This window comes from Candoia aspera, chromosome 1 (genome assembly GCF_035149785.1).
Source record: "Candoia aspera isolate rCanAsp1 chromosome 1, rCanAsp1.hap2, whole genome shotgun sequence".
Lineage (NCBI taxonomy): Eukaryota > Metazoa > Chordata > Lepidosauria > Squamata > Boidae > Candoia > Candoia aspera.
In genome coordinates, this window is record NC_086153.1 from 249,449,513 (window position 1) to 249,593,691 (window position 144,179).

General features: G+C 39.0%; 2 protein-coding genes and 1 non-coding gene across 3 annotated transcripts; 1 reads left to right on the forward strand and 2 right to left on the reverse strand.

Annotated features, from left to right (window-relative positions):
* Positions 1 to 2,059: 2,059 nt before the first annotated feature.
* CTR9 (CTR9 homolog, Paf1/RNA polymerase II complex component) lies at positions 2,060 to 30,434 on the forward strand. Its single transcript, XM_063289469.1, has 25 exons — positions 2,060 to 2,234; positions 3,691 to 3,789; positions 4,765 to 5,004; positions 6,621 to 6,738; positions 7,567 to 7,656; positions 8,682 to 8,830; positions 9,832 to 9,939; positions 10,666 to 10,773; positions 10,913 to 11,149; positions 12,568 to 12,657; positions 12,745 to 12,873; positions 13,031 to 13,214; positions 14,576 to 14,664; positions 15,090 to 15,275; positions 15,768 to 15,855; positions 15,952 to 16,100; positions 18,449 to 18,565; positions 19,263 to 19,408; positions 20,574 to 20,645; positions 21,576 to 21,711; positions 22,594 to 22,740; positions 25,842 to 25,996; positions 26,539 to 26,635; positions 27,651 to 27,763; positions 29,256 to 30,434. The coding sequence occupies exons 1-25, from the start codon at positions 2,190 to 2,192 to the stop codon at positions 29,662 to 29,664; spliced, it is 3,501 nt and encodes a 1,166-aa protein (XP_063145539.1). The 5' UTR covers positions 2,060 to 2,189; the 3' UTR covers positions 29,665 to 30,434.
* Positions 30,435 to 48,866: 18,432 nt separating this feature from the next.
* Positions 48,867 to 67,471, reverse strand: EIF4G2 (eukaryotic translation initiation factor 4 gamma 2; the record flags this gene model as incomplete). The annotated part of the gene is made up of 22 exons (XM_063317965.1): positions 48,867 to 49,679; positions 51,571 to 51,692; positions 52,060 to 52,271; positions 52,488 to 52,692; positions 52,869 to 53,127; positions 53,238 to 53,453; positions 53,543 to 53,647; positions 54,234 to 54,359; positions 54,818 to 54,928; positions 56,924 to 57,084; positions 57,196 to 57,337; positions 57,448 to 57,546; positions 57,623 to 57,706; positions 57,945 to 58,055; positions 58,693 to 58,844; positions 58,944 to 59,010; positions 59,101 to 59,232; positions 61,704 to 61,806; positions 63,214 to 63,339; positions 65,263 to 65,328; positions 65,783 to 65,889; positions 67,331 to 67,471. Coding segments are annotated over 22 exons (2,913 nt in total), but the record flags the coding sequence as incomplete, so codon positions are not given.
* On the reverse strand, positions 54,592 to 54,773 carry LOC134488710 (small nucleolar RNA SNORD97). Its single transcript, XR_010067027.1, has one exon. It is a non-coding gene; the product is annotated as a small nucleolar RNA SNORD97 (small nucleolar RNA).
* Positions 67,472 to 144,179: the final 76,708 nt, after the last annotated feature.

The window sequence follows — 144,179 nt, forward strand, 5'->3', positions numbered from 1 at the left end:
AGTTGGAGCTATTAGGGTCCTCGTCGGGTCCGGCTCTTCTTCGCTCCCTTCACTCTCGCGAAGCGGAGGTTCGATCATCGCTAGCGCTCCTCTCTACCCAACTTTGGATGGGACTAGCGGAAAGGATATAAATGATTCTCAGCTTTATGTAATGGTTGCCTAATCCCAAATACTCAGTCTCACAAGCTTGGGCTTAAAGATAACTGATTTATTAAAGGAATAGTATGCAAATACAAAGAAAGCTGAGAATGAGCAAAAGCGCGCCAAATACAAACTTAAAAGCCTTGCCTTCAAGCCAGTCCCGCCCCAAGCACCCGTCAGCCCACACCCCCTCCCAGGTGCTAGGAACTGTTACACACGCCTGGGAAAGTAACCTTGAACAGGATTGCAAACCCAAACATACATTTCAAAGATCCAAAACAAAGGAGAGCGCAGGAATGGAAAATCCCCAACATGAGCCAGGCGAGTATACACGTAAAACGGCTTGACATGTGAAACGTTACAATGTTAACAGAACATTGAAAGGGGAAACATGACAGCTGCTGACTCTCAGCAGCTACTACTGTATACAGATGATTCCTAATGGAAAACTTTTAATATTTCCAATCATACATCCTTGTTAGTTATTCTTTCTTTTCATCCTTAACAGAATCCTTGTGATAAGAAATGGAAGTAATGTTTGGAAAATATAGATAGGCCGCAAATAAAAGATGCAATGACCTGAATGTGCTCAAATATTGTGAGAAAGGTAGGAGGATTGCCAGTAATTGTTTTATTTAAGAGCACCTTAAATCTGTATTTTAATCATATGAATATAGAGACATAAATCATTAAACAGATATACTGGTTACTATACTGGCTATAGACAGAATCTTCACATCTGATCAACCCACTTAATTATTGTTTAATAATTACTCATTCTTTGAACAGTGTGGGAAAGCCACTTTAATAAAATTCTATTATCCACTAGGACTACTATATCTAGGATGCAAAAATCCAAAAAGCCACTAGATGCCAGCAAAGCATTGAGAGCTTTCTATATATTTCTGCAGTTGCCATATCTTACTATCCCCAAATCTTTTTGTGCAAGCTAATTACACAACAATCCCATTTTCCAACATTTCTAGATAAAAATGGAAGTACGATGATATACTAAATAATTCTTATTTTCAATCAGGGATTAATTTTCAAGCAACTACAACCCTTTTCAAACATTAGTGACAGCTTTGTCTTGCATCTGCAATAACCAATCCTATACAGCTTTGAAAACAATACGGGAAGCATGTTGATCAGAGGGATTTTTATGGATCAACTGGTCCACCAACAGAGTCTGGCTATGCTATTTTAACTCCCAACAGATTCAGCGTATACAAAGAATGGAAACAGATTAGCTTGAATCCTTCAATTTGTTGTTTCAACTGTTGTGGGTGCCAGATTTTTGTTACAAGCAACCCTGGAGAAGAGTGCATCATGTTTGTACGTGCCCCTGTGTATACACGTGAACATATGCTTTATTTACATTAAAATAACTAATCCAAAGTTTAGAAATTATTCGGAAACACAGCTTTTCTTTTTAACTATGAATTGTTATGGTTCCTTTCATTTACTCGTTCAGGAAATTACAAAACACAGTAGGGGAAATAGTACCTAGCCTATTTCAGTCGCTAATTTTAGTAATTTAGTAACTTTTTAGATTTCTTAGTAATATCCTTGATTTGCAAAGCTTCCTGGATGTAGTAAGCTAGCGCTTAAGGAGTGGGCTATATTGATTCTTCTTTTTAATCAGCTAATTAGAGATATTCAGGCAAGGTACCCCATCTCTCTCTCTCGCTCTCTCACCCCCATCTATTTGAAACGATCCCTTCCTTCTGCATAATATGCGGATCGTTTTCTAAAAGCTTGCTACTGCTGATGATTAGAAGAACCGTTTGCTCAGGGGCCCTTCCGCAGAACGGCCAAGGAAAACCGCCTGTCCATCACTTCTTCCCCCTCTTCCTCCCCGCGCGTCGCCCTCCTTCGCGTCGCCTTCCGCGCATGCTTCCGAGGGTACGGCTCGAGAGCGCCTGCGCGGACGGCGACGGCGGCGGTGCTGTTGGGCATTCGGCTGCTCAGGCGAGAGGCTGGCGGCGTGAAGTGTCGGGGACTGAAGCGATCCCCGTAGCGGGAGCGGCGGCACTGCCATCGCCATCATGTCTCGAGGCTCGATTGAGATCCCCCTCCGGGATACCGACGAGGTGAGTGGCGCGGGATGTCCCTTGGCTCGCTTTCGGTGGGTCCGTGTTTGTCTTGAGTTGCTCTGGGGAAAGGCAGGGTTATTGAGGATCCCACCCGCTTCTCTTGGAGGAGCTTGAGCCAATCCTGGGGTGTTAAAGCGAAATAAATATGCTACACTGATATTTTGTGTATGTACCTGTATACGTATGGATGCACAGAGCCAGTTTGCTCTCGTGGTTAAAGTGCTGAACTAGAAGTGGGGAGACTTGAATTCTCCTGCCTGGAAATCAACAGGGTGCCTTTGGGCCAGTCCCTTTTTCTCAACCCAGGGATGAAAGCAATGGCCAACCGCTTCCAAAAATGTTGTCTAGAAAATTGCATGGATTGTCCATGTAGTTACCAGGAGTCAAGGCTCGCTTGAAGGCAAAAGAAACAAAAAAGTACATACACATGTGTATATATTGCTAGCAATACTTTGAAATTTTGATATCACTGAACTTGTTGCTTCCTTTAACAGCTTATAAGTTTGTGTGTGTGTGGAGGCATAAACAATATTTTTATAAGGTACTGAATAAGCTGTATGGATCTTGAATCTGTGCTTTTACTAGTACTAACTTCTTTGTTTGAATACACAGAGGACACTGCAGTTACTGTCATTTTGCCCAGTTGCTACTCATTTCCTAGCATGTGCAGGTGTGCATATTTGGAGAACGAATGCAAGATTATTTAGGAACAGTCCCTGCCTATGTATTTAAAAACCATGTGTCTCATCTCAGAAGATAGCAGTGCCTGGCCAACTTTCTTTCAACTTGGAAGCTAAGCAAAGTTGCACCTGTTTAGTATTTGGATGGGAGACTTGTAGACACGACTGGGATGTAAAAACAAATGAGAAGAATAAGGCTACCATATCTGGCTGCAAAAATCTAGATGACCACTACACAGTAGCAAAAAGTAGGTTTTTAGTGTCTCTTTGCTGCCATTGGTTTACTGGTCATCTGGATTTTTGTGGTCTACATATAATAGCCTTGTGGAAGAAGGCAAGCTCAAACCAATTCCACATTGTAGAAGAACCACCACGAGCTTACCAGGAGTTCAGCTGATTTTGGTTATACTTAGAATTACTATTGCTGTGCAAATATACCTAAGTGTGCATTCCTACTTAGTTTCCACAGCAGAAATTACTTCTGCATTGGAGAGTAGAGAAATTCTGTGAATGTAGAATGAATGCATGGAAGTCTTACTTTTCTGTGTGTTTCTGAGTAGAAAAGTAGTTCTGAATGCTGCTGATTTGTAGAATTCCATAAATCCCCTTTTAAATAATTATAGGCAAGGAGGGGGCTTAACATATTTTCAGGAAATATATGCAGTGTGAATTACTCTTAAAAAATTGCTTTGTGAAGGTCTACATTATTGTGTGTGTCTTATTAACGCATAAAATACATTGAATTATGAATGTTGGCATTATTTGGTTTTTAGGTCATCGAGCTTGACTTCGACCAGTTACCGGAGGGGGATGAAGTTATAAGCATTTTGAAACAGGAGCATACTCAGCTGCACATATGGATTGCCCTAGCGGTCAGTTGCTTATCGGTTTGCTGTGTTTTATTTATATTGTAGGCTCATTTATATTTAATTTCAAGGAACTCTTAGGCAATTACCTGGTCACCTTTACTCAGGTCTGGATTTTTTTTTTTTTTTTTTAGCTTACTTGATATTTCATTTGTCAGTGAGATGACTGAAGCCCATGCATATTCCAAAGAAGTAACTACAAATGAATTCATTGGTATCTCTTTTCAACTAGGAATTGGCCTAGATGACCATTTTCAAGACTTTACAGTTTTAATAAAATAAGTTTCCTTGATAATTTCCATTTCTTTTTCTTTCATGTATGTATTACTGTTCCCTCATCAAAGTAATCATTTGTGGATCATTTGAATTTATGCATGGAAGATCTGTCTTTTTATTTCAGGAGCAACCTTTTTGCAGTCAAGGCCTGTGCTTTCCTTTTATTTATTTATTTATTAATAAATAAATAAATAAATAAATAAATAAATGAGTTTAGTGATATGATGACATCACCAGGGTAGTGAGGTCAAAAGTTTTGGTCTGTTTGCAGTGGAGTGGGAGGTTCAAGGAATAAACTAGATATATTAAGCAATAAACTTAGTGTACTTACACTATTCCTCCTCATCAAATATGAACAACTGTGCCACCAAAACTAGTGTTTTTTCTGCTGAAATTGGTGGCATGATTTGAGGGTGCTCTTACACTCACAAAAATGAACCTTGGGCTATGTGCAGCCCATGGATTGCCCATTCCTTTAGGAGTGAGAGATCGTTCATATACTGTACATAAATAAAAGCATATACATAGTAATGCTTTCCATCGGCAGTGAAATGGATGACATGTTACAGGTGTACCCCAGCACTCTGATTTCCTGGAATAAGTTATTTAATTAATGTGTAATTGCTTAACTTTATGTGCTATGCATATTTTATGAATGCGGTTTTAATAGCATATTGTTAAATGTATTTTCATTTACTTTTTAAGCTGGAATATTACAAACAAGGCAAAACAGAAGACTTTGTGAAACTATTAGAGGCTGCTCGCATAGATGGAAACCTGGATTATAGAGACCATGAAAAAGATCAGATGACTTGCTTAGATACTTTAGCGGCCTACTATGTACAGCAGGCTCGGAAAGAAAAGAACAAAGATAACAAGAAAGAGCTTATTACCCAAGCTACACTGTTGTACACTATGGCTGATAAAATTATCATGTATGATCAGGTAAGAACAATCAACTAATTATGAAGATACTGATATGTTTGTTTTATAACATTGTTACAACCATAATAGTATGGGCACTGAAATAATCTCTCTTGAAGATGAAAAGAGGCTTTCTATTATGTTTCAACTTTCTTTAAAAAGAACATCCATTAATGTAGGAGATGATTGCATTCACAGGGCAAGCTAAGTCACATAGTTGGCTGGTTTACTGTAGTGTCCAAAACTGGAGCATGCATATATCAGACTATGATTCAAAAGGAGTACCTAAACCATAGCCTATAACCATGCCTTGCTGTAGATTAGCTTAATTAGTTTAGATCAGTGTGTTGTCCAAATCTTGACTAGTGGCTAGCTTATGGTTAAACTGTCATTGCTTCTCCAGTGCATACTTTAAAGAAATATATAAAGCCTTTAAAGAATTAAAAATTAAAAATCCCTTGTCCATAGATTTACAGTGTAATTCACAAAAAGAAGAGGAAGACAAATGAGAAAGATCTGTTGGAAGTTATCTAGGTGAAATAAAATGCTTAAAGAGAAGGGCTGCAGCTCAGTGTTTGTTTAGCATGCAAATGTCCAGATAGAATTTTAGGCATATCTAGCTAGTGCTCAAGTATCTGGAGGTCAGTTGCTAGTAACTAGATGACTTGATGAAGATTTAGATAGAGGTGGAAGGGCATTTCTATGCTGGGAATGAAAGAAGAATGTTGTAAATAAGAATCTTGTATTTAGCGACAAGCATGTCTTACTTGCTCAAGTTAAGGCACCAAGTTTTGGCAATTCTCTCTTCTGTTCCCAGTCTTGCCCAAAAAGCTTTTCCTGAAAGTTGAATGTTTCTCCGGAATGTATTAGATTATGGTGCAGAGGGTCATTAGATAGGACTGGTGAGTCCCAGTTTCAAGTGTACCTTCAACTGTGGATGCTCACTGGGTGATTTTGAGCCAATTACTTTCAGTCCACTAATTACAGGGTTGTGTTGAGAAAATATTGAAGGAGAGAGCCAGCATGAGCTTCTGGAGGAAAGATAGGACATAAATCAAAGAAGTGAATAAAAATAACTCAGGTGTGTGTATTCATACAATGTAAATACTGGAGAAATAGTTATAGAGCAGATGGATAACTTTTATTGCCTGGGTTCCTCGCTTAGATATTTTTTTCAGTAACAAAAAAGAAGCCAAGACTGATACAAAGCATCATAAAGTTTTTTTAGATCAAGAAATCTGTTGCAAATACAAACAAAAGGTTTTAAAATCATTACTGCCTGAAAAATTACGTTTTCCTGCTGCAGTTTAGCATGCTGCTGAAAAAGGAGAAGAGGCTCTGGGACCTACAGAAGGGATTTCTGCTTGTTGGTCACTGATTATCTACAGCTTGCTATAGAAAAGAAGTGGATATGGAGATAAAAGGAGGAGGACATAGAAGCATTTGAAGTAGTTAGGCAACACTTCAGAATAATGAATATAGGAGCAAGGTGTGATTTTGCTACTCTATCACTGGTTATGAGAAATCATATAAACTTTTAACATAAAGAATCAGTGGGGTCAGGCAGAACAAACTTAGCACAGTTGGTAGTAATTCCTCCTTGAAATAAAAATTAAAATAATTTCCTGCTTTTTTAGAATCACTTATTGGGAAGAGCCTGTTTCTGCCTTCTGGAGGGTGATAAGATGGATCAAGCAGATGCACAGTTTCATTTTGTACTCAATCAGTCTCCCAATAATATTCCAGCCCTTCTTGGTGAGTCAGCTGCATTTTGTCTTCACACAAATAAATGCTGTTTAACAGTGTTGAGACCAGCAGACTAAAAGATTGTGATCTGTGAGGCATACAAGGGCACAAGGGAAATCTCTTTCACCTTGGTATATCGCTTGTTCTACTGCAGGTCGCTGAAGTCCAAAGCAAGTCCTTTTACTATTTTTGCTAGAAATTACAGTTTATTGCTAATTTTGGAACTTGAATTTAAAGTAGGAAATAAAAGGCCCTGGTACCTTGATCTTTAATGGTTTACATAGCTTAGATTTTTAGTAGAGTTGGAGGGCTTTACCTATAATTAAAAAAAAAAAAAAAAAGCAACATCCTCCAACACTTAGAGCTTGGCAGCACCATTTGCAGAATGTAGTCGTGACTTGCCGCAAAACCTGATTGAGCTTTCTGGCTGAACGAAATGATGAGACTCAGGTTTAAGGTAATAAGGGTATGAGGATGGGTGAGTTCAGCATCCAGTTATGGCTTCTATCTGGCCCTGTGTTATTAATAAAAATAGAACATCTAGAGATTTTGAAATGTATCTATTGCACAACTAATTTAGGAAGCATGGTTCCAGTCAGATTAGAGCAGTGTTTCTCAATCTTGGCAAGATGTGTGGACTTCAACTCCCAGAATTCCCCAGCCAGCATGCTGGATTAGAGGGAAATGGGGACCTACTTGTAACAGTTATGTTTTTAATACCAATTTTTCAGTGAATAACTGTATTCCTTTAATATGCTTGCTGTTAGTAAAATGAGAACTCCTAATGTCTGTCATAACCTTTAGAGATATTTATCTTTTATTGCACCTTTCTAATAGGTAAAGCATGCATTTCATTCAACAAGAAGGATTACCGAGGTGCCCTTGCCTATTATAAAAAAGCCCTGCGAACTAATCCTGGCTGCCCAGGTAAGAAGCAAAGCATGTACTCTTAATGAGAAGTCAATATTTTATATAACTCTGGTTTTGGTTGAGACAGTGACTGGCCCAAGGTCACTCAGCTGGTGTCCATGCCTAAGAAAGGAGTAGACTGGCTGCTCCCACTTCAGCAACCACTATTGGCTGGCTAGGAAATTTTTATCCTTGTTTAGAAAATATTTACGAATCTGCAGCTTCCAAAAATAACAGCTTTTTGTGATTAACAGAGATTAATATTAGAACCAGGAGCACCTCTTTGGTTCAGATATTAGCTAATGCTCATGAGAATTACAGAGCTGAACTTAAAGAACTTTGTGGATTTTTGTTAGGGCTAAACAGTGCTTTAGATTTGATCTACCAATGATGCCTCTGAATGTATGGAAGCACAAATGTCTGCAACACCTTAAAGCAGCTGTGCCCTTTCCTAAGTTCATGCATTATCCTGGGAAAAAATGTGGGTGTTGTAGACAAGTGCTATGTTCATGCTTCTGTGCATTTTGAAACACATGTTGGAGACTGAACCCAAAGTGCTGCATCACCTAATCTTTATAGTTTAGAGGAGAGTTTTGGAGTAGCCATCTAATTAAGAGTTTTAGATTCTCTGGAGTTCATCTGACAAAACTTCAGAGTTTCATCTGACAAATGACCATTGCAACTTTTGAGGAAATATGCCCGCTATTATGTGTAAAGTGCTTCATAGTCATTAATATAACTGGAAATAAGAGAATCTTTAAATGAAAAAGAGAGTATAAATGACAATGCCAACATAAGGTAGTGGTCAAGGTGTTGGGCTGGCTTGGGGGAGACCCAGGTTCAAGGCCACCCTGACCCATGGAAACCCACTGGGTGACTTTGTGCCTCTTGTTCTTCCAGCCCAACCTACCTCACATTCACCTCATGGGGAAAAATTGGAGGTGGGAATGCTATGTAGGCCATCTTGAGGTCCTGAAAGAAAGGTAGATATAAGCCAAATAAATATGTAAACCTTAGAAGTGTTTACTGTTTTTCTCTCGTAGCTGAGGTTCGGCTGGGCATGGGCCATTGCTTTGTAAAGCTGAACAAGCTAGAGAAAGCTCGCCTGGCATTCAGCAGGGCACTAGAACTCAATTCCAAGTGTGTGGGGGCTTTAGTTGGATTGGCTGTTCTGGAACTAAATAACAAAGAGGTGAGTGAGTTTATCCTAAAATGGTAATATCTCAGGACCCTGCTGATTCTATACTCACTTTTATTTTGGTGGTGGAGGGGCAGCCATGGGCATTTCACAAGTTGAAATAAGAATCTGATTATTTCTTTCTTAACAATTTTATAACTCATTTGATTTTGAAGTAATACAATTGCTGAGTATCTCCTTTAAAATAGAACTAGTAGAGCCAGAAAAGGCCTATTGGTTTTATACAGGTTGTTAGTACAGTATATGCTTAAACAACTGCAGACTTGTCATTTTGTGGCAGTTTATCTTAGATTGGTTTTCGTCCCCTGTTCACATCACAGGAACACGGAGGAAGGATTGTAGCCGTACGGATTTTGTTACATAGGCCTGAAATAGAGCACCAAATAAAATCTGTCCAAAGCTGCATCTGTTAACCTATAAACTTTGATGGGCAGAAATATAAAATAATCAGGCTTGCTAACATTTACTAATCTAAGCACAGCTCACAACTCAAGCAAGAAGTGACTCCCAAGTTCATGCTAATTCATTTATTTTTAAAAAGATACCAGCAAAAGCCATTACTTACCAACATGGTTTAATGTGATGGAGATGAGCTGACCTTGGACTTAGGCACTCCCCTGCCCAGTAGCACAACCATGAAAAGATCAACATTTTCTGTTTTAGTCTTCGAACCATGTACGGCTCTTCTTGGCTCTGAAGGCAAATTTCTCATGGTAGAATTTTCTTATTGTTTTTTTAAAAAGCTGTTATTATTCTAACTGATATACCATTATCAGTCTAATCTCACTCATCTTTTGTAGCATGTTTGTGAAACAGGCTGTTTTTCTGCTGGGGAGGGTTAAGTTGGGAATGGCACTTACCCACATGGGCAATCAGGTTTGTGACCAGGATTCTGAAACCAGTTTTAAAAGCACAGCCCTGGAATTTTTAAAGACAGTGACCAGAAAGCTAACATGCATTTCAGTATGCATTAAAACTATCAATATTCCTTTCAGGCGGATTCCATCAAAAATGGTGTCCAGCTACTCTCTAGAGCTTACACAATTGATCCTAGTAACCCAATGGTGTTAAACCACTTGGCGAATCACTTCTTCTTTAAAAAGGTAAGGCAACATGGGTAGGTTTTGAGTTATGCTGCTTGATGAAACTTTTCAGACTGTTTCATAACATATCAGACTTTACATTTTTTTTTAAAAAATGGTAATATAAAGTAAATCTGAAGTTGAAGATTCTGATTCTGTCAAAGAACAAGCATAATTATGTTTCAATCTTGCATTCTGAATTTCTAAAATAAGCCATTCAGAATTGCCTGAAGTCATTCTTATTTTTCATCATTCCAGTTTTGAAATGGAATTGCATTTTGCTTTTTACATCCTTGTGGGGTGAGGACATGCTAATGCAAATGATGAAGTTCCTAAAAACAAATTTCTCAAGTTTCTGTCTGTAGTATTCACCTCAAATGTATGAGCCAGAAGTATAGATTCCATAATGATGAGAATATTTACAGACTGGCTTCAGGAGGTTCATTCATGTGTGTGTGTGTGTGAGAGGGAGAGGGAGAGATGAATCTGTCCTCTTTCAAATAGTGGCTGAATTTGCACATTGCACCAATCCATGATACAAGTTGGGGAATGTGTGAACTCAACTATTGTGATGGTCATACTTTAAGATTTAGGGATTGTATAGGCAGCAGTATCTTCAAGAAATTATGAATTAATGCAATGAATGAGCAAACGGGGCAACCTAAGGTTTCCAAGAACTTGAATTTCAGTCTGTGACTTGGAATACTGTAAGAATATTATTATGACAGTGTTATTTTATTTGTACAGGATTATGGTAAGGTCCAGCATTTGGCGCTTCATGCTTTCCACAACACGGAAGTTGAAGCAATGCAGGCAGAGAGTTGCTACCAGCTGGCCAGGTCTTTTCACGTTCAGGTACATTATGTCCTTTTCTACTTTGCAATCTTATTTTTCAAAGAGTTTTCCAAGTTTAAATTTATTTATTTGTCAAATTTTTATTACCACCCATCTCCCCACTTAAATGCCTTTCTTCCTCCTTTCTTCCTTTTATTAGGAAGACTATGATCAAGCTTTCCAATATTATTACCAAGCCACACAGTTTGCCTCTTCATCTTTCGTATTGCCGTTTTTTGGGCTGGGTCAAATGTACATTTACCGAGGGGACAAGGAAAATGCATCACAATGCTTTGAAAAAGTTTTGAAAGCCTACCCTAACAATTATGAGACCATGAAAATTCTTGGATCTCTCTATGCTGCTTCTGAAGATCAAGACAAACGAGACATTGCAAAGGTACAGTTAGCCTCAGTGTTATGAGTAAAATGACAGTTCCTTTACTCTTTTAATCTAGGATGAAACCATCAAACTCAATGGCAGTTATTTCTGAGAAATATGTGTGCAACTGAGATGTAATTAGTATTGCTGGTTGACTTGGTATATATTAGGAGGAGTTTTCCCATCATGGATAAATTCAGAGGTATTTGGAACCTTCTGAAAATAGAATTCATCTGTGATGTCCTTATTAGTCTGCCATTCTCAGTCCAATGTGTGTAGCTAAGTAGATATTTTACTTTGCATTAAAAATGATATCATACCAGAAGGTAAGATAGATAAACTTACTCTAAAATGAGCAGTTTTTATGAGGCATGCTCAGAACAGAGTTAAAGTTTTTCCATTGTTGGAAAATTCATTTTCTTCTTCTAATTTTAATTCTTATTTACAGGTAAGAGATAATGCTGGTTTCTCCTCAGAAACAGGTGGTTCCTTCTATCTAAATTAGCCTTTCTCAATCTTTTGACCCTGGAGGAACCTTTGAAATATTTTTCAGGCCTTGGGGAACCTCTGCACATTCAGGCTCAAATATAGGCCAGAAGTTACCAAATTATTATAATTGTTTCATGTGTACGCCTGTATATATGCAATAACAGTGTTATTAAACTAAAAATAAAGAATGAAACTGACCTTTTTAATGTGAAGTTGCTGAATCTGAAATAATTTTTTAAATACATTGTGATCTCCCAAGGAACCCCTAGTGAGCTCTCACAGAACCCTGGGGTTCCACGAGAAACCCTGATCTAAAGGTCCAAGGCATCAAACAACAATGTCTCTCTACCCTTGATACATTCTTCAGTCCCTCAACCTTCCAGAGTACATTTTGGAAGGATGGAGGAGGGAGAAATATTTCCACCAATCCAGTGGTTTCTCTTGTTGCTGGTGGTTGGACGGTGTTAGTTTTTATTTATAATTTATTTTTTAAATGTTAGGCAAACATTTGCTCATTCTAATTTAATCTGAATTTGCTGCTTTGATGAGGATTTTCTTTTATAAAACAATTAGCTATTTTGATAAGGTAAAAATGCCTGTTTTTAAGAAGGGAACATTTATCTCAGAAACAGCAGATGCTAGACTGCGTGTAAAAGTGATTATTTTCAGAATGTTAAATTCTAAGACACTACATATTGTTTTGGTGTATGTTTGTTCATTCTGATGCAAATAATTTGTCATAGTTAATGATGTTTTTAATACTTTTTGTTAAATGTCAGTACTTCTGGAAATTAATAACCTTTAAAGATGGCATTCACCCCAATTCTAGTAATTGCTGATACTAGATTTGTTGAAGAGTAAGAAGTAAACTATGTATTTTCTGAGTGGCACTTTTCAGGGGAACATTTTAAATCAATTATATAAAGCAACAAGTTGTTTTTTTATAGGGTCATTTAAAGAAGGTGACAGAACAGTATCCAGATGATGTAGAAGCTTGGATTGAGCTAGCACAAATCCTTGAGCAGACAGATATACAGGTATATAAAAGGTGGGTAAAGTACACTTGTTTTATGCTGAACAGTTACACATTACACTAAGTCTCTCCAATGTCTCTAAATGTATAGGGTGCTCTTTCAGCCTATGGCACAGCAACACGAATACTTCAGGAAAAAGTACAAGCTGATGTTCCCCCGGAAATTTTGAATAATGTGGGGGCTCTCCACTTCAGACTTGGAAACTTAGGAGAAGCAAAGGTATGAATCTCATCTTTCCAACCACTATTACTGTTAGTAGGCAATATATTTATAACTTGGCTATGTGTGTAAATGTGTGTGCATATATGTATGTATAATGTAAGTATGGACATACATACATATACAAACGCTTTTTTTTCTTCTTTCCTATATTTAGAAATATTTTTTGGCATCTCTGGATCGGGCTAAAGCAGAAGCTGAACATGATGAACATTACTACAATGCAATTTCAGTGACAACATCCTACAACTTAGCCAGATTATATGAAGCAATGTGTGAATTCCATGAAGCAGAGAAACTGTACAAAAACATCCTAAGGGAACATCCAAATTATGTTGATTGTAAGAAATCTTGGTGCAATCTTTAAACTGAAAATAGCTGCATGTGTATATCTTCAGGTTGTTATAAGCATTCAACTTTGAGTTATCTCACAGATGTATGTACTGAGTTGTCATCAGAAATTTCTCTTGAATTCATATATCATTGGGTAGGGCATTATCCCACTGCCTTGAAGGAAATGGTGGTATGTTCCAAAGCCATTGTTGGGCCCAACAGTGTTGGATAATTTCTGGCCAGTCTCCAGTGTCCCTATTTTAGGAATGATTGTGGAGAAGGTGGCTGGGCTGTAGTGCAACAGGGTCCTTGAATAAGTGTTTTCAGTCTGGCTTTGGTTCTGAATATAGTACTAGATGGCAGCGATTACACTTGTGAATGACCTCTGTTGGAGCTGGAATGGGGGTGGTGCAGCTATGATGGCCCTGCATGATCTGGCAGTTTCAATACCATCAATCATGTTACCCTTCTGGACTGGCTACAGGGACTAGGGAATGAGGGGCATGGTGGTTCTCCTTTCTCCATGGTCAGTTCCAGTCAGTGTTGATCAGGGGTGAAAGATCGAGCCCAATAACTCTGCTAGGCCATGGCTTTATGGTCTCACTATTCCTATTTAACATCTACATGAAGTCACTGGATAAGCTCATTCAGTGGCATAGCATCAGGTATCATCAATAAGTTGATGATACCCAGTTGTGTATATTGACCTCTGGCTGACTATGTCATGCTGTCAAGCATCTGTTGTAGGGCCTGGAGGCTTTTGGGGTCCAGATGGGGAGGAACAGGCTTAGACTTAACCCTAGCAAGACTTAAAAATGGATTAAATAAATAAAATTTAGAGAATCATGAAAATGATCACATATGCTGCCATAGCCAGTAAAATACTGCCATTATAAAGCAAAGTCACAAAATTTCCCCCTCTTTAAATCCAAATATGCAAAGCGTATGCAGTTGTTTTAAAAATCTTTGCAGGTAAATCTAATTGAAAAACGTAAAAGCTGTATTGTTGTTTGATGTCTTTATAGACACATATTGGAATAAGTTTCTGAAACATTTTGTGTTTGACTTGAGTGGCATTAGGAGGACTTGTTGCTGTAACAGATGGGCATTCTGTTGTTCCTGTTTAATTTGACATCTAAGTGACTAGCATCACTGCATGGTCCCTTCTAACCTGTAGTACAGCTGATAGCTGGCACTATTCATTGATAGCAAACTAATCTGCTCTGCTCTTGTCCCAATCTAGTGCAGCACTAATATAGCAAAACTCTTGATAGAGCAGATACACGTAATTTAGGGCACTTATTTAACAAGGTACTGACTTCCGGAAACGAGTCTTTGATATAATTAAAATCTGTTCCCCTCTATTTAGGCTATCTGCGTTTAGGAGCTATGGCTAGAGATAAAGGAAACTTTTATGAAGCTTCTGACTGGTTTAAAGAAGCACTTCAAATTAATCAGGTCAGTAAGAATTTGTCAACATTTAGAAAGCAGTTTGACAGCTTAGGCCATGAATTCTAAAGATTTTCTGTGGCCAGTTAGCAAATCATTGTTAACTTTTTTTTTTAAACAAAGGTTAAATTTTACCTAATAAATACAAATTACTTCATTGCTGGCTTTGGCATTTTCGTAATATATTTTTGTATGAGTAGTTGGAGTGTCTCACAAAACACCATCAGCAGCTACTTTGGCGTTTTCTTCCCTTAAACTATGCCAAAGTTTGAATTGTACAGAAGAAATGTAATCTTTTAGGAGAATTTTCAGTTGCTAAAATTCTTAATGCTTTTATGGGATGCTAGTTGGAGCTGGGGAGAGGATCTTTTTGGACCATTAGTATTTCTCATTATAAGTAAGTTGAGTATTAGTAAATTGGAATATTATTACAGGACCATCCTGATGCTTGGTCCCTGATTGGCAATCTTCACCTGGCCAAGCAAGAATGGGGTCCAGGACAGAAGAAATTTGAACGAATATTGAAACAACCATCAACACAGAATGACACTTACTCTATGCTGGCTTTGGGCAATGTGTGGTTGCAGACTTTGCACCAACCCACCAGAGACAGAGAGAAGGTAAATACTCTGCATGTTTGTATTGTCTTTTTTGCAGCTGCTTCAGTGGATGAGTGTTGGATTTTGTCTAACCCTGATTTTCAAATCCACAAACTGCTGGAGGAAAGGATATCCCCTCTCCTAGTCTTCCTAAATGGGGGAGAGGAAGTCTGGAAATTTTCTTACATTCACCAGTTGATCTCATTAGTCAGCACTTACTATGTACTCTGAATTTATGATAGGCTTGAACAACAACAGAGAGCAAGCTTTTACAAAAACTGCTCTATAATGGAAATCTCGAAAGAAATGAGAGGACAGACAACTCTCCTCTCCCTTTGCTGAGGATTTTACATTAGCTTCCAATTTTTAGGCTGCTAGTTTTATATTGATTGTGGCGCATGGTTTTGTTTTAACATATTTTAACACTTCTTGAATGTCCAGAAAAGTTATTAAAACATTTTAATAAATATCGTAAGCATTCGTTTTCTTGAGAGTTCACATCCCCTTTTGTAGGAAAAACGTCATCAAGATCGTGCACTAGCCATCTACAAACAGGTCCTCAGGAATGACCCCAAGAATTTGTATGCTGCTAATGGCATAGGTAATGAGATTCCTTGTCTGAGCTTTCTTTCTACAGTAGCAATTTGCAATTATTTAGCATAAATCTGGAAATTCTCCTTTGGTTTTTCCTTTTTAGGAGCTGTTCTGGCACACAAAGGATATTTCCGTGAGGCTCGTGATGTTTTTGCCCAAGTGAGAGAGGCAACTGCAGATATCAGTGATGTGTGGCTTAATCTTGCACACATTTATGTGGAGCAGAAACAGTACATCAGTGCTGTACAGATGGTAACCCTTAACAAATAGCTTGACTTAGGACATATTTCCTGTAAACACTGAAGTAAGAATTTCAAGTTGAGTGAATCTTTTCTGTAAGGAGGATTTTTACAGCTTTGTTGGCACGATCACATCTTATTTAATAACTATAATTTTGGGAATAATAAAGCAAAAATGGCTTGCTGGAGGTTTATTTATTTATTTGTTTTAACTTAGGCAATGGCCAACTCCAATCGACTCTGGGTGGCTCATAGCATTAAAACAGTAAATATCCAAAAAAATCTAACTATAACAATAACATTTATTAAGATAAGATACCCTTTATTAAGATCAAAAAGCCCCCCCCCGCCATGAAATCTCAATTCTAGCATGATCTTATTTCATAAAAGCAATAAGGAGCCGTCTCAATTAAACTGAACTACAAAGGCAGGTCACCGGATGGAAGAACGGTTTAATAAAATAAATGGTAATGTGGGGAGAAGAGAGAAGACTTTGAAGGGGTTAACTTAATTTGCTACAGCCTAAACTCCTAAAAAAGTTTGTTTGGCATTAATAACAGATGTTTTCTTCCATGTACTTCCAGTAAATTCTGAGGTTCTGGGTAGAAACTTTATAAAGACTTCCTTCAAAAGAATGACAAACATATTTACTGTTTTATCATGTTTATTATTTTTAGGAGGGAACTAATACTAAATGCTCTGTTTAAAATACTAAAAGCTGAAAATTTAGTATTCCCCCTCACAAAAAAAACTTTGGAAAAATATATGAAAAGTCTAATCCTGCCCATGGATATGACATTGCTCTGTAAACTCTAGCCTTTAGGACAAAATCCCTGCACTCCCTTATGACAATTTGTCCCACACTGACTTTGAGCAACAGTACTGTACATCTCAAACTGCATGTACTAAAAGCCTGTGTGTTACCAGTATACTGTAAAATATATCCCAAGGGCCTCTGAATATGCAAGGATTTATTGATGCACGCATAGGAATTCCTTAGGTTCAGTGAAGAAAATTCCTTGGAGATGGTTTAAAACCAGTGGTGTAGATAACATACCATCTGGAAACCATCTATTGTTGTTAAAAGCAGACCCACATGTTGAGTATCAACAAGACTGAGGCTGGAACGAAGCTATTGGGAAACAAAGGGAAGGCATTAGCATGCTTGGGGGAACTCTGGTTTGCAAAAATCTAACATTATTTTCAAAACCAACTACAGTTCTAAACAACAGGTGACGATTGCAACATGCTTAGTAGCCATGACATATAAAATAGCTTTTGTAAAGAGGAAAAAATCTCTATGCATCTGTTGAAATGAGCTGCAGCTCACAAAGGCTTAGGCCTTTTAATAAAATTTGTTAGCTGGGAAAGGTGCTACCATCCACCTGATTTTGGTTACCATGGACTAACACAACTCTCCTACAGTGCCAGCCACCAGATGCAATAGTTACAAGTTGATCAGTCAAAAAAGAGAAAAATAATGGATTTTTGTGCAAACTATTAAATAATATGCAGCATCAATATAGGGTTTAATAGCTATTTTTTCATTTAAAGAACATGGATTTTCTTCTGCCCTGATACTTTGTAGTAGTATTTCTCAGCTTCAGCAGTGATTCTTTGGATAATATATTAGTGTAAAAAAAAGTGGGGGATCAGCTAATGCAATGTAAGGTTTCTGGGTTTACCGAAATGAATAAATAATATCTCTGGTTATTGCATATATGAAATAGTCTAGGTTCCCACCATAATAAAGAATTGGAGATGAATTGCTGTAATTGAGATGCATAATTGGCAGACTGAATGGCCTATTAGTCAGTAGTTAGTGGCGCCAGAAGAAAGCAGATGGATTTACTTTTAAGACTACAGTGTTGGAAGAGAGGATTAAAAAAAAATCTTCCCTGTGCATCTAAAAATTGGTGAAAAATAAATCATGCAGCTGCAGATAAAACATCTGGCAAACTTGATATGCCATATATGACAGAAGTGGTTCTGTAGTCATGTATTATGGAAACTTATATATGTGGGTTTGGCTTCTATGCTAACTGCATGGAAAAGGAAACACATTTTTTTCTCTCCAGCACTCTTAGTGGAAAGCATTTTTAAGACTGCTAAGAGGCTGGATTTGTTGTGTTCCTGTGTTGGCTATAAAGAGGGAGCTTTGCCTTCCTCTGCAGCCTACATAGAGATGCAGGATAGTGGGTTTTTAGAGGTCACAAAGGGACCTTTGCAAACTCATTTACAGGGCTGTGCTCAGCATTGCATTCAGACTGAAGGGCAATTTTGTCTGAAACGCTATTAAATTTGGCAACTTGATTAAACAAATAGCAATTCTTTAAATGTTCGTTCTTTTTCCCACCATAGTATGAAAATTGTCTCAGAAAATTCTATAAACACCAGAACACCGAAGTCCTGCTGTATTTGGCCCGGGCTCTCTTCAAATGTGGTAAATTACAAGAATGCAAGCAAACATTGCTAAAGGTAGAAAAAGTTTCTCGTATTTGCCAGAACGATTATAAATAATAATTGTTATTATTTACTAAGGGTATATGCCCCAGAATCATCTAGAGTCACAGTGGCTTACAATAGCATAAAATACAATAAACAGCCATAGTGGAGAAAAGTAGCCTAAGTACAATAAAGCATCTACAGTAAGAAAAATTAATTGGTCCCAGATATCACCACGATACAATACAGAGCAGGGTTTCCCAAACCATGAGGCCTACCTCCCTTGGGGAGGTGCAGACAGAGTCCAGGGGAGGTGTGAAGAACCTTTTAGTTACATTGTTGCAATAAGTCCACCTTTCCCAAAGTTTCATTGTATTTTTTTCTTGTTTATTTGTGTTCAGTTTGGTATTTGAATCTTTTAGGGGAGGTGTGTACATTGAGATTACACTAAAGGGAGGTGTGATGGCAAAAAGATCAGGAACCCCTGCTATATATAGAGTCGTTACAAATCAAAATCACAAATTACGGGGTACTGTACAAGGTAAAAAGGCATAAAATACTGATGGTGAACAATCATACCCCGAAGGCCCTGCAGGCAAGTTTCCTCTTGACTAACCTGTGGAAGGCCATCTCTGAGAGGGCCACTGGCTTCATAGGTGTGTTGTAACACAGTTTCTGCTCTCTGATTGGTTCATATCAGTTTAATTTTAAACTAAATTCGAATTTGCAGGCAAGACACGTAGCACCCAGCGATACAGTCCTTATGTTCAATGTTGCTCTTGTGCTGCAAAGGCTAGCTACCTCTGTCCTGAAAGATGAAAAAAGTAATCTGAAGGAAGTACTAAATGCTGTGAAAGAACTGGAGCTAGCTCACAGGTAAGGAGGTATAATCTTTACTTGAGAAAGGAGGCCCCTGTATAATCTGTGCTGCATTGAGGGGAGGGTGATGATAAGAACAAATTGTAGCCTATCTTAACAATTAAACTCTAATTATTTTGTATAACTGCATCTATCTAATTATTTTGTATGGATGCATCTAGAGGTGCGATTAAAGCTGTCAACTTTATGACAGAATAATAATATATTTCATAAGCTCTGTCTGATGGCTTTTCGACTTTTTGTGAGTACGATGTATAAAACCCTTACCACTACCACCACCCAAAAAGTTAATGTGCCAAATAATACCTACAGGAATGGGAAGGGAAGGTAGTTAGCCTTGTTGCTTGAAAGGCTTTGTTCGATTGCTGTGGTCATCTAAAACTCTAGTTGGTGGATAGATATGCAGGTTCAGGCAGATGAGTAGTACATGTGGAAATTTTCAGCAGAGCCTAAAAATCCAGAGAGCCAGAAGATGAGAGCTTCAGAACTGGATCTAGCTGCTCTATCCTGCAAGCATTACTGCCTCTTTTAGTACATGGGGGGGGGGCAGAGGGGGAGATGGGACGGGACTTAGGTGCCTTCAAGCAGAAGCAAACTGTGCCCAAAGGCTTACTATCGGTGTGCTGTTGCACTGGACACTTGTTCTTAAAATTAAATCCTTTTTACTTTATGTATTGAGGCAGGCTATTGTTTTCTCAGGTTTATATAGTACATTGCCCTGTATTTTGGAGTGTTTGCCCCTGCCAGATACCTTTCTTTTATCCCAGGAGTTTCTTTTGTATGAGATGTCCATAGAATAATCAGTTCAAGTTCGGAGACAGATTCTCCAAAACTTGTCTTGGGCCATCTGCAAGATGATTCAGTTCCACTTTCAAAGGATGCAGTCTGAACTCCCTTATGAAGTAGAAATGGTTGTGTTGACTTTTATGAGAAGTTGATTGTAATTAAAATACTTTGAGGACAGTTTCTTTTGAAAGAGTGGTTTTGTGGGGAGATAAAAATGGGGAGTAGGATGTAAAATTAAAAAGTAGTATTTTAATTTTGACGTCTGGTTTATGGTAAATATGTACCATTTTCAACAAAAGCGCACATAGGGAAAAAGGACTATATGATTATTTTGCAAGAATTTTAAGATACCCTTAACTTTCTGTTTCCCATTCAGATACTTCAGTTACTTGAGTAAAGTGGGAGATAAAATGAGGTTTGATTTGGCACTTGCTGCAACTGAAGCCAGGTAAAAAATGTAACCAGTGCTTACAAGAATCAATACCTAATGAAATAAGCAGCTATTTGAATGGCAGGTTTCAGATTATTTTAGTACACAATTTTAAGGTGAACTACGCACATCTGTAACCTAAATCCACAAGGGAGGGAGGGTCAGCTTATAACAGGAAGTAAGGTTAACTAATTATATGTGGCAGGTATTGGAGTGTACTGTTGGGGAGGTAGTATTTTCTGTGGATCGTTACGATGGGTTTTGTATTTTTTTATTGTTGTTAGTTCTAGCAGATATAACTCCAGATTTTTCTAAATATTGTCATACAGGTATTCTGAAATAATTCTAGAGTGTAGCCTTGCTGTTCTGTAAACTATATTTCTCCAAGGATTTTCTCTAATGAAGAAAAGCAGCCTTTGTCTTCTGGACTGAACTCTTAAAAGGCTTGTCTTTTTTGCTGCCTGAGTTAGCAGTTGCCAAACAAAAAGCAGTTTGAAACAACTGGAGGGGGGGGTGTGGTCTTGTTGAAAGAAAAAGCAGTACGGAAATTTTAAATCTAAATATAAAGACCAGTGTGATGAAGCTAAATATATAAAGCACTAAAACCCAGATGCTGGTCATGGACTGGTGCGCAAGAGCAGTGCAATCCATTTAGTTGGATGAATGATTAATATTTCCTAGGAGGAGAGCAACTTGAAGTGCCAGGCTAGTGTTTTAAAAAGTGATTTGATTGTTAGAAATAAAAATCCTCTAGGAAATTAAGCAGTGAAGCCCCAGCTGCTTTTATCTGTTTTTCTTTACACTAGATGTATTTACTATAGTCTAGTTGCTAACCACTAGCATTCATGAGCCCATTGCTCTTGAGAGGCTTTGATTTGGCCAATGGCATGTAATCTGTTTTTCATCATTGTTTCTGCTTCTGTCTGCAAATTTAACCCGAACTTGTAGGCAGTGTTCAGATCTGCTGAGCCAAGCTCAGTATCACGTAGCTCGGGCTCGCAAGCAGGATGAAGAAGAGCGGGAACTGCGAGCAAAACAAGAGCAAGAGAAAGAACTGCTGCGTCAGAAGTTACTCAAAGAACAGGTACTTTATTCCTTCTACCACTAAAACAGAGCTGGGATCACTTTCTGCTGCTGATGCTACAACAAAATACAGCGTCGATGTAGGATGAACAGATACAAGAATGTGAGCTCTGAGGATATAAATGGGTAAAATAGATTTGGAAGGATGGTTTACTTTTAGGCTGCAAATAATGAAGAATGGGGCAAATAAAATATTACAGGCCTCATCCAGTCCGTAACCTACAAACGTCTTGCTTTTTTCCACTTGGATATTTACAGTATTGCTACATGCACTGGGTTCTCTTCATATCATTGTTTCAGAGCAGACTATTTAAAGGCAGATACCATGTCACTGTGTCACAAAAATGTTTTCAACAATACAGGTAACCCTCAACTTACAACCACAATTGGGACCGGAATTTCCATTGTAAGTTGTTGCAGTTGTAAGTAAAGTCACACGTGACTGGACCCGATTTTATGACCATTTTTATGGCAGCCATTAAGCAGAATGCAGCTCGTTAAGCAGATCACCACGGTCATTAATCAAATCCAGCTTCCCCAATGGGCATTTTTTACCAAAAAATGGCAAAAAATGCAATCGTGATTGCGGGACACTGCAACCGGTCATAAAGGCAAGCTGATTGCCAAGCATCCGAAATGCGATCATGTGACCATGGGGGGGCGGTGCAATATTTTGCGACGCTCAAAGTGCCTTACAGGCTGTAAAGCTGCCATTCTGATGCCGTCCTAAGTTCTGACTGTTGTTAAGTGAACTGTCATAAGTTGAGGACTACCTGAGTCTGGTTTCTTAAAATAACTTCTCTTTGTTGGAATGATGCTTTACCTACCGACATCCAATTCTAGAAGTACAGTATAACTGGTTTGATTGCTGTTACTCTTCCAGGAAGAAAAACGTCTCAGGGAAATAGAAGAACAGAAGAAACTTTTGGAACAGAGAGCACAGTACGTGGAGAAGACCAAGAATATTCTCATGTTCACAGGAGAAGTGGAAGGGTCAAAAGAAAAGAAGCGTGGTGGTGGAGCTGGCCGGGTAAATTAAACAGAAGGGGGGTTATTATTTTTACATGGCCAGATAGCTGGTTTAGATTCATAGAAATGTATTTTTAAGCCTTATTTCTTTAAATGCAAAAAGAGGGAGATTAAAAAAAAAATGGGCAGAAAGTAACAAACTTGCCCATTTTGGCTTTTCAGTTCTTCTACTTGTCTGTTAAACAACCTAAAAATTCATGGTTATTGTCTGTCATTGATCATCTCATCTTTATTTCCATTGCATCATTTGAAAGGTCTTCTTCAAGCACTCTATCATTCAGCAAACTTTTCATCTTCTGTTTTCATTATTCTTTATTAACTTGTGGTCTTGTCTGTTCTGCATCTGCAGTACTAGCTAATTCTGTTTCTACTTACCCAAGAATTAGATTCTCTCTTTCCCTGTAATATTGATACTTGTTCCCGTATATAAATTGCTCAACTTTTTATTTTGCTTTAGCAAATAATTTTTTTCCCTTGGCCTTTTCTCTGCTTTGAGTGCCAGTTTGGTGTAGCGGTGAAGGCACTAGGCTAGAAACCGGGAGACCTACCTGAGTTCTAGTCCTGCCTTAGGCACAAAGCCAGCTGGGTGACCTTGGGCCGGTCACTCTCTCTCAGCCCTAGGAAAGAGGCAAGGGCAAACCACTTCTGAAGAATCTTGCCAAGAAAACTGCAGGGACTTGTCCAGGCAGTCTCCAAGAATCAGACATGATTGAACGGATTAAAATATAAATAATTTCTCTGCTTTAGGAATTCTTTTATCCTGCAGTTAAAGTATTTCCAGTATCCAGCTGAGCCCTCTGTGTAGGCCCTCTTACCCATTTTAATGAAAGCCTAATAGATTTTATATAGGGACGCGGTGGTGCTGCGGGTTAAACCGCTGAGCTGCTGAGCTTGCCAATCAGAAGGTCGGCGGTTTGAATCGGCGTGACAGGGTGAGCTCCTGTTGCTAGTCCCAGCTCCTGCCAACCTAGCAGTTCGAAAACATGCAAATGTGAGTAGATTAATAGGTACCGCTTCGGCGGGCAGGTGGCGTTCCGTGTAGTCATGCCGGCCACATGACCACGGAAGTGTCTATGGACAAACGCCAGCTCTTCGGCTTTGAAACAGAGATGAGCACCACCCCCTAGAGTTGGACACGACTGGACTTAATGTCAAGGGAAACCTTTACCTTTACCTAATAGATTTTATTAGAATCTACTTATGGTGCTCTGCTTCTGATTCCAACCATTTGGATGGACAACCCAGCCATGCTATTCAACCTCCTCAGAGGCTTATAATGCCACAAGCCCGAACGGTTGGGCCACACAGATAGCAAGTGGTCAGAGATGACCCTTCTCCAAAAGCTCTGGATTTGACCCTCAGGTTATGCTCAAAACCAGTTTCTTCACTGCAAGAAAGGTGCTGCTCCATACTTTTGGTTTAGTGCAATTAAGAAATGTTTTTTAGTTTAAAGCAGTAGACCCTACAGTCTTATCTGATTGGCCCTTGCTGGCATGTGTCACTACAGTGACAACCAAGAAATCTGTTACCAGTTGCAGACACACTTTGCTCATTCTCTCCCTTAGGTCCTTGAACATTAGAAAATACTGGCTGAGTTCAGCTTTATGGTTTACGTGATGAGAGAAGTTAAACTCTTTATCTTTTACTTGGTTTCAAGCAAAGAAGTGGTTTCCCACCAAGTAAAATTGTCTAATAGAGTCCATCACCAAATCCTTTCTTAACTTTATCTTTTAACAGTTCTGTTTGAAGATCTTTACCAAAGGTTGCAGGCTCTAATCAGATGGCTGGCCCAATTAGAAAACCCATCAAACACAAAGAGATACAGAGAGCTATGAGAGGACAGACTCCTGTTGTAAGCTGATAGATGCTTGAAGTCTTCTGATTTTTTACACTAAAGTCCAATCCTTTTATACTCTCAGAAATTCGAGACTGCCAGCATTTCTTCTTCTGATTCATCCAACATCTCTGGTCTTGAGTGGTCCTTCAACTTTAGCCTGTTGTCTCATGCTGATTATCTCCCTCACATGTCCTTCTGACACTAATCAGAGAGGCATTATTGTCGAATTCATACTCCTCTTACACCGCTCTCATTGATTATTAGTTTGGTCCAGCTACCTCTCCCCCCATCTGCTGCATCCAGATAATACAGTGGGTCCTTTCTGCTCCCTCAGAATGATACATTATGTTCCTTGCCTCCTTGATAAACATTTTAAGAAAGCCTGACTCCTAAACTCAACCTGAATGAATATTCATCAACTCTTTTCCATTCATATCCATTTATACCTTTTCCTTTTGTTGCTATTAAAATGGTAATCAGAATGAGCGCTAAGATCAGATACCCTCTGAGATAACAGGGATAAAGTAGGCTGAGGCCTAGCAGAGTTAATTTATGCTTTTATAATCATTGCTCAAAATGTACTTCATTTTAATCCTGCATTAGTATAAACGTTCAGGGTAGTGTGATCTTATCATTTGATCTCCCATATTCATAGCCTCTACATGTTCAAATGCTCACATTGTATTTTCTGATACCTTTCTGTCTGACATGATTATTACCTGTATCTGCATCTAGTTACCCTAAGCTTTATTCCATTTGATTGCTACATTACCTTGATTTGTTGTAATCTATGCCTCTTGGTCTTTTCCAAGAGTTCTTAATCTTTTTAAATACTTTTTTATAACATTTCTTTTAAAAAAAGGAACACTTTCTCTGTCTGCTTCGAAGCCTTCCAGATTCCACGTAGTTTTCCTCTACTTAATTTTAGTATGTTAATATTTCATGTCTTCCATTTTGTTTTTCCATCACTCTTAATTTTGAGGTGCTCTTAGTTACAAATGACTGATGGCAGTTAGGCAAAAGTTAGGCTTATTCTGCTATTCACTTCTTTCAGTTTGTGATTTGTGTTAATCTGTGTTTGCATAGTATGGGTCCTGAGAATAACAATTCTAAAAGGAAGGATAGAAATTCCTTAAATAAAGTCTGAAGCTTTCCAACTGTGTGGTCTCTTAAACTGGAGGGTAACTCACTTCTAAAATGGTTGGTTTGGGAGAGGATTTCCATCTAAAAATAACGATGTATTGTGGCTTCTGATTTTGTGACAGCGTTCCAAAAAAACTGGAGAATTTGATGAGTTTGTCAATGATGACAGTGATGAAGATCTTCCAGTGTCTAGAAAGAAAAAGAGGAGGAAGGGCAGTGGCAGCGAACAAGATGGCGAAGAAGAGGATGGAGAGAGAAAAAAGAAGAAGCGACGAAGGTAAAGTCCTTTGGTGGGAAATGAGGAGTACACAGCAGATTTCATAAACACATTGTGAAATCCAATCCCTCTTTTCCATTACTAGCCTGCCTTGCTGCCTGATTCCACAAAAAAAGAGCAGCTTTTGACAGAGGGGAACCAAAGAAGTCTTGCTGTGTGCTCATAGAAACATTCAGAGCCTGAACTGCAATTTGGCATTACTAAGAACGATTGTTTATGAATGTCTTTTTTGGCTAGACTAGATGTGCAAATACAAGTTTTTAATTCCTGTTTTATGTTTAAAAATTGTTCTGGAATCATTTCAAGAGTTAGACCTGCAATGTGCTTTTTTTTTTAACATGAGACCAACCATATGGCACTCATTACCATTTGTCCATATTGATAAGTAATTTTAACATAATGTTCTGGAACTATTAAATGAAATGTTTAAGGAAAATTGAAGAATATGTAGGTTTTTTTTCTTTGTAGAGATCTGACCAGGACACAGTATTTATAGAACAGTGAGTTGAACTTTGCTGATTTGTGTGTGTGTTTTTCTCAAGACCTCAAAAAGCAGATGATGATACTGATGATGATGAAAATGAAACCGCACCCAGACAGAAGAAACGCCGCCCAGCCAAAACTGAGAAGAGAAAACTGGTGTGATTTATAACTATTTCATTAAGTGCTATTTGATTCTAATGAAAAATCTTTGATTTAAGATAGAATAGCTGAATGTCCTAGAAAGAACTGGAAATACTCATCCTTGTTTACACATAGCATAGTTTCACATATTTGGATTTGAATTAAACTGAAGACTCCAAAGCATCTTAGCCTGGAGCAGAGGTCCCCAACTTTTCTGGGCTAATGAACATATTTGGAATATTGAGAACATGTTATAAAATGGCTGAAGAGAGAGGAGGCTTGCCCATTCAAATGGCTTGTATGCAGCTACAACTGCATACATCTCCCATTGAAAATGGCTTCAGTGGGAGATGTATGCAGTTGTAAAGCACTGATTTACCAAAATGTAATCTGCTACCCCCTTGAGCCCCTTCCTTTCTGTGCTTACCTTTATCTAATAGGTGGACACACTTCTTTCAGAACACTTGCAGCCCTAAGTACCAGTCATTTTTATTTTCTAAGTTTCTGGGGCTCACAGGCCTCTTTAGAAATGAAGATGTGGAAAGTTGGAGCTTTTTTCCCCCAGCATAACAGCTGTCGGTTTTGCTTTTTAAATTAAAACATTTTTAATGCAAAAAGTTGAGTGGAGGAGGTAGCCAGGTAGGCATCAAAGGAGATATCCATGTGTATGCCGGCATCTTCATGCACCGTGATGGAAACTCCAGCCCCGGAGCATATAATAACTTCCTTTGTTATAACAGAGTTTAGCCAGAGTTTGTTTGGAATTTTGAATAGTATTTCTCCATAGCTTTTTAGATCAGTCTTTAGTAATTGGAAATTACTTTTATATTCTAGACTCATGGGATGTGCTGTAATCTAATAAGACATGGATACAAAGAGAAATGCGTAGCCACCTAATAGCTGAAGTGTATTACTTTTCCAGCATAAGCATCTGCAATGGGAATATTTAATAGTTTTTTTTAAACAGCTGAAATTCAATTTTCTTTACAAGTACAGTTTTCTTTTCTATCATTTTTTTTTCTGTCTATAGTCCAAGCCAGAACGCTTGCCTCCTTCAATGAAGGGAAAAATCAAATCAAAAGCCATCATTTCATCAAGTGATGACTCATCGGATGAAGATAAACTCAAAATTGCTGATGATGGGTATGTGTACTTTTTATCCCTTTGGAAGTAATACCAATTCACTTATTCTGGTAAAAACAAGAGTTACAAGAAACGTGTATTTTCTGTTCTATTTCAAAACTGTGAAAAATACAGAGTGAATATGCCATAATGCATGCTATATAACTTTTAACTACAGTATAATAGAACTAAATTGTGAAATATTAAGACACTTTTTAAAAATCCATATAAACCAAGTGACTCCTCATTATATGTCTTCTTGATACAGTGTTTTATATTTCTTTTGAGAAATACAAAATCTATTAGCATTTTCTATGGCTTCACAGATACAGATAGTCCTCGGTGGTTAACTGCCCTGTTTAGCAACCATTCAAACTTATGACAGCACCGAAAAGGTAGAATTACAACCAGTCCTCGAACTTAAGATGGGCGCAGCATCCTCCACAGTCACACAATTGTGATTCAAATGCTCAGCAACTGGCAGGCATTTACGACAGTTGTAGCATCCTGCGGTCACATGATTGCCATTTGCAACCTTCGCAGCCAGCTTCCCACAAGCAAAGTAAATGGGGAAGCTGGTAGGAAGTCACAAGTCATGGTGACATGACGTTGCACTTAATGACTGTGGGTGATTTGCTTAACAACTGCAGCAGAACTGATGTGAGTTGGGGCAGTCACATGATGTTTCACTTAATGATTATATTGCTTAGCGGTGGAGTTGACGGTCCCAGTTGTGGTCATTAAGTGAGGACTACTTGTAAGGGGTTGGTTATATTGAAGTGTTCTGTGCATTTTTGTTGGGAACACTCCATTTGGACTCAAAGAAGTATTAGGCTAAGGAAGGAAATGTATGGATGCCTCATGAGATGCAGCTTCCGTTTGGCCTTCATTCTCAGTGTAATTCTGATTCATTCTTTCTGATTCTCTGCATGGGATAATTTTGTATCTAGGTGGAAAACCCACTAAAAGCACTAATGGTATACAAAGTGTTTTGATTCAAGCCATTGGAATTAAATACCTTGCTTCAAATGGGAAGCAGCTGTTTTGCACTCCAAGCTAGTCATTTAGAGCATTTGGGAAGTGTTTTGAGCTTGAAACAACTCTGTCTCAAGATCAAAAATGGTCTTTGGTATTTGAGATGGTTTCGTTCAAAATATTTTCAGTAATGCCTAGAGTGCTATTATGCATAATTAAACTTCCTGAAAATTTGTAAATGTGGTTAATCAGTACTTTCCTTCCTGGCTTCAAATTATATGAAAAGGTGTATGCTGACATCTCAGAAGCTATAGAGATATCACCTTAAGGACAATCTTCATTCATCGTATAGTTGATATATGAAACCAGAAACGAGAACAAATTCTCACAAAATGGTGTCTCATTTCACTTTCTTGGCATAAGGTTTCTATTGCTGGACAGAATTAACATAACTCCCAGGAACTTGTAGTATTTCTTATACAGTTTAATGTTCTGCTTCAGAAGTTTGCAGTTTATTTTTTCTTCTGTGCTTGCACAGCAACGCCAGAAACAGCAACAGTGACTCGGACGACGCAGAGCAGCGGCATAACAAAAGTGTTGTGTCTGACAGTGATTTGGACCACAGTAACAAGTCTGGCAGTGAGGGAGGCAGTCCCCGGCGATCCAGTGCCCACCCTTCAGATGAAGACTCAGACAGCGATGGGTCAGTGAGAAAGAGGAGACAGTCTGATTCGGAACAGTCAGATAATGAGTCTGTGCAGTCGGGAAGAAGTCCATCTGGTGGTTCTGAGAACGAATCTCGCCCAGCTTCCCGCAGTCCTGATTCTGACAGAGATTCAGAGAGAGTCTCTGATAACGAGGGCTCGGGTAACGAGTCTGAGCCAGAGGCATCCAACAATGAGGGTTCCGAACGAGTCTCATCTCATGGATCCGATGATAGTGATTAAATGTCAGTTGCAGCCTGTCTCTTATAAACTTCTTTGTAAATACATGTTGATCTGAAAGTAATGAGAAGGACAGACAACCATCATTTGTATCTGAAAATTGATTTAAAAACATGCATAGCTCTGCTTTAGGGAAAAAAAGTCTTGAAACGTTTCCTACAACATTTTTCTACTGAACTACACATTCACTAGATCCTAATGTTCCTTTAGCGTACATGAGCTACTTAAGTACCATGGTTGGCATTAAATATTCTGCATAGGGCACTTAAAAGCATATTTTGTTGGAATGTATATATGATCTGAAAATGAGCCAAATAGTCGAAGTGGTAACATTGCATCCAGTTCTGCTCGCTTGAACCACCTGAGATAAATGCCTTGAAGTGCATTGACCCGGATGGAAGACTGTAGCTCGTCCTGCCTTGCCTAGTCTTACTAGATGTTCCAATACTTTTTCAAGTGGTGTAAAGAATGGGTCTACAAAGCTGTCATTCTGGCTGGCTAGCTCTTTTTGTTATGTACATGCCTATTGTAGTAAAATTCTAAATTTAAAAACAGATTTTTTTTTTTATTTTAAAAAATGCTACAGGTACGTGGATGAATGATAGGTTTATAATGTGGCCAAATTACAATATGGAACAAGAGCCCTTCTGGAATAAAATGATCTACTTGTGGCATCTAATAAAAGTTGTTATCATCTGTTCAGAGGTGTCCATTTTATTACAGCTTTCGACAATTCTTTATTATGAAATAAATCTTTTTGAGTTCAGTATTAACATTTTGTTAAAGGATTGTGTTCCAGTAATCTTGAATAGTTGAGCTTGGGCATCTGCAGAGTTTAATTTCAAATTATAAATCACCTAGATTTTGAAAATATTCCTTGAATGCCCATTTCCAATCCATGCCTTTGTGTCATAGGTGCAAAAACTGCATATGGGCAATATTACTGAACTACAACTCCCATCATCTCCTGTTAGGGACTATTCTGCCTAGGACTGCTGAAAGCTGTAGTTCAGTACCGTTTAGAAGGTCGCGATTATCCTGCCCTTTCTGTTCAAACCCCAGTTGCCAATAACTGTTTGACAGGAACAGCAAAGCCCACATGAAATCTGCCAGTTTTAGTAGCCTGTATGTTTTTATCTGTAATTTTGAAACATGGTAGAAATGATAACAGACTAGTTTTTAATACTACTATCTTACATGAAAAAACTTACATGTAGTATTCTTGTATTTTCACTCTTAAGTAATTCTAATAAGCCCTAAAAGAAGTAATTTTCATTTGTTGCCAAAATTCTCATGTAATTAATTAATGAACTGAATGTTGAGATACTGTATTTTTACTTCATGCCTGTGTGAGTAGTCCTATTATTACTATAATCATTCAGCAAAGCTCTGGAATTTCAGGATAGAAGAAATAATTTGATATGTTTAATCCCCTTATTTATAGTGCAGTTCGCTGGAGGAGTATTCATGTATATGCTCCATTGAATTCAGTGCAACTTAAACCCAGGTAAGAAGGTATAGAATTGCAGCTTTACAAAGCAATATATCCCACATTAAAAGGACTATAATAAATTTTGCATTCTTGTCACTAATACAAGTAGCAGTAATGTTCAGGAAGAAAAACATTTCTTCATCCTGCTAAAGAAAAATGATTTCTTCCTCTAGTAGGATTCCAGTTTTTCATCTTTTCTAAATCCTGATTGTTAAAAAAGAAAAAGAAAAAACCCTTTTTGAATCTCAGGACTTTTGATTACAAAGACAAGAAGGTTACCACACACAGTCTTGCTATGAACATACTGCAAAATTATTTAATCAAAGGAATTGCTAGCCGAACTAGATAATACTTGCATTAGATAACTAGGCCTTTCTGTCTATAAAAGTCCAATTTTATTATGATTCAATGAATGATGTTCTTATCCAGCAATAACAAGCCAGAAATATGGGAATGATTTGATCAAATGAAGTAGGTAATGAAGGTAAACATTTATGTAAAAGTAGGTTAATAGCATTACTTGGTTCACATCTTCCTTAAAGTGTGATAACATGGTGACTATATCTGAGATGATATATTCTGGCTATTCTCTGCAGTGTGTTTGGCTTCTGATATTTTATAACAAGGAAGTTGTAAGATTAAAAAGTCATGATTGGCCGTGCCAGCTGTGGCTGTTAGGAATTGTTGTTCAGCAGTCTGCTGAGTTAAAAGTTTCTCATCGTCATTCCATAAAGTTAACCTACAAAGCTAAGCAAAGTTATACCAAAGTCCACTAAGGAAAAGGGAGAGGCTGTGACAAGTTCAGTCTTACAAGGAATGCCAAACTTACTGTTGGAATTCTTGCTGCTTCATCTGTTGAATCAGAGTTACAGCTAGACCTTAAAGGTGATAGAGTATCTCTTCATAAAATTGACATGCTTTTCTTATCTGACAAGCATTTAAGAAGAGGGAGATTTCCTTAACTCAGTCTATGTAGCAGCCCAATAGAGGTGGTTGTCGTACCATATTCATAGGAATAATTTCCATTTTCTTGCTCAAGTGATACAGAGAACATTACATAAACAGAGCTTTCATTTGCCTTATTAGTGAAACATTAACAATATGCCTGGCAAAATAGTCAAAGCTTCTGCTCCTGCAGTGACCAGTTAGATAAATCTGGGAAGCCCAAAGCAGGGAACCTCCCACAGACTCACTAGCAGCTATTATTGGTGGGTATATTGCTTTTTCTGTTAAATAATTTAAAAGAAAAACTCTCCAAAATAGTGCATTAAGCGGTCAAGGTGATCTTAAGATCTGCAGAAAAGGTATAAATGCCTGGTGTTTTGACTAGAGGTTTTGGTTACCTATCTGCATTGTGCTTGAGAAGTTTTGGGAGTTATTAGGTGTTGGATTAATATTCTGATTATCTTCGTTGATTTCTTACGCATTGAAATACAGTGTAGGGAAGCCTGTTTTTCTGCCAAAACTGAAATACCTGAAGCACATATGAAAATAGTTGATGAGAATAAGAAGGAAAAATGTTAATGGTTATTTTGTGTAGGACACTTTTGGGGAAAAAAACTAATTTGTGCCTGGTTTAGTTTTTGTCTTAAATATTTGTTGATCATGAGAGATACTTCTGAAATGTGAAGTGGAAGAAAAATGAATCTAAGACGGACAAGAAGCTGGTTAAATTCATTGCAGAACTTGGAATCATTGCTTACAGCTGTTTGTCATTGTCATGAGTAAGGATGGCGAGCAGGGGGCTCCCATCCAGGCTGTAAAGCGCATGCGTAGCACTGAGGAATTAGGTAGCCATTCCAAGAGACACAGATCAGGCCCGCCTTAACCCTTGGGGTTTATATGTCTGGGTTTTTCCCACACTTCTTCAGTTTGTTAGGATTTTCCTGTTATGTAGCTGCAATAAACCACTAGAGACCTGTTCCTTGTCTCAGCTTGGTTCCTGGCTGTTAGGACAGTCATCTTTCATTTATGAAACAATAATTGGTCACCTTCACACTGGGCGGTTGTCATCAGTATTTGTTGAAGAGTGAGAATAATGAGTAATCTCAAGCCTTACTAGGTTTTACACACAGCAAAGCTTAGGACAATTTTCATAGTTTCCAATGTTCATCTTGTCTGCTAGCCTTAGTCTCTGCTTTACAGAGGCTCCTTCTACTCTATACTGTAGAGATTGTCTACATTTGATAGAAGATTAAAGTCAGTTTCATATGTTGCCTAAGGAACATAGAAAACCAAGTTATCAACAACAATTATGGAATAGAGTTTCTTAATTCCTATTTTAGTATCATACATATTACATAAGATTAACAAGTAAACAATGCAATTGGCCCCAGCCTTTGTATGAGATTGCCCACAGAATGTACATGTACAAGCGTGTGTGTGAAAGTTCCTACTTGAGTAAGGATCCTGATAGTATAAACATTTGTGGACGTTTTCACAAACGTGTGAAGGTTCCCAAACAACAGATACGTTCATTGAAAAATTGGAGTCAGTGTATATGGAGCTATTTACATTGTGAAGTCATCTGGTATGTGCCTGAATTGAGTTACATTCAAGTTTTGTATATAGAGGAAAGATGACTGGACACTTTCTACCATCCATTCTGAAAAAAAACAATCCAACAAGAGCTATGCCACATAAAAATTGATTATAACATGGCATTTTAGTCTATACTGTAAGACAGCTATTGTCTCTCTCCCTTTTAAACTATTAAACTATCAAAGTAAACAATTAAAAGTAATGAAGGGGGGTTAACCCAAGCTATGCTACTATATTTACTCGTGAAGCATACAAATTATCTTCAGCTTGAATCATAGGCACTAGATTACATGGCCAATACTTTTATTGTATTATTTAGTCGTTAAATATAAAATAAGCATTAAAGACCTAGGGAATTCATATAATGAAATATATTGGGGTGACAGACAAAAAGAATTACAGATTTTTTAAAGAGTTAATTAGTCTCTAATTAATTTTCAGTAGATCATTTAATCAGTTGTTAGTTTTTGACAAATGTACTTTAACAATTCAAGAAATACATGTAAAATCAAAAGCCTAGTCTTTTTCAAGGAACTTAAAAATAGGATACAGAATTCATTAAATAAAAGCTGTCACCCACTGTTGGTAATGAAATCACACATACACACATGACATCTTAGAATTTAAAAAGCTTTTCAAAGATAGTGTGCCTACATTTCCTGTCTCAGTTGTTAAAATTTGCCAGCACCAAGTAAAACTAATTTCTGCCATTATGTCACAAATTCCAATCAACTGAATGAACCAATAAAAACAAAACTCTCGTTATTGCTACCTACACAACCATGAAGTTTAATTCTTCATATTTTAAACATATATTCCTATCCTGAAGCTCTTGCTTCCATTTTTTTCACTCTGGGATCTAGTAGCAGTTTAGTAATTTGTGAGATCTTTAATTGTTGGCTGCGTTTTACACTTTGCTCAAGAGCTCAGGAGGAGTAATCTTCTTCTGAGTGAGCAAGAAATACCTGTTAAGTTGGAGAATCTGGAGAGAATTGAGATTCTTGGCAGATAGGAGTTTCAGGAAGTGTTTTCATAACATTCCACAGAAGACACTGGTGCTGACAGACTGTAAAAACATACACGGTCAATGAAAGCATCTCTGTTAGGGATTAGAGGTCTCCAACTGAAGAAGGTGGCAAAGCATTTTCACTATTGTCAGCAACACTGCTGCTAGAACATTCTTCACTCATGGCCATCTAAGTCCTAGATGCCACATTTCTGCTAATTCTCTTGCGAACCAGGCCAGTCTGTATTATAGAATGAAGTCTGTTTGGTGGATTTTCTCCAAAGAGCTCATGGTCCTAGGAAGCTCTGTCACCCATATCAACCATCTCCAAGGAGAGCTTGTGAGAAGAAAGGGAGGCCAGTGAATATCTGTGCTAAAGTGGCATCCCTCAAAACACAAGAATGTTTTCTGTTTTAGGTATAAGAAAACTGCTTGTTTTTACAAGCATAATTATTTTTTAAATTTGGCTTTGACATGGTCTTGTGTGGCTGAAATCAATGCTGATGTTTAATATACAGTAATAATAACTTTTCATAGATGTTACTTGATCTGATATGTGGGCAAAGAACACTTTCCATTTTAGCTGTAAAAAGACTTAACTTTCAGTCTTTCCATTTTGCCTTTTGTGATTTTCTTCTTACAAATATTTGATCTGAACATCATCCAGGATTATCTTGTTCTGTACATGTGCCTAGAAAAGTCAGCTTCTTTGTCTTCCTTCTTGAATTGTTTGAGGTTCTACACTCTTGATTTGTGAGTCCCTTTATGCTTATCTGTCCCTTACAGATGGGTCTTAGATGTTGAAGACCTGATGATACATGGTAATCTAATTTTAGGGGATGCTTTGAGAATATTTTTAGTACAAATCAGAAAAACTATCCACTTGAGTGTTCTGCCAAGTGTCCAAGGAGTGATCAGATGCTCAGACAATTGGTTCTTTTAGATCCAGAGACAGTAAGCGCACCAGTGGATAAAGAGATTTTAGGCTTTATTATAAACTTAAGCAAACAAATTTGAACAGAAACACAGTTTAGGCAGATTAAACAAAAGCATAAAAAGCATAGCATAAAGAAAGGAAAATCACTACATACCAGCAAGTTGAAACCTATCCCCATGTGCTGTCAGGAGCCTCTTAATAAGGACTATGGAGATACCCCACAATGGCTTAATCTCCACAGCACCCAGCGCTCAGTTCTGTGTCCAGGCTCCCAATCTCAAAAAACGATGATAAGGGTTGTATCAAAGTCTGGCCCTAAAACCTCATGACTCTGTTTCCATGGTTGCAGGCTGCGAGACCCGACCTTGACTGGGACAGTTCCCAGGGTCTGGAGCTCCTGTTTCCAAGAGTCAGGGGAGCAGTACAGATAAGCTAGTGCTTAACAAAAACAATCTGGGGGTTTTCTCTTATCTCTCCCCCCCCCCCCGCATTCCAAACAGAGATTAAAAAACAATCCAGCTAAATATTAGCATAACTCAAAATAAACTCTAATCTTCTTTGTGTGAGGGAGAAAATCAAAATATGTCATTTAAACTCCTTGAAATAACAATGGTCTTCCGCATTGCCACTACAATGAGTTTGGGCAAAATGTCTGTTAAGAAAGCCATCTATTTTTCAATAATGTGTGTGAAACTGTATGCTACAAAAAAACTTCCAAAGCAAGACTTGAGGGAAGATACTGGTGGCATGATGCTATCTGCCTGGATATATGGCTATGTAAATGGAGGGTCAAAGAGTCAAAGAGGGACGCGGTGGCACTGCAGGTTAAACCGCTGAGCTGCTGAGCTTGCCGATCGGAAGGTTGGCGGTTCGAATCCACGTGACGGGGTGAGCTCCCGTTGCTAGTCTCACCTCCTGCCAACCTAGCAGTTCGAAAACATGCAAATGTGAGTAGATTAATAGGTACCACTTCGGCAGGCAGGTAACAGCGTTCCGTTTAGTCATGCCGGCCACATGACCCCGGAAGCGTCTACCGACAAACACCGGCTCTTCGGCTTTGAAACAGAGATGAGCACCGCCCCCTAGAGTCAGACACGACTGGACTTAATGTCAAGGGAAACCTTTACCTTTACTAAATGGGGGGTCACACTAAAGCAAAACAAAATAACTATCACCTACAATAGTTGAGATAGAACCCAACATATTTCTAAAACAATGGAGATGATGGAGCAATTTGTTAATTATTATTAAAGATTATATAGGAAACAGACATCTGATCTGGAAAAGATTGAGAGTATTTCAGCATAACATTACTAATGAAATTTACAAATCCACAAAAGGAAGTTCTCAATAACCAATAACAGAAGTTGAACTAAGAAGCGTCTGAAATTAAAGAAAACTCCAGGACCTGAATGGTTATATTTGAGATCATTACATCATAATGGTGTATGTGTTGACTCCAATGACAACTGTGTAATCTGCTGTGTTACTCTGACTCCAGACCATTTTGTTAGATTAAAAAAATGTGGCTAAGCTGGTTTAACAAGTCTGTAGGAAAGGCCTATCTCCACAGTTGTTCTTAACATATTAGAGGAGTGCAACCTAGCAGTATGAATTGTCCATTTCTTCATTCCTCAAGCTGTGCTCTATTTCAGTAGCATTTTCTACAATTAATTAGATCTCTTTAATGTTACAGTTTCCAAGCATTTTGTTGTCCATTATACAGCATTTGTACTCTTGTATTTACATTTTGGTGTATTCTACAATACACAAAATATTTGCTCAGCAACTCAGGGCTCACTGAGATGATAAACCATACTTGCCAACTTTGATTTGGCAGGATAGTCACAGTTTTGTGTGAGTACTCCCACTTAAAAAATTGTCCCTAGAAAATCCTGATTGGCTACCTCTGCTACGGTGATAGTGGCAGGTGGAATATGAGCCACCTTGGTGGTGGTCCAAATCCAGTGGCACTGACTTTTCATCACCTCATACCTTCTGATCACCAGAGAGAACTGGGGTAGATCAAGAGCTATAGATTTACTCTCTGACTTTCACTGTGCCTGTTCTTTGTCAGTGAGGTTACTTCCTTTTACCTTTCTTCCTAGACACATGCACAGAGCACTGCTTTTGGAATCTCTTCCTGGTAGGATGTAGTTAGCTAGGTGCCAGGCTTTGTCTTTCCTTACAATGCATTTCCTGTCAATAAATCTCCTTGCTACAGTTATAAAATCTGCTTTGGTAATCCTTACTTAAATTAGAACCCTGCTGTTGGGTCATTAGAGCTTTGCCTCCTGGATCAGGGAATCCAAGAATGTTTTTGGTTTGTTTTCTTGTAATGAGCAGGTTCCATGGCCTGAAAATATCTGAAAACCCTTGTTGTAGATAAAGAAACATCAGAAGTTAAATTGTTTAAGAAACTAATTCCTGGTGGCACTCCAGTTTGATGTCCTCTTGCAGTAATAGAAGTTTGCTGAGTCTCCACCTTTTCAGTCTGGTGATTCCTCTGTTTAATCTTACAGTTACTGGGTTATGATCTGCACATGTACAAGCTGCACTGCAGGAACCTTTTTGATGAATATTGCATCGATATGTTAGATTTGGCTGGATAGGATTCAATACTTCGGCAGCATGTGTTGTGCAAGTTCTGCCAAAGTATCTGCCCTGTCTAGATTACGTGTTCCTCAAGCTAAGGAGGTAGAAGGAAAAAGAAAGAGAACAACCTGGATGGAAGACCTTATTAACAGAGGAAAGCTAAATTTGCTGTTACCACATTTTGGGCTTGGGTTGCTGGGAAGATTGAACACCTGGCTTCTGCTTTGGCAGCTGTGCAAATAATGCTTAGCTGACATTTTGAAAAGCACACTGGGCTTCTTGGATACACAAGTTTTGTGTTCTTTTCAGAGAGCTCTAGACCTGTATTTTTTTTTTAAAAAGAGATAAATGCTGTTTGTCCTTTGCCACATAGCATTTTGTAGCTGTGCCTTCAGTTTCTGACTCCTGGTAACTGCCTGGGCAAGTCCCTGCAGTTTTCTTGGCAAGGTTTTTGGAAGTGGTTTGCCATTGCCTCCTTCCTAGGGCTGAGATAGAGTGACTGGCCCAAGGTTACCCAGCTGGCTTTGTGCCTAATGCGGGACTAGAACTCACAGTCTCCCGGTTTCTAGCCTGGTGCCTTCATAACTACACCTAACTGGTTTTCTTGCTGCTTTGAAGGTTGATTTAACTTGGGAAAGGTATGGAGATTGGTAGCTGCACATCGCTGGTTCTGTCCCAAATGCGTACGATGCCGTTTTCCAGTGCTTCTGCTTCTGCTTCTTCACATAGGTATCCTTTTTATTATTTTGGAGTGGGACATCATTTTGCCTTCCTCATATCACTTTGTGTGCATCATAGGCTACTTCCAAGCCATTTCCTGCACATCCATTCTCTTGCACCACTTCAAAAGAATGCTAGACCCGGGTTCAAAATTAACTGAAATGCCTGGTCACAGGTGTGGAGTATGTCTGTGCTCCTAACCTGTCACTTGGACAGCTTCAAAAATGGTCATCACTCTCCCACTCTCTATGCCAGGCACCCACTTCCACTCACCCAACCCTCACCAAACCCCGTTGCACTATACATTGATGCAAGTGATTGGTGATGGTTCTTCCCAGATGTAGGGGATGGCAAGTGGAAGAGGAAATGAAGCCAGGGAGATTCACCAATCATCCCTCTTAAATTGTCTGAAATTAAAACTGTAAGGGCAACACACCTTGCTGGCCATATTATTACTGAGACAGACTAGGGTTTGGCATTCAGGGCAGTGCAACTTATGCTGGCATACTCTTCCACTAGTTCAAGAACTGGAGGAATGCACGTTAATGTGGTTGTGAGGAAGAATCAGATTATACTGATGTAGGCTTTCTTCAAAGAGTCAGGTTGTGAATATTGTTCTTTTTCTAGAGAAACAATCTGGATCAAGACCCAAGGGGAGGAGAATTCAACCTTCATCCCCCCCCACACCCACAATACCATTTGCACTTTCATTTTAAACTTAAGGAAAATATCTGCTTCTCTAACATCCTGAAACAGATTGGAGGGACTGATTTTTATAACGTAAGACACATAACTAGCCTAAGTATGTTTTAATCATGTTTTTTCAGCAACTAAGTGACCTTGACTGAACTTGAAAAGCTGAGACCCAGCTGCCTTTGGGACACAGCTACAAATCCTAGACTGGGCAGTAAAAAAACACCCCAATACCCATGACAAAACATGCTGGAAGAAGGCAACGGCAAACCACTGCTGCGTTTTTGACAAGAAATTGTCAGTGTCCCAGAAGTCACCAGGATTCAAGCTTGATTTAAGAGAGACTTTAGTGTTTTTAAAGGTACATTTTGTTTGACCCTGAGTGTTCCCTTAGTTCTTATAACTCTCTTCAGGGAATTGTCAGTTATGAGATAAGCAGTATATTAGCAGACATTATGAAACCTCTGGATTCAGTCCAGCTCCTCTTCTTGAAATGGACAGATTAAAAGTATTACGTTTGATGAAATGCAGGATATACTTCCTTCAGTTAGAGATGGTGTCCTTGAAAAGGGTACTATCAGCATAAGCCTCCACTTATTCTTATCATCTGCTCTTCTCTACATTTTGCTTCTATATTTCCCTCTATTAGTACAAAATGTCTTTTTGGCTTCTGGTATTCCAAAATTCATGTTTTCCATAAAGCTGTCCAATAATGGATTTTCAGTCATGCCAACTTCATGCCTTCTCCCCTGCCTCTTAGTGCCGGGTGAAATGAAGAATTATGTGTTGTGCATCAGTGAAACCAATCAATGCATAACAACAGTAAGAAAAAAGGCTGGAACTCTCTTCAGATTGGTGGTAAGCAGTGCAGAGAGTGAAGAATAGCTTAGCGTGACATTCAACAAACTCTGCTCCCTCCCATCTCATTCATTCAGTGGATAAAGTTTTATGTTTTCTCTGGTAAGAACTTATTCATCCATTAGGGAATGAAATTTTCTTCTTCCCCTGGCAGTCCATCAAACCTGCTTGAGATGGCTCAAAATCATCTGCAGTAAATGTTGGGGTGGGGGTGGCGTTGAAGAGGGAAAAAAATACAGCTTATCCTACAGTGGACCACCTAGTGGTACCTCTGTGCCACTTCACCTTAACAAATGGAGACAAGTTGATCGTAATGTTTAACTTTATTTACTTCTCAGTTTGTGTGGAACAAGTGCCAAGAATATTTTATAGTAAAAGTTGTTCTGTTTGGAAACTTCTCATATGGGACTCTCAGAATATCATTTTGTGTGGGTTGCATTCATGGCTATTCTCTGCTTTTCACAGGAGAGATCCGTTTCTTTGCTGCTCTGGGACTCCTTTTGTACAAAGGCAGCCAAGATGTGAATACAGTAGCTTTACAAAATATGGCTTTGAAGACTGTCATAACTCAGGCAGCTCTGATAATCTGACTGGCTAATTTTACTGTAAAATCTAAAATAAAATGAACAAAGAATCTGGGTATCGTACAAAACTTTCTATTTGGAACATTCAAATTAAGGGATATATTTAGGATTCATTTAACCATATTTTTTATTTAAATCCTGGGAGGAGATGCTAATCACTTGTCTCTTGCTGGCCCCTGTTGTATTGTTGTTTTCAAGATGGGCGGTATAAAAATATGATAGATAAATAAATAAATGAATTGTGAAGAAGTGATCTAGAATTGCAGCCTGTCATGATCACCGTTGCGATGCTTGTGACATCGCAACGGCTTGCATGACAATGCAGGGAAATGGGCACTGGGCGGATTAAGGGAAAAGGCAACTAGCTAACAAAAGAGAGCAACAGGTGCTGGCAACAAAGTATCAACTCTAGCCGGAGGCTCGGAAGAGAGATACAATGTTGCAAAGAAGGTAATTGACAAGACCAGACCAGGAGGCGTGCCTGAGCTGTCAAAGAGATTACGAACCTGATCGCCCGGCAATGAACCATCACCGGCCAGGGAAGCAATTAAGGAAACGCCCGGAGCACAGGAGGGGCTCCACGACCCCTCACCTACCGGCAACGGAACCGACGGGGCTCGGGGCGCACCCGAAGTAAGAAGGGGTGGACCGCTGACCGGCGCGGGCTATTTAAATCCCGTTCCGGCGTGCTCCACTCACTCTCAGCTTTTCTTAAAGGGCACGCATACTGTTACTCAGATAAAACCAGAACCTAAGTCTACACTAGCGTCTGTGTTTTTACTGGGTAGCAGGCAGAGCCTGACACAGCCAGACAATGGAGCTTTTGATCTACTATACATACACACTTTATTTTATTTATTTATTTTCTAACTCAAGGTGGGGAACATACCTAATACTCCTTCCTCCTCCTATTTTCCCCACAACCACAACCCTGTGAGGTGAGTTGGGCTGAGAGAGGGTGACTGGCCCAAGGTCACCCAGCCGGCTTTCACGCCTAAGGTGGGACCAGAACTCTCAGTCTCCCAGTTTCTAGCCCGTTGCCTTAACCACTAGACCAAACTGGCTCTCTTTACCAAGGGGCTATTTTTAGGAATCCAACAGAAAATATTCTTGTTCAGCTATTGAGTTTTTTTTAAGACATCCTGTCACAATATATTAAATAAAAAATATCTTCAGAGAGAGAGGAGTGAATTAAGAAAAGCAAATCCTTCAGTTCCCATGATTGATGAAGAAAAGGCCAAGAGCACTGATAGGTAGAAATTTTATAATCCCTACCATCTCTTAAAATTTGCCTTCCTAATGAATGACCTGTGCAGAGAATTTAAAATATTTACTGGCGTGCTCAATAATTCAGGATAAAAAAGATGCCAATTATTTATTTGTTCCCTTTATAGTCAGCCTTTCCCTAGGAGCTCAAGGCAACATATACAGAAAGATTCTATCAAACGTGCTAGTTACAGACAGATGTTGTCGCTTAATGTTGATGCCAAGATAGTAACAGCAATATTAGCTAGAAAGTTTAAAAAATTTGATGCTATCTATAATTTATCCAACTCAATCTGGATCTATAAAACTCAAACAGGTATCAAAAATATTTGCTTGATGATATTTTGGATACAGCAGATAAGCTGGAGTCAGCTGTTCTAATCTGCCTGAGTCCTCAAAAGGCCTTTGACGTGGTTCATTGTAAGTTTTTGGAGTACATTTTCAAAAGCTTCAGTTATCCATCGTCTTTATACATTGGATTACAATTTGGTATATAGTATAGTACATTATAACACAGTTTTCAATGCATTTTTTTTTAGTAAGCTATCAAAATGAAGTTGATACCATATAAATTAATGGGCTTTTCCATATGCATTTCCTGTCCATAATTCAGTTCAGTCCTCAAATGAAATGCAGTTATTCTGGAATCAATTCCATTGAAATTGTCAGATTAAGACACATGTTGCGTGTTTGCTCATGGCTCATGAGGAATTCATGTTTCAGAGGGCAATGGGCAAGTGAGCATTTCATTGACTCTATGGCCCTACATACCTATATGATAAGATCAGCATGTTAAGTGCTTCTTATGGGACATGCTGATAAGTGCAGAACCAAGAGAAAGCCACTATCCAGGGCAGAGAGCAGCCATTTCATTAATATTACTAAAGTTACTTAAGATGGATATAAGGACACAAGAGGTCTGATCATCCATTATTGTTCTATAGTTAAAGTACCATTTTCTTTTTCTCATAAGTACATTTGGTGTGTTGTTTTTGTATCTTTCCCCATCATTCTTCATTAAGACCATCACCTGGAAACCAGAAATACCCTATTATTTTCTTGCCTTGTCTAGCCAGCATTTTCTTCTGTAATTCAGTAAGACAAAGTTCACACATCTGTGGTTGACTGGAGTTTGAACTAGGTGCAGTATCATTACTTTTCCAAAATATAAGTAAAACATGAATAATAATTAAAAAAACCCCACTGACTTAGCAATCAGTTGGGCCAAGTGTTCTCTACTCCCCTGGACTTTTCATTTCATGTGTGTTGCCTTTTTGCCCATATAATGTATTATACAGGCAAGAGAAAAAGAACAGAATGCAGACCCTTCAAATACAGGCAGGTTCTACTGCTCGTATAAATAAATCTACGAACAGGGAAATATTCCTGTTTGCTGTTTATACAGATCATGAGCTCTTCTTTATTCTCTAGCAACAGGGGGACATTTTTTATGGTATCTGGCCACTGATCAACAGAAATATTATGGGTAAATTAGTACCTCTTTAATAAGATGCTCACTGCTGTAATAGACCTACTAAATCAACAGATTTGCTGGTACCAATTTAGGTCATTAAAACTGTTCCTGAGACCCTGATTCAGTCATGCCTTCTCATCCATTTATCACATAAATCAATAATAATTAGTTGGCCAAAGCGAGCAGGGAGGCCAGTGAGATGGAAGATGAAAATAAGATTTAGTTCCTTCCTGCTCCACACTCATCACCTAACAATTGATCAGCAATGATGTCTCTCTGAGGTCTCTGACTTCACAATCAACTGACTTGTTATCCAGTTTATAGAAAATTAAAAGGGAGCTATCTGTTTCGTTTAGTTCCTTCAAATACCCTTCCAGCTACAAGTTGTTCTAGAGGCCTGCTTAAGTAGCTGAATGGGATCTCAGTTCTTCTATGCCATCATTTACATACACCCTTTTGATGCTGTTGCATAACCCAGTTTGATGCTGAGAAACAAGAGGCAATCAACCCACATGAGAAAAAGGCCAATCTATGTTATTCCTGCATGCAGGTGTTACAAAGCTGAAAGAATAAGCTTTGACTTAGCATAAAATATTTGAGATTAATCAGAAATTTTAGTTTTTACTTATTCTTATATTCTTACCTTCTTACTTATTAAGCTTTTATGACATGACTGCATTTGGGACGAATAAGTAAGAGGAAAATATGCCATTTTTAATGCTATGATAATAAATATCATGAAATACATGCACAAGTACCTACTGTATCTTTCAATTGGATTGACTCAGAGCGGTTTAAAAGTCAAAAACATAAACAAACCCATCATAAATGCCCTTCTTTGAATCCCAACCACAGCAATTGGCATGTAAAATACAATCCCTCCTGAAAACAGAAAAGACAAGAGAGCTGTCCTCAAGACCCCATCAGGAGGCGGCCAACCGAACCACAGAGAGGCTGTTCCATGATGTCAGGGTCATTGAGAAGGATAGCCTTTGGACCCCTTTCATAACTTGGGGGTCCTAAGCAGAATAGGATGGACTGGTTCCATTCAGGAGAGAGGGTTCTTCATACTCTATTGCCACTTCCTTGGCTGAAATGTTTATTTCCCTAGGATCACATGGCTATCATGTAAGCCCAGGAAAGGAGACATCTCTAGGTTGCTGGATGTTGTGTGAAATAGGATAACAGAGATCATTGAGAGAGCTTCCTCCAATATCATCTCATGCTCCCCTTACAGCAGTATTTCTCAGCCTTGGTGTCTTAAGATGTGCGGACTTCAATTGCCAGAGTTCCCCAGCCAGCCATGCTGGCTGGTGAATTCCAGGTGTTGAAGTCCACACATCTTAAAGTCACCACAGTTGAGAAACACTGCTTTAGAACCTGCAACGTTAGTCAGGCAACATAAAGCCACTCTTCTAAGCTTTGGTCTAAATTCACCCCATCCCTACCTCACACCCTCTGGCAGAGGATGTTTGGCTGGAGGTGAAACAACGCGGGGGGCATCCCCCAATCTGTCTCCTTGACTTGGCCTAGAACAAGTATGGATAGTACCATTCACTGGCCTTGTTCCTGTGGCAAAATAGGGATTGGCAATCAGGGTAGCACAACTGATGCTCATCTCATTCATCTCTAAGACCGGTGTAGAGCACTCCAACTTGGCAGTGAAGAGTCCTTAGACTTTTGAAATAAATTTTGATGGTTGCTAATTTAATAAATACTTGATATTGCAAATACATATTATACAATAAGAATCTCACAACCCAGTGTTTTACTCGGTTGGGTGTGGTTTTCACATTTTGATTTTTTTTTAAATATTAAGTTGCCTTAGGCTGTTCTAGAAAGATGGTATGTTTTAAACTACCACTATTATAACATGCCTGGAAGGTTGACAGGAATTGTGGTCCAAAAAACTTGGGAGGGAAACTACATAAAGGCTGTTCAAACACTCTTCTGGTTTCTTCTTCTGATTTTGAACAGGGAGTATTGTTCTCAGTCCCATGTTACTTGATTCTCCATCATATATTTCTTCTCGATATAGCTCTACAATCCTATTATCCATTTACAATTTGCAAATTTCTCTTCTTTTTTAGACTTTTCTTGCTGTTTCTTTCCATTTCTATTCCTCCTTGTGATATTTGATAGTATACCATGATTTTGCTCTTCAGCAATTCACATTTGGGGAATCTCAAATGTGCGCACATTACTGAACTATTTATTCAATTTTTATCCTGCCTTTTATTATTTTTATAAATAACTCAAGGCAGCAAACATACCTAATACTCCTTCCTCCTAATTTCAATGGGCTGAAAAAGTGGTCCCAAGTACAATCTATAATAAAGGCTAGATTAGCAATTACTGCTGCCAGATCTGACAACCTGACCCAACTAGTAATTACCATTTTTAATTGAAACATAACCTTAATTATAATTGGCACAATCTGGTTTAGAAAGGATTTACTTTCTGATGTACTATTTCTACTTCTAAATTACTATTCATATTGAAAATTGACCATACTAAACTTCTGCACAAATTTACATTCTGCACATGGATGAAATGGTGCACAGAAGAGGCAGTATCAGGGGACTTACACCTGGAACAAAACTTGCTTGGCCTGGGAATGCACCTGGAATGTATGTTTTGGCTGAAGTGCATCAGGGAAAATGAAAAGCTGCTGCTGAGGGCAGGGGTGGGAAGGTAAATGGAAGATGCTGGGAGAGTGGGTAGGCTGGTTGGACCAGGTGGCAGCAGTTACTGAAGGTGCTAAAATAAGCGATGGATGGATGAGCCAGTCATGTATGCTGTGCTTTTAATTCAGGTGTGGCAGCAGGGAGATCAGGTAGTCAAGCTGACACACAGGCCAGGCGGAAGGTGAGGTGCATCAGCGCCTTGCCCTACTTGCCCCGAAGATTCCTCTGCATTTTTCTGATGAAAGCCAGAACCAAATTGTTCCAACTTTCAGTTCAGCTGGACCATGATCTTCACAAAACAGTCCTGCCAAAAAACCCAGCATGCTTGTTTTGTCTGTGGAGTCAAACCTATTTTTCAGTTTGTGCATACCTGTGTTCTAGTTTATTCAATATCCACACAGGTACAATTCTTATTCTCAAACCTACAGTTCAAAGAACTGTCAGGTCTGAGATCCGACTAAATTGCTTGTATTACTGATACAACTATTTCATAGCCAGCAATTACAAGAGTATGAACCACCAAGATGGCAAAAACATGACAAAAACGCACTGTACCGTTCATATAAAAGACAAATCATAATTACCAATGCTTTATATTATCAACGTAATATACAGGTTATTCTGCTTTTGTAAGGTTTCTACCCACATTAAACCATGTTCTGTAAAACGGATGTGGTAGAGGCTCGGAGGGGGAACAAAGGTTAACTGCAGACAAGACTAGATTATGCTAATCCATTATGTAGTTTGCTTAGTTTGGGCTTTGTATTAGGTAAATCCAAATCATTACCATTTACTACAGTAGTTGAATGGGCCATAACTAAGTGTAGTGTATAAACTAAGCCATAATAAATCAACTACAGAACATTTAAGATAGTAACTTAAAAGTGCCAGGGGAAAGGAAATGAAAAGCAGCGTACACCTATACCAATTCCTCTTGACCAGGAAAAAATTTAAAGATGACTTTTAACTGTCCCCCAACTTTAGCTAATAAATGTATTTTTAATATTTTCTCCAGCGTATTTGATAGCAACACTGAATCCAAGGGCAGTAAAGGCTAAAATTGCCACAAGCCCTCCTTCCACCTTCATACCTATGAGCCTGGAGTTTACGTACTGCAAGTGCAAGAGTTTCTGTTGAACGTAAGCAGGTGAGAGAAAGGTACTGCTTTAATAACAAAGCCAACATTTGTAATACTGTGGGTGCTCTGAACACAGATGTGAACATCTGTCCTGTTTTGGGGGGGAGGTTGATCTAATCAAGCATTCAGTTCCTGTCAATAGTCAGCGAGGTGGCTCATGACAGGCAGGGTAGGAAAGTAATGATTAACTTGCAGACAATACTACTTGGAAAATAGTGTGTCTACAGAAATTCAAATGCAAACAATAGCTAAGAATACACTGAAGTCAATCAAGGGTAATACTTAAGACAATGCTAAGTACCTAATTTACATAGTCCTGCTGACACTCCTAACCTGTTGATTCCCCGTGATGCCAAATTTTGGAGCTGTGAGGAAAGATTCCTAAATTTTAGGAAGACTATATAACTGCCTTCTCCCCAGCTCCCCCGTCCATTAGAATAGGAAAGGACTTTAAACACCTACATCATTTTAGCTTCCCTTTCTTTTGTAATTTTTCCAAGCAGAGTAACCAAGGCTTTATATTAACATTTCAAATGTTAAAACTTATATAAAGGGAATGCAATACTTTTCTTTCAAGATAGTATAAATGCAAACAAAACAATCTGGCATATTCACTCAACAGTGCCTATTTGTATCTGAAAATAGCAAGCTACCTGGAGTTCAACCGAGTTCTTCAGATGCCATGTTTTATAATTTTGGAAAAATGTAATATTAATATTGCTGCCTAAGGCTTACCATTCATAAAATCATGATTGCATAATTGTAACAGTATTATGCAACCTTTCCCCCCCAGATGTATTAAACTTGAACCTCAACTCCCAGAATTTCTAGGAATACTTAAAAAACCAATACATTTTGAGAGCAATAGGAAACAACTAACCTTACCAATGTACCTTTTTGACACTTGGCTCTTTCAGTTGTCTTCCCCTGGTTTAGAAGACCTCATAAAGAACTAAAAAAATATCAAGCGCTTTCACAAGAGCTCTCATCCAGATTTACATGGATCTCAAAGAGAATCATCAGTTTGACACATGGATCACGTTATGACAGGTGATTTCATAAATCACAATTGGGAAATAATGAAACAGGGCTGCCCTCTCCACAAAAGCTACAAGATATACCTAATTAAATGGGTTTGATAGAAAGTCACATAGTAATTCCTGCTTCAGAATCTATTTTCAGAGAAAATATAGAGTAACCATTTCAACAAACACTCAAGTATCACAATGTTTATTGATAGATACAAGTATATAAAATCAGGGCATGAACATGTCTTGATAAATTAAGTAGACTTAATTCCAATACTATAATAGGGACCAATTCAGTTTCTCACCATTTTGTTTCACACCCACAAAGACCACTTCCAAGGGCATCTATCCACCTCTTTAAACTGATCATTTTTGTGCAAGTAAACCATGTTTCTTTTTAAAAGACTTGTGCACTTGCCCAGGCTCAAAGATATTAAAATCTAGCACATAAAGCCCATTACTAGAGGTAGAAATACAGGCAATATACTATTACGGCAACCACCATCAATTACAGTTAAGGATTCTCTGTAACAACCAAATGGATAATCAAATATTGCAACAACTCAAGTATTACACTGAGCAAAGTGCATTTCTACAGTATTCAGTGTTGCTATTCAGATTTCTAACAAACAGCCTATGGTAACTGGCATCAAAGAAGATCCTTACACAGACTGCTTCTGAACTTATGATGTAATTATTGCATGCTGCTAATACACTGTTATCTAAACATTAAAGATACTCTAAAATATTTTTATGGTAGACTATGATTAAGACATACTACAAAAACCCTTACACAGAAGCAAGTCCTACTGACCCACTACTGCTTTAAATATCGTGAAACCATTACAGCGGAATGAGTTTTCGCAGTGGTTAGGTCAAATGCAGTTACATCATAGCAACAGTATGTTTGCACAATTTAAGGCTTTGGCTGGTTTAGTCAGCATCTTCTTCAGATTCTTCTTCCTCTGCTGTTTCCAGCCAGGTCAACCACTGGTTTACCTGCAATTAAACCCAAAGACTGTTACTTACTGAAAACATGAGGCACATTCTCTTGACTTTCAGGGAAGCAATGGTGGACTGAAGACAGCTCCATGAAGAGCTGGTGAATGGACTGGCTCCTTGAACTCCTCTCCAGATCAAGGAGAGGACCAGGATCACCCCCAAGTTGCTCCATACAGAAGCTCCCCACAAAGAGATTGTAAAATTGCAGTCTCTGGCAGGTTTTAGAGCTCTGGGAGCCAATGGGAAAATCATCTTGCCTACGCTGTGGTATGGTGCCTTCAAGCGGACACTGGGTTTGCCTACTTTCTTTCTTAACTACTTTAGGAAATTGCTCATTATCGACTTTTTGGATGTTAAGAACCTTCAGAAGGGCAAGTTTCATCACACCAGGAGAGTTTCCTTCTATCCTTGATGGAAGAAGTTGCATGTAAGTTTAAGAATCAAAAAGAAAAATTTTTACTTTTGAAAACAGCAAAAGGGGTACTAGAATGTTGATTCTGGAAAGCTAAGGGGCCAGGTGGACTTGAAAGAATATTTTATGCTGGTTGCTTAAAATTTTATAAATATATATGGATTTTGAAATTAACTGTAAGAATTCCTTCCGTGGGAAAGTTTTGCTGATTGAAAAATAAATACATGAGAAGAAGGGATTTGGAAGGTTGACTAGAGGGAACCAGAGAGAACTAAAGATTACAATTAAAGGACAAGAGACCCATTAATACAATGGAACAATATTATTTGACTACAGAAGAAATCCAGGCTATTTGGGAACAATGTACCCAGAAATTACTCTTAAGATAGTAAGTCTGCCACTATAAAATTGGATTAACAGAAGCTACAGAAGAGGAACAGATTTCACTGGACAAAACAGAGACTGAGGCTGATCTGAGGGTGAATCTGAAAATGGATTTAAAAAAACCAGATTACAAGAGTGATATGGAAAAAGATGTCACGTTGGAATTATAAATGAAACTGGCTGATGTCTTAATAATTAAAGGGGACATACAAATAATAAATCAGAAGAATGACTTGGATGCCTGTTTTAAATTTGGATTTACAAAAGAGACTTGTTAAACTAATAAAGGAATTTCTGAGATGAGACAGAGAAAATAGTAAGAAATCAACTTCTGGGACATTATTTGAAGGGATTAAAAATCAAGCTTATTAAAAGTAAATGGAAGGAATATAAAATGGATTTATTTCAATCAGGGTTAAAATATGTATGTTGTGGTTTCTGGTAGCTTTTAATGGAACTTTTTTCTTTGATCAGGACTGACTGAGGCGGTTTTTAAAGATTTATGTGTTAAACTAGTGAAGGAATTTTTGAGAAAGATTTTAAAGACTTGTTTATAGGTAACAGGTAAGATATGGGGAGAGATTTCTTTTGCTTTATTTTTTAGAGAAAGTAGTATGTTAGAATATAAAATGGATTTATTTGATTACGGTTAAAATATGTATGTTATTATTTCTGGTAGCTCTTAATGGACTTTTGCTGATTAGGACTGAAGGAGTTTTTACAATTTATTGGTAAGAAATTAGATATGGAAAGTTTATATATTATTATTGTTGTTGTTATTCAAACATCAGAGAAGGTGTTAAGTTCCTGAAGTTGTTTATACTTGTGGAGGGAGGGAGGAGTCATTTCTTTATTTATCTTTTTTCCTATTTTTCCCCTTATTATTTTTCCCCTATACTTTTTCTTTTTTACTTTTTATATTCTTCTGAGTTTGTATTCATTTTTTATATTTGTAAACTTTAATAAGATTATCATCTTGAAAACATGAGGCACATTCTCATGAACCTAATTTTAAACTTTATAGAAATCTAATTTTTACAGTACATTCTATGTTTTCCCAAATGAGTCTACAAGTACAATGAGGTAATTCACCTGGAACAAAGCTTTGCCTTTCCCTGGAAACTCTTGAGTAATGTCTTCTTTCCATGCCAGAAAAGCTTCTTCTTCAATGATTTCCATATCATAGAAATGCACAAAGAAGCGCAGTAACATGCCTGTAACAAAGAGAACATGTTGCTTTTTTTATACAGGAGGATTGGTGTTACATGCTAATAGATCTTTTAAAGCATCATGATTTTAAGGTAGCCATTTATTTAGCATCAATGGCACTAAAATGTATTATTCAGCCATTTCGCTTGGTCCCACAAAAGGTTGTAAACAAGCCCGTCACCAACTTATATAAGCACTTCTCTATCTGTATCCCAAGTATCAGCCTATGACTATAGACACAGTTAGGGTCCCCTTCCCTATTGTCAGATAGCTCCTATCCACAGATCTGGCTAGAATTCCCCTTTACCCCCACCATACGGTCATATCAAATGCATGTGAAACAAAAAAAAAGGGAAGAGGTTTTATTCTTACCTTTTGGAAAATTGTTGTTGTAGCAGTGCACTTGGAGGGCATACAGGGCACTCACTTGTAGATCAACATGGTCATGAAGGAATTTCTGCATAACTGGCTTAAAGGAAAGAAGCAGCTGTTTTTCTTGCTCCAACTGTTCTTTAGAAGGAGCAGATGAAGAATCTGGTTCATCATTAGGTGGGTTTACTTCACTAGAAATATACTGCAAGAAACTGAAAGAATGGGAAGGAAATGGTGTAAATTGTTTTGCGTTTAACGTATTCATCTGTGTAAAGCAGCAGAAAAGCCAAAGCATTATTTCTTCACTCAACATAAATAAATAAATAATGGGGTGGGGAAATAACTCCACCATTACCAAAATCAGTTTGTATTATAGCATATTTAGCTATGTATGATATTCAACTACTGGTTTCAGTTGAATCTCTTACCTGGTCATCAAAATATTAACAAATCCCTTATCTACATGTAGTTTTGGTGAAATGTTGTCTTTAATCCATTTATAGATTGCTTGAGGGGATGGATCCAACTTAATTTGCTTCAGTAGCTCCTTTTCCAGTTTCAGAAGTGGAAACAAGAAGCTAAGTCCTTTCCCTTCCAATATCTCCAGCATACGATCCTTATTCTGGTCAATCTCTGTAACACACAGGTACAAAATACTATTTCAGCTTGTCAACCTACTACAATATTCATGCTTTAGCTAACATTTTAAAGGGTCCATAATATTTAACCATACTTCCTAACTATCCATTTGTTATGCTTAGTCATCTACTTCGTAATTCCCTCCATGTACCAGTGTTCTCGTTCCTTACCTGGCAACATCTTTTGCATGTTCACTTTGCTCTGTTGGAAAAGCTCTGTCAGCCATTCCCGATCCTGTAGCTTGGCTAATTGCTGAAGGCAAAGTAGGAAGAGGGGAAAATGGGTGCCACTTTCCAATGGTTGTGCTAGTTCAGAGATGCTCACTAGTTCTGAAATTATGGCACGAGCTGCAAACTGTGCTAGATAGGATTTTACCAGAGGGATGTCCACCTCTAGCTTAGGGCACTGGTCCAATACATTTAGGAATGCCTGAAAAAAAAGTTCACTAGCATTAATTACATTCTTCCATGTCTGGTTCTGACATCAAACAATGCAAAGCCATCAAAGTATACTTATGAATACATACATACATACATTACCTGCATGAAGTTGTCACTAGTAGCTATCCCTTCCTGTTTAAGTAAATTGATCAATGCACTTGCTTTTTCTTTATCTTCATCTGATCGATCTAGTGACTGAAGTATTATCTTGCTCAGCATCTCAGAAAGAAAATGTTTTGGTGCCCTCATTTCTCTTACACTGTTGACAGCATCATTGGCATTTCCACTGTTCAAATATTCAGTCACAACAGTTTCCTAAAATAGGAGGACAAGTTTTTTTGTTTTCCCTAATTCTTTACAATATCACATACTACAGTTACTGAGAGAAGACAAACTGAACTTACTGTTAACTTGAGCAACTCTTCCTTAGAAGGTGGTGGCTTTTTACTTGTCTTTGCAGGCTTCTCCTGGATAAGTGGTGGATTTGTTTTGAGACCAAGCTGAGGTGGCTTAAAAAAAACAAAGGCCAGAATTTAGAGAAATTATACTTACAGTAATATAAGAATCTTAAAAAGCACTTGCTAGTTTCAAACTGCAATATTTAGCATCTTTTTAACCAAACAATTCTTAATTAGTAGAGCTCACTGGCGCTGTGGCAAATTGAAATAATGTGTTGGAATAGCCCAGCAAAGGCTTTCACTTTCATCATCACCCTTAAGCACATACATTCTGCAAAAACACTGTTAAATACTTAGTTGTCCAATCAAATCTCACTGTTTACCTGGATTTACTCCCAAACAAGCAAACATTGCAGAATTCCAGGATCTTGCTAAGCATTTGTTCTTCTGAACTCTTAAAAGAAGAAAATGACTTACTGGAGACATGTGCTGCAATGCTCTGAAGTGCCTCTGTAGGACACAATATTCTTAAATATACAGCCACAGCAACAGAATTAGGCTACAGAATTAATGGTTCCCTCCCCATTATTGTAATGTCTTAATAATCCATATGCTATCTAGAATGCAACCTGTGTAATTAATACTACAATAATGTTAGGAAGTTTTGATTAAAACAATTTATTAAACAAATATTTACCTGTCCCAGAGGTGGTGTCTGAGTACGTTGTGGCTGTGCACTGGGAGGAATCATAGTTATCTGGGGCTGAAGCTTTGGCACTTGGTTTTTGTTTACTACAAAACACTGAGCAGGCCTCAGGCTTATCTGTGAAAAGGAGTTAGATATTAGAAATCTGGAGTATGATTCTATTATGGTATCAGTGAAAACTACATATAGCCAGAGCAGAGTTGTATGTTATCCCCAAGTACTGGTAAGTCATAGCAACAATGGGTTTTTTTTTTTGAGAAAGGAATTAATTAAAAGTTTATCATGGTCTTTTATATCACCATCCAGAATCTGAAATTACTTCAACAGCTCCTTCTTTATGATTAAGAGATTGCCCTCATATCTCATAATCTTGCTCACAGGACACCAGAAACTCCAAGAAGGGAGGAGGAGGGAAGAAAGAGAGGAAGAGGAAGAGGAAAAGAGGAAAAGGAAAAAAGTGAGTAGCAGGAAGGTAGGAGAGTTCCAGTGCTGATCCTCGTAATAACGCGTCTTGTTATAATCACTGGGCATTTTTTGCATTAAAAAAAAAAGTCTATTCCTTTTCAAGGGCATACCTCATCTGCATTAAGCTGTCCCTTCTTAGAAAACCGTGGAGGCATATCCTTGGACTGTCCTTGTTGAGACAGAAGTCCCTGATTTTGATTATGGTATAGTTGGCTTTGCCCCTGTTTTCAAGACAGTGAAAAGAAAATAAAGAATATCACAGTGTATGCTCCTGCTCTTTACGTTACCATAAAAACATTTTTCATATATTCTATTCATATTGCATTTTTAAATCTTGTTAGAATTCCTTCTACCATTATGAAAAGATTGTCATTCATTTATTTGTTAGAGTGTTATCCTACCTTTCCATCAGGAGCTCCATCTTCCAATTCTTCCTCACAACAACCCTGTGAGGTAGGTTGAGTTTAAAGAATGTGACTGGCCCCAAATTATCCACTGATCTTCCTTGGCTAAGGGTGGACCTGAACCTGGGGTCTCTAGTTTTAAGCTAGCATCTTAACCATTATACAGTAGTAGTGGTTATCTTGTAAGTAAGTTGGTTTGGAGATGATCTAATCAAAAGGCAAAGTATTAATTCTCAATTTATGGCTCAATCCCAACAACTACATCCTAGAAGTGTTCATAAAGAAGATGCATCAGTTACAGCATCTGGGGGCTGCTACTGATGCTTTGATTTTCACATAAATAATGAAAAGGAAAATAATGGAATTTTACTCTTCACCTTTTTAAATTTTGGAAACTAGAGAAAATACTTCTGTTTAGAATATTTTGGAAAGAGAAGAGGCAGAAAAAAAGAACCGATCAGTTCTGCTCCTTGATTCCTAAGTGCTACTGATTCTGGGGAGGCCCGTAAAAAAATCACTAGACAAATATGGGGACAAAGAGAACAACTTTTGTTATTTACAGGACAAGTGACATATTTGTTTTCCTCCCAAAAAGATGGCAAGAACTATACATGCAGCAAGTGCAGACAGACTGTCTTTTTGGAAGAGCAGCTAGAGGTACTAGAGGCAAACTATCCCACCCTTCAACTATTGGGGAAGATGGGAGTGGACAACAAAAATGCTTGAGGAGAAACAACAGTGCATGAGTTTAGGAAAGAAATCATGCCAACGCAATCTGACCTTCTTTATTGTTTAGTTGACTACAGGGATATAGTAAACATAATATATTTAACATAATTTCCAAAGCATTTATCAAGTTTCTCACAAGATCCTTGTACAGAAAATAACAAAATGTAGGTTGTCTGTGTTACCATTAGATGAATATAAACTAGCTGAACATACTCAAGAGCATTCCAGGCTCTGTACTGTTCAACATCGATAACTTACAAGATGGGTTAAAAATAACAAAACATGGTTTTCAAGTTTGTGGCTGATAACAAGATACACACTTAGAGGACAGTATCAGGATTCAAGAGCATTTGACAAGCTGGAACAATGGACAGAAATTAACAAGATGAATTTCAACAAGAATGAATGTAAGGTACATCTTCATATGGCGAATCCAGAAGACAAGTATAAAATGGGGGAGACCATACTGGGCAACAGTATGTGCACAGTATATCTGAGTGACTTGGTAAATTACAAGAGGAGTATGAGCTAATAGCATAATGCAGCTGCAAGAAAAACACAATTTTAGGTTGCATTAATGGAAGTAGTGTCAAGATCAAGAGAAATAATCGTTTCGTTCTATTTTGTGCTAGTTAGATCACAGCTAGAACACTGTTTTTCTTGGCACTGTTATCCTTCCAAAAATACAAACTAGAATGTAGACACATTCTAGGAGAATAAATGAGATGGTTAAGGGGCTAGAAGAAAAAGCTTATATGGAACAGCTGGATATGCTGAGTTTGCTTAATCTGGAAAAGACTGAGGAGACACATGTCTTCAAGCATTTGAAAGCTGGTCACACAGAACACAGAATAGACCTTCTTAGTGGTGTTCCAAACCAGGACAAGGAACAGGGGTTTTAAATGATTACTGTAATCATTAGTAGCGAGTGTTGCTTGAGGGTGCTGGCTGTTTGGGGGGGGTATTGCTTCTTGTAAGTTTTATTGTTGTTACTGTGAGTCACTCAGAATTATGGCATATACGATGGGCGGCCATGTACACTTTCTAAATTAAAAAAATAGCATTTCTGCTTCTATCACTTACTGGATTTTTCAAGAAGGATTTGCCTAGCTCTCCAAAATGGGATTGAACAGGAGCCATGAGGTGTCCCCCATGGCCATTGAAAAGTTGATTTGACCGATGTCGCCCCATGGTAGGTGAAAATCTATCTTGAATAACTCCTGGACCAGTACCAATTCCGCTACCTGAATTCATAAAAAAACAAGAGGATATATTAACTCAGGATATCTTTATCAACATGTTTAAAGAGAGTAAAAAACACAATGTCACTTCCTCATTGAAGTAACAGCAATTACCAGGCATTTGTCCAAACATATCAGCAAGCCCTCCAAGTGGATCCCTGTCAAGTTTCATCCTGGGTGGCATAAACGGTCCCTCCAGAAAGAAGTCACTTCTCATTCCTTGAGACAAAGGAGGAGGAATAAAAACTCCCAGATCCTTAAAAAGAAAGTTTGTTGGAAATCAAATTAAAAGCAGCACTTCTTAATTCACATTAATGCCTGTTAATAAGCCATACAAGCTAAATTTATATCTAGTGAAATACTTACTTTCACAGCATCTTGACGGATTTGATTGATAGTCTTTGGTCCATTGTCAAGAAAAGCTTTGCGAGGAACCCAATTGTGTTCTCTCAACTCCACAGTATCCTTCAAGGATGAAACAGAGTATTAACTTCAGGGCATTTGCTATATTTGTTACAGTAAGCAATTTTTATACTCTTACCTGCAGCAGGAAACGAATCCTTGCCGGCAATTCCTTACTCATCATCAAGGAGCGCATACGGGCAAAGTACTGATCCATTAAGGACTGTTCAGAAAGAAATTCATTATGTTTGGCAAGTTGACAGCTTATCACAAAGAACGAACTTTTTAGAAGTATGTACAATAGCTCTTATTTTTATTTGCTAATTAAAAGTTCTGCTATAACCTAGCTGTTAAAAATGTTGAAAAACTACTATCTTTTATCTAGAATAGCCTAGCACAGGAAGATGAACGCTAATAGCATAAATACAGAAGTATATTTATGCTCTTTCATTGGTGCTTACCTTGGCTTTTGCATGGTCTAGTCTAGGTCCCACTGTCCTCATTATCTGACAGAGGCACTCCAAATCCTCCCCCATATCCTTGAGTTGGACTCTCTTCTTCTTTTCCAAAAGCTGGGGAATTTGAAATGACAGAATAAATTAATGAAAGACCTTTACTGCCATTTTATAATTTATTTTTACCAGATACATATTAGTAATATGGGAGTACAACATTAAATCATACATCCAAGTAGCAAAACACAAATGCTGCTTTCACTTAAGATACTATGCCCAAACAAACTAACCAATTCCATTTCAGCCTAGCCTAGTGTGCCATGCAAATCCAACATTAGATTCTACCTACAGAATCTCTTGGAAAGTATTAGGGATTCCCCCAAAAGAACATCAACACAGTTGATAGCTTTGATTAGAGATCCAACCACGTGAAACTACACTTAAGTTAACAGTAAGGACCCCTTCAGTTCTGGCCAGTGCTTTATATTGGCAATAACATGACCTTGAGTTTCCTACAACTTGCCTAGATTTCTCAAGCAGATCTACAGGCTTTCCTTTACTTGTTATCCAATGTGGAAATAGTACTCTGAAGGTAAAAAAGGCAGAAAAAACTTCTGCCTTAGGAAATTCATTGCTAAAAATGTTTGTCTACTATATACTCACTAGCAGGTACCACCTAATCATTTTTCAAAGTACAACAGTACCAGCTATCATCTCACCAAAGTTTAATATTTTTTTTAAAAAACCCACTTACTGTTTTGATGCACTTATGAAGGATAGATTCATGAATAAGATCAAGCTTGCCAAGTTCTCCAATGAATTTGATGTTTCCCAGCATCTTGATCTTAGCAATGGCTCTCTGTTCCTCCTCCTCTGGGAGGAGGGGGCCATCTTGCTTATCATAGACTAAAAATAGGGATAAGTACATATTAGATGCTGCTCTACTTTTATGACAAAAAACAACAACAAGCGAATCAAGAATTATGTAGTATTTTGAAAACTTACTATCAACATTTCTGGTTCGGTTTTCAAATTCATCTTGAAGTTTAGAAATTAAGAGGCGTCTGAATGTCTAGGATGTAGAATGCAAACATTTAATGTCTTCTCATTCTTAAATACCAATTCTCCTAATAGCCTTAGTTCAAAAGAAAATTATACTCACTGTGCTTTGCTTCTGTCCTGGATGACTCTCTGTGGATGGGCCATCAAAGTTGGGTGCATCTTCTGCCAGTCGCAGACATAGTTGAGCATATAGCGAGCTATACTTTGGCTCTTCAAGGGCTTTGTCTACGATCTAAGAGAGCAGAGACTTTATGAATTATGTGGAAGTTGTGAGACTTCCAGTGGGAACATGGCGGACTGAACAGCTGTGCCTGCGAGCTCTGTGTGCAGAACTGGCATTGTGGCAGTTTTTTCGGGCTCAGGCTGGTTTCTCCTGAAGCCCAGGAGCATTTTTCTGGACCAAGGAAAATGCTTGGAATTGACCCATTTGTCCTCTGGACGGCGAGTTGCAGTCAGGAGATCTTTAACAGCGTCTGCAATCCATGGGTAAGACTTCACTGGGAGACTGGGATACCACCATTTCCAAGCAGCGCTGCAGCCTCAAAGGGACATTAAGTCCAGCCACCCCATTTCTAAAGCGCCCAATTTATTATTTTTAAGTACTTCTACCCAAAGAGGCTTTCTAAATTGAGAAACGATCTCTCTTGGTGCTTATCATTATTTTTGTGATTAATTTAAAAAGAATTTTTTTTAAAGCTTTGGATTTTGCTTTCCATCGAGTACTAAGAAGGGTTGAGAGTATGTTATCTCCCTGTTATTATTTTTGTGCTAATTTTGAAGATTTTTGTATTTTTCGTACACGTTGAATCTGCCGTTCTGAACTTTTACTTTCCTGCTGCTACTTTCTCTGGGAACTGTCTATGATCTTATTTTAATTCAGTTCAGAATTTTTCCATTAACTTTTACTTCCGCCAGTTGAGTATCTAGGGGGTGCCATAACTTACTGCCTCAGACATGGAGGATCTTAACCAGGCTTTCTTTGACTTTCACCAAGATATTAAAGCAGATATTAAGCAGATTTTTTGATTCCTGCCAAGTTATTATGCAAGACATTCACAGCATTGTGGAAAATATATGGTCTATAATGTGCCATCTGGTTGGGGATGTTGTGGATGGAACTGAAGAATCTAACAGAGATGGAGATGTCTCCCCTAAGAATGAGATTGGGGCTTCTGTTGAAATCCTGGATGAAATTGGCAATGCTGAGCTGAAGAACTTAAAGAGAAATTGAGCTGCAAGATATGAGTGAATTTGACTTTCTGATGGAAGGTTATATAAAAGAAGGGGTTATTATGTATGGGAGGTTTTTTGAAGTCTGTGTTGGTGAGGGGAGCAGTTGGGCTGTTTGATTTAAGAAAACAGCTCTGTTTATTATTTATTTATTTCTCAAATTTAGCCACCGCCCATCTCCCCCAGACGAGGTATGTGTATGGGTATATGTAAATGTCTTGGTCTATTTTGAAGTGGGTTAAGGGACCAAAAATATTTATTTGGACAGTCTTTTGGCTTTGGATGGCTTTACTTACCGTTAATGATTGGAATTATGATTAAGGTTTTTTTTAAAAAATTAAAATTAATTCATGTTTCTGGTATTAATTATTTTTGATTCTTATTATAGTAGACAGGAATGGATAGAATAGTAGTATGAAGGGAATAATTAAGTAGTTGGTATGTTGCGGAGGAGGTGGTTAGGTGATTTATACTCTTCCTTTTCTTTTAATAAAAAGGGAGGGAGCAATGGTATTTAGTGATTTTTATAATGTGCTAAGGGGTTGACTTGTAGAAATAATGTGATTTGGGTTTAATTTAGAGTAAGTGATTGATTATGGAAAATTCCTGCATATCCTTGATGTTTAAAGTCAGAAGTCACTTCTTTTTGTAATCTATTTAAAAGTTTTCTCTTGTGTTTTCACACTTTTTTAGTTCTGTTTTGTGGTTTGTTTTTCTGTATCTTTTATCTTTTTTTGAAATTTAATAACGTTCTTTAAAAAATTATGTGGAAGTTGTGTAATATTTAAAAGCTGCACATTCAAATGCTCCTAGGTAATCCTATCCAGTTTTATGTTTTAGAAGTTCACAGGCATGTAAAAGTTAATGACAACTATGCAGTACAAAAAACCAATTTGGATACTGTTTAGTTAAGATTCCCTATCCTGCTCTTCCTCTAAACAATTATGTAATATGAGGCAATTCCACTATTCTATTTGGTATTGATGGCCATAAATAAATCTAATGTGTTTTAACAGTCACAATAGTGGAAAGTAAGCTGCACCTTCATGTTTGATTTCTACAAAACTTGGAATCTGGTTGATAGTTATCTGAACAATCTTGGACCCCTGAAATACACCAGCCCAGCATTTTCCCTCAGCCAACATCAGAGCAATACTATTTGCAAAGGGATAGTATCCTCTTGCGCTTAGAAATTTCCACAGCTTTATTAAGACAGGAAAAAGCATGACTGATTTATGTAATCTTGCAAGCATACATAGAAAATAATGCCTCTAGATAGTACAGTATTTGAGAATCACTCATTCTCTAAATTGTTCTTTTCTGTACTACAACTCCTAATATCCACATTCACAGTATACTGATTAGGCAAGCTTGTAAACTGTACATTTTAAGAACACTGAACATTTATACCTGCCTTAAACCATATAATTTTTATCAAAACAGTATTTTTCTAATAAATTAATGTTCTCTTACCAGCAGTATGATCCCCTTTAGGATGAGCTTAGACTCTACACCCACATTGAGGAGCTCAAGGCATAGCTTGTCAAACTTTTCAGGAGTAAGCTTATTTAGTATGCTAAAGGAAAGAAAACAAGGAAATCAAGTCTTTTCTTAGTCAAGGTTTGACTTGTTTACTGCAGTTTAATACTGGCAAAAGGTTTTATAAGTTAATCTTAAAATGCAAGCAGTTTTTAATTTTAATCTGTTGGAAATTATGTCTGACACTAAGTGGGTAGTTGTGTAACTGGTTACTCATAAATCTATGTATATTATAGACTAGATTCTTTGAAAGCCCTGATTTTAAGTGCTGGTTTGGCAACAATTAAAACAACACACTAGTACAGGCTGAGTAGGTCCCAAAAAACAAGGATGCTGAAGCAAGGGTATTAAACTAAATGGGGGAAAAAATGAAAGATTAACAAAAATGGACAATTGTCATTCATTCTCTGAAAGAGTAACAAGTTGAGATCTGGGGTGGGGGTGGGGGAATAAAAAAAAAGTAAAGCAAGGTATTAAGATAGGAAATGCCTAGTATGAGCAGCCCTCTGACAAAACCAACTCATGAACAGCTGAGTTACAGGTACTGCAAGGGGGAAAGAGGACAGGTAGAGAATAATATACAGCAGTGAGATAAAATAGGTAATGCCATAAAAAGCAGGGCTCTGAATAAACAATGGGTGTCAAACACAAAATGAAAAGCAAAATAATGCAGGACAGAGTAAAAACGCAAAGCCTTGACACTAGATTCACAGCAGCGAGGAAATACACAAGAAAATGTTATGGAATGTGGGCACTGGAGTCAAGAATGCAGTTGGTCTATCAGCACAAACAGTGATGAATTCTGAGAACTATAATTCAACAACATCTAGAAGACCAATAATTCCTCACTCCTGGCCTAGACTATGCTAACTCAACACAAAAACACAATCCACCAAGCGAATAGAACACAGCAGAAGCTTAACAAACTTGTTATTTTGCTTCTGCCTGGAATCACAAATTTAAGAATGGCTATCAAGCATTCTTGAGGCCACACATGCAACTCAATGTGGGCTGAACACTGCTTCCTTAGTCACAAATCTAATGGACCAGATCTAGCATCCAAAAAGAACATCTCACATTATTTACCGAACCTTTCATTTCATCTCCATAACAATGTTTTTAGATAGACAGAGGGACTGGCCGAAAGCCACCACTGAAGTTTCCACAGCTAAGAGAAGATCTGAACCTGAGTCCTCCATGTCCAACCCACATTCTTAGTCACTATACCATGCAGGCTTCTTACATCCTGCTCCCAAAGAGGACTCAAGAATACTTTTACTAACCATGGCTTTGCAGCAAAGAAAATCTCAACTGGAAATACATGGCTGGAAAAACAAGGATGCATTTTGTGTCTTAGATCTGAATCATCCAGTCAATTCTTGGATTACAAAATTCCACTCACAATTAAATCATAATAGAGTTACTCTGTTACCTCAAAACTTACCCTCTTACTTTCCTGAAGATTGCATCATGTCGTTCTTTGTCATTTGCGGAGTCGTCATCTCGTCTAGTGCTTCGTGAAGGAATCCATTTCTGAGCGTTTTGCCCTGGGGTTTTCCCCAGGAACTCGCTTTATTTTAGAAATAGAACATTAATTTGTTAAATCCTGCAGTGGTTCCCATATAAACTGGAAACAACAGGTTCAAGTTCAAACTTGTTTTCAAATCTGTACCCCCAAGAAAGCCCAAAATTTCAGTAACCCAAATCTTTTTATAGCCATTATTTAATTGCATATCATTCATATCTGAATTCTGTTACAGAAATATGAAGCTCTGAACTCATTTGAACAGTTCTCTTACAGGAACAGTTCTTATAGCTAAAAATTCTCAAGAGAAGTAAAAAAGCCACACCATATGTCAAAGATGACAAAATAAAAAATAGTTAACAATGAATTAAAATCGCAATTAAAACACTGCAAGGTTGGAGTATTCCATACATGGAACCACCATTTCAAGTATTATGAACTTAGGACAAGACACCCATGTTCTGGCATTTCGTTCCAAATTTCTGACAACATGGGAGTTAATTCTTGTTATTTTGAGTATTCAAATATTCCACAATTTGGATCTTTAATCCTTCAAATTATGGGGAATAGTTTAGACTACAGGCATAGATTCCTTCTCTGCTCCCACTGGTTGGATCAAGTTGAACAGAAGAAGGTGGGGAAGATTCAGTTATTACATGTTCAAAGACTAAGGGATCTCTGGATTTCTACTTTGTGGAAAACACAGGAAGATTTGCAAAACTGATATTCATTGACTAATCCGCTGCTGCCTGTTCAAGCAATCCTCCACCCCATTCCCTAAAGGCACTGCTCATTTGTTTTCTTCTGAATGGCTAAAGGTAAGCTCCAGGATAAATTTGACTCAAAAGAAGGCGAAGTATACTGAAAGCAGGCATTATGCACTACCTGAAGTCCTTCTACTAATGCTACCTATATGCTAGACAGGGAAGGTAATTGCCAGCTAACCTTCCAAGATAAAGAGACTTTCTCATTGCAGAGATGGCTCAGAAGGAAGAAAAGAGACTAGGTACACCCATTAGTGTATTGGAATATTTAGCACATACATTATTTTCAGCAGTCCCAGCTAAGAGCCTAGTTCTAGCACTAGGTTCTCCTTGGCACATTGAGGGGAGGAGAAACTACCGGCTTGTCAAGGATAAGCAAGACACCTGCTGGCTCCTCCGCCAAAGTACAACATGCAACATACTGTACTGTAAGTGGGAAGATGACTGGATGGCCAATGTGCAGATCTGACCAGATTGGGCAATGATTGCTTAGTGGTATGTCACACATCCTCCAACCAAAATTCCATGTGATGGGAAGCTCTTTAGGATAGGTGACATCCTATAATTCATCTCAAATGCTGATTTGCTGGAACAGTTATCTTCCTCAAGGCTAACCTCCCTTTGCTTAACTTTCTTGACCTGCCACTGGAGGGTGCCTGAACTCTCTTTCCTCACTCTATAGTCAACCAGCAGCTATCCAAACATTCACAGACATTGATATGCATTGGTCAGATAGGATGCACTGGCTCTCAGGCCACATAACTCTGCATCAGAAATTACACTAGACCAATGACTGCTGCATACCTGGAGTTTGGATGGTAAGTAGGACTCAGCATGGATTACCATCCACTTATGCTTGTGGTCCTAAGACAGAAATGAGGAAGCAAGGAAGTTGTTTTGAATTCCAACTGTTCCCTATTGTGGAATATTCAAAATGCTTTGAATTTCATTCTAACTGGGACACAGCCCCTTTGAAACATTCTGCCTGCTCTCATGCATGCCCCGTGAGAGATAAACAAGCATCAGAGAAAAACCTAAAAATATTAAGATGTGAAATAGTTAAGAGAACAACACTGATTAGTTTCATACAGACTTTCAATTTACCACTTACTTACAATGGAATTTAACTTTGTAAGTTAAAGCATGCATCACAAATTCATATAATAACAGCCAAAATAGCATTGCAATCAGCATGCTGATATACCTGTTGCCGGCAGTCTTGGGATAGTGCTGAAGCGCACCCCTACCTCCTCCTCCGCCTGAAGAAGCACTATAAATAAAGAGCAACTGTTAAAGAATCTGTTTTGTACACGGGAAAGCAAACGTTTGTCCTTTAACCAGGACTATTTTGTAAATAACCTGATGATTTGTGATAAGAAACTTCCTAGATTATTAGTTCTTTCCTTCTGCACAAGTTACTATTTTCTGGTAGCCTGATCATTTGTCTGAATCAACTTGTATCCTTTACATAATGCTAAAACCAGATGAAGTTTATCCTATTCTCAAGTCTCTATGAAGGACACTACAAATACACAAAAATAATTTGTTTCCTTTTAATAACAGTCTGCTTAGAAACTGTTACCGGAATTTCTTGTATTAGTGGAATACACATTTACTTAATTTTATCATTTGTGACTAACTGAAGAAAACTATTCTTAAAAGGCTAAGAAAATTGTCTTTAGAGATGCTTTGTCTATCTGTTTCACCATCAAAAAACTACTTACCTGAAACGAGAAGCACCCCCTTCTGCAATCGCACTCTCCACTTTGGCGGCTTGGCAATGAAGAATCTTCAAAAGAATAATAAATTGACAGGATAGGGAAAAACAAACCTAAAAGGCAAGAGTTATAATGTAAGTTTTTTGATTAAGGCTCCAATAATACTAACCCCCCCCCAATTAAAACTGAAATAGTTTCCTGAAGATTTTGGTATTCCAAGTCTAATTAATTATAATTTCCTAGAATCTTGCAGTTTGCCACTCTGGAATTGACAAGAATTTTACTTGGCATCTGAGCCCAAGTTTCTTCCGCATTTGCATCTCCTGAGTCAACCTTGCCTCCTGCTGACTCCACATACATATATTCAGGAAGATCTTACATATTATATACATTTAAAATACTTCACAAGAAGTGCTGCATATAACCAAAATCTGAATTGTCTACTATCTACGTTAAAAAAATCCTTCAACAGGGCATATATTTTTATATGCTTATAAACCTGATCAACAAACAAGGTAACTTGAGGAAATTCAACCCGATATTGATAATGCTTTCAACACCCTAACAGACGATAGTCAAGATATCTGATAGAGAAGAAAGCGGAAGCAACCCACATACGCTTTTTTCAGGAAACATCCTATGTGTATCAAACTTAGCCTGCAAATTTCAGCTCTATCTACTTTAATGAGACTTCTTCCAGGTAAATTAAAACACAAGAGGTCCAACCCCACCGACAACAGCCACATCTGCAACATCCATGGTTATTCTTCCCGCCACCAATGTACCCTTAAAAATACGCCTGCAAGGCGGTGAGATGGGCCGGCGCAGCCCAACGAAAGACGCAGGAAAGCCCTCCGTTTAATTCCGCGGATCCTCGAACAGGCTCTAGCCTGCTCCAAGCATTATCCCCAGGCCACCCTCGATCCCTCCCTACCCGTCGCTGGGCACCGCCCGACTCCAGGCTCAGGCGCACCCCCGGCACTAGGCCCGGCCTTTGTTCTCGGTTCACAGCCCGACCCGCAGTCGACGGCTATCCAGCCCCCAGGAACGGCGAAGGGGTAAGGCTACAACTTTTCCGGAGAGGGGGGAGAGCGGTGGAGCCGAAGTTGATACAACTATTCCACTCGGAGGTCAGATACACTTCACTCTCCCTTTCCCATGGAATGGGGGCCATCGGCGAAAAATAGTCAATTCTCTATTCCTCGAGCCGCGTGTTGCGGGGGGGGGAGGCAGCGTAAGAATCGGAGTATCTCGACACCGGACAAGATTGTGCTACAGTCACGACCTTCACGCAAAATCAGCCACCTCCTCCTCCTCAGACGCCGGCAGAGCGAAGACCGGTGTCGGCCGCCATTTTGTGGCTCGGCGAACGTGCAGAACCGAGGACAAGATGGCGGCGGTTTTAGGTAGCCGCCATTTTGCATACCAGCAGCCGATTCTTCCTCAGCAGCATTCGCTCGCCACACGTCTCAAATATTCCCAAGTCCAAGCAGAATCAGCGCCGTCGACTCTCCCCCCGATTATCATCTTAGCCAACGGCGGCCATTTCCTCACCTTCCCTAGAGCCTCGTCAGCGTCCCCAGGACCGGCGGCGAGGGCTGGGAAGAGGCGAGAAAAGGGAGGGGGAGAGGGAGCCGGGGATCGGGGCTGGGAGAGGGAAGGGGGAGAGAACGAACGGCAGGACGGATCTCTAAATCACCACAGCAGCCACCAAGCACTTCCTTCCGTCACCTCCATAGAGATCAGACCAACTCGTCGCCGCTTCTAATGCGTACTGAGACAGCCCCACTAACTTTATTACACAGCGTGCAACTAAGCCCTCCTCAACAAGCCGGCTTCCAATCGCCGGCAGAGACTTTGGCGGAGTAACCAATCACAACGAACAAGGGAGGTGGACCCAGAGCAAAGGAGGGGGAGGAGCAGAGGTTGGTTGACGGGAAGCAGCGTCGCAGTGCAGCATCGGATTCACAAAGACGAGTACCTCCTCTCTCCTGCGTAGAAAACCAACTAGAGGGGTAGATTGCGCAAATGGCGTACCGGGTTAATTGGGGCAGCCTGCACGCCGCTCCTTTCCCAGCGCCGGATTGCCCCCAGTGACAGAAGCTGGAAGGCAGCTCTCATTGAATTTCAGATGCAGCTGTTCTTTGGGTCGCCTTCAATAGCGTGTGCCTTTCGCAATGGCATACGGACGGCCCCCATATAGTTCCCGGCGAAACCATTTAGGGGGCTTTGTTCTGATAAAAATGGTACATTTAGAAGACGCGAGGTTAGGAAGCCGCAAAGGGCATGTAGACGAAGCTGTAGTTTAGAAAGGGTAGGAAAATCACGACGCCGATTCCAAGAAGAGATGAACAGGGCTGGGCATTGTTAAGGAAGTGCAGTGATGGTGCTCTTTCCGATGTGAAAAATGTTACACGTTTCCTCTTCTTCCACTGTTCCTTTTAGTCGTCTGTTCCAAATCCATTTTTATCAGGCTGTACTAAAGAACAATGTTCTAGAAAAATAGCTCAAGGCTTTACCTCTTGGCTCTGACAGCAAGTGAACTGAATAATGCATGATCTTTTAAAATAATTTCAGCAGGACTCAGCACATCTATCTGGGCTCACAATCAAAGTGCTGAAAATCCTACAGGGCATAATGTTGCTTGCTACATATCCATCTTTTACATGATGTAAGCATTTACACAGAAAACACATCCTGATTTCTCACACTGAGCTTTTGAAGACATTTTGAACAAATGCCACTGAAACCAAAGAATCTGATATTCTATATTATATGAGCAGATAGTTCATGATTTCCTGATGATAGATAATGAAAAGATCCTTTTACTTAAACACTTCTTTTTAACTTCAAGAATGGTGGTATGTTAATCTAGCCCATACCACTAATAGCAGTTACACAATCATTCATTCCAAACTATACTTGTGCAATAGTTAGTGACTTCCTATCTCACATGACTCTAGACAATACACATTTAACAGATAAATAAATAATAGTTATGAAATGAAATCTGTGTGTCACAATCCAATATGAATTTTGGAGAAACTACGGTTTATATTCTTCAGCAAAGGATCATTACCTTGTCGTGGTGCTGGAGCTTGAGCACCTCAATGATGCCATGAGCTAAACCGTGAAGGGCCACCCAAGACGGGAAGGTCATGACAGGTCAGACTAAATGCAATTCCTGGGGAAGGTAATGGCAACCCACCCCAGTATTCTTGCCATGAAAACTAAATGGATCAGTACAACCAGAGATACGTCGGTATACCATCGGAAGATGAGACCCCCAGGTCAGAAGATGGTCAAAATGCTACTGGGGAGGAACAGAGGATGAGTTCAACTAGCCCCAGACGTGATGACGCAGCTAGCTCAAAGCCGAAAGGACGGCTAGCGGCCGACGGTGCTGGTGGTGAACGGCGAATCCGATGTTCTAAGGATCAACACACCATCGGAACCTGGAATGTAAGATCTATGAGCCAGGGCAAATTGGATGTGGTTATTGGTGAGATGTCAAGATTAAAGATAGACATTCTGGGCGTCAGTGAACTGAAATGGACTGGAATGGGCCACTTCACATCAGATGACCACCAAATCTACTACTGTGGACAAGAGGACCACAGAAGAAATGGAGTAGCCTTCATAATTAATAGTAAAATGGCTAAAGCAGTGCTTGGATACAATCCAAGAAACGATAGAATGATCTCAATTCGAATTCAGGGCAAGCCATCTAACATCACAGCGATCCAAATATACGCCCCAACCACAGATGCTGAAGAAGCTGAAGTAGAGCAGTTCTATGAGGATCTGCAGCACCTACTGGACAACATGCATAAAAGAGATGTTATTTTCATCACAGGAGACTGGAATGCTAAGGTGGGCAGTCAAACGACACCTGGAATTACAGGTAAGCATGGCCTGGGAGAACAAAACGAAGCAGGACATAGGCTGATAGAATTTTGCCAAGACAATTCACTCTGCATAACAAACACTCTCTTCCAACAACCTAAGAGACGGCTTTATACATGGACTTCACCAGATGGACAACACCGAAATCAGATTGACTACATCCTTTGCAGCCAAAGGTGGCGGACATCTGTACAGTCAGTAAAAACAAGGCCTGGAGCTGACTGTAGTTCAGATCACGAACTTCTTCTTGCACAATTTAGGATCAGACTAAAGAGATTAGGGAAGACCCACAGATCAGCTAGATATGGGCTCACTAATATTCCTAAGGAATATGCAGTGGAGGTGAAGAATAGATTTAAGGGACTGGACTTAGTAGATAGGGTCCCGGAAGAACTCTGGACAGAAGTTGGGAGCATTGTTCAGGAGGCGGCAACAAAATACATCCCAAAGAAAGAGAAAACCAAGAAGGCAAAATGGCTGTCTGCTGAGACACTAGAAGTAGCCCAAGAAAGAAGGAAAGCAAAAGGCAACAGTGATAGGGGGAGATATGCCCAATTAAATGCAAAATTCCAGAGGTTAGCCAGAAGAGATAAGGAATTATTTTTAAACAAGCAATGTGCAGAAGTGGAAGAAGACAATAGAATAGGAAGGACAAGAGACCTCTTCCAGAAAATTAGAAACATCAGAGGTAAATTCCAGGCCAAAATGGGTATGATCAAAAACAAAAATGGCAAGGACCTAACAGAAGAAGAAGAGATCAAGAAAAGGTGGCAAGAATATATGGAAGACCTGTATAGGAAGGATAACAATATCGGGGATAGCTTTGATGGTGTGGTCAGTGAGCTAGAGCCAGACATCCTGAAGAATGAGGTTGAATGGGCCTTAAGAAGCATTGCTAATAACAAGGCAGCAGGAGACGACAGCATCCCAGCTGAACTGTTGAAAATCTTGCAAGATGATGCTGTCAAGGTAATACATGCTATATGCCAGCAAATTTGGAAAACACAAGAATGGCCATCAGACTGGAAAAAAATCAACTTATATCCCCATACCAAAAAAGGGAAACACTAAAGAATGTTCAAACTATCAAACAGTGGCACTCATTTCACATGCCAGTAAGGTAATGCTCAAGATCCTGCAAGGTAGACTTCAGCAATTCATGGAGCGAGAATTGCCAGATGCACAAGCTGGGTTTAGAAAAGGCAGAGGAACTAGGGACCAAATTGCCAATATCCGCTGGATAATGGAAAAAGGCAGGGAGTTTCAGAAAAACATTTATTTCTGTTTGATTGACTATTCTCAAGCCTTTGACTGTGTGGACCATAACAAATTGTGGCAAGTTCTTAGTGGTATGGGGATACCAAGTCATCTTGTCTGCCTCCTGAAGAATCTATATAACGACCAAGTAGCAACAGTAAGAACAGACCACGGAACAACGGACTGGTTTAAGATTGGGAAAGGAGTACGGCAGGGCTGTATACTCTCACCCTCCCTATTCAACTTGTACGCAGAACACATCATGCGACATGCTGGGCTTGAGGAATCCAAGGCTGGAGAAAATCGCTGGAAGAAACATTAACAATCTCAGATATGCAGATGATACCACTTTGATGGCTGAAAGCGAAGAGGAACTGAGGAGCCTTATGATGAAGTTGAAAGAAGAAAGTGCAAAAGCTGGCTTGCAGCTAAACCTCAAAAAAACCAAGATTATGGCAACCAGCTTGATTGATAACTGGCAAATAGAGGGAGAAAATGTAGAAGCAGTGAAAGACTTTGTATTTCTAGGTGCGAAGATTACTGCAGATGCTGACTGCAGTCAGGAAATCAGAAGACGCTTAATCCTTGGGAGAAGAGCAAGGACAAATCTCGATAAAATAGTTAAGAGCAGAGACGTCACACTGACAACAAAGGTCCGCATAGTTAAAGCAATGGTGTTCCCTGTAGTAACATATGGCTGCGAGAGCTGGACCATAAGGAAGGCTGAGAGAAGGAAGATTGATGCTTTTGAACTGTGGTGTTGGAGGAAAATTCTGAGAGTGCCTTGGACTGCAAGAAGATCAAACCAGTCCATAGTCCAGGAAATAAAGCCAGACTGCTCACTTGAGGGAATGATATTAAAGGCAAAACTGAAATACTTTGGCCACATCATGAGAAGACAGGACACCCTGGAGAAGATGCTGATGCTAGGGAGAGTGGAGGGCAAAAGGAAGAGGGGCCGACCAAGGGCAAGGTGGATGGATGATATTCTAGAGGTGATGGACTCATCCCTGGGGGAGCTGGGGGTGTTGACGACCGACAGGAAGCTCTGGCGTGGGCTGGTCCATGAAGTCACGAAGAGTTGGAAGCAACTAAACGAATAAACAACAACACGGTTCATATTGTATTGTTATATTGTATTGCTGCTGTATGACCAGTCAAGATATGAAGATAACCTTTTCATGGCTAATAACTATATCTTACCATGTAGGATCTCAGGAGGAAAAAGGAGAGACAGCAAAGGAGATAACAATTGGAGAGACTGCAGTTAGCTAGCAATAAAAACTTAGGATTCTCACTGCACATAGTTTGCTTCTAAAGAAGCTAAGCATCCTCCATTGGATGTTTCCCTGTTTCCCTTTGCCCAATTTGATAATGCTGCAGAACCATCATGGCCCTCCAATTCTATCTCTGCAATAAAATATAGAAGGTTGCCTTTAAAATGTCCTATCACTTGAGGAATATGGATGTACTGAGTACATTATTTCATATTCTCTTATCTAGCTACCTTCTTACTTCATTAGAGGACAGAACTCTCTCCCAGAAGTCTCATGCATTTTTTACAATTATACTGTATACACATATAGAGAGGGTACCACCTATTATAGTATAACATGACCTAAATCACAGTATAAATCTTTAATCTGAATTTTAGGGTATGCACTAAATTGAGATCCCATTCTGTTAAATTCTGGATCACTAGAAATAGTTTTGCATATGACTCAGCACTGATGAGTGAACACCTACAAAACAAATTCTTTCTCTTATACAATCTAATTATATTTGCTTGCTTTACCAGATTCATCCACATTTCACATACCTATACATTAAACACTATGCATATGAAACAGTTATTTTGAAATAATTAAAAACTATAATCTAGCCACATCATTTTGATTCCAGCCAAAGTTCCAGGTATGACACAAACACTGACTTGTGGCATTGAACCCATGGCCCAATGTAACAAATGGAGGATCTGAAGTGCTTGCTATGAGTAGATTGATAAAGCCATACCCAGACAATCAGAACTGCCAATGTTCTATAGCAGGGTTCTCCAGAGTGATCAATATTGACCCCCAAGGGTCAATGGAACTATTCAAGAGGTTGTTTTTGTTGTTGTTATTCATAGTACTATTATTTAAAGTAGTATTTATTAAATTATTGTCTTATAATCCATTTTGGGGGGTCAATAAACAATCTGAAACTTCATGAAGGGCTTGATGAGCTGAAGGGTTGGGGACCCTTGTTCTACAGTATGTACTTGAGTGGCACTGTCATATAAAGTGAATTTGATTATGGCAAACTTACCAAAAGGCTGATACCTGGATAAAGTAGTTTATGAGACACCAAGGGAACTGCTTTTTACTTCTCTGTTACCACAAGGACCAGTTCCTGTTCCCTGATGAGTGAAAGACAAAAAGCAAGGTTAAAAAAAAAAAATCTTTATGTGAAACAGTGGTTCAAGTAATGGCAAGAAATGTCTAGCTCTGCTGGTTTTAAATTATCTTTGTCAAAAGTGTGCATCTGCTTCAACATATTTCCAAGTCTACATTTTCAAGGCCAAGTTCCATGTTAATTTTGCATAAGTTTTATCTTGCAACTAACTGAGTTCTCTGCAATTGTAACTCTAGAAAGAAGAACTGAGGGACACATTTTAAAATTCTGAATGGTGGTCACCATGTTACAGAAAGAACATTATAGTTCCAAACCAGTAGTACTATGTCATTGCACACATGTAAAGTTACACTCTAATTATTACAAAACTTCAAAACAGTTCTATGAGACATTATCAAAAATTCCAAACACTGCCAGAAGGAAGGAGAGGAACGGAAGTACAATAGGGCTGCCATACATCTCTCAGTTAGTAAATGGTGTCAGTATCAGGGGGAAAATGGTTTTGTATAGAACCCCTCTTAGAATCACACCTAATCCCAGCATGATTTCATAGTACCATTAATGCTATAATCCTAAATTCTTATTAGGGAGTAAGTCTTATTGCCCTTAGTAGGGCTTCCTATTGCATAAATAATAAGCTGAGGCTTGCACTGAATATTACATATTGGGGAATAGATAATCAAGATAAGAAACCATCTTTAAAACCTATTTATGAAAATGATAGTATTATGCAAGATAAAACCTCACAAGCCAAATCTGGCCATCTATCCTATAAACCAACCACTATTGATAAGAAATGGCTAAGAAATAGCCGTACTAGGTAGAGATGAGTTGAGAGAAAACATAGTTGCACAGGCAATAAACAGTAGAAAGGAGTCACCCTTATGGTGTGGCAGCCCCAATATTATGGCTGTATTGCTAAGGGTTTGCTAATAGAATTCTAAGTAAAAGGATCACTGCACTCAAGCAGACCTGTTACAGGATGGATTTGGTGGGTCTGCAGCCCTATAGTATTTTACAATGAAAACTAGCTACTGAAATTGTCTTTAAAAGATTAAGTACAGGTAGTCCTCATTTAGTGACTGCCTTGTTTAGCAACCATTTGCAGTTATGACAGTGATGAAAAAGTAACTTTGTGACCAATCCTCATATTTATGACCTTTGCAGTTCTGTAAAGCAAAGGAAAGCTGAAGTAAGATTGTAAGCACAATTGCAGTTTCACTTAGTGACCAGTTCACTTAACAACTGAGTTGCTGGTTCCAATTATGGCTGCTAAATGAGGACTACCTCTATATGGTCTCCTCTTCTTCTTTTCTTTTTCCTTTTCTGGTGGACCACCTAAACTTTTAGTTGACCACATGCCCAACCCCAAGCCAATACTTGATGGAATGTTAGTAGCCCAAGATATTGTGGTAACCCAATCCGTTGTATTATTGTTTCTTGCACAAGACTCAACTAGTATGTTCTCAATAGGAAAAAAATGAATCAGAGAAGGAGAAGATAATCTAAGATAATCTCAAATTAGAGACTAGGGGTAGAGAGACTATTTGAGACTAGGGGTAGAGAGATAGGGAGACTAATTTGAGACTGGGGCTAGAGACATAGGGAGGGAGCTCATTTCTAGACTTGATAAACCTTGGGTGTGCATATGTGTGTGCTTCTTTCTAAGAGTCCAGTGAGAGGCAGTAGATTTGGCTTTGTTGGGATACTAGCCATGTAATTCAGTACAGGTAGTCCTCACTTAACGACCACAATTGCGACTGGAATTCCAGTTGCTAAGTGATGTTGTCATTAAGCGAATCCAGCCCAATTTTATGACCATTTTTGTGGTGGCTGTTAAGCGAATCACTGCAGTCATTAAGCGAAACACATGGTCATTAAGCAAACCATGTGATCATTAAGGGAATCACCTGCTTCCCCATTGATTTTGCTTGCCAGAAGCCAGCTGGGAAGGTTGAAAATGGTGATGATGTGACCGCAGGATGCCACAACAATTGTAAATGTGAACCTGTTGCCAAGTGCCCAAATCGTGATCATGTGACTGCAGGAACACTGCGATGTCATAAGTGCGAGGACCAGTTGCAAATTGGGTTTTAGTGCTGTTGTAAGCCAAGCTGTTGCTAAACAAATGGTCGTTAAGTGAGGATTACCTGTATTACAAAATATTGCCAGTCTTCAGTGACTCCTCCAAAGGAAACTGAACTCAGGTAAGTTCTGCACCCATGGAACTTTGCACAGTTCTGAGAAGAGGATAAGAGGTTTGACCTTTGGTTGGTGTTTCTATTTATTGGATTTAAGGATTTAATATGTAAGAAATGTGAGTGTATTTGAGGTGAAAGGCAAGGTATGACTTGCTATTATGGCATGCTTACATGCTGATTTTAAAATACAATGGTTTCTATAGAAACTGATGAAGCTGAAGAAGTTAAAAAAATATGAAGAATTGAAATTAAGGGAAAAAACTTATAGCAAATGCAAACACTTTCTGCTTGGCCCACTCACCACTTCCTGACTGTAGGGTTGAATGACACTGTCTTCCCACTCCCAGCCGTTTCCTAATGCACCCCAAGTCCATGTTGTCCAACTTGGACTCAAAACTGCTGTTTCTGAGTCAATCTATCTTAAGTCCTTCAGAATTGAAACTCTCCACCGCTACATTCCATTCTAGTAGCAGCCCCAGCTGATTTCTGCCCTGGGCAGCAATGTTGTCCTGGCCTGCTGGGTGGCTATGCTATGTTCTCTGCTGGTTGGCAGTTGCTGGATTTTTAAAAATTACCTTGCAGTGGATCCAGTGATGGCCCATTGATTGTCAATGAACTATCTTCAACTCTAGAAGTTCATGCTTCATTCAACCCTTACATGTCCCAATGAGAACTCCTTTGGTTTCTGCAGTCAGATGAAGCATGTCTCCCTTGCTTTCCCATAGTACTGCAAAGCTTCCCTTTCCTTTATTTCATTAAATTGGGAGTAGAAATGTTGCTACTTTGTTTCTATGAAGCTAAATGATCAGCTCTACCTTGCTATAAAGTTTCCATGGACCTACAGAGAAAAGTAGAAACGAAAGAACATCCTGTCCTTATTGCTTCTGATTATTGTAGATTGGAGCCACAATAGTACTATAAAGAACGTAAGTATAAATATTAAAGGTCTGCAGAGGTATCAAAGGAGATAATGTGGGAAGGGATGGGGTGAAGGGATCCATCTGTGCAAATTTGGGAAGCAAAGGTAAGGCACAGTTACAATCCCTAAACTGAAAAGACAAGCACTGCTAGACTGGTCCACACAGGAGCCAGTCAGTGTGGCTTACTTTCCCTGCATGATGGAAAGGGCAAGAAGCAAATGAGTGACCAATCAGGTCTGGCAGTGGCCATGGTCCAGACTGAGCACCAGTCCAGCCCCGTTGCCAGCCCACTGCAATTCAGACTGGAATTTCTGAAATTGGCTTAAGAAAAATACAGGGAGCATCATGGGAGACAAGAAGTTTGTGTGGCAATGTGGATTGCCCTAAGATGAAGTTTGTTTTAATTACAAACTTTGGTTAAAAGCTAAAGTTTTAGAATGTAATTAGTATATTTATTGATCAGTTTGGAAAAGTAACCAGTTTGCTTGGACTTCACCCCAAATATACTGAAGAATAATCCACTTGAAAGACTAGGAAATATATGCCTAGACAGTATTAGTGTAAGCTTTATCTATTCATATATAGGACAGAAAGCAACATGGGTAATAATATATGTCCAGGATCCAACAAGTCAGTCCCAAATACTTCACATTAACCTGATGGAATGACTCAGCAGGATATTTGAAATAATTTATATATTTTTCCTTTCAAATGTACTGATGTTTACACATATTTTTTAGAGATTTAAGAAGCAGACCAATATCTCTTATCTCAATAGAATTTATATTCTTCTCAACTATTGTTCTATAAGGTTTTTTCTCCCTATGGGACAGTTAAGAAGATAGCTAAGTGTGGAGGTCTGGAGAGAGGAAAACCCATATTATGTAATGGTATGTGGGAATAACCTTGGGAGTCAGAAAGAAGAGCTGTAGATTAAGCAACAGATAAGAGATAGCTGAGCCCGAAGAAGGAATGGGGTGTGGCAAACATCTCAGAAGGGACCCTCCCTAGTTTCTTGGACTGTTGAGGTGAGGAGGGGGAGATGTACTTTCAGACTTGCAAGATTCTGTTACTGTAACCTTACAATAAAGATAGAACTAGTACTCCTGGGTGTGCTACTTGTCTGGACTGCCTCGCAAGGCTGACATATCATATTTCCAGATTGCACTTAGTCATTTTTTATTTATTGAACAGCAGTTATCTTGGCTTTCTAGAAACTAAGACAGGAAACAGAAGAGAAGCTGATATTCTGTCCATTTTAAAAGAGAGACTTATTCCTGCTTTTCGGTATTTTTAGCCAGTGATTAAATACTTACAGGGAGAATTAACATATTTACCATATTTATTTATCCTCTGCTCATTTTTCCTAGAAATCAAGTCTTTTTTTTAATATCTTCCCTACGGGAAATGAGTTCTGTCCACTAAGAGCAATACAGAAATGCAGGATTTTAGTGTTTTGGATAAAGATCAGGATTTGAAGGGTTACGAACTGAATCTTTATTTGTAAAAAAAAATGATTTTTAAATATCTAGAAATTTATGCTACCAGTGCATATAGACTTAAACACTGTATTAGTTATGAAAAAGTCCCATGGTTCCAGTTAGTGTGACTTGGGGAGGGAGAGGTCATTCATAGGCCCCTCCTTTGTGAGGTGCCACAGGGTTCAACTCTCCCTTCCTATTCAACATCTACATGAAGTTGCTGGGTGAGATCATCCACTGGTTTGGGCTTCAGTATCATCAGTATGCTGATGATACCCAATTATATCTTTCAACCCCAGGCTGGCCAAAGTAAGCTGTCATGGTTCTGTCCCAGTGTCTGGAGGCTGTGTGAATCTGGATGGGGATGAACCACCTCTAGCTCAACCCTACCATGCCTGAGTGGCTTTGGGTTTTGGAACTACCTGGTTCTGGGATATTCCATCTTTGACCTTGGAGAGGTTGCATTTCCCCATTCAAGGGTAGTGCGCAATCTGGGGGTCTTCATGGACTCATATCTCCTGCTTCAGGAGTAGGTAGAAGCTATGGCCAGGAAGGCCTTTGTACAACTTCAGTGCACCAGTTGCACCCTTTCCTGGATTGTGAAGCCCTTCAGGCACTCATGTTATAGTTACTTCATGGTTTCACTATTGCCACAGACTCTTCATGAAGCTGCCCATGAAGACCACTCAGAAGTTTCAGCTGGTCCAGACTACAGCGGTGCAGGCAGTTGTGGGCATACCTCAGCATGCCTATGTGACGCCTCTGTTCTGCAAGCTGCAATGGTTGCCAGTTTACTTTCAGGTGCAATTCAAGATGCTGGCTGTGACCTATATGGCCCTAGATGGCATAGGGCCCAGTTATTTGAGGGACTGTGCATCTCCTGTGGGGGCTGCCTAGCCAATTCGAGATGACAGAGTTGGCGTGCTCCGGGGTCCTTCAATTAAAGAATATCATCTATGAGGAACCAGGAAGTACACGTTCTCTGTTAAGGCTCCTGCCCTCTGGAATGACGTTCCTCTGAGATCCAAATGGCTCCACCCTGTTGGTGTTCTGAAGGGCCATAATTCCTGGCTGTTCTCCCAGGCTTTGGGTGAGGGTGGTTGGTGCCCCCTTTGCTGGATGTTTATTGTTGGTGGGATGTTTTGGCATTTGCCAGGTTCACTATCTTCTTTTTATCTGAGTCTCATTTTGTTGTCTGTTGTTTCTGTTATATTGTTTCCATATCGTTGGTGTATTGTGAGCCACACAGAATCATTTGGAGCTGGGCAGCATAAAATTGAATAAATAAATAAATAAAAATAAAATATTTATTAATTATCCTTCCTGCTTTGCAGATATGAACATAGTCCCAGCACTTTTGGAGGGCTTCCGATTGAGGAAGGCTGTATGATTCACTGTCTCATTCATTAAACACCCACCCACCCACCAAGAGTGCAGATGGCTGATCTCTCTAGTGCAGGGTTTCCCAAACTGTGAGGTGTACCTCCTTTGGGTGTGAAGAACCTTTTAGTTACATTGTTGCAATAAATCCATCTTTCCCAAAGTGTTCATTTTGGTGTTTGGATTTTAAGGGGAGGTGTGTACATTTACATTCAAGGGAGGTGTGATAGCAAAAAGTTTAGGAACCCTTGCTCTAGTGGCATAGCTTAGCTATGCTACACTTAACTTGACTTACCAGGCCTACTCAGGGAATGCTACTTGTTATTATTCTGGCCTCTAAGAGTTTTCTATAGCCAGGATTTTCAGGGAGAAACCTCATGAGTATTATAGTAATGCTAACATAAAAATTTAGTACATTGATGGGTCATTAATGTCCTATCACAGCTGATGCATATTTAAATTGTGCAGCTCTTAGGCTGCTTTAGGCTAAGTCTGCATGTATTTCTCTCCCTCTCTTTCTCTCTCTCTCTCTCTCACACACACACACTCCATTCCTGCAGTGCAATATGATTGCATCATGGGAAAGAGACTCCAATATTGCAAAAGGAGTAGAAATTGGCCACCAAGCAACACCTAAGGTGCCTAATTTCCTAAGAAAATTTTCTGAAGGAAGGGGTTTTTTTTTGGTGCTTCCAAGTTGTCTTGGATGGAGATGGTATAAAACAAAGTGGATAGAATTAAACTGTGCATTTGTGCGTGTGCGCATTTGCAGCCTTGATTTGTTTGTAAATGATTTCTTGTATCCAGCCTTTCTTCCAAGGAGTTCAATCTAATATACATCCCTCCCTATTTTATCTTTATAACAAAACCGATATAAAATTACACATCTCATGTTATCTTTGAGAATTTAAAGCAGAAGCTCCCTAAACCCAGTCCTTGTTTCCCTGTTCTCAGACTTGTTCCTGTCCCCTGGAGAGTCTGCTTTAGAAATGTTTTCAAGTATTTGGCGCCACGTTTTCTTTGTTATGCTTCCCTCCTTTGGCTTGTGAAGACAAAGAGACACAGAAAAGTTGCTGCTCCTTCTCATTCCACCTTCTCCTATCATGCCTTGCTCTGCTGCTGGTGATGAAAGGTGGGGACCATGGGATGTAGAAGGCCCTGGGTTGGCTTAGGGTGGGGTCCAATGATATAAGGAAGAGGAGGAAAAGGAAAATGGAGTGGCATTTCTAGTAATGTCAGCACTTTCTCTTTAACTACTCTTTTAAAAACAATATGCTTTTTTTTCTTTTCTTATTTAAGAAATATTGTAATTATACCTTTTCTATATTTATCAAAACTGGGTCCCCCTCCCCCGCTTTCTGTCTTGGAAATGGTTACCTAGATACACAATGTATTTATTCTTTATAAAATGTTAAGTCAGTACATAATCTCAGCACAAAATAACAGAACTAAAGAGAGAAAAGGAAGCTAATGGCTGCCATAACGTGGTACTATATATCTCAGCCTGATTATTGATTCTGTAGACCAGCCTTTCTCAACTTTTTGACTCTTGGGGGAACCCTTGAAATATTTTCAGGCCTCAGGGAACCTCTGCACATTCAGGCTCAAATATAGGCCACAAGTTACAAAATTATTATATTTGTTTGTAGGCCTCAATTACAGGCATTAAGTGTTCTTAAACTGAAAATAAAGAATGAAACTTATCTCTTTAATGTGAAGTTGCCCGAATTTGAAATAATTTTTTAAATCAATCATGATCTCCCAGGGAACCACTAGTGACCTCTTGTAGAACCCTGGCGTTCCATGGAACCCTGGTTGAGAAACCCTGCTGTAGATAAACAAGCTGCCCTGAACAGGTCTTTTAAAAATGTTATCAGTATTCTTTTCTCACCAATCAAATCTGAGTATCGGAACAGTACACATCTTATTAGGATAGCTCTACTGGCAGCTGCAGCGAACAAAAAGAGAGTAATCAGAAACTATTGGGGGGAAAAGTAGCAAGATTTAATTGATAACTAGATAAACTGCATTTATAATAAATAACTTCTTTATTGTATATTCTGCTTCTGTAGTGCAAGAGGGCTTAAAAGTAATGGATTCATTTTTAAGTTCTTCCAAACTATCTTGAAATGACCCTAAGAAGATAAGATTATCTATCTATCTATCTATCTATCTATCTATCTATCTATCTATCTCAACAGATATAAACAAAATGTGAAAAAATAGGACATTCTGAAGCCTTACCTGATTAATTTGTGTAATTCATTTGATAATTAAATTTGAAGCAATATTTTCTTACTGGTTATTTTTTCTTTTAAAATACTTTAAAAGTAAAAATAGTCCTTTTAATACAATAATGGTTTGGAGCTCATTATGTAAATGTATAGCTATGGAAGAATATAACAATTTTCATATTAATATTGTTCGTATCAGGAAAACATATAGTCATATACTTATCATGGGCAGATTTTCCTAATTCCCTCCAGTCTTGTTTTACCTTCCGCAGTGGTTTCTAATAATATTTCTGTCACACAAAGGCACCAAAGCTTACACATCATGCTGTACTATAAGGCTAGCTTAATGCTGAACATGATAGCATACGCTGGTTGGTTCCATTGGTAAACATAGGCACTAGCAACTGTTTGTGGCTTGAAAACATTGGATTCAGATTGCATTCCCCACAAGAAGTCATACTGCTCCCCCATCTAAATAATGAGAGACAAACTTGAATTGGAAACAGTGTTCCAAAATCAAATCTGTCCTTTATAAACTTCTACATTCCAAAGTAATATAATTACTGTAAGTAGTGTTTGTTTCAGTTGAAATGAAATCTCTCAATAACACCATCCCTTACCTAAAGATTATTCAAACACCAGACTGCATCTTCCGGTGCCTCGTGGCCAGCAACTTTATCCCTCTGCTTGTCCTCAAGTCCTGCCTTCTTTCCAGTCCTTGTCCAGCAGTGTTGCAGCATTTTCCCACATGATTACAACTGGGAACTTCACACCATTCTTCTTGCCTGCCACCACCATGATTGACCTAAGTCAATGTGCACCCCCTGATATATTCTAAGAGGTTCCTCTAATCCTGATTTCCCAGAAATGTTCTACAAAGATGCTCAGTTCCTTACAACTCATCTTTCTTGACTAGAAACTGCTGGTCTGCTCTCTCCTCCATTGCCTCATCTTTGTTATTTCTCTACCTACTGCATGATTTGGAGGGGAATTGTATTCCACCTAGGCCACTTCTGCATACCACAATCAGAAATGCTGGTTTACCTAATCAGGCCACAATCAGCTCATAAGATGCATCTATTTGTGAATGAAGGCATTAGTGGACAGCTAGGACCACAGAATGGAGCAGAGCTTAACACAGTGGAGAAGCTGCACACAGAAAAAGAATATTATCTTAAATAGCTTTAATGAGCATGTTAGAGAAACACAGGTTATTGATCTTACACACTTAGCCCTCCCAAGCATAAAGAATTACACGCTCAGACATAGTAAGTTCAAAGTAAAGTAAAAAGAATCTTACTGACTTTATTCTTTGGTCCAGTTACATTCATCTTTGGTGAAAAATGAAGTTCCTTGTTTCTTCTGTTCTTTACCTATACTTGGTGATCTCTCAGTCCTATAGCTGCTAAGAGCTGCATGTAGAAAGGGGAATTCCAGGCCCACCGCATGGTGCCCAGAGATGGAGGAGAGCAGCACACAGCCGTGTGCTTCGCTCCCAGTGGCGAAGAAGCAAGAGAGGAGAGAGGAAGTGGGAGTGGTAACAAACAACTTCTTCAATAGCATGGAGAATTGCATCCTAGAGCAACCATCCATATGCTAATGAGGCATGCTGGATTTGTAAGGACTGCCAACAGTGAGCAGAGCCAGTGGGGGCAAATTCATTGTTCACTGCTAAATCAGATTTATGGCAATTTAAGGGCATTTCCACATCATACCATATTCACTTCCAAATTCCTTGCTAACCAGTTTGAAACAAAACCTACAATGGGGCCCCAAGTGTGGTCTTGGTCCCGTTTCTTGGTTGTATTGACATCTTACATTGTTTACTTGGCGGCCATGTGTATTTATTTTTTATTGTAATTGTTTTTATTGTAATTGTTTTATTGTATTATGGTTTTTATTGTTGTGAGCCGTCCAGAGTCACTGGTTGAGATGGGCGGCTATAGAAATCGAATAAATAAATAAATAAAATGTCTTCTGTGCTGCTGACTTGAAGTGCAGTGAACATTATGAACCAATCAGTGCTCTCCAGCAGGAGAGTACAAAAAAGTCAGTACCAAACCCAAGTTTAAAAATCTCATCTCCACTCAATGCAAAAAGAATATAAATGGCTAGTAATTCCCCTACCATTTTCCAGAATGTATTGTGTATATTTGGGTGGATGTTTGTAAAAACCCAAACCAACACTCTGTTATTAAGCAGTAGCTGTAAAACTGCCAAACCACAATCCCACTGTTGCACTTAAAGGCCTTTTGTTAGCTGTAATTGAGAAAGGATAGCATGCTGGCAATTTTGCAAACAGGTGCTTTTCCCAGTAGATATTAGCATAGTTGCCTCTTTCTGTGGTGGCTGGAGAAGGGGAGATACATTCTAAAGCCTTCAGCCCAGCTCCAGAAACAGGATGCTGAACATTGCCTACAGCATAGCAGTGATAGGGGAAATGATCTAGAGCGATCAAAAATAACATCACGTCCCCACTCTCTGCAAAGGGAAAGAAAAAAATAGGACCCCATCTCACCCCTAAGACCTTAATACCACCCAGGCAACATAGAATTTGCATGCTGCTTATCGCCTGCCAACGAGAATGGGAAAACAGAATTCTTATCAAAGTTCCATTTGCTTGAGCTACTGTGCCTGCATCCTTTTTGTCAAGTGAAAAACCAAAATCCCTTCTCCCGTTGTGGTGCTTTGAAGAGGATCTCTGAAACCACCAAGTGACCTTTCCCCTTTGAAGACCTTTGAATACAGTAGAATGCTACATCAGTGAAAGTGAAGCCTATGATTCAGGATGGAGAGGGAGGCGATAATTCCTGCCAGTGGAAAAGCTCACCACCCACAAGCTTTGCAGAGCTTTAGTGTTGCAAATTAAAAGATTTTTGGGCGGGGGGATACATTGCAGCTGAGTTCGAAATAAATCAGCTCAGCTGTTAAACACGGACGGCAGTGTGAGAACGCAGATGTCTGGAACAGAGTCTGTAGTAGTACAAAGACTTCTGGAGGAAGTGCTGAAGCTGATACGTTTATCTCTTTTCCTTCAGAATTTTTATTAAGCTATTATGCCAGCTTAACAGACTATCCCATGTTACATGTGCCTACTGTATTTACTTCTGCTGCTACAGTTGTAGAGATAGTTTTAATGCTATTAAAATATGAAGATACCATCTTGTGTATGTGAGGAAATACGTATGTCTACAGAGATAGTGGAATATTTGGCTTGTTTATACAGGAAACATCTAGTGTGAATTGTTCATTCACATTTTAAAAGCTATGGAAAATGTCACTTATTTGTACATTTCCCATTTTCGCCACAGATTTTTTTTTCCTCTTTAATTTTCACTGTTGAAAGTCTGGCATACTGAAGAAGGCAGGAAGAGAAGTTCACATTTTAAAAGCTATGGAAAATGTCCCTTATTTGTACATTTCCCATTTTTGCCACAGATTATTTTTCCTCTTTAATTTTCACTGTTGAAAATCTGGCATACTGAAGAAGGCAGGAGGAGAAGTTTACTGTCATTTAAAAAATCATGCATGGATATTATCTTATAATTATGCTATTTTTAAAAAAATATTTTAACTAGTGATAAGTATTTTAAGTATGAAAACCTTTATGGAACCGTGGTGTTTTTTTTAAAAAAGCATTCAGAAAGTAGAATGCCTGTTTTAAAACAAAGTTCTATCCCAGACACTGATGTAATATTTTCACTTAGTTGAACAGTTGAAACCCAAGATAAATGCTTAATATTTTTTACATCTCATGAATAATAATGGGCAGTCACACATCTTAATAAATACCTAGCACTAAACAAAATGATTTTAAAGGTTTCTTTTTTGGTCAAATACCCATTCAGGAGGATTGGACTGTTTACCTCACAGCATGTATTCATGCCCATTAATGTGGATGAACCGTATTGGGATAAATATACAGAAAAAGTATAAAATCCTCAATTGAAATTCTGCTTTTAGTTTACTATGGGAGAACAATTATTGATTACTTCTAGGTTTACATGTCTGGAACTAACCCTATTGTATTTTTCATTACTTCTGGGTAAAGAAAATTTCTTTTAGTATACAGGTAGTCCTCACTTAACAACCACAATTGGGACCAGAATTTTGGTTGCTAAGTGAATCTAACCCAATTTCATGACCCTTTTTGTGGTGGTTGTTCAGTGAATCACTGTGGGTGTTAAAGGAACAAAGTGATCATTAAGCAAATCACAAGGTTCCCCATTGATTTTGCTTTCCAGAAGCTGGCTGGGAAGGTCAAACATGGTGATCATGTGACCACGGGATGCTGCAATGATCATAAATGCAAACTGGTTGCCAAATGCCCAAATTGTGATCAGGTGACTGTGGGGACACTGTGATGGTTGTTAAGTGTGAGGACCAGTCATCAGTCATTTTTTCCAGCACCGTCATAAGTCCAAACCATCACTAAATGAATGGTTGTTTAGTGAGGACTACCTGTATGTATGCTTTCTGAATGCGTGGGGTTATCAATGCCATTTCACAATAAATTGTTCACCATTAGAATGAATTAATTCCTGCAGTGATTCCTTAATCCTTAATGGGATAATTGAAATTGTCCTAACAAGCAGGAACCACGCTGAGATGAGGAATAGGTCTGTAGTGTTTATTACTGCTACATTAGATAGAAAATCCTAACAAATTGAAGAAGCGTGAGAAAACCCAGACAGATAAATCCCAAAAGTAAAGGCGGGTCTGATCTGTGACTCTTTGAATGGCTGCTCAATTCCTCGCTACTACGGATGCATTTTCCCCCCTGGATAGGGGCCCCCTCCTGCTCACCATCAGTGCTCATGACATCAATAATAGTTTGGGATCCACAGTTGAGATTAGGTACATACACAACATTCTGGTCTATTTATATTTTTCTCTGAGGTATCAGGATTGATGAAGCAAACATTAAAATATTTAATGTCAGGATCGTATAATCAAACAAACTCAGTGCATTTGATTGCTGGTTCCTGTCAATGCCAGTCAGACCAAGAAACCTCGACATGTGTCAAGATCATTTGTGCTAGACGGAGGGAAGGGGAGGGGGGAATTCCAACAGAAGCCGAAGCGCTGGGAACCAAGGTAATCACAATGGCTTGAGCCAGGTATGGGAGGGGGAAAATGAGCTCACTGAGAAGGGGATGTTTTAATTAGGATTTACGTGCCAATTTTGACAGTTGCAGCTTTCTCTTGGAATGCTTACTTCAATCTTCAGATAAAGAGCTTTCCTTTTCTACAATGGAAATGTGTGAGACTACAATATTGAGATCTGAGTACAGTGATCCTTACATTAAGCTCCAACTATCAAAATTACATGTCTGCTTTACCAGAGGATACTCCTTTGCCAGAGGAGTTTCCTTCTCCGGAAAGCAGACTTGCATGGCTGTTCTTCCCTCTGAGCGGGATCGCTGAGAGGTCTACCATCGCAGGGCAAGCAGTGATGGAGGACACACCCGTGTTGATCTCAGGGGATGAGGGGACAAACAGCAGAGTGTGCAGTGATGAGATGGCTATAGTACCGTGTGGAGCAGCAGCGGACCCTACCCTGAAGGCGGGTGCTTCAAAACCAGGCAAGGCATTGATGGTCGAAAAAGGCAACTATTAAGAGAACAGCCAGAGGTGTGGATGAATCAGCACTCGATGCCCTGAGGCCATCAGGAACAGCCCACAATGCCAAAGTTGAAAGGCCGGTGGTTGGAAAGGATTGGTGGAGTAATTGAGGGCAAAATTGGCAGGCATGTTACCACCAGACAGGGTTCTCACTCTGACAGAATGTCAGTGCTAGAGGACCAGATGGTTAACATGGAAACCAAAATAGAGTCACTGTTGCAATGCATGGACATGATGCAAACATCCATTGAGAGGTTGCTACACATTTAGAAGGGCCAGAGGCTGGGCAGCATCCAGAGGGCTCCCTCATGGCTTCAGAGGAAGGAGACAACGAAGCCTTTGAAAGTGGATTTAGCAAAGGAGAAGAGGGGCCCAGGATGGCTGCACGATCGAGGAGGGAAAAGTGGCAAGGGGAGAAAGTTAGAACCCCTAAAAGGGCCAGCTGGCCGGCTGGAGCCTGGGAAATAAAAGTGAAGTTTGATGGCAACCGTAAGTGGCTGGCATGTTTCATGACCCATATCAAGGGGTTCATGGAGGAGTTCGAGGAGTCGTTCACTGATGAAGAGGTGAAAGTGAAATATGTGTCGGCCTACCTGGAAGGGGAGGCAGCAGACTGGTTAGTTGAGATGCACGATGCAGGGTCTCTGGAGCTGATGGAGTTTGACGATTTTATGATGGCCCTGAGGGACTGGTTTGAAGACACATTGTCCAAGCTAATGGCAAAAAACGGACTACAGACCATCAGGCAAGGGGACTGATCAATGGTGAAGTATGCATTGGAATTTAAGAGGCTAGCAGGTCGTCTAGTCAACTGGCTGGAGTCGCTCAAGGTTGAGTATTTCCAAATGCGTTTAAAACCTGAGATACTAGAGATACTCAGTGGAAAACATGAAGCTCTGCCTGAAGAAGCAAATGCAGTTCCAAGTTACAGTAAAGAGGTTGGCTTCAGTGAGCACTTCAGTGGAAAAGTGAGGCCAATGCAAAGTGTGGGATGAAAAGAAGGAGCGGTGTGTCCAAAAGGGTTTATGTTTCCAATGTGCAAAGAAGGCCATTGTGCTGCCGAGTGTTACCAGGCACCAAATTGGCCACCAGATGGGGCAAGGAGGATTAAAACACCAATGCTGAGGCAAAAAAGCAAGGGAATGGCTGTGAAAGCAGAAGAAAAGCGAGAAGAGAATTTCTTTGAAAGCAGCAGTTCTGAGAGAGAGGAGTTCCAACTGGCAGGAAATGACCATTGCCTGCCCTGAAGGGTGCTGAAGGGCAGGCAGTGCGAAACGGGCGCATTGATCCTATGGTGAGTGAAGAATGCCCCATGATGTTGGTGAGGGTGCAGTTGCAGACACTAGAGTCCAAGCACAGGGTGGACCTTGTGGCCATGTTAGATTCCAGCTGCACTCGTAATTTAATGCACCCAGCAATAGTGACTGGGCTGGGACTGAAAATGGGGAAGCTAAAGCAGCCTATAATCTTCACACAGTTAGATGGGTCTGAGGCAAGTGGGGGCCCCATGGAACTTATACTGAGGCAGTGAAACTTAAAGTGGAACCCAATGAGAGGTGCTGTGGTTCCTTGTCGCCCCAATAACAAACCAGTCAATGCTACTAGGCTTGTCCTGATTGAGGAAGCAAAACCCTCACATAGACTGGGAGACCGGGGACATCAGCTTTAAGGATTGGTCGTATAAGGGCGTGAACCCGGCGGATTTGGTCCCAGAGGTGGAGATGTTGGGGTTGATGACGGAATCAATGCCACAAGTGCCCCAAGGTGAGGAGAGCTTAATACTGGAGCAATACAGAGACTTGAAGAGGGTGTTTGGGGAAGCTGAGTCAGACCAGCTCCCCCCACACAGGAATTGTGACTGTGCAATTGAATTAGAGCTGGGGGCGAAATTAGCTCAGACTGTATCCCATGACTCAGAAGCCCAAACTGTATCCCATGACTCAGAAGGAACAAGAGGCATTGAGGGAGTTTATAGACAAGAATCTGAAGCGCAGGTTCATAAGACTGGCCACTTCACTGATGACAGCCCCTGTGCTTTTCCAGCCAAAGAAAGATGGTTCTCTGAGATTGTGCACCAATTACCAGAGTTTGAATGCAATCTGTGTTGACAATAAGTACCCCCGTCCCCTGATGAAGGACTGCTAGCCCATTGTCATGAGTACTGATGGTGAGCAGGAGGGGGCCCCTATCCAGGAGGGAAAATGCATGCGTAGTAGAGAGAATTTGAGCTGTCCTTCAAAGAGACACAGAACAGACCCGCCTTGACTTTTGGGGTTTATCTGTATGGGTTTTCTCATGCTTCTTCAGTTTCTTAGGATTTTCTATCTTCTGTAGCAGTAATAAAACACTAGAGACCTATTCCTTGTCTTGGCGTGGTTCCTGCTTGTCAGGACATCAATCCTAACAAACTCCTACTCCCGTTGAAAGAGGGAGGAAAGAAAAGAAAAAAAAATTGGGGGGGGGGAAATGTCTTCGGAAAACCAGGAAATTCGACAAGCCATTCAACAACTGGCAGCAGCCTTACAACAACACCAGCAACAAGCAGATCTCCAGGTCAACACATTACAAGTGGCTATGCTACAACAGTTACAACAACCAGCTCCAATCATCCCACAACCGGTGCCAGCAGCAGCAGCAGCAGCTTCGCCAGTAGCCTTGAGATCCCAGGGCAGTTTACCAGAGAAGTTTGGAGGAGGACAGTTGAGAACCTTTCTTACACAGTGCACAACGTTTTTCAACAGCAGACTGGCAGAGTTCCCAACAGACCAAACCAGAGTCACTTTTATTTTAAGTCTGCTAAAGGGTCCAGCAGCCAAATGGGCTATTCCCATGGTAGAGAACAACGACCCAATTCTCAATAACCACCAGAATTTTCTGGCAGGGTTCCGAGCACACTTTGACGACCCGATCAGAGAGGTCACTGCCAGCTGGGAAATTCGGAAGCTCAAGCAAGGCAACAAGAGGGTGGGAATTTACATTACTGATTTCAAGCTGTTAGCAGGAGATCTGGACTGGAATGAGAGTGCTTTGAAAGACAAATTCAAACGGACTGGATGAGGAAATAAAAAATGAATTGGTGCGCCAGGGAACACCAGCTACTTTAGAAGCTTTATATCAGCTGTGGTCATAGATGCCAGGCTAGAAGAGCTCAGACAGATGCAGCTGGGGAGAGGCAGGGGCTTCAGAGCACTTCCAGGATTTCCAGCTCTCTCTGCAGCATCTCTCTACTCAGGACCAGAGGAGCCGATGCAGATCGGGGTGAGCAGGAGACTTACTTCTGAGGCTGAGAGGCAGAGAAGGAAAGAGAGAGCCCTCTGTTTCTACTGCAGAGCCCCGGGGCATATGGTGAGAGCTTGCCCAGCAAGAAACCAAGCAAATTCTGTAAGAGCCCCAGGGCAAGCAGCAGAACCAAGAGCCACCTCCACCTCTACTTCCAACCAAGGAAACTCTGTTGGTGTCCCTCCACAGAGCTCAGCAGGGAGACCATAAATCAATTAAGAAGGGCTCATTCCGAGGATTCCAGGCAATCCTTTTTCTACTTACCAGTCATAATGCATGTAAACACAGAGCACCATGTCAAGTTAGAGGCTCTCGTGGATTCCGGAGCTTCCACCAATTTTATTGATGTACAGACTGTACAAGACTTCAACATCCCGACCATGGAATTGCCACATCCCATAGAAGTTGAGACCATTGATGGCCAGCCCCTCAAGGCAGGGCCGATTTGAAGATCCACAGAACCTTTGCAACTAACAATGGGAGACCACACTGAGTGGATCCAACTTTATGTTACTGCATCACTTAATGTACCTATAATCCTGGGCACACCTTGGCTGAAGCTCCACAACCCATTGTTGGACTGGGCTACAGGAGCAGTCTCCTTCCCAGCTAAGGAATGCTGGCACCACAAGATTCAAGCCGCCCTTCTCTCTCCAGCAACCAACGCAGTCATCGAGGCGGGGGGGGGGGTGCAGTTGCCAGCCAAGTATGCAGATTTTGCAGACGTTTTCAGTGAACAAGAGGCCACAGCAGTAGCCCCACCTCCCCACATAGGGACTGTGATTGCACTATTGAGTTGATACCAGGAACCAAGATTCCAGCAAGGAAACAATATCCCATGTTGCCCAAGGAACTAGCAACCTTGAAAGATTACTTGGATACTAATCTCCAAAAGGGTTTCATCCGACCTTCTACTTCCCCAGAATCTGCTCCTACATTCTTCGTACCAAAGAAGCCTGACCCATTGGCACCAGCAGCTCAGGAGGCACCCCTGAGAGTTGTTCATGATTTCAGCTCCCTCAATAAAGTCACGGTCAGGGAAAATTACCTGCTTCCCCTAATAGCTGACCTGCTGGATCGTTTACAGAAAGCACACATTTTTACTAGGTTGGACCTCAGGAATGTGTACAATCTGATCCGGATGAAAGAGGGGCATGAATATCTGACTGCCTTTGATACCAGGTATGGAAAATTTGAGTATCTTGTGGTCCCTTTTGGCTTAGCGAATGCAGCCACCATATTTTCCATATTTATGAATCAATTTTTCTGATTTACTAGATTAGTATCTGGTCAGTTATCTAGATGACTTATTAATATTCTCTGAGGATGCTACAACTCATGTAATCCATGTACGTAATGTCTTACAGAGACTGAGAGAGAACAAGCTGTTTGCCAAGCTAGAGAAGTGTGCCTTCGATTTAATGGAATTACATTTCCTGGGCTATAGAATATCAACAGAAGGCATATCCATGGAGCCTTCAAAGGTCCAGGCAATTCTTTCTTGGCAACCCCCCCGCAATGTGAAAGATGTACAAAAATTCCTAGGATTCACCAATTTCTATAGAAGATTTATACATAAATTTAGTGACAGGGCCAAGCCCCTCACACAGCTTTTGAAGGAAGGACCCAAATTCCTTTGGTGGGAGAGGGAGCAAGCAGCCTTCCAAGAATTTAAGCAACTCTTTGCATACCAGCCGCTTTAAAAGCATCCTGATACCACAAAGCAATTCATAATATATTCAGATGCTTCAGATTTTGCTATTGCTGCTGTTTTATTGCAATATAGTGACAAAGTAGGGAAGACAATGTTTCCTTGTGCCTTTTTCTCTTGCACGCTCTCGCCGGCAGAGAGAAACTATGATGTTTTTAACAAGGAGTTGCTGGCAATTAAAGCAGCATTTCAAGAGTGGAGGCATTGGCTAGAAGGTGTGACCTTTCCTGTGAAGGTTTGCACTGATCACAAGAATTTACAGCTTCTACAAAACACCAGATCGCTCACCCCATGCCAAATCAGATGGAGCCAGTTTTTCTCCCGTTTCAATTTTGTTATTTCTTATGTTCCCAGGGCACAGAACCGTTTGGCAGATACCTTGTCTCGATCCATTCAGGCTACCTCCGCTACTCACCAGGAGGTCCAGGCTACTATATTATAACCTCACAACTTTGATCAATCTATGGGGGTGGGGATGGGGAACCAGACAGAGATTTTAGCAGCAGCAGACAAGCAGAGGACCTCTTTGCAAGGGTCAAAGCTCAGCAGCAACAGGACCCTTATGCCAGGGCCAGGATGGATGACCTCCAGAGGGGTCTACAAGACACCACATCCCCATTTAATGTGGAAGCAGGAATCCTCTGGCGTAGTAGGTGATTATACATTCCCCCCTCATTGAGGGAAGAAGTACTGAGACTTTGCCATGGCCATCAAACGGCTGGGCACAGAGGTGTTTTCAAAACTCTCCACAGGACTCTGAGAGACTACTAGTAGCCTAAGATGACTGCAGACATAAAGGGTTACATAGCTTCTTGTCATACCTGTAGACAAGCCAAGCCTCTCCCAGGGAAGCCAGCAGGACTCTTGCAATCCCTACCCACCCCCAGTGGGCCTTGGGATACAGTTTCCATGGATTTCATCACTGATTAACCCCCAGTCCAGGGGCTGACTTCCATACTAGTGGTGGTGGACCTTTTCACTAAAATGGCACATTTTATTCCTTGCAAGGGCCTCCCATCTGTGCAAGCCACAGCGACTTGTTTATAGACCATGTTTTTAGATATGGAGGCATAATAAATCACTTGGTGAGTGACAGAGGCCCTCAGCTCACTTCCAGGTTCTGGAGGGCCCTTTTCCAGTCATTAGGGGTCCAGATCCACCTATCATCGTCACATCATCCTTCTAGTAATGGACAAGCTGAGAAAATTAGCCAATGGTTACAACAGTATCTCAGGTGTAACACCACTTATTGGCAAGACAATTGTCCAGCCCTGCTCCCCATGGCAGAATTTACTTATAACAACTCTGTGCAGTCCTCTACCAAGATGTCTCCTTTCCAAGCACTCTACGAGGTTAGCCCTCAGGTGTTGCCCACCTCCTCCCAGCAGGGAACTGTTCCAGCAGCGGCTGATTTTCTTAAGAGCAACAAGCTGCACAGGAGTTGTTAAAGGAGCAGCTGAACAGGGCAAAAAATGCTTACAAAAGTGCTGCAGATGCTCACAGACAAGAGGGGCCAGTGATTGCTGTATGAGACAAAGTGTGGCTCCCTACCAAGTTTTTGACTTCCAAGAAGTTGGCCTTCCCAGAAGTTGGACTCTAAGTTTGTGGGCCCTTTCACTGTGGTGCAGCAGATAAATCCAGTGGCTTATCATTTAAAGCTGCCAGTATCCATGAAAGTCCATCCTGTGTTTCACAGATCCTTGCTAGCCAAAGACCCTCCCCCAAGTATCTTACGATCACAAATGCCCACCCCCTCCAGTAATTGTGGATGGGGAGGAGGAATACGAAGTCGAGGAAATTCTGGACTCTAGGAGGAGGGGAAGGGGCATCCAATATTTAATACACTGGAAAGGGTACCCTGAGGAAGAGCGCACATGGGAAAATGCCAGAGATGTGCACACACCAGCACTGGTTCAACGATTCCATCAGCTTTTCCCTCACAAACCCAAGCCTCACACTCTCTCAGAGATTCCTCACTTGGCTGAGCAAGCAGAGGAATCCCAAGCAGAGGAGTTCATAAGTTGGCAACCTCCACCTCCGCCTGAGGCTCGGAGGCCAGAGAGAGAGGAGGATGGAGAGCCGCAGCCCTCCACCTCCAGCTTGACTTTCCCAAGGGGGAGGGGGGAAGAATCTTCTAATTATCTAGCTATTTTCCAGAAGCAGCCACCTGGGCCAGAAGCGTTATCAGACCTGGAGAGCAGCACTGATTTGTCCTTGGAGGAGTTTTCCTTTGAAGAATTTCCATCATTGCCCAGTTCCCATGGGAGCTTGGAGGGGGAGATGGATTCTTATGAGACTTCTGGAAGGGAGGGGGCTGAAATGGAATGTGCATCTGGAGGGTGATGTCATGAGTACTGATGGTGAGCAGGAGGGGGCCCCTATCCAGGGGGGAAAACGCATGCGCAGTACTGAGGAGTTAAGCAGCCATTCAAAGAGACACAGATCAGACCTGCCTTAACTTTTGGGGTTTATCTGTCTGGGTTTTTCCCACGCTTCTTCAGTTTGTTAGGATTTTCTGTCTAATGTAGCAGTAATAAAACACTAGAGACCTATTCCTTGTCTCAGTGTGGTTCCTGGCTGTTAGGACAGTGAATCTGGAGGGGAGGGTGATGTCATGAGTACTGATGGTGAGCAGGAGGGGGCTCCTATCCGGGGTGGAAAATGCATGCTTAGTAGAGAGAATTTGAGCTATCATTCAAAGAGACACAGAACAGACCCGCCTTGACTTTTGGGGTTTATCTATATGGGTTTTCTCACGCTTCTTCAGTTTCTTAGGATTTTCTATCTTCTGTAGCAGTAATAAAACACTAGAGACTTCATCATCTTGGCATGGTTCCTGCTTGTCAGGACACCCATCTATCAAAGGGAAAGATTTTTACCAAATTGGATTTGAGAGAGGCGTACTACTGAGTGAGAATTTGGGAAGGGGATGAGTGGAAGACAGCTTTTAATTGTCACTTGGGCTCTTTTGAATTTCTTGTGATGCCATTTGGATTGAAAGGGGCAGGGGGAGTTTATGCATCTCATAAATGAGGTTCTGCATGTGTTTCTTTACAAAGGAGTGCTTGTATATTTGGATGACATTTTAAGTTACTCAGAAAATCTGGAAGAGCATACAAAACTGGTGTGCAGGGTGTTAAAAAGTCTCTTGGGTGTGCAGTTGTTTGTCAAGCTTTCAAAGTATGAATTCCGTAAGGAGCAATTGAATTATTTAGGATATAGGGTCTCCAGCAAAGGAACTGAGATGGACCCCATGAAGGTACAGGATGTGTTAGCCTGGGAAGCCCCCAAGAACCCGAAGGCAACTACAAAGCTTCTTGGGGTTTGTTAATTCCTATTGCCAGTTCATCCCAAACTTTGCCCAGGTGGCTCTGCCTTTGACGGATTTGCTAAAGACCAAAGGGTGGGGAGACACAAAGAAGGTGAAAAATCCCAGGGCAGTGCTTAAGTGGACTGCTGAATGCCAGGAGGCATTTGAGCAATTAAAAGAGCTGTTTACTGCCGAACCTATCTTGAAACACCCAGACCCCAGAAGACCCCTGGTGGTCCAGGTTGATGCCTCAGATGTTGCTTTGGGGACTGTTTTGCTACAGAAAGACAAAAACAAGGTTCTACACCTGTATGTCTATTTATCTCAAAAGTTCACTGAAGTGGAGTGCAGATGGCTGCTGTGGGAGAAAGAGGCTTTTGCAATTCGCTGGGCTTTCCAAATGTGGAGACATCTGCTTGAAGGGGCAACCCATCCGTTCAAAGTGTGGACTGACCACAAAAAGCTAGATGCCCTAAAATCACCCTGCAAGCTAAGCCCAAAGCAAATCAGATGGGTGCAATCTTCAGCAGATTCAATTTCTCCCTTAAGTATCTGCGGGGAGGGAAAAACTTCCTAGCAGATGCTTTGTCCAAACTTCCTCAGCACAGTAGTGGGAGGGAAGAAGTCACAGATACTGTGATTCCAGCACACCAGTTGGGTTTGGCAGCCATGACTAGAAGCCAAAAAACTGGTTTAGTGTTGGGGTTAGAAACTGAATTGTCGCAGGAATTTCAGAAAGCCTTAGAAGTGGATGAATGGTTCTGCTCTAACAAGGACTCTTTAGTGGAAAAGGGAGGGCTATGGTGGAACGGAACTAAGCTATATGTTCCAGAAACTTTATGGAAAAGAATTCTAGAAAGAAGCCACAACATTAGACTATCGGGGCATTTTGGCTTTGTTAAAACTTTACATTTACTAAGGAGGCAGTTCTGGTGGCCATTGTTCCAGAAAGATGTAGAAGACTATGTAGCAGGCTGCCCTATCTGTGCCACGGCCAAGTGGCGAGGAGGCAAGCCACGTGGTCTATTGCAAAACGTGGTGAGCCCTACGTGGCCATGGAAACAGATTACCATGGATTTTATTGTTGAACTGCCAGAGAGTAAGAAGAAGACAGTGATTTGCATGGTAACAGTCCTATTCTCGAAGCAAGCTCACTTTGTGCCAATAACTAGCATCCTGACGACTGGAAAGCTTGCCAAGCTTTTTATTCAACATGTGTATAGGTTACACGGAATCCCTGAATGTGTGATCAGTGATCAAGGTGTACAGTTCACCTCAACCTTTTGGGAAGCATTTTTAAAACTTATTGGAGGGGGGCAGGCTCTGAGTTCAAGTCATCTGGAAACAGACGGAGCCACTAAATGATTGAACTCTGTACTTGAACAGTGTATTAGATGTTATGTAAATTACCAACAAGACAACTGGGTAGACCTCTTACCTTATGCCGAGGTCGCGTATAATAACGCTGTTCACCAAAGTACTGGATATTCACCATTCTATGTTGCTACTGGCCAGGAGTTTGTACCAATCCCGGAATTGCCTTAAGAGCCCACCAACGTGAGCTTGCTTGACAAATGGGTTAAACACATGAATGAAATGTGGCCAGTAATACAAAAGGCCTTGGAGGAGGCAAAGGAGACTTACAAAAAATACGTGGATCTGAAAAGATCCCCAGAATGGCCGCTGAAAGTTGGTGAGAAGGTATACCTGTCTACCAAATTTTTGAAAGCAGTGCAAATTTGTTGGGCCATTCCCCATCAGTAAAGTAATAAACCCAGTGACAGTACAATTACAATTACCAAAAAACATGAAGAGGGTCCATCCTGTATTCCATTGTTGTCTATTCAAGCCATTAAAACCATCTGACCAATGGCATCCTGAACAGCCCCCTCCTAACCCAATGATGATTGAAGAGGAGCAGCATTTCGAAGTCCAAGAAATTTTACACTCAAGATGGGTCCGCAGAACCCTGCAGTATCTGATCCAGTGGAAACACTTCCCCAAGTCATCAAATGAGTGGGTCACAAGTCATCACATCCACGCACCCGATCTCGTGAAGAATTTCCATCAGTCTTACCCTAACAAACTGCAATAGACTCTTCACTTTCTTTTACAGGCATTGCTTTACATCCCTCGCATAATGCTCACTACCAATATTTAATTAACTGCTTTCTAGATTTTCTTTTTCAGGAGGGCGCCATGTCAGGATCATATAATCAAACAAACTCAGTGCATTTGATTGCTGGTTCCTGTCAATGCCAGTCAGACCAAGAAACCTCGAAGTGTGTCAAGATTGTTTGTGCTAGACGGAGGGAAGGGGAGGGGGGAATTCCAACAGAAGCCGAAGTGCTGGGAACCAAGGTAATCGCAATGGCTTGAGCCAGGTGTGGGAGGGGGAAAATGAGCTCACTGAGAAGGGGATGTTTTAATTAGGATTTGCGCTCCAATTTTGACAGTTGTAGCTTTCTCTTGGAATGCTTACTTCAATCTTCAGATAAAGAGCTTTCCTTTTCTACAATGGAAACGTGTGAGACTACAATATTTGAGATCTGAGTACAGTGATCCTTACAGGATGTGCCCTTTAGACTGTAGAATTATTTTAGGCAATCTGTACTCTTGAACCTCACTCTTTAGTTTTCAGTGTTCTGACATCTCTGATCTAATCTTAAGGGTTTGGCAAATAGCCTCAAATAACTCTGGCAAATCTGACAAATATCCAGTTTTTTGTTCAAAGGAGGTCTACACTAACAAAAATGGCTTGTTACCTATGCTACACTTATTAAACAGTTTAAATTCTATATAATGTTACCAAATAACTTATTTAGTTATAGAATATTATCTATTTTCTGCATAGGCAATTATTAACATACATAATTAAGGCAGAGTGTAGTCATAACATTTGCAAAATTTTTACAGTTGCACACTCTTAATCATGGAGGAAAAGTTTCTGTGCTGGGATTGTAAAATTGATTACAGAATACATTTGAAGTATATAAAATTTATGACAGAGATTATAATTTATGAAGGTAAAATAAGGGATAGAATATTCATCATGTTTCTTAACATGCAGGTCAAAAGCATGATAACATTAAAGTATAAAAGTTCACAAAGGCATAAAGAGGACAAAAATATTAGTTTGCTTGCTTTTCATAGCACAGTCATGTAATCTCTGCGATGTGGCAGTAAGTTTTCCTCACAGCAGTTAATATGATTTGGTTTTGTGGATTGTTGAGGGTGAATAAAATAGCAACAAGGAAGGTGTAATAATAGAAAATGGCAATAACACTTGATGAGATGTTGCTGCTGAGAGTAGTGCTAACTGCCACCATCAATAAGGGATGTCCTAAAACTGAAGTGGCAGGAAAAACACTCAATTTTAGGGCATCATAAACTACATATGCATCACTGAATGGATGGGTCAGAATTTGGAGAAATTCTATTGTTAGTCAAAAGGACTTGGGCTACATTTCAAAGGCATCAAAAGTCTTAAAAGATTGTTCAATTAATATTTTGAATTCACACAGTGAATGGATTACGTATATACAGTATATTGGCTACATTCAGATATAGTCCTAAACTAGGATGGTTTAAACTATAGTTTTTTGAATAAACCATAGTGGTCTCACACAAAACATATCACCCTAAGCAGTAAATAACCTATACTGCATTTTGTGTGAACCAGACCATTAGCACTGCACAGACTGAAAAATACCCATGCAATATGTTTTCATTGTGTGATCTGGTACTAATCAGGATCCTAGATAATATAGACAGATATTCACATATATGTATGTGTGTGTGTGTATATATCTCTCTCTCTCTCTCTGTGTATGTGTATGTACAGTATATACTGTATATTCAGACTGAATGCAAGTTAAAGAGATACTCTACAAATATTCAGCATGATGTGAAAAAAGTCCTTAAACTGAGTCATTCTACGCTCTCTCGCTCTCTCTCTCTCTCATCTACCAATCTAGGCTGTGAAAATAAAGACAGCCACTAAATAGTAGCAAAGTGTAAAAGTTTTCTGTAGAGTTTTATGCTACCATGTGGGATTTGTCCAGAATTTTACAGCCCAAATCTGATATCACTATGATAATCATCAGGAACTGGTATTGTGCAGCAGATTTGAATGGATAGTTATTTGATACAAAATACATATATATTATGGCTGTGGGCTAGGCTTTGATTATTTTTCATTCCCAAGATGACATTAATACAAGAACCACAATCAAGGAAGATACAAAAATGAAAATCCAACAATTCAGTGAAGCTTTTCCTTGAGGAACTGTGCTTAAATCCTGTTCAAAATAACCAATTGTCTATGCAAAGTGTTGCATTATTTTTCATTCTTAGCAGCAGTGGCTTCCTGGGCTGAATATACTTCCCATTCTTTAACATGTCTGAAACTCCCCTGCAAGGTTCTGTCATCCTTATTCCTCAGAAAATTTAGCCTACTTGTTATACTACTTCCCAGTGCCTGATCACTCTGAAATAACAGGCTTAACAAGACTGTTTGTACATACTCTAAGCTTTACTTTACAAGCATTAATTAATTCCCTGCAGTTTTTTGCAGGCTTATCAGCTCCCAGATTGACTTCTTGTATTTTTCCACTTCTACATCTCTCTATTAGCAGCAGTTGAGAGTTAAAAATATGCACTGGGAATTAAATATTTCTGAAAGAAATGCACTGGGGGAAGAAAGGCAAGTAATTTTGTTCACATTAAAAGTGGATTGTTCCCTGATAATTTGAATCTTCTTATTGATTTTTTGACTGAAAAAAAAAAATTGAACTCTATTAAACTCCTTAAGGAATGAGAAATATTTTTTACAAAAGAAGCCTCTTCCAAACAGCTGCTGGAGACATAAAACTTTTAAGTATTTATCATAATCACATTTTTATACAATTTGTGTGGGCTGGATGCTTTCCTACAGAGGAGGGGAACACAGGAGCTTCCAAATGTTGATAAGTGATGACTCCCAGTATCCTTTACCATTGGCCAGACTAGTTGTACTTGCTGGGAACTATAGTTCAGCAGCTGCAATAGGACAATCTTTCTCCCTACTATTTATGAACATTATTTTATGAATATAGTTTGATCTTTTATGAGTCATATCACTCTAATTGTCTAAAACTGTGCATACCAAATCTGCAATTGGAAGTATTGTTTGAATATACTTCTGAATAAAGGCCACAGCTCAAAGGACTGAGTTACCCTCTTCTGTTAATACAATTCCACTCACTGACTTTTGGAAGAAGCTACCTTCACTGAGCAGTGCCCAAGATTAAGTAGTCTCTTGCAGTATCTTTATCAGTAACCAATGTGATGCAGCAAGGCTAATGTCTTCTGGATCTGCACTGAAGAAATGGGTGTTAACCAGTTACACATGAGAAATCCGTAACACAAATATTTTCAACAGCTACCAGACCTGGGCTGCAAACATCCAATCACTAAATGGCAGCAAAAGATGATTGCTGCCATCTATTGATTGTCCTAATCTATTGATTGTCTGGTACCTATACCCATGCTAACTTCACTTAGGAGGGATGTAGCTGGCATAGGAGGTCAATGCATTGTTAGTTCCTGCTATATGACCTTTAGCACATAACACTAGTGGAGTGGCATAGGAAAAAAAAAACAGAGTAGAATGGCTCCTACATTATGACATGAGAACACATGGCACTTATACTTCATATACATGAACTGAAGTGACAAAAAATGAGAGAATGAATCATATAGCATATTTCTGCGCTACTATTGAACCTCATGAGGGCCCACCTCCCGTGTTTGAATATGTATTGTATAATTCCATGCTGAAAACTCTTTCTAACTTTATTGTTTGGGGTGGGGGATAGGGAATTGACTATGAATCTTCATGCTTCCTTAGCTTTGGAAAGGGCCATTTAGACCACTAAGCCCAACTGCCTGCTCAGTGCAGGAATCCAAATTAAAGGATCTGGCCTAGGAAGTATGATACATGCCACCCTGTTGTTTTTGAGATTTATCATTCCTTTTTTCTTTTTCTTTTTTTGAATAAATTTTATTAAAAGAAGATTTTACAAAGATTTTTAAAAAACTACAGAACCATAGAAGAAGAAATAGAAAAAGAAAAAGATTAGAAAAGGGTAAAATAAAAAGTGAAGAATAACAAAAAAGAAAGAAAAAGATATCTAACGAAGCGACTTCCGATCTTCTTTGCAGCAATTATAAACATAGCAATTACCATCTCCACCCTCCCATATTGCATACCATAGTTCCATTCTTCCCATAAACAAACCTTTTTAATCAATAAAACCCAAAATTTGCAGTCCATTTTACCCATTTCAGCAAAAAGTCTATAAAGGCTTTATAACTCCTTTATAAAAGTAGTTGTAGTTCCCTGCTTAATCAAACATTGTTCCTTTTTTTGTTTTGAGTATGTTGCTTTATTTGTTATGATTTCCACCAGAGTTGGGATTTCATTTTGAATTTTCCAGAAGAATATATAACTTTCCAGACCAAAGTATGCTTTTTTTTGTTTTGTTTTAGTGTTTTCAAGTTGGTCTTGACTCCTGGTGACTGCCTGGACAGCTCCCTGCAATTTTCTTGGCATGGTTTTTTGGAAGTGGCTTGCCATTGCCGCCTTCTTCCTAGGACTGAGAGAGAGTGACTGGCCCAAGGTCACCCAGCTGGCTTTGTGCCTAAAGCAGGACATTCACCTCAATTGTAGTCAGTTTTGTGGCCCACTTTTTATTTCCAGAGATCCCAGCAGGCATAAGACAGCTAAGGAAGAGCGTGGGCAAGCTGCCTAGCGCTCTATGATATTTTCTGTTTTTAAATTGTTTTTATTTGCTAATTCACTATTTTGTTAATATTGAACTAATGTAATTATTTTTGTTGTTTGCCCTCATGAAGTGAAGTAAAGGTACAAGTAAATATAATGTCATGTAAATAATTGAAATAAACAGTTTTCCCGCTGTGCTTAATGGACACAGGAGAAAGATAGTATACAGTACATACATACATACATACATTCATAAATAAGCAACACACATTAGAAATCTACTGACTCGAAGTATACATCACTTGTTTGGCTCAATATAGCATCTTCCCTGCTACTTTCAAATTTGGGTTATTCCACTATGTCAATTTATCATATAGTTTGGGATCAAAACATAAATGCTTACCTATTAATGAAATATGTTTCTGACAGCTTTCAAGGCTGGAAATGAAGATGCCTGTTTAATATGCCTGGATCTTAAAATGTGCTAAGATTTCAAGGTGTTACACACTGATTCTCCAGGTGGGCCCAAGAGGGGAATATTCATAGAATGCCTCATTCTGAAAGAATATAGGTGTTAGAATAAAACCTCAATAATATAATTGAAGATTTGCTTGGTTAGAAATGTTATCATCATGTTTCCAGTTCTATGGATCTTGATTTACATATGTATGGGTTGAGATCTATCATTATGTTTACATTTACACAGGTATATCTCTCCTCTCCTCTCCTTTTCTTTCCTCAGAAGGGAGCGAACAGAAAGTGACTTTGTAATTCATCACTTCCTCTATCCTGACAGGGCCAAGAAAGTCATACCAAAGCCTCTCCTGTAAATCAAGACCCTTCTGGACTCTGGCAGATTCTGGCATGGAGACTTCAGGGGAAATGGGGTGAATGATCACGTTTTTACAGCTTTAGGAAAACTTGGCATGTTGTTGATGAGGAAAGCAAAGGCACGCTAGAGATTTATCTACCATCTGCTCTTTTCCTCCAGTACTCCTCTGGATTTAGACATGGTGTTTAAAGTCTAATGCACATACAGGTCTTTTTATATAGTTGTAAAAAATAAAAGTTTACTTAGTTGTGCTCAGCTTCTGGTGACCAAGTGGATACCAGGGTTAGGGTATCTACAGTGGAGAGGTGATGTTCAACAGTGTTAAAATAGTGGATACAGATGGGCAATCAAAGCCCCATCCTGTTTTAATGTGCATCATACACATGTAAACCATGCAGTTTTATTGGCAGCAGTACAGAAATGGTTTATCATTTTATGGGTGTTTTCTGTCTTCCCAGTCTAATCTAAAGCCTGGTAGTCATAATTTATATAATTTAAAAAAAAAAGGAATTATAGGATTAACAGTACATGCCTGTTTAATATGCCTGGATCTTAAAATGTGCTAAGATTTCAAGGTGTTACACACTGATTCTCCAGTGTGAATATTCATAGAACGCCTCATTCTGAAAGAATATAGGTGTTAGAATAGGTAAAGGTAAAGGTTTCCCTTGACGTAAAGTCCAGTCGAATCCGACTCTAGGGGGCGGTGCTCATCTCCGTTTCTAAGTCTTGGAGCCGGCGTTGTCATAGACACTTCCGGGTCATGTGGCCAGCATGACTCACGGAACGCCGTTACCTTCCCGCCGAAGCGGTACCAATTAATCTACTCACATTTGCATGTTTTCGAACTGCTTGGTGTGCAGGAGAGGTGTTAGAATAAAACCCCAATAATATAATTGAAGATTTGCTTGGTTAGAAATGTCATGCCTATCCCATAGTCATGCCTATCCCAAAGCAAACTTCACTGAGTTAAAGGTAATGTACTACAAATAAGAGTTTTTCAGTCTTAGGATTTCAGCCTAAGATAGCGATAGAACCCTGGTAGGAAAGTTATTTCAAAAGCCCTAAAGGCAATCTGTAGGGACATTTCTTAGCACTGTATTGTGCAGCTATTCTGTTTTGTCTTTTCTTTTAAGAACAAAATGAAAAGGAAGTAATGGGAGAACTTGATGACATTATATTGACTCTTCTACAATTCAGTGAAGGAAGTGGAGTAATTGTACAATAGAAAGAACATCTGGAAACACTCTGGTCTCAAAGTAAGAGCTTACTTCAGAATTCTAAGGGTTAATTTAAGAGCATTTTATTAACTGCCCTGGCATTTGCATGATTTATAGTTTATACTTTATAAAGAAGCTTGGCAGCTCTAAAACCAGTGTTTTAAAGACATCATTTGCTTGTTTTCTAAAAGGTATATGGAGAAATGTTGTAAAAGGCTTTTAATTTCCCTTTTTTTATTATCATACACAATCCTGCCACTTGATGTCCTTCTAACCTAAGCTAATGTTTAAAGTGCTTTGACAAATCTGAGCAACATGTGCACAGTACTTTCTTGTGTGATTATTTTTGCATCTCCAGTTATCTTATGCAAAAGAGGTTTGCGTCAAGTCATGCAATTTCTTAGCATCATTTAGGCCATAAGAAAGCTGCTTATTCATCTGGGTGGGGTCTTTTTAAAGGTTGGTTTGCATTTCAGCAAGTTCAACCAAGCTGACTGTCTGAATTCAAATGTAAAATATGCAGACTTTTCTTGCCTATTGGTAGTTCACCTGCAAGATATGAATACTCACTAACACTCACAGTTAAGTACTAATACTTTTATTTGGGGTGTCCAAAGAGAAAAGCAGCACTTTTTTCTTTCACTTCTTAAATTCTTATTAGCTACAGAAATTAGAAGCACAGAAATTGCTATCTGAATTGAATACTCATATAGGTTGTAATTGAGACCTGAAAGAATGTTATAGCTTTTGAGTCTAGAGCAACTAATAAATTTTAAAGCCAACAAACAAGCAAACAAGCAAATAAAATATACCAAGAACAGAGCTCAGATTTAATAGCTAGCAACTCCCAGCATCAAGGATGCCATATTCACTCAAGGTAAGAATGACCAATTTTATATTTTCTTCTAACATAAAAGTTTGGTTAAGAGCTATAGTTTTATGGGAATTACTTGCCCTTGCGTCTTAGCTAATTTTTTTTTGCATTAAATATTACATTGGATGGAGCAGGGGTGGGATGAGGGGTTGGCAGATGTCATGCTTGCAGAATCTTTTTTTCTTTCCCTTATTTAAGTATACCAACTGCAGCCAGTTGCAAAGTGGTAGTTCATGAAGAATACATATACATAGACCTGATGCTTAGCTGAGAAATATTTATTCAGTTCATAGTCTTTATTTTTATACCTCTAAATTGTCTCTTAAAAGTTTTTAGTTTTAGCAATTTTAATTTTTAAAAAAGTTCAACCAAAGGGAGACGTTCTAATTATTTCTAATGAGAGAGTTGCCAGTAACAACAATGCTAGATTTGGAGATAGTTATGAAGAAAACATTTGTTATGCTGTTGTAGTCCTATGTTTATTATAGCAGTGTCTTGATCTATTGGGACAAATGTGCAGTTAAAAATTAAGAGAAAACAAAAAGAGAAAAACTTTAGTTTTCTGGCTAGAATAAAAAGTGAAATAAATGAATAAGGAGCTCCATTACAAATGAAACTCTGAATGCTTCTAGATAGCTAAATTTTACCATTGCCAATCAAATGACATTGTACAGCTATCTCATCTTTTCATTATTATTATTGTTGTTGTTGAAGGGAAAACATGGAAGACAAGGTGGAAATGTGGGATGGTAGAAAGTAGAAATCATTGTCATCTAGACTCCTGTAAAATTTCATAAATGAGAAATATAACTGTATGATAAGAGCCTTCCTCGATGTGCACACCCTATCCTTCAGATAACAGATGTCTTTTACAAAATTTTTCTTAGGTAATTGTAGAAATGCTGTGGCTAAATTGCATTCCATTCAGGAAGAAAAGTAGCTCTAATTTAGTACATCTGCAAATTTTGTTTTGACATGAAAATTAGGCCACTCTGAAAAAGTAAATACAAATAAATGAGATAAAATTATCCTGAAATCCTTGAGTGACAGACTTCCATCCTCCCGCAAAAAGAATAAATAAAAATAGAAAGCACTGCTATATGCCAAGCAGTATAAATACCTCAGGCATTTCTTAATAGCTAGTTATTTCTTTGTTTTATAGATTAAGGAATAGATCTTCATTGAGCACAGATGTAAATAGTTACTTACTGTATTTAAATACTTTTTTCCCATTTAGAGAATGAGGCAATCAGCAAGAAATCTCCAACCCATCAAGTCTCTGAGGAATGCTAATCAATTATAGCAGCAGAAGGCTACAAAAACCAAGTGCTAATTGGTTTCAGATGATCATGTTTTATAATTCCTCACATATGATTCAATTGGACTTGTATTTGCTCAGATATATTTATGGTTTTGATGACTCATTGCAATGAGTCATCAAAACACTTGATTGAACATTATGAATAACTTTTTACCTCAAAGAAAAGGCATATACCATGTATATTTTGCCAAAATAATATGATACAAATTGTATGTGTGTGTGTGTGTGTATATATAATTAAAGTTTTTCCACAGAGTAAAAACAGTGCTAATTTTAAGTTAAAGATAGAGAAAAGTAATAGAACAGTGAAAGAAGAAAAAGAAAGAAAAAGAGAAAGAAAAGAAGTAAAAGACAAAAAAGAAAGAATAATAAAGAAGTGGCTTCTGATCTTCCTAACAGCAGCTGTAAGTACATTTATATTTTACCCCCCCCCCTCTAAGGTCACATCAACATTTCCTTCTTTCTATAATCTACCCTTTCTAATAATCAAATCCATAAACCATCGGTTCATTTTTTCTCTTTTTTTCAGCAAAAATCCATAAGGGCTTTCCAGTCATTAATATCAAGGCCAGTTCCAGTAGCAACTAACCTGAGATACTGATATCCATGAAAGATGGTAGCACCACTATATTGCTACATTGTCACTTCCAGGAGGTGTTCATATTACAATGAATTTTGCAGATATCCATTCATTATTCCACCTTATTCCTTCTCACATTCCACCAGCATCACATGATAATGTATAAACAGTATTTCTAGGTAGCCAGATGTATTTAACAAATTCTACATCATAATTGCTCTGGAGAGGTACTTATAAACATTTTGTAAGAATTAGGCTTTATCTGTGTACTAGTCTTTTTAAGTATTACGAAGTGTCGATCCCTCATCCTTACCAGTGTTGTATGTATGCAGGTATTGATCTTTTATACAACAGTTGTGTTAGGAAGCAAAGTGGGGCTGGCTTTGTTAGGATGTGATAAGAGGAATAACAAGGAATATAAGACTGTAAGCTAGGCTGGGAAGCTGAAAAGCAGTCTAGAAAATGCCAATGACAAACTGCTTTTGTACTGTTTGCCAAGAAAACGTCAGCCTTGTAGTGAAGTGTAGGGCCTGTGTAGTGCACCTGAGTTCAACTTGAGGGCATCTTCATCTTTATATGTAGTGGTTTGGATAGAGTACCACTGTCTGGTACAAACCTCAAATTGATTTTTCTCCAGAAGTGAAAAAGTGCCATTTTTTCCAAAGAGTCTTGTGGTATTTTGAAGATTAAATTTTGGGATAGCCTAAATTAAATCGTGGGATAGCCTAATGTAAGAATGCTATCAGACAGGGAAAACTTTTCCAGTTTTCTCATTGATCGTCAAAGTCCCAGACCAAAAGAATCAGTTGCCTTTCTCTGTTCCCATAGTTGTTTTAAATCACAGGTGAGGCCCTACCATTATGAAAACCAAGGCAGATGCTTCAGGCATCAGAAGTGGGATGTCATGAAAGGATAGCAAATGGCTGATTATCTGAATTGCCTTTCCGCTAGGTATGGAGAGAAATGCTTTTGAAATCAGGGACATCCTCAGGGTCAGTAAAAAAAAAAGTCAAATGAGGGTTGCAGCCATGTAATCAAAACTATGCCCTTTTGTGTCTACATCAATGTTCCCCCCACACACCAAGAGGTGGGGCTTTGATCTTGTGGTTGTGGCTGCCATCTTGACTTTTTGACTCCCACCTCCCTGACACTCTTGTGTGGGATTCACTTAGTAATTTACCAAGATAACGCACCTGGTGTTAGTAAAAATACATCTTAATTTAGATGTATGGAGGCAGAGGGGACATTAGGGAAGTGAGAAACATGAGTCATGTGTTGCTTTTGTACTTGTGTGTGGCATTGTTATCCCTGTGCTTAGAAATAGATGTCTCTATATGGAGGCATTATTTGCTGTTGATCTTTAGGTAACAAAATATCTAGAGCTATCCATGTTAATCTAGGTATTCTGGTAGCCTTAGTCAACCATTTTTCTACTAGTGAGTTATAGAATCACCCAGGCATCACTGAGGCAGTGTAAAGCCTGTCTTCATTATAATTATTTTGGCTCAGTGATGGTTGGATGACTCTAGAAGACTCTACAAGATCCACTTTAAATATGATTAGTGGGGCAATGATATAGGTTCAGTAAGTAAGCAAGCAATTTCCTAGAAGCAAAAGGAATCAGCAAATACTATCAGTACAGGAATAACTTGTAACATCTCTCCTTTTCCCCGTGGCTTTAAACTAGGTGATATTATTAAGTGAGCCCAAATTCCCTCTCCTTCTCCCCGCCCCCAGCTTTAAACTAGATGTTATCAGGTGAGCCCAAATTAGATTTAAAACTGGAGTCAGGATCCCTTACTCCTACTTTTTGGCAAAAAATAAAAATATAAATATTTGGGTTTTTTTGGCAATTACGCAAAAGTGATTTAACATTGCCTTCTTCCAAGATTTTGTTTTTTGACTTCTCAATATAGCCTAAGGCTTTGGGATATCCCATCCAAGTTTAACCATGCCCAAACTTGCTCATCCTCTTGAGATCAAGCATGGTTCACTAGTTTTTATGCATACATACATTTACTTAAAATATTTATATAGGTACTGTTAGCTGTGGTTGCTAAATCCCATTCTAAATGAAGAGGGTAGTATTCCCATCCTTAATTTGGAAACTCTCATATACAAATTAAACTATAACAGCAGCCTATTAGAGGTATTATTTAAAACATTATATTGGACCGTGTGCTTGCACTTAGCATCCATGTTCATTTTTATATATATTTTTAAAGGCTGTAAATTCTGTAGTCTTTCTGGACAAGTCACAGAAAGTAATCATTTTCTGCATTGAATCTGTTCCGATATTTGCTAATCCTCATGCAATGAAGATTTACCAGCCATCAATACTCCATTCTAGCACTATCTTTCCATAGTTTGGAGCATACAATAAATCCATGCCTTAGATCTATTGTGTTAGATTGTGCTTATGTATGAATGAATGAGACTTTTGCCTTATGTGAAGGACAAGCTGGTACAATTAGTATATGACAGTTTAAAATGGATTTGACAAGAAAGTCTTTTGAGGTGAGTGGCTATAAAAAATCTAAATAATAATCATTATCACCCCCTTATTCATGGCATATTGGAATATCAGCCACAAAGGATGGTTTTCGGTGTAGTACAGGTCTAACAGTGTTTATTCAGCTCAGTATATGTGCAGTTTGTCATTCAGTTTGCAAGTATTATATTTATGAAGCTGTAGATTAGTATGGAAACAGCCTTGAAGAAAGTCTTCAACAACTGTTAAGTAAACACCTGCTTAGCCCTGGAAAAGAGGAAGGAGTGAGAAAGAAACTCAAGATTGGCTCACCTTGATTCTCTTTGGTATGAGCGGGAGGAAAGACAATCTCTGTTAGGCTTTCAAGATTCTGTTATTATACCCTACGTTAGTAAGGTGGATTTCCAGTAGCCTTTGTGGAGTGTTTCCTGACCTGGCCTACCTCAAACAGCTGACAGAAGCTGAATTAGTAGGGAAGCAAAAGATGGCTATAAGTAAGAAGAAAGAAGTTAGTCCTTAGGAAATTGTAGGTAAGAGACTGAAGAATTATGGGAAACAGTTTGATCTGTGCTCCCTGAATCTCTTTCCCTCCCTCTCTCTCTCTCTCCAGGCTCATTTGATATTAGACCAGTTTGATATCCAACACTATAGCAGATACTTGAATTGATTATGGCTTTTCAAGATGAGAATAAATGTTTGGCAATGTCATAAATACATAAATAAAATACTCTTATCCAACAAGGGTGTCTTCTACTAGCTGGGAGATGCCTTTATCACCAGCTGAGTGAATCACTCTGAAGAAGAGGACAGCTCCTCAAGGAAGCTGTAGATGGCCATGAAACTGGACTGACCAAGCAAGATCTGCCATGGCTGAGCAAGGAAAAGCATATTGTGCAGACAGCCTAATCCTAGCTTTTAAAAAATGTACTTTACACATGTGTAAAAGTCCATCCACTATTTTGCACATGCATAAAATAACAGAAAAACAAGGCCAAATCCACAGATGCACAGAACCTTTACATATGTGAATGCTGAGATGTGGCTTCTAGTGATCAGTCATGGATATGAGAAACTATGGATGATGAGACTGTGAATGATGAGGGGCAACAGTAGCTTCCCTTCTGTCCTTCATTACAATGTGAAATCTCTGTCACTGATCATTTTAATGTTGTTACAGAAGTCTGTGTTCATATTTTACATTGTATGCCACCCCTCCAAAAAAATAGCCCCAAGTCATACTTAAAAAAAAGATGATGATAATGTTTAGTATAAAATAGAGAAATGAACAACAGCATTTGAGACCCTCCCATTTTTGAATGCTAATCTCATGTTTGCTCCTATAGCATTTACTAACTAGTAGGGAACTAACAAGAATTGTTTGGCTAGTAAAAATACATGACAGAAAATTTAAATTCTAGAATAATAACTTGCATCTGGACAAATAATACCTGTCTGTTTTCTGGCTAAAAACAGTAAAAAGCAAACCTGATGCTATACTATGTAAAAGTTAATTTTACAGTAACACAGACACATATAAACATGCAGGTTTTCTACTTCCAAACCAGAGATATGAGTGAAATTTGTAGAGTGATGCTGAGGAAACTTCGTCCCACCTGTCTCCTTAACTGCTTGTAAACCAGGTTCCATAGCAGTGAAAATATTTAATTCCTTTCTCAGGGCTGGAAAGGATAAAAAGGGAGCTGCATTTCTGTGCTGGACCCAGAAGAGAAAACACATTGAGAGAGATGAGCTACCAAGTTAGCCTTTAGATCAAGGTTGCCCTAACTTATCACTTGGTTTGCAGCTAGAATTGCTGAAGCACTGCCCTTCTGTTGTAAACCTTGCCCAATGGGAGGGCAACCATCCCCTTGCACCTTTAATGAGAGCAGAGGTTCCTGCCAACCTTGAAGGAGACTCATTCATCTGCTCATTCCTTCTGTGCAAGAGAATGCTCCTTGGCATTGACTATTGCTTCTGGTGACAGAAGTTAAAATGAAGTCAGATGGCCAAGGCTTTCTGAGATTTCCTTTCATCTAACTTTAATTTTAAAGGATTGGCAGTAACAATAATGTTTGTTATAAAATATGTAGCAATAGTTGTCAAATGCTTTCCTTACCTATTACTTGCCCTTCCTCAAGGATACCAACTGTCAGTCTTACGAGATAGACCAGACAGGAAACATGACCAGATGAGCTAATTCTACTTTATTGTAAGTTTACATTAACAGAATCTTGCAAATCTGAAAGTACATTTCTCCCTCTGCCTCCTTTACAGCCCAAGAAACTACAGAGGGTCTCTTCTGAGCCTCTTGCCCTGCCCACATTCCTGCTGCAGGCTAAGCTGCCTTTTATCTGACCATTCCTTTGGCTGCGTCTCATTGCCCTGTTTCCTAAGGTCATTCTCACATACCATTACACCATCCTTCTCTGTCCACATTTTTGTGTTAGTTTCTTTCCCTCATCCATATATTAAGGCTAAAAAAATGTAATTAGATTTATATCCTGCCTTTTATTCACTAATAACTACACTTTCCTCCATTTCTCCCTACAATAACAATCCTCTGAGATAGGTTGAGCTGAGTCTGGCCCAGAGTTACTGGGTGGGCTTCTATTCCTGAGGGAGGACTAGAACCTGGATCTCACCATTTGTAGTCCAGCACCCTAATCATTGCACCACACTGGCTCTCTAGTGCTTTCTATTTTAAAAAATTCTTCTAGGATGCTAGGAGTGATGCATCTTCATCACAGTTGTGTTAGAAGCCTTTCTAAAATAACTTGAAACCTGAACATGCATTCCTGGACTATTGTAGAAGGTCCAGCTATCAGTTTAGTTTTCACTGAGGCAAATAGATTGTAGTTGACAGCAAAAGCTATACAGTATGTAAATGTCATCTTTCAGACTACAGTTCTGCCTGGAGGCATGCTCAGTCAAATAATGCTGTGCCCTGTTGATAAGAATGGTGCCAGAAACCTTCTGTAATGGATACATTTTACTCAATATAACTTTGTTGAAAGAAGAGAGAAAGAGAAAGAAATGTACCTTTGTATTCAGCTTACTCTATAGAGGGCCTGCCATAATTCACAAGTAGCAGCAAGAATACCAGAGTTTTGCTTTTCAATCAATCAGTCAGAGAAAGCAACCAACAAAACTAGTCCAAAAATGCTATATATACTGTGGTTATTTTAATTTACCATTACTAGAATAAATCTGACTGGACTGGTATAGCAAAGGCAGGGTTTGGCTCAAATTGAGCAGAATATAGTAGCTAAAGTGTATTGCATTTACCTTCTGTAAAAATTCTGAGGTTCTGATGTCTCAGAAAACTAAGACTCTGTAGACGTTGGTCTGGTTGTGAATAGCCAGCCTGCATTCACAATACTGTAGTCTCCCTGCTATGTCTAAATGATAAACAGTGTATGCGTTTCAATAACCATCTTGTCTCTAGCACAGCTTTTAGCTCATATATTTAGGAGATTCCCTCTATCCACCTCTCTCTGACAGAGAAAAGGTTTTCTGTTTATCTTTTTTTTAAAGAGGTAGAATTGTAGGGAACCAGGAATCCCGGGGCAACAGAGCAAGAAGATATTGTACCTGAGCTGAGAAAATAAATAGGGCATTCCACCTTCCCAGCAGTTCTGATGAATGGCTGGAATTACCCCAAGTAGTTGGGAAAGTCCAAAGAAAAGAAGCAGAGAATTTTGCTGTAGAATTCAGGTTATCTCTAAGGATTTTTTAAAATGCCTTCAAATCAGTGTTGACTCCTGGTGACTGCCTGGACCAGTCCCTGCAGTTTTCTTGGCAAGGTTTTTGGAAGTGGTTTGCCATTGCCTGCTTCCTAGGGCTGAGAGAGAGTAACTGGCCCAAGGTTACCCAGCTGGCTTTGTGCCTAAGGTGGGACTAGAACTCACGGTCTCTTGATTTCTAGCCTGGTGCCTTCACCACTATGCCAAAGTGGCTCTCAGTCTCTAAGGAATAGCTAAGGAATAGTCAGAAGCTGCATTAAGTTTTACCTTTTTTGTCTATGTGGGATAGTTAAGCCTTTTTGTTTCTTGCTATTCTTTTGCGGCGCATTCTGTGTAATTTCAGTCTGTTTTCCAGGAGATTTATTTTTCTCTTTAATAACTTCTTGTAAGCTGAAATCTAATTTGGAAGCAGAAATCTCATTCATTAATCATAGACTTCAGCACCATTCTGAGGGCTGCTGAGAACATTGCATTTATTTTTTGTAAATCAGGTTTCATACATACTATCTTTGAGTTTCTTTTTTTTAACAACTTATTTATCTCTTCTGAGATCTATTTATTTCTAGAAAGAAGGAAGAGCTGAAATCTCTAGTCACACACTTCTCTGCTACAGAGCCAAGAAATTGTCATAGAACCTATTCCATCCCCCCTCCCCGCAGTTTTAACCTTTTATTTCCAGAAAGATTATGGGAATCTTATTTGTCTCACAGAGTAGTGTTAGGGGGAGGTGGTGAGGTGCTCCTTTGAAGATAATTGGTAGTAGTAACTACACCTGAGACAGGAAAGTGGGGCCAGGCTGTGTAGGCTCAATGGGCTTCTGGGAGAGGAAGTTTGAAACATCCAGCCTTTTATCATATGGGCCAAGCCGTACCACTACAGGTCACTTACTGGGCCCAGGGGCCAATGAAATCCTTATGAACCAATGAAACAGTTTTCCAAATTGTGTTACTAATAAACTGAGAGGTAGAAGGAAAATTGAATAGCAACCAAGAAAGTGAGTTAGCCAACCATGAGTAGACCATCACAGACACACCAGCAGAATACATGGCAGAAAAAGAAACAGAAATAGAAAGAATAAGTGCTGTGGGAAAATGACCTGAAATCATTGTCATTATGAGCAGACCAGTGGCAAACAGTGTGTTCAGTGATAAAGTCCCATCACAGAGGGTGGGTGTAGAAAGTAAGGAAGATGACCTTGATGGAGGTATACAGGAACTGTTACCTAGGCAAAAGTGGCTGAAGCATTTTTTAAGTCCAGAATGTGTGTGTGTGTGTGTGTGTGTGTGTGTATATATATATATATATATATATAAATTTTTATTAAGGATTTTTACATAAGTAAAAGATAAACATGAAAATATATCAAAAAAGCTGATAAAAAGAAAAATTATAAAAGAAAAAGTGCAAAGAATAGTACAGATAGAAAAAGAAAAAGATAATTAAAGAAGTGACTTCCAATCTTCTTTACAACATTTACAAACTTAGTATTTCTCTCCCCTCTTTAAAATTACATTGCATAGTTCCCTTCTATCCCATATTCAACCCTTTTAATCAGCAAATCCAGAAGTCACTATTTCATTTTTTTCCGTTTTCAGCAAAAAGTCCATAAAGGGTTTCCAGTCTTTTATAAAAGTACTTATTGTTTTATCCTTGATCAACATGTCAGTTTTGCCATTTCTGCAAATTTGCCATCTTCACAATCCAATCTTCCATTGTGGGCATTTCAGTATTTCTCCATCATTGTGCATATAATAGTCTTGCTTACAAATGGCCATTCCTCATTGCAATTGGCTAATTGAAAGAAATCAGCCCAGAGTTCTCACTCAAGGCAGAAATGATCAGGCTCAAATTATCCTATTTAGGACACATCATGTTAAGATCTAGCTCTCTGGAAAAGGTTCTAATGCTGGCAAAGGTGGGAGGAAAGAGAATACAATGACTAGCAACAAGGTGGATGCACCCAATTACAGTGCAGATGGGTGCAACATTAGAGGACTCAAAGGGACAGATTCTCCTAGAGAAAATCTAGTTGGTTGCTAAGGGTTGACACTGACTTGACGGCAAATAATCAATTTTAAAAATCTCTAACTTAGGTAAGAGTGGTTATTTCTTCATATCCATATTTTCCTGGAATCTGTAAGCAATTCCCAAATATATATATATTTAAAAAGAATGAATCTGGATTGGTGCTAATCTCTATGATTTGCTGGTAATTTCTTAGACTAGGACAAGTGTGACAAAATTTAGTATATATGTGGGCAGGTGGTGGTGATGGGCAGAATAAAGAATGCTTGTTTGTTTATATTTCCCTGATGTAGTTTCATGGAATATTTTACACTTCACCTGAATCTACAAATTGCAGAAAATATTGAAATATCTCTAAATGCTATTGTGATACTTTCTAATACAGTGTTTTTTGTCAAATGTTTGAAAACATGACAAAAATATGTACTATTTCTGTCATGCAAGGTGATATATATTGATCTTAATTAACACCAATGACCCTTGATAAGTGACAGATTAAGTGATATCCTTCTATACCTTCTAAAACACAGATATAAATTTCAAAAATTAATTAGCTTCCAAGGTGTCTTCTTATGGTTAGATCAAGTGAAACTCAGTCCATCATAGCAACATTGATAGAAGAAGTCTTCATCTGGCAGAAGAAACTCCTTTGTATTCCTTATTCTATTGTCTAGTTTTCATTATCAACCTGAGTAGATCATTATAAAACTGTTTATATAACACACATTTGAATATCATGATGAAAGTGAACACATTTTCATTCAGATTTAAGGCCATTAGGCCATCTTACCGTCTGTTATTTTTCACTCTTGTTGGTCTTCTCAGCCAGCCACACTGAATTATCCCCAGGAACTGTGTTATCTTTCTTCTTTAACCTAACCTAGTCCTGCTTAACTCAGTAATGAGGTATTTTTCTTATCACAGCCAATTCCGTGATGTCATGAATTATGAAGTCACTATCTCCAGATTGTTCAGTAGATGTTTAAAGAGAAGTTAGTTCAAATTATTATAGGCTTCATTATTCTGAAGAACAGAGAAATCATATGAATTTGGAAAAATTAAATGCCCAGGGACCTGAGAATAAGGAACTCAAACACAAGGTCTTGGGTTTATTTATTTAACAAATTTGTCACTGCCCATCTCCTCCCACTGGAGGGACTCTGGGTGGTTTACAATAAAATAATCACTAGAACAGTAAATATATAAAATGCCTTATAAAATTACATATCATTAATAATATAAATAAGAGTAATGTCCAGATGGCTGTGATCTTGTTCAGTCTTTGCATGGAAGGGGTACTTCAAGGCACTAGCCAACCCCAGGTATGACTGTTCTCCTCCCTGCCCCAGGCCAGGTGGCAGAGCAAGGTCTTCAAGTTTCTCTGAAAGGCCAGGAGCAATGGGGCTAGCCTTACCTCTGGGGGCAAGATGTTCCAAAGGGCAGTGCTACTGCAGAGAAGGCCCACTTCCTGGACCCCGCCAGATGGAATTCTCTTACTGACGGGGTCCTCAGCATGCCCTCTCTGCAAGATCAGGTGGGACGGGTTGATGTAATGGGGAAGAGGCGGTCCCTCAGGTTTAATAAGAATATGACTTTATCAGTCAGTTTAATGATTAGGAGTATGATGATTCCTTGTTAATTGTTAAATTTTCAGGAATAACATTTGGTATGTGAAGATGGAGATCCAGACTGCTTGATTACTATATATGGGTGACTCACATCTAGCTCTGATCCTTGGTGGAATTAAGAACTATAGATTCTATACAGATAAAACTTTGGCTAAAAGCATGCTGTTGAGTAGGACCCAGGAAGATCCAATCCTTTTCACCCTCACAAAGAACAGTAGCCCTCAGATGTTGAATGAGAGACAAATTCCTCAATTTAATGTTTTAAGATAGCTTTCCCCAATATGGGTATCTTCCAGTTATTTGGACTTTGTTCCAGAATAATCAGCAATGATTATTATTATTCTAGGACTTAAAGTCTGTACGTTTGGAAGATCCCCAGTATATAGCTCAAGACAGTACTGAATATAATAAGAGCTAATGATTAAAAAAATAGCTCTAAAATGTTTACATAAAAACAAAAACTAAAAATCATGTTCCATGCTCTGACTTTTCCATTTATTTTTCACATTTAGGATATCAGTGTACTAAATGTTTTCCCAAAGATTCATAGTGAGTGGTTGGGTTATATTGATGAGTGTTTCTATTTTTTCAAATAAAGATCAAGTGTCCAAAAAGGTGTCTGTTTTCTATTACTGTAATCTTGAATAACTCTCTTTTTATGTATTAGTCTGTCTGAAATCAGTATATTATGATCCTTTGTAAGCCAACCTTAATGGAGAGATCTATCCCCATCTTCCTATTTCTTATTCCAAATTACAATTAGGAAATTGGAACTATATTCCAACAGATTTCATGTAGTCAAAATAGAGTCACTTTTTAAAATGCAGATATGGTTTGTTGATTTGTCAAAGATATATCAAAGATCTAATCCAAATTTGGGTACAATAATGTAAACTGCAATTTCTAAGATTATTTCAAATATGTTTAGCCAAAAATCTGAGATTACTGAGCAAATCCACTACATGAGGAGTCAAATGCCACTATAACGCTTGCCACCACTGAACAGATGGAGCAGGATTAATTCATAATACCATCTATGGGCTATTTTATTACTGCTTTAAGCAGTTGGTTTCCCCACATCCTATACTATTTCTTAATCTTTTAATAGAGAGTGCTAAATATTTTCCCAAAGAGATTTCAGAATTTCAGTATTCCTTTTTTAACCATTGTCCAGTACTGATCATGAAAGCTATTTTGTATGAATCAGACCTTCACAATTCAAACTAAATGGGTTATTGCTAACATTGCCTCCATGTTCATTTCAGATAGATGGAAGATAATCCATACTTTAGTGTTAGCAGCTCTCACATTAAAAGGAATGAGACCTTTAATGCTAAATAATGATATAAAAAATACTTGCTCTCACTGGCTAACCTGCATGTGGTGGACACTTCCCCCTTTTGTGTTTCCTAGACTTTTTACTTTGCAGCACTGAAATCTGATAAAATAAAGCCCAGAGTGATTTCTTGGAAAAGGACAGTCCTGCCACCATCCTCTGACTCAGGATGAATCCCTGTCAGAAATTTTATTTCCCCATCCTCTGAGAAGCTAGGACCACAGAAGAAATCTTCAATGCTCCAGTCAGGGATTCTGATGGCAAGGAACAGACACCCTTCTTAGCCAACATAACTTTTCAGTGTTGACTTGAATTCCCTGCTGAGATAGTATCCTCCTATATTGTAAGTGGATGGAGAGAATTTCAGCGCTCATACTGTCTTGTCCTCTGTCCTGTGCATCTATTTATTTATTATACATTATGGGATATGAAGACAACATTAATTGGCTGCTAATATGCACCTTGCATGCCTGAATCCTATACAGAAAAGCTGCTGCTTGAAAATAATGAATGACCAACTACTCCATGTTGTTTCTGGTAGTCTGGAATAGACATATCATAATTGTAAATAGCAGAGAGACTTGTAGGGAAACACCAGGCATCTGTTTACCTACCTGCCCTGTTTGCATAAACAACCAGGGTTGTGGACTCTCAATAATAAAATAAGAAGAAAAGATGCATGAAGAAAACCTTAAGCCTTGTCTTCCTTCAGTCAATTGCTTCAAACTGCTTTTCTCCATTCCCAAATCCAGGATCAGAAGTGAGCCAGGTATAGGGAAAAGTTGCTGCCAGCACAAACTTGAGTAAAGTGTCTAAGGCATAGGTGTGTTTTCTGCGCTATTAAAAAAACCCCCAAACCTCAAATCCTTAGGTTTGGCCTTCAGACAGAAAATATGTTCAGTGAACTCACACACTCCATCTTATATGCAAATTGGCTGATTTATGAAAAGCAACAGTGATACTCTTAAGATGATTTATGAAAGGCGTTGGTAAAAAGACTGTTTTTCTTTGATTTCTACTGTCCATAGGTTTCTTAAACATTTCCCCTCCAGGTGCTATTTTTTTTTCCTGTTCAGCTGAAGGGAAAGTAGTTAGGAAAATGAAACCTGCAGTTGCTAGGCAACCAGACCTGCTCCTTTCCCACATCTTAGGAGGGAGGTGCCAGAAGGAGCATGATCACATGTAGTCTGGGGCGCAGGCCCAATTCCCATTTCTGAGTTTAGAGATGGATCTGCAAGCAATATTTCTCCTAGCAAATCTTAGAAGAAACAGAGCAATGCTCAGCAGCGAATTACCTATTACATGTTTTGTTACATTCTTAAGCTACCTTTAAGATGAGTTTTAATTTAATTTCCCCCCCCGCAAAGGCTAAGAGAGTCTATTTTGAGCTCCTTGGATAAGTTCTCAGTAATGAAAGACATATTCAATATTTCATAATAGACCAGAAATGACTGATTTCTTTCTATCAATTCAACTGGAGTTTTTCATTTGTTTGCCATATTGATTGGCTGATAGTTGAAACAGAAGTTGATGATTTTTTATTTTTTGCTTTTTGGCAGTTGTCTGCCTCAGAGCTATTATAGTCAGAGAACCACCAGAAGAATAGCATTTTGGTCTAGTGGTTAAGGCAATGGGCTAGAAACCAGGAGACTGAGAGTTCTAGTCCCACCGTAGGCATGAAAGCTGGCTGGGTGACCTTGGGCCAGTCCCAATCTCTCAGCCCAACCCACCTCACAGGGTTGTTGTTGTGGGGAAAATAGGAGGAAGAAGGAGTAATAGGTATGTTCGCTGCCTTGAGTTATTTGTAAAAATAATAAAGGCAGGATAGAAAATAAATGAAAAAAAAATCAAAAGTTGATTTTAGGGGATTAGGTTTTTTTGGGGGGTGGGTAGTGGAAAAAGCCCATTATGTGGAAGATTTAAAGTGGAAAGGAGATAATGTTACCTGGAATTGTAATAGATGTAACCCAGTTGTGAGGTACAGCTATACACTGAGAACTTGACAGCTGGATTTTTTAAAAAATCAATCAATCTCTGGTTAAAATAAAGAAAAATCCTGCAAATTTGTAGGTCACATTTTACTTTTATTAATTGGATGTTTCAAAGACATGTCAAATATTGAATGGGAATTCAAAAACCGTCTTAAGCTTTGCTTAACTATAAATTTGACTATAAATTTGAACCAGGCTAGTTGGCTTTTTAAGGCTTAGTTATATACTATATTCGTAAGTGTTCAAAATACGCACTTTTCCCAGTCTCTGCTGATTACTTGAATTTTCTGCTTCTTTGAAGTGATTTTGTTACTTCAAAACAAATTATTAGTTTAGCATAACTATGAATTTAACATGATTTTAGCATGTAATCCTGTCTTCTGCATTTAATTATAATATTGAGTCCTTGACTGAAAGTGATGAGTACTTTATATTTTCTTCTGGCAGCTTGGAAATGTGTCATAGTTTCTTCCAGGTATCTTTCCTTTATCTTGATATGTATGATCAAAACCTGTTAAATTTGAAACGAGCCTCCTTGCTCTTTGGAGAGGAGCAGGGTGTAAAGGGTACGAATCCAATGTATTGTCTTTTCTGCTTAAAATGCAACTTACATTTGATTTAATAGCTATGCTTCTGCAGCATGATGAACCGGGACTTGAGCAGGGTTAACAAGTCATCTAAACATCTCAATCCAATTACTGTAGCTATGGAGTTAGGGAGGACAGATTTAACAAAAGCAACTCTTCCAGTTAGCTATGTTATACAAATACCCACAGCTCAGTCAACAGTGGTACATTTGCCCACTGGTGATAGCCATTTCTCAGATTGATCAGAAGTAGTGAATAAACAAAACAAAGTTATTTCCAGAACAAACAACAGGTGCAGTCTGCCCCAGTTGCTCCTTCACACAAAAAAAAAGATATGCCTCCTCCCATTTAGGGAGAAGAGAAGGAGAAAAGAAGCAGAACTTTCCTGCCCTAATTTGCACATATATAGGTTTCTCCTGTGCAAGTAGAGTACTCATTGGAATTCTTGTGTAACTTTTTTCTTGATAAATTGTACCAATCAGAACTTGGAGAGACTTGTTCTTGGGATTAACCATTTCAGTCCAGGCTGCTTCCAGAACCCTGGCACTATTTAGCCCTCCATGAAGAACATGTGAGGCTTCAGTATGGATGGGAAAGGGCAGGCTTTTTGTTCACTGCCGCTGGCATTCAGTGATGTTGGCAGCTACTGAACATAGGCAGCTGACTAAGCACTGTCAGACTGTTTGTAGATACTCCTCCTGCAATGATTTCAAAGAAGAAAATAGCCCTCAGTGTAGCCTCTTGTACCTACTGTAAGTTCTGAAAACTTTCACGCTTACTCTCGCATAATCCCCAGCAGCAATAAAAGTACAAATGATGCTTTTTGAGAGCACTGCTTAAGTACATGGTGTAGATGATGGGAGGGTTTTGATATCTGTCCTCTTTTTCATGGTCTGCCAGTCAGGATTGTGTGTTTTGGATATCAGGAACATGGCCTTTGTTACCTGTATGTATTTATAATAAAATGCAAACAGTAATTTATTTATTGATTAAATTTATATAGCTGCCCATCTCACAAACATGATTTTGGGTGATGTACAATAAAACAACCATAATAATAATAGTAATAACTTGTACGCAGAACACATCATGTGACGTGCTGGGCTTGAGGAATCCAAGGCTGGAGTTAAAATTGCTGGAAGAAACATTAACAATCTCAGATATGCAGATGATACCACTTTGATGGCTGAAAGTGAAGAGGAACTGAGGAGCCTTATGATGAAGGTGAAAGAAGAAAGTGCAAAAGCTGGTTTGCAGCTAAACCTCAAAAAAACCAAGATTATGGCAACCAGCTTGATTGATAACTGGCAAATAGAGGGAGAAAATGTAGAAGCAGTGAAAGACTTTGTATTCCTAGGTGCAAAGATTACTGCAGATGCTGACTGCAGTCAGGAAATCAGAAGACGCTTAATCCTTGGGAGAAGAGCAATGACAAATCTCAATAAAATAGTTAAGAGCAGAGACATCACACTGACAACAAAGGTCCGCATAGTTAAAGCAATGGTGTTCCCCGTAGTAACATATGGCTGCGAGAGCTGGACCATAAGGAAGGCTGAGAGAAGGAAGATCGATGCTTTTGAACTGTGGTGTTGGAGGAAAATTCTGAGAGTGCCTTGGACTGCAAGAAGATCAAACCAGTCCATCCTCCAGGAAATAAAGCCAGACTGCTCACTTGAGGGAATGATATTCAAGGCAAAACTGAAATACTTTGGCCACATAACGAGAAGGCAGGACACCCTGGAGAAGATGCTGATACTAGGGCGTGTGAAAGGCAAAGGGAAGAGGGGCCGACCAAGGGCAAGGTGGATGGATGATATTCTAGAGGTGACGGACTCGTCCCTGGGGGAGCTGGGGGTGTTGATGACCGACAGGAAGCTCTGGCATGGGCTGGTCCATGAAGTCACGAAGAGTTGGAAGTGACTGAATGAATAAACAACAACAACAAATAATAATAGTCAATTGCAAAAGGCATCTTTACTTGGAACAACTTACATCCTGCGACAATACCTTTAGTATTATTAAACAACAACATTTGCCTATCCCAGGTCCTTGGGAAGGACTCGATAGGTGGACAAAAATGCCAAATCCAGTCTAAACATCTGGCTGTGATCAGCCATAATATAACATGCAAACAAATTTCATGTTTGGTTAGTTTTCTGTAGGCCTGAGGATGACTAGAGAACACTTTAACTAAGACGTGATCCTGAAACTCAGAAAATGGCAGATTCTTTTTCACTGGAGGAATGTAAAGCAGAATTTGAGCAGCCCTCTCTCATGGCCTCTGCAGTGGTTCTTAATTTGAAAATCCCACATCGAGCTACTATCCAAGACCTCTTCCAATAGTAACGTGCTATGATTTCTTCTTCTGCTATCTAATCATTTGCTTCCCTGGATTACTTTCTATAGAGCTATAATTTAAGTATTTTCATGATATTTATATTTAATTCTGGGTTTATTTTTTCCTTCTTCTATATTTTGCTATGTAACATTAGCTTATAAATATACTATCTGGGAATTTTGCCCAACCCTTCCTTTTTTAGAAAAATCCTTCATTTATCCACTAGTCTAAAAACGTGCCAAGACATTTCCCCCTCTTTTCAGCAACATGTAGCTTGGCTTGCATACTGTAGATGGAGATAATACTTGTGCCTCAAGACTGTGTCATTTTTGTAATTATGAACACATTTGTAAATCCTTTCAACAAATGGACATCGGAGCATCTTTTATTCCCAAAAGCTTGAGAACCATACATTTTGTCTTGGCTCATGAGCCAGCTTTAAAATTTAGTCATTGCTACTCAATCACCCCTATTCATCTGTCATTTGTTAAGAATGTCAGGGAAGGAAGCTGTCTACTGTCACTTAACCTACCCTGTTAGGTGTTTGCAAAAGACAAAATCTGGGAGACTCTCTTTTGCTATTTCTGATTTCTGGGAAAGTCCAAGTATAAAATTAATGGCTTCTCCCTCTTCCAATTCTTTTTAAATATACTGATCACTTGGGTCATCTCTGTATTGCATGTCAGAGGGGAAGAGGTGGTTATCATTTGGACATCACCAACAGACAGTTCCCAGAGCAGCTGAAACAATAGCTCTGCTATTGCTCAATTTACTTTATTTGATTTCTTAGGTTGCCCACTTGCCAGCAACTCTGAGTGGCTTACAAAGGATTAAAAACATCAATATTACAAACAGCAAAATAACCCCCTCCTCACATATTCATAAAAACACAACGCTGGGTACAAACTCCAAATACATATTATTAGATGGGTCCACACAGCATCCTGGCCAAGTAGCTAAGGAAGAAGTCAGCTCTTCAAGGCCTTCCTAAGGAAAGGCAGGGTTGGAGGCATCCAGACCTGGGGCTGGGGTTGGGGCTGGGGATGAATGTGTGCTGTACCAAAAGGCAGTTGTAGTAACAGAGGGGGTATGTTTCCTCGGTCCTCTGAGCTGACATTGCTTGATTGATTGGACCCAGAGCATGCCAATCTTGCCAGATCTAATAAGGTGGGCAGAGACACTTGGGGAAAGGTGGTCCAACAAATATCCAGGCCCAGTGCCATGGGATACTTGCTGGGATGGTGTCTTACATTGGCTGATAAGAATAAAGAAGACTATAAAAAAGAAATAAGGGGGAGGTACAAGAGATTGCAGATGCCACTGCCTGAATGTTGCTTGGGGAAGACTGATTTCCTAGTGAACTTTAAACTTTTTATAATGCCCAAATGGGGCTTTTTTCCATTTCTTTTCATTGGTCATTTATCTCTTCCACTGGCCAATTTCCTTCTCAGAGCAACTATTCCTTTCCGTTATCCATCTCCATCCTGGTTTGCTGTTTCTCCTGGGAGAAGAGAAGGAACGTGTCATGCCCCATTCTAAGGCATACATGCCCTACAACGTGATCATGCCTTCCTGTTGGAAGGGAGGGGCAGGAAGCATGCATAGGCTGCCCCCCCCAAGAACAGATTGCACGGGTGGCACGCCCAAGGCCGGGCGGCCATCAACATAATCACCAACCACTCCAAAGGGCCCCAGGGCATTCACCTGGGGCGCACACAGAAGGAGGATAATGGCAGTTGGACGGCCCCACCCGAATCACCCATCAAGAGGCCGGGAACGGACACACGGACAGGGGGGGCGGAAAGGGGCAAGGCCTACACACGTGTATATAAAGGGAAGGAGCCCAACACGTGCTCATTCCCGTCTTTCTCTAGTGACCGTATCCTTCTCAATAAACCAGATTTCCTTAGCCAGCCTAAGTTCGAGTCTGCGCCTTATTGGGGAGAAGCTACTCATCACAGAACGTGTGTGTGAGGCTCTCTTTCTGTATGCCCTTGCATGTAAGAATAGCTTGTGTGTGGATGCCTCATTCTTACCTTGTACATATATTGATTGTTGATTGGATCCTGAGTTTGGCACTTTTTACACGGAAATTGAATCAAGGCATAACTGAAATGTTGGTTGGAAGGCTCTCTAAGGAAAGATCATCAGTAGAAACTAGTTTTCACTTATTACTCAGGCTTATAGTTTAAGAATATGCTTGCAGTCATCAGCTCATTGAGATCTTCCAGTGATACTAATACTCTGCAGTGCTTTTTATAAACTCCAGTTGCAGTGGCATCTATAGAGTGATGGTGGTGGTCAAAATTGGCAAGATAGTGAATGGAGCATCTCATGCAGGCCCTCCCATTTTTGACAGATATTGATGTCACATATTTGTTCAAAAGGGGAGGGGCTTACATCAGGACACTCTGTCTACCATCTTCCTGATTTTGACTCTCTTGTGGATGCTGCTATCCAGCTGGAATAGACATTTTATATTTCACTTAGTTGAAATGCTAGTTCATAATATTTCTGACAACTGTGGATAGTTCAGTACTTGGTTCATTTTCATAGTATCAGTGGTTTAATTTTTATAGTTTCAATGTATAGATATACAAAACGTACGACAAAGACCTGGTTTATGAATTGATTCCTGTGAAAAATACTGCAATTAAAGCAATATAATTCTTCATTTGAACATGGAAAACCATGCTGAATTTTCTTTTGGTTCTTTTTTTTAATAGTAATTTTATTAACAATTATAATTACAATGATAAAAAACTAACACAAACAAAAAAAAGAATAAAAAAGAAAATTAGGAAGTGCAGAAAAGAAAAAGAAAACAGAAAAGAAAAAGAAAACAAAATAATATAGTAAAGAAAAAGAAAAGAAATATATAAAGAAATGACTTCCCCCTTCATCACAAGTATAAACAATTTTAGTAACTTATTGCCTTGTCTTAAAATACAACAAATGATCTCTTCTTCCCATATCCCATCCCTTATGTATAAACAAATCCTTAAAACCTCATCATTTCAATCCTGATCAGCAAAAGTCCATTAAGTGTCAGCACCTGATCATTTGAGCATTCACACAATCACAGTCAAGAGGCTGGGATTCCTTTAACTGTTTAATGAAACGAAATGAACGGTACAGAAGTAAAGCTGCGAATGGAGAGTTCCTGGTCAAACCTAGATTTAAAACTACATTCCCTTAGTTTGTTCCCTTTCCCACAAAAGCATGTCACCCCCCCCCTCCCATCCAGGTGGTGTTCCTGGTATATCTCAATTCATTGTCCTTGATGTCTTCCATAGCCTTAATAATCCACTTCACACTCCAACCTCACACCCCCTCCCATCTGGGGACACAGAGTCTACACCATTCAGAAGGAAATGATGGCAGATCCTCCGATAAGGGGTTCTGTGAATCTTTTGATCGGGGGTGGGGGGGTCTGACAGTAAGGGTTACTAGAGATAACAACATATCTACTTTAACCTTCATCAAATAAACCAACTTTATATTCCTTCTTTTTACTTTTAAAAATCTTGATTTTTAGTCCCTTCAAATAATGTCCTAGAACTTAATTTGTTTTTCATTTTTTCTCTGTCCCTTCTCACAAAATTCTTAAGTTTTAACAAGCCTCTTTTGTAAATCCAATATAGGAAAATTATCCAAGTCACTCCCTTGGTTTGTGATTTGTATATCCCTTTTAATTATTAAGACATCAGCTAGTTTCTTTTGTATGTCCAGTGTAGCATCTTTTTCCATATCATTCTTGTAGCCTGTTATTTTTAAATCCACTTTCAGATCAGTTTCAGTCTTGTCGGGTAAAACTTGTTCCATAACTTCTTTTAAACACAGTCTATCTATAGAGGCAGGCACTCTTAAAATTAACTTCTGGGTCCATTGTTCAAAAATATCCTTCAATATGTCCAATGTTAAAATATTTTGCTCCATTCTGTATTAGTAAGTCAAATGTAAGTGTTCTTCTCCTTTAATTATAATCTTTAGTTCCTTCTAGTTCCCTCTAGGTCTGTAACGATTGCCTATCCTAATGCACTCAGACTCACAAGCAGGTGCTTAAGGAAATCTGATTTATTAAAGGAATAGTATGCAAATACAGAGAAAGCTGAGAATGAGCAAAAGTGCGCCAAATACAAACTAAAATCCCTTGGCTCGGTACACGATCCCGCCCCTCACCCGGCTGTAGTAACCACCCCCTCCCAGGTGCTGGGAACCGTTAGCCAGTGTCCTGGGAAAGCAACCTTGAACACACGAAATAACCCAAACACATTCTCTACCAGTAGCGAATAGATAACACCTCCGCACCATGAACTCCCCCTCCCAGCTGAGACCAAACACGTATCGGGAAACATGACATGCGAACCGTTGCGATGTACCCAGAACATTGAAACGGGGAACATGACAGTGTCTAACCTTCAAAGTCTCATCCTATCATGTTTTTTCTAAAAGAATTCAAAACAAAAGCATTTCCCACAGGAAGGATTCTTACAATTAATTCCAAAATCACAAATCTATCTGGACCCTTAGTCTGTTTGTAAGTTTCCAGAATCAAAGTTCTAATCACCCTTTTGCTATTTATTAATTTTTAAAAATTCCTTAAACTTGTATTGAAAAGTTCTTTCACTAAGGATTGAAGGAAATTTCAAACGTGTCAATCCAAAGGTTCCTAATTGCTGAAAAGCAGTTAAATAGCAATTTCCGAAAGTGATTAGAAAAGGAAGTATGTGAACCCAGTGTCCTTTTGAAGGTGCTGACTGTGATTTGAGCAAGATGGCTATTCCCTCGTCTCCCAGAGCTATAAACCCCCCCGAGACTGCTCTCTTGCAGTCTCCTTGGGAGGAGCAACTGTCTGGAGCACTTGTGGGTGATCTCAAGTCCTCTCCTTGTCTGGAGAAGAATTATAAGAGCTGGTCTACTTGCCAGCTCTTCATTGTGCTGCAGTCACCAGCTCTGCTTTTGTGGAGCTGTCTTCAGTTTAAAGTTTCTTTCTGGAAGTCCCGGAAGTTTCTTTTGGTTCTAATCAAACTGAGGCAGATTATATTTTAATCTTTTTTCTTGCATAAATCATTTTTTTCATTTTGAATTCTAATAGTACTCTTTTATATATTTAAGAATTAACTTTTTATAGTTAGAAATGATTCTATCAGACATTAACTTCCTGGCATTGTAACTAGCATATTGGAATTCAGTAAGTTTAATTTCTAACTTAATTGATCTGATATTTGCCTGATAATATGCTGGAAGGCAGGTCTAACTTGGTGCAGTTAGAGCATATTTGAAAAGTAGTTATACAGTATCTGTGAAAGGTTAATGAGTATGTAAAAGGTTAATGAATCTGCTACTGTATTTTAAAAGGGGTACAGAATGCAACAGTGCATTCAGAACAAGATGTAAAAAACCCCATAGTAATGGATTTGTAGGAGGAGAGCTGTGTTAGTCTGTGGTATCCAAAAATCAGGAGTCTGCTATCTTTTCAGATGCAATGGAGTGGCATTGTATGTAGGATTTAAATTGGGATAGGAAGGGGGCAGAAAGCACCTACAACTGGATAGTGCATGAACCCCATATGTCAACTTTGCCACCCATTTACACCAACAGCACCATCACAGGCCCCAACAACTTCACACACAAGATTAGACACACCTTCACATGCTCTTTGTCTAATGTGAATATGTCATCTGTCAGGAATGCCCCTCTGGACTCTACATAAGGCAAACAGGTCAGACTTTTCATAAAAGAATTAATGGAAACAAGTTTGACATCAGGACTCAAAACAAGAACAAGGTAATATCAGAATATATCAGCCTTCCAGGACACTGATTTAAATCAGTGATTTCAAAGTAGACATCTTGGAAAAAGAATTTTTGTCAGCACATTGAGTGAGAGATTGCTATACCCACATACATCAAAAGGTTTCAAGCTACTTCTGAAGGCCTCAATAGACCCAATGGGTTTTTAACACAATTGTTAATAAATAAGGTGCTTCTAATCTGTCTAATATCGAACCTGCATTTGCATAACCACTTTGTCTTCCTCTCCTTTCACTGATCCCTATCTGATCCCAATTTAAGTCCTATATCATCTTAGTTATTTCATAGCATCTGCTGAAGTGAGCTGCAGCTCATAAACACTTATACCTTTTAATAAAATATGTTAGTCTGAAAAGATGCTACCAGATTCTTTCTGAGAAATGGATGGGAAATGGCCAACTGTGAATGTAAGCTTAAATTCTAATTGGATATTCTACTATTTGCTTTTAGGGTATTCTTTCATTTTAATTTTTTTATATTAGATATAAAAATACCTATACTATTTTTGTTTTTGTCTTCTCCTGTAAAAAAGTCTTTAAGTGAAGAAACATCAAAGAGCGACTAGACAAGAGAAAAACCACTGGATGTCACCCTTTGCTTGGACCTGATTTATCCTGCGTTTCCGGCACTGCAGAGAGAAAGAGAGAGACAGAGACACTTTAAGTGTGTACATTTTAATAATGACATTTTGTATGTATCTATGTGCATATGTGGGCATGTGAAACATCTGAATACATGTCTCAGATAACTTCTGCTGCTTCTTAGAGGAAAGCAGGAGTTTATACATGCCCTACAGCTAAAGGTGTTTCCATAGGTCAGCCGTATGGTTATGTTGAGGGCAATTGGCATGTTAAGAACCGTAAAAGTCAGACCCATAAGCAAGTGTCACCCCTCCCCAACTCCCATGTTATAGGTCACACCAAACTGTATCCATCTCTGATGGAACAGTATCTGCCAGGACAGTGAATTCTGTCTCCCCCTGCAGTCAGGTGTATCCCCCTCTCCATCCATTCTACTGTAGAGAATTAGGGATCATTTGAGTATGCCTGGGATTCACAGAGCAGAAACCTCCCCTGAAATCTGCTAATATATACAGTATGAGGGCATATTTACATATATCTCTATCTATCTACTATGTATTACAAAATTTAATATATAGTATCTAATTATTATAAATTCATTAACAACCATGAATACTGACTCACGAGACAGAAGTACATCTACTTTAACACAATGCACAAGAAGTATTTTACAACCTTTGAAAATTAAAAATAATTATAGTACTTATAAACAAATCAGTTATTAAAACTAAGAGCAGTAATTATCAAATATTTGCATAATTCATATAAAACTCCATACTCCATAGCATAATCATAATCAAGTACTGAAAAAGGTAGACTCCTGAATGACTTTTATCTTGGTTTACTTTTGGCAGATGTACAGATGATTGGAAAAGATGACAGTTTGGACAACTGGAACTGTATATGTGAACACAGTAGTGCACACCAGTCTTTTCCCCAAAATTAGCTAATTATTATTACAACTCATTGGGGAAACATAGGAAATGAAAACAAAATGGTTTGAAGGAATTTAAAGAATCTATCTTGATTTAGGATTATACAGATCCATCCAATCATTCAGATTTCTCATTATTTTATTTGGCCCGTTCACAATAGCTTGCCTCTTCAGGAGATAAAATACAAAAGTTGCTTCTTCTTTCTCCACTAATCTTAACAGTAGGAACTAATCTGCAAACACTGAATTTTGTAAGAACATCCTTTGCTTACTTCTATGCATTCTGGGCTATATCAGGATAAAATGCAGTGTTTACCAGGAATGATAAAGTATGGTCCCTGAAGATATCTGAGTCCACTAGAGTGGGTGGTCTGAGATTTTCAGACCTTTGGATTGGGGAAGTTTAAAGGGGGATATATGTACCTTACGTTTGGCAGTGACTTAAGACATCTCATAAAGATATTCTGAACTTTAAAGTTATCCACTTAGTTTCGCACCTGTAGTGCTGGTAATTTCACTGAAAGATTGGCAAGGAGGATTTGAATAGTGGTGTGTATTTCTTTTCCTTAGGTGCATGGTATACAGAATTTTATATTCCTATGTAATGGCTGAGTGTATAATACAGAATTAAGCAAGCATTTATTTTAGCCACTAAAGCAGCCTTTCTCAACCTTCTGACCCTGGGGAACCCCTGAAATATTTTTCAGGCCTCAGGGAACCCCTGCACATTCAGGCTCAAATATAGGCCAGAAGTTACAAAATTATTATATTTGTTTCATGGGTAGGCCTATATTACAGGCATTAAGTGTTCTTAAACTGAAAATAAAGAATGAAACTTATCTCTTTAATGTGAAGTTGCCCGAATTTGAAATAATTTTTAAATAAATTGTCATCTCCCAGGAAACCCCTAGTGACCTCTCACAGAACCCTAGGGTTCCACAGAACCCTGGTTGAGAAACCGTGCACTAAAGGGTTATACTTGGGTTATACTTTGTTTTGGCCTGTCCTTGGTAGGGCACCTGTGTAGAGTAGGATGATCTTTCTCATCTTCAGTCTAATGGTTCAGAGCCTATATAAGTTAGTTGACACCCCCCCGCCCCAGGATGGAACTTTGATGTAGACCTAACTGGGAAGATGCTGCATATTTGCTGGCTGGGAAGGGGCCTGCCTGCTGTCAACTTTTTGGGGTTTCCTGACTGGCAGAAGGGGCATAAGGTCTTTATTTATTTGTTTGTTTGTTTGTTTGTTTGTTTGTCTTCTGTTTTACTGTCTTCTTCAATATTCTTTAATTGCTGTGTTACATTATTTTCTTATACCACCTTGGAATAAAGCCTTAAGTATTCATACTGGTGTGGCCGTTGCTGCCAAATCCAAAAGAAGCTGTAACCCAACCCTGCTGGACCAGGGACAAAGCAACACAACCACCACCCCCTGCCCATAATATGAAAAAAAGAATCTTCAGCCCTACCTACTGGGGTGACTTCCCTCTTCAACTTTCTCTTCCCTCTGTTCACAAACAAACTAACAAACAATTAATGCTACATTTACAGTATTTCCCCCTGTTTACCAGTTGAGGGAGCTATTACTGTAAAAAAAAGTATCTCAGTATCTGAAGAAGACAAGGTTGCACCTTATTTAAGTGTGTGTGTGTGTGTGTGTGAGAGAGAGAGAAATATTTTGTTATTACTACAGCCTCTAGAAAGAATAATAAAATTCTAAACTAATAAGTATTATAAAAATAAAATAAAATAAAAGCCGAGGTTAAAGGTATCCCTGTCCAATTTGAAATGTGGCCCTGTTAGTGCTATATTAGCCTGGTACAAGCCTTGAGTTTTCAGAAGTTATGTACTGTCATCTATAGAGGAGCAAAAATAAACAGGGAATTGCCCCAACTGACCGAGCTGGCAAAACCAGGAATCTTGAGCATCTCAGTCTCTGAATAAACTGAACCACTCTTAAAACGGTTTTGCTTTTTGTGCGTACTTGTAAAGAGAGGAAAAACATATGTTCAGGTAGGCTGAGAAGGAGGTAGACTTCTTAACTTGCTTAGTTAAAATAATCGAAGAACTTTTGGAGAGGCCACTGACACAGGGATAAGGTAAAACAAAGGCAAATGCAGTGAGGAATGGATAAAAGGCTCGTCAATTTCCCTTCTTTATCTGGACTGCAGCAGCAAACAGCCCTGGCTGGAATTATTGTGAAAAACACCTTGCTACAGAAATGCCAAGCGTTCTGAATTTGTAGCTCTCAGTGATTTTTAAATAAAAATATAAGGAATGGCGCATTTGTAGCTGACACGTACCCTTTTAGCAATTGTTTAGATTTTACTTTTTTTTTGCAAATGGCCAGACAAATGTGGACATATATCAGGAGGGAGGAGCACTAGCAATTCATTTTCTTTAAGTGGAGAGCCTGAGGGGATGTTGGCTACTCCAGCAGAGAAACAGCACTGATCATAGACTTTTTTACATTCTAATGTGGGTTAACACTGATTTAACCTCAGCAGAAGTTAAGATGACCAGGAGTCATCATCAGACTGGTTTTGAGGGAGTGCAGGATGAAAACTGTGGGAAGTGTCCTTTCCCCCACCCACCCTGACATCTGTCTTGTCCCAGGACAAGCACACTGAGAGGTGGTTGCAAACCTTACTGATAAGTTTTATGAAGTAAATACACATAGGACATGGAATGCAAACGCACATGCAGTAGAGAAATCAAGTCCCCCAAAGTCCAGCAAGTTTGCCTTGAGAGAGAGTCCAAATCCAAACGGCAGGCACAAGAGTGGTCAGGCAAAGTCCAAGGGTCCAAATGTAGAAGGGTCATCAGCTGGTCCAGGTCTAGAGTCACAAACTGAAGAATTCAAGTTGGGAGTCACAGCACACGGAGTCTCGGTGAATGAATGGTTGTTGCCAATGGAGAGGCTTGAGCTCACTGCTCTTAAGCAAAAGCCACCCCGCTGTTGCTCAGTTGGAAGGGCGAGGCTCCTTTCTTGTGAGGAGCCTTGCAGAGCACCTTTGCTCGGGTCTCCTCTCTGCATGTTGAGCTCTTGCAATGGGGTCGGGGCAGCTCAGACTCCTCACCTTCTGAGACTGGCAGCAGCTGTCCCTGCTGGTTACTGGACAGCCCCACCTCCTCTGCTGGCTGCTCCTCAGGCAGTAGTTTGTCTGGCAACTCTGGAACCGGCTGCTTATTGTCGGTCTCCTCATCTGAGTCTGAGCTGGCCATGACAGCATTCATCTTCTTTCCGTGCCCTGACTTGACAAAACTTCCACTGAAATTCGGTCTCCTCAACGTCTGCTGTAACATTTATCTTTTTTCATGGATGAACTGCAACCCTTCTCTGCCTTGACATCGTGTTCTTCAGCTTTCCATTTGTCACATCCTTGTTCTCTGTTACCCAGACCTTGATTTTGGTTGAGAAAGGAGACTTGATTTTGGCCAGTCAAATATTGATATAAGTATGCTAAATAAAGAATAATCCTTCCTGTAGACACCGGCTGAAAGCTTGTACATTCTTACCACTGTTTCAGTTGGAGGCAAAATGTCAGTATGGATCAATTTTCTGCACAGAATTGGGTAGGGATATTCTTTGTGTGGATCAAAACTTTTGTTTGATCAAATGGTTGGAAGGGAATTTTCTACAGTAAATCTTGTGAAAATAAAATAAAATAAAATACATCCTCCCTAAATAGTGAAGAATCCTTATTTAAAATAATAGTCTATTTATTAAAACATTTAAAGAAATAGAATAAATAGCTACATAAAAGAAATAATAAGCTATAAGAAGCATACTGAATAAAGAATAAAATGTCAGTAAATGAACAAAGAGTTTGCAATTACCATAAAATTTGAAATTCATTATTTCATTAATTAATTAGTTAATTAATAGAACTACTTACTAGTTAAGTATAGAACTAGGTTCATTATATCAAGAGATAATGAAAATTCCAAACATAATATTAATATTGATATCACCACTATTTTTAATATTATCAGTATTAATACTGATGTCCCCACTATTAAAAAGGAAGAGAAATAAAATAGAGAAAAAGGAAAGAGACAGAGAGAGAAAAGTTTTTTTTAAAATAAAAAAATAAGAGAAAGATCAATAAAAACAATACTAGGAAACTATATAGTTTTCAATTCCTTCCCATTGTACCTGACTGATGATTGCATCAACATATTTATAAACAATGAAATTGTTTCTAGCTGCTTTTTTCACATCAATTATTTCCCCCTTAAAAACCATATCCTAACTGCCTGAATTTGCCTTGTTGTGTGATGTATGAAATATACGGAAATCATTCTGCTTAAATTTAGTCAAACTTCTATTCTGAATATGTACTGTTAAGTTTGCCCTTGCTGTGTGTTCCCCAAGTTTGGTTTCCCAATCTGATACAATCTGATCTGTTACTCTCCTGTCTCTGTTTACTAAATACAGTTTGAATGCCGGCATAAGATTATAGTTAATTCAGGTTTTGTATTGCCTCTTCACAATGATTCATGAGAGATAACAAGACCTTAAAAGAGGGGAAATCACAATATAGCAACACCAAATAAAATATATATTACATTACATTACATAAAATATATATTACATTACAGAAATTAAAACAGTACCCCAACTTGTTGAGCTCTGCCTATTAAATGGCAGTTCAAATGACTGGAAATTGATTATATTTTTATCCTAGAGGTGCCCTATTTTTTCTCTTGCTCTTTATTTGAAATGGATTTAAATTTTGGTTTGTCCACAATGGATGTCCTAATACCGGGGTTAGTCTGTTAGGCATACTTTGGGTGATGAGATGCTCCCACATTCAGAATAGGAGCATTATCGGAGGACACCTGAAGGTGGCAGAAAGATTTCATGGGACACCTTATTTACAAAGACCAAGATCCAGGGAGGTAAAAACTCTTGCCCATGACTCCATATGGTGTCCTTTTTATGATGTTCCAAGATGTACTTTGATCTCCTCAATCATCTCTAAAGTTGAGGGTCATACTGATAGATTTTATGTTTATTTCTTTTTAAGGATGCTGACTTTATACTCACACACCAGGTGGCCAAATATTTTTATCAAGTTATACAATTGTGAAAAATGTTTAATTAGATATACTGTTTCACTGTTTTATTGTTCTCCTTTTTCCTGATGAGGAATGGTTGGACTAAACTATTTTTCTTTTATTGTAAAGGCTGGTCAAAGACTGCAGTAAAGATATTTGAATTTCAGTTCTATTATTGACCATTCAGTTCAGTACTGAAATTCATGAAGCCTTTTCCTGATGCTTCCTTGATTGTCCCATGTTTGTGGAAGCTTCATATGGTGATCAAAATGATTGTATTCCTTCACATCTCTCATCCTGCTTCCTATCCCACAGGCCATTTACTCAAGCTATATATTGCAAGATGATTTTTGACCTTTGGTAAATATCTCCTGGAAGCTGTTTTCATTGGTGACTGTGATTCAAAGTGCTCATTAATTGGAGCAATATCTTATAATACTCCATTTGAAGTAGCAATTTAAAATCCATCACATGTAGGTTTTGTTAGCCTCCTTCCATTAAGCTGTCATGGGATGTTTTGGATTTGGTGGTATTTCAGTTTGCAAAGCTCTTCAAGATCAAAAACTCAGGTGTACAACTGTCCTTTATTATTGCTATTTTCAATAGCACACATTGGATGCTTCTTTCCTTTTCCTTTTTGGCTCAGTATTTTAACAATATCAGAATTTAAGTAGCCCCAGGAGAGCTTTGAAATTAATGTTCCTTTAAGGTGAATTAGAAAGTTCAAAGACTTTGTGGAATTCCAGTTGCATTCCTCTGTGCTACCACTTAGATTTAGTTCTAGGCACATTACCACAAACTATCTTAAAATGTGGTGATGGGCCAAAAGCCCATGTGATGGGCACAGGCTGGTGGACATAGGCTGAAGTGATCTGGGGGGCAGAGGCTGAAGTGATGCAATCTGTTAAGCTTTCTCATTGCTGCCATGTGCTAAAATGCTTATGTCATTTTGCATGCTTTCTGACTTCTTAAGTTAGAGACAAACCACCAGACACATTGAGCAGCTCTCCAGAAATTTGTTGAACCCATAGTATTTAACTGTCTCCACTGAACTACAGAAACAGTAATGTTACCAAGTGTCTGCAGGCCACAATCTATATCTAGTGGAGGGCATTCAATATTGACTCATAAAGATCCTCAACTATCTAAAAGAAGCCATTTAAAATGTTCTTAGAAAGAAATAAAGTGTTGTATAAACTTTGCCCTTGTAATGTCTTTGTCTCTTTTATATTCTGATAAGCTTTCTTTTGAATTTGCCTGCAAATGAGTGTAATGGCTACTATGAAACATTTTTAACTTTCTAGCCAGTATTATGGAGATAAATAGCAACTTTGTGACTATAGGGCAAGATGTCCAAACTACTTTTGCCTGTGTTTAATTTTGCTATTTATGTTCAGAATGATAGATCATCCGTCTCCACGGGATGAGGTACCATCAATATGCTGATGATACTCAGCTATACATTTCCATCCCAGGGGAAGTAAGTGATGCTGTGGCTGCCCTTTCCAGGTGCCTGGGGGCTGTTGGGGTCTGGATGGGGAACAACAGGCTTCAGCTGAACCCTGGTAAGACGGAGTGGCTGTGGGTTAATGTCCCCTTGGTTCCCAGGAATTTGCCATCTTTAGTTCTGGATGGGGTTGCACTGCCCCAGACAGACCCGGTGTGTAACTTGGGGGTCCTCGTGGACTCACGACTCCTGCTCAAAGAGCAGGTGGCAGTCGTGGCCAGAAGGGCCTTTGCACAACTTTGTGTTGTGCGCCAGTTATGCCCCTTCCTGGAGCGAGAGGCCCTTCAAATGGTCACTCATGCCCTGGTCATCTCCCATATAGACTACTGTAATGCGCTCTACATGGGGCTACCCTTGAAGAGTATCCGGAAGCTAAAGATGGTCCAAAATGCGGCTGCGCAGATGATTTTAGGTGCTTCAAGATCAGCACGTATAAGTCTGCTGCTCTGCGAGCTGCATTGGGTGCCAGTTTGCTTCCAGGTCCAATTCAAGGTGTTGGTTATCACCTTTAAAGCCCTACATGGCATGGGTCCAGGTTACCTAAGGGACCGTATCACCCCCATCACATCAACCTGTCCCACCTGGTCATGCAGAGAGGGCATTCTACAGACCCCGTCTGCAAGAGAATTCCATCTGGCAGGGTCCAGGAAGCGAGCCTTCTCTGCAGTAGCTCCCGCCCTTTGGAACATCCTCCTCCCGGAAATACGGTTGGCCCCCTCTCTTCTGGACTTCAGAAAACAGCTGAAAACCTGGTTTTGTCATCATGCTTGGAGTGGGGAGAGGAAGAGCCATTCCTGGGGCTGGTTAGTTCCCTAGCCCTGCAGGGACCAGCCTTATCCCTTATGGGCTGAATTTGATCTGCCCTTATTTGGATTTTATTGCATTTTATATTGTATTTTATATTTATTGGAATATTAGTATTATTTATAATTTTATTGAATTTTAAATTGTTTTTACTGTGAACCGCCCAGGGTCCCACATGTGGGGAGATGGGCGGTGATAAAAATCTGATAAATAAATAAATAAATAAATAAATACAGCATGATCTATTCTATCTCTAGGATGGAAAGCAGACTTTTCTCTCCAATTAACCAATTTATTATGATTTCAAATAATTGTTTATTGCCCTAAATAAATCATGGTTTATGTATATATTCCATTAGCATGTGATGCTAAGTCCCAAGCAAGCAAATCAGCAGAATGTATAAACTCAGCCATAGTCTTGCTGTCATCTCCAACTCAGCTGGTCAAGACAGGGCTCAGGCTGGGAAAACTGGCTGCACTCATAGGTGTCTACAGAAGAAGGTCAAGTGTGTGTGTGTGTGTGTGGGTAGACAAGGGATAAAATATGTGTCATGACATCATAATGCAAATTCCCCTCTGAGGTATTTGTGTGAGATGCACTTGTGTGCAATGCAAGTATGAAAAGGTTTAGATAGCATTGTGCTGTCACAAAATAATTTGTCATATTGGTGCCATTGTGGTCAGGAATGGATATCTGTGGTTGCGCTTAAATTCAGATCAATGATGCCTAGCTGTGACTATTTTTCTCTTTGATTGCACTATTAAGTAAATATAACTTTTTCTGAACTGGGGACAAAATATAGCTCTCATATGACCTGTGAAGATTGACAAAAACTCTATTTAAAACATGATCAGAAAGACTGTAAGGCAGTTGGTAAGAGATTTTTCACAAGTCATAGAAAAATTTGCACATTAATGAAATGCAGCAAGGGATTTATATAAGACAGGGTTAGTAACGTAATATTTTAAAATGCTACTTGCATTATGTAGATTTACATTGATCACTGCCACATGGATTTTATAACCCACGCATTCATGTGTTTGGTTTTAACACGAATAACTGGCATACTGAAACATTGTGTGTGTACCAGTTTATTTTGGGACTGTGCTGATCTCATGCTTTTCAATTAAATTGGCTACCAGGAACTACGCTGATAGCCAAGCCAAAGAATAGCAGTAGTAATGTCTCTGAAACTTGCTATTTTTCCTGGAATTGCTCTGCTTTGTGCCACCCTGCTGCTGGAACCTGTACAAGGAATGTTGTTTTACACAACCATCTTGACCAACTGTGCATTATTCATATGTAACATATGGGGAATTGAATTTCATTCATTCTAGGTAAAAAAGAAGGCCATTTTGTCCTCAGAGAACATTTGATATGCTTTGTCATCATTCTGAAGCAAATCAGAATTTCACCAGATGCAAGCCTCATATAATCCCTTAAAAGTGAGGGTATATACATCAAAAATTGGAGCTTATTATTGACATTAAATTTTCATCAATGTACTTAACACATGTTGAGCTCTGGCTTGGGCTGATCCATGAAGTCACGAAGAGTTGGAAGCGACTAAACAAATAAACAACAACACTTGAATTAAATATTGTCACAGAATTTCTTACAGTCTTGAATGCACTGCGGGATGTTTCAAACAGTACCTATACAGCAAAAAGTAAAAATCAGCCATTCTTACTTTTTTTGTATTATCTAACCTTATTTGATTTCTTTCATGCTACTTTTAAAAAGTAGGTATAAATTAGAAGTTCATCATTTCTCCAGAATTGGGAAGGATGTGAATTTTAATATGGCTAAATAACTACTTAAGAGGACATGAAAATGTAAGTGCTAGTTTGCTTTAAACTCTGTAATATTGAAATTTGTTAAAATAAAATAAAATAGCATGTCTTCAATTTCCTTAACAGTAAACTTTTTAGTTAAGCTTAACTGCTGCTGATGTCATTGATGTAGCCATGCTGTTTGCTTGACAACAGGAGAATCATAAGATTGGAAAGAATCTTTATTTCAGCCCCACTACTTGGTGCAAGATATTTATTCCTGACACAGTATCTGTCCTCTGTTTCAAGTCTTCCAATGGAGGGGAACATGCTACTTCATCAGATAACCTATTTCATTAGTTGACAACTATTCCTCCTAATACCTAACTTGGAATTACTTTCCTATAGTTTGGTGGTGGACAACTCAACCAATACTTAGATCAACTGGAGAGGATCCAAACAATCTTTTATTTCCAAAGCTAGTAGGTTACAGTGAGCCACTGGTCTTTTGTACTGAATGGGCCAAAAGCAACTGCCCAATTCTTCCTCTTATATAAAATCTTATATAGATTGTTGATTAAAGACACTTGAACATACACAGAGCAGTAAGACTTATTCCAAAGAAATTTACAATGGAAAAATTACAAGGAAAAGAGCCAGGCATTCTTCAAAGTGTGAAGACACTTCAGTAATACTTATTTGAAATGTTTCATAGTAACTTTGATATACAGGAGGTGCCAGGAAGCTAATTGTTATTCTATTGCAATGACCCCAAATTAACCACAAGGAGGAAAAGATAAGGAAGTACCCAATACACATCCTTGTGTCTAGTATTTCTCACAACTGGCAGAAAATCTTTTGAAGAATGCAAAACAATTAACAAGATATCTACAAAATAATAGAATATAAAATTTATATTTCCATGAGTAAAAATTCATAGAAAACTTATGCTGTTGCTAAACCCTCATATAATTCATATAATATTCAAGTTCTTCCTCCATAGTTTCAAGCCACTGGGTCTGGTCCTGTCCTTTGGAGTGATAAAGAAGTTTCCATTCTCTTGTGTATATGTCTTCTTTGTGTTAAACATACCCAATTCCTTCACTTGTTCCTGGTAGGGCTTGTTTTCTAGTCCCCTCATCACCTTCGTAGCTCTCTTGTTAACTTGTTCCAGTTTGCTGATGACCTTTTTAAAGTGGTGGTCAGAACTGGGGACAGTTTTCCAAGTGGGGCCTGACCAGAGTAGAATGGGACAGTTGCTGCCCCAACCGGATTCTGTACTCCTGTTAATAGATCCCATGTATTATATTTACATTTTTAGCACCTGCATCACACAATTGGCCCACAATTGGCCTTATGATTTACTACAGCACTCAAATTCTTTTGACATAAATGACTGCCAAGCCAAGTATCTTCCAATCCTATACATGTACCTTTCATTTGTTTCTCTTCAGATGTAAAGCTTTGCATTTTTCCTTCTTAAATTTCATCCTTTTTATTTCAACTTACTGTTTAAGCCTGCCTAGAGTTTTTGAATCTTCTTTTTCTCTTCCAAAGGACTGAACACTTTCCCTAGATAATCTGTGCCATCTGCAGATTTCATAAACCCTTCATCCTTGTCATTAATAAATAAGTTGTGCAGTACCCTATCAATAAACTACATGCCCAGTAATAAAGCTGAAAATCAGGAAGGTAAAAGCTCTGTTGTCATATGATACCTGTAATTTAGTTAAAGACATTCTTTCAGATTTAGTTCATTTTAATCTCTATCTATCTATCTATCTATCTATCTATCTATCTATCTATCTATCTATCATCTATCATCTATCTATCTTCACTGTTGTGATATTAATATTTCTTCTGTTTATTATATTGGGTCATTTTTTTCATTATAAAAATCATTTGGAAAAAAGTTTTAAAAATATATTTACATCAATGTTTAACAAGGATATTGGATACAGCTTGCAAATCAGCAGAATATCTACTGGGTTGCAAAATCAGTTATATAACTTCCAGCTCTGAAAAACCTTATTTAAAAGGATATCATTATAGACCTTCAATAGAAATAGGACAAAGGACTCATCTTATACTGGTCAATGAGACAATTATCTGTATTGGGAACTTTTCCTATTTTCATAGATTTAATGGTATAATTTCTTGGAAGGATACAGATACAGCTAAAAAACCAGCTTGATGATGCATGATTTTAGAACTCTACTATACAATTTTTTCTCAGATATATTTGTTATCTAATCAAGAATTAAAAAAAAAAAGAGAGAGACTTCTGGTGAGTGCCATGGCAAACTGACATCCCTAAATAGAGGGAGAACATTACAGCTGAAAACGGCATCCGAATGCTGGATCTGGACCACCAGAATCTCTCTGGAGAAAGGAGAGATCTCAAGATTCCCACATATACTCCAGACAACTGTTTTTTGTGAGCAGACAGCAGGAACCAACATTTTTGTGGTCCACTTGTGACTGGGGGGAGGATTCCATTGAGCTTATAGTTATTAATATAGCCTATATGGACTCTAGGTTTGGCCAAAGCTCACCTCTTAATCACTTTGGTTTTAATTTTGTTTTACTGCTTCTTAAAGAGAACCATAAAGGGTTGCCAGAACATTGCAAAAAAAAAAAAGTCTTATTTTAATCTTGATCAGATAAACTAACTTTATATTCCTTCCTTTTACTTCTTACAGTCTTAATCTTTAATTCAATCAAATATTGTTGTAGGATTTGATTTCTCTTCAATTCTTCTTTGTCCCATCTCACAGAATTCTTCAAGGCTTTAGCAAACCTCTTTTGTAGATCCAATAAGAAAACATTTTCCAGGTCATTCTCTTGGTTTATCATTTGTATTTCACTTTTAATTTTTAAAATTCCAGCCAGTTTCTTCCATCTATCCAGTGAAGTGTCCTTTTCTAAATCATTCTCTTGGCCTGTCATATGTAGTTTCATATTCTGTACTTTCTCTATCTTGTCAGATAAAATTTGTTCCACATCTGTCATTCCTTCATTAATATATTTTAGACATAGTCTATCAATAGAAGCAGACATCATTACTGAAAATGTTGATATTGTAACTCCTGGCTCCATTCTTCAAAGATCTCCTTTAATATTTCTGATGTTATAACATTTTGTATTATTTTGTAAGTCCCAATATTAACTGACATCAGGCTTGTATTTTTTTTTCTTTTGCTTAAAATCTTTCGCCACCTCTAGTGTACATTTTCTAAAATCATCACTTATCTTTTGTTATGACTTGAAATTGCCAGGATAGCCAAACTAAGTCTGTTTCTAATGAGAAGTTGTTTATTTTTTATAGTTAATTCCAAAAATCTTATTGTAAAAGTCAATATTCTAAATTTATCTGGACCCTTAATCCATTTATAACTTTCTTAGATCTAAATCTTATTTAGCTTTTTGCTGTTTAGTTCAAATTCTTTAAGTTCTTGTAATTAATTTTTAAGCTTGTAAGCTTGTAATTAATTTTAATTTTGTTCAGAGCTGAAGGTAAACTCACCCAATGAAGACTTTGCAAACCTGTCATTCTGAAGGTCTCTAAGATAGTTAATAGGCAGTTACCTACAATGATTAGAAAGTGAGATTTGCGAACTTAGTGTCCTTTAAAAGGCTCTGCCATGGTTGCGAGCAAGATGGCTGCTCTCATTGTGTCCCTGTGCTCAAACCCACGGAAAACCACTATCCTGCAGTCTCCTCATGAGCAGCAGTCATCTGGAGCACATGTGGTCCATCTCCTGTCTTCTCCTTATCCAGAGAGGTTCTAAGGAACCAGTCTACTCACTGGTTCCTTGGTCTTTGCTGTGGTTGTTGGCTCCACTTTCGCAGAGCCATTTTCAGTCTGCCGTACCTCCCTCAGAAGCCTTCCGTATTGCTGGCAAGAAAACTATATGGACGTGTCCATGAAGTCACCAGGGTCCAGCTGGATTTATAGGAGATTCAGTTTTCTTAGATTTATTTAGTAGTAATTTTCAATTTAAAGGACTATTCTCTATGTCTGGTTTCTCCCTTCCAGAGTTCCTAAATATAAGCATGTGAAATATTCATTCCAATCCTAACACTACTTATGTATCACAATAGTTCCAAATATTCTTAATAATTATTGTGCTTCTTGACCATATCAACACTCCCAAAAAGAGAACAAAACTGCAGACATTGCCATGAGTTTTTTTTTCCAAGAATGGAAGAATGCAAAAAAATATACTCATTATGCTGGCAAGTATAAACCAAAACAGCTTATCCTAATGTGTTTGGATTTGTTTGTTTGTTTATTTGATCTGTTTGTTTAGGGGTGGGGTTGTTTCTGGTTTTTGTTCCTTCAAGTCAGTCTTGACTCCTGGCAATTACATGGATAAGTCCCTGCAGTATTCTTGGCACCATTTTTTGGAAATGATTTGCCAGGACCATTTTCCTAGGGTTGAGAGAGAAAGACTGGCTCAAGGTCACCCTGCTGGTTTTCTGCCTAAAGCAG

What these genes read in the sequence shown, in the direction of transcription:
- CTR9 (XM_063289469.1), top strand. Translation starts at nt 2,190, where the DNA reads ATGTCTCGAGGCTCGATTGAGATCCCCCTCCGGGATACCGACGAG. An exon ending in TAATATTCCAGCCCTTCTTG is followed by an intron (nt 6,739 to 7,566) that starts GTGAGTCAGCTG and finishes CCTTTCTAATAG; the next exon opens with GTAAAGCATGCATTTCATTC. An exon ending in ATCACTTCTTCTTTAAAAAG is followed by an intron (nt 9,940 to 10,665) that starts GTAAGGCAACAT and finishes TTATTTGTACAG; the next exon opens with GATTATGGTAAGGTCCAGCA.